The sequence below is a fragment of the Heterodontus francisci genome, chromosome 24 (genome assembly GCF_036365525.1).
Source record: "Heterodontus francisci isolate sHetFra1 chromosome 24, sHetFra1.hap1, whole genome shotgun sequence".
NCBI classification, from domain to species: Eukaryota; Metazoa; Chordata; class Chondrichthyes; order Heterodontiformes; family Heterodontidae; genus Heterodontus; species Heterodontus francisci.
Genome location: NC_090394.1, coordinates 81,632,907 through 81,777,085, shown reverse-complemented (window position 1 = coordinate 81,777,085; position 144,179 = coordinate 81,632,907). Strand labels below are relative to the sequence as shown.

Genomic DNA, 144,179 nt, shown 5'->3' with positions numbered 1-144,179 from the left:
TTACTCTCTCATTATGCTTATCATATCTAATATTTCACACTCCTCCTTTTACTACAATGTCTGCATCATCCCTCTCCTTTGTGAAGACAGAGACAAAAAACTTATTGAGAACCCTACCCCATCTTCTGCATCCACGCATAAGTTCCCTTGTACATCTCTGATAGGCCCTACCCTTTCCTTAGTTATTCTCTTGCTCTTAATGTACTGATAAAACATCTTTGGATTTTCCTTGATTTTACCTGCCAATGATTTTTCATGTCCTCTCTTTGCTTTTCTAATTTCGATTTTTAACTTCACCCCTGCGCTTTCTATACTCTGCTAGGCATTCTAAAGTATTAAGTTTTTGTGATCATCAGAAGCTTTCTTTTTCTGCTTTAACTTACCCTGTAAACTTCTAGATAACCAGAGGGCTCTAGATTTGGCACTTCATCTTTATTAATTCATGGGATGTTGCATTGATGGCCAGGCTAGCCTTTGTTGTCCATCCCTAATTGCCCTTGAACTGAGTGGCTTGCGAGGCCATTTCAGAGGCGATCTTGGACAAACACGTCTGTAGAAAGTGTAAGAAGCTAGAGGAATTCTGGATCGTGATTTTTGATCTGGAAGCTGAACTGCAAACACTGCGCAGCATAAGGGAGAGGGAGAAATACCTGGACACTTTGTTCTGGATGATGGTCACACCTCTTAGAACATGGTCATCTGTTTTGGTCAGCAGTGAGGGGCAGGAGGATGTGACTATGAGTGAGGCAGGTAAAGGGACTGAGCAGACAGTAGTGAAGGAGTCTCAGACTTTGCAATTGTTAAACGAGTTTGAGGTGCTCACAACCTGTGTGGAGGAAAGCAAGGTCTTCAAGGTGGACGAGCAGACTGGCCATGGCACTGTGGTACAGGAAGCCATTCAAGTGGGGAGCAAAAAGGAATGTAGTGGTAGTAAGGAATAGTATAGTGAGAGGGATTGACACTGTTCTGTGCAGCCAAGAGCATGAGTCCAGAAGGCTGTGTTGCCTACCCAGTGCTAGGGTTCAGGACATCTGCTCAGGACTGGACAGGAACTTGGAGAGGGAGGATCCAGTAGTCATGGTCCATATAGGTACCAACAACATGGGTAGGACTAGGAAAGAGGTTCTACTTAGACAGTATGAGGAGCTAGGCACCAAATTAAAGAGCAGAACCTCAAGGGTAATAATCTCTGGATTATTATTAGAAATTGGCAGAGGGCACATAAGATTAGTGAAATGAATATGTGGCTCAAAGACTGGTGTTGGAGAACTGGGTTTCAGTTTGTGGGGCACTGGCACCAGTACTGGGGAAAGTGCGGGCTGTACCGTTGGGACGGTCTGCATCTGAACCGTGCTGGGGCCAGTGTTCTAGCAAACTGTATAACTAGGGAATTTATTTTTTTATTTTTATTTAGAGATGCAGCACTGAAACAGGCCCTTCGGTCCACCGAGTCTGTGCCGACCATCAACCACCCATTTATACTAATCCTACACTAATCCCATATTCCTACCACATCCCCACCTGTCCCTATATTCCCCTACCACCTACCAAAACTAGGGGCAATTTATAATGGCCAATTTATCTATCAACCTGCAAGTCTTTTGGTGATGGGAGGAAACCGGAGTACCCGGCGAAAACCCACGCAGACACAGGGAGAACTTGCAAATTCCACACAGGCAGTACCCAGAATTGAACCCGGGTCGCTGGAGCTGTGAGGCTGCGGTGCTAACCACCGCGCCACTGTGCCACCCATTAATGCAGGCTTTAAACTAAACAAGGGGGGGATGATGGATCAAGCTTGGGTAGATGTAACAAACCAAGGGGTATAATCAAGGTAGGAGAGCAGAATAGTAATATGGGAAATGAAGGTCAGAGAATGGCAGGAAAGGACAGAGAAAAAAAAAACCTAAGAACACACCAACAGTCAAGACTAGATGTTACAAAGATAACAAAAGGACAAAACTAAAGGCTCTGTATCCAAATACATGTAGCGTTCATAACAAAGTAGACGAACTGATAGTGCACATTGAAGTAAATAAATATGATCTGATAGCCAGTACGGAGACGTGGCTGCAGGATGACAAGGATTGGGTCCTGAATATTGAGGGGTATATGACATTCAAGAAGAATAAGAAGCTAGGTAAAGGTGGAGGGATAGCACTGTTAATTAAGGATGGCATTGGTACAATTGTTAGAGATGACCTTAGTTCAAAAGATCAAGATGTCGAATCAGTTTGGGTGGAGATGAGGAATAGTAGGGGAAAAAAGTCACTAGTGGGAGTGGTCTACAGGCCCCCTAACAGTAACGATAATGTAGGACGAAGTATACAAGAAGAAATATTGGGTGCTTGTGATAAAGGGACGGCAATAATCATGGGTGATTTTAATCTGCATATAAACTGGAAAAATCAGATTGACAATAGCAGTCTTGATTAGGATTTCATATAGGTCTTGACAAGGTGGATGTGGAAAAGATATTTCCTCTTGTGGGGGGAGTCCAGAACTAGGGCACACTGTTTTAAAATCATGGGTTGCCCTTTTAGGACAGAGATGAGGAGAATTTTTTTCTCTCAGAGGGTTGTGTGTCTTTGGAACTGTCTGCCTCAACAAGTGGTGGAGCGGGGTCATTGAATAATTTTAAGGCAGAGGTAGATAGATTCTTGTTAGGCAAGTCAATCAAAGGTTATCGGGATAGATGGGAGTGTGGAAGTTGAAACACAAACAGATCAGCCATGATCTTATTGAATGGCTGAACAGCCTACTTGTGCTCCTAATTGGTATGTTTGTATGTAGAAATATTACAATTGGTCCCTATGTCCAAATCATTTATATAGATTGTAAACAGCTGTGGCCCAAGCACTGATCCTTGCGGTACCCCACTAGTAACAGCCTGCTATCCTGAGAATGACCCATTTATTCCAACTCTCTGCTTTCTGTCTGTTAAGCAATTCTCAATCCATTGTAGTATAGTCACAGAATCACAGAATTGTTTCAGTGCAGAAGGAGGCTGCTCAGCCCAACATGTCCACACCAGCTCTCCGAAAGAGCAATTCACTCAGTTCCATTCCCCCGCCTTCTCCCCGTAACTCTTCCATTCTTCCTTTTCATAGAGTCATAGAGTCATACAGCACAGAAACAGGCTCTTCAGCCCATCGTGTCTGTGCCGGCCATCAAGCACCTAACTATTCTAGTCCCATTTTTCAGCACTTGGCCCGTAGCTTTGTATGCTATGGCGTTTCAAGTGCTCATCTAAATACTTCCTCTACCACCACTTCAGGCAGTGCGTTCCAGATTCCAACCACCCTGTGGGCGAAATTTATTTTCCTCAAATCCCCTCTAAACCTCCTGCCCCTTACCTTAAGTCTATGCCCCCTGGTTATTGACCCCTCCGCTAAGGGAAAAAGTCTCTTCCTATCTAACCTATCAATGCTCCTCATAATTTTGTATACCTCAATCATATCCCCCCTCATCCTTCTCTGTTCTAAGGAAAACAACCATAGTCTTTTCAGTCTCTCTTCATAGCTGAAATGCTCCAGCCCAGGTAACATCCTGGTGAATCTCCTCTGCACCCTCTCCAGTACAGTCACATCCTTCCTATAGTGCAGTAACCAGAACTGTACACAGTACTCCAGCTGTGGCCTAACTAGCGTTTTATACAGCTCCATCATAACCTCCCTGCTCTTATATTCTATGCCTCGGCTAATAAAGGCAAGTATCCCATATGCCTTCCTAACCACCTTATCTACCTGGGCTGCTGCCTTCAGTGATCTATGGACAAGTACACCAAGGTCCCTCTGACCTTCTGTACTTCATATGGTCCTACCATCCATTGTATATTCCCTTGCCTTGTTAGTCCTCCCAAAATGCATCACCTCACACTTCTCAGGATTAAATTCCATTTGCCACTGCTCCGCCCATCTTACCAGCCCATCTATATCGTCTGTAATCTAAGGCTTTCCTCCTCACTATTTAGGATACCACCAATTTTCATGTCATCTGCAAACTTACTTATCATACCTTCTATATTCATGTCGAAATCATTAATGTACACTACAAACAGCAAGGGTCCCAGCACCGATCCCTGTGGTACACCACTGGTCACAGGCTTCCACTCGCAAAAACAACCCTTGACCATTACCCTCTGTTTCCTGCCACCAAGCCAATTTTGGATCCAATTTGCCAAATTGCACTGTATCCCATGGGCTCTTACCTTCTTAACCAATCACCCATGATGAACCTTATCAAAAGCCTTACTGAAGTCCATGTAGACTACATCAACTGCTTTACCCTCATCTACACTTCTAGTCACCTCCTCAGAAAATTCAACAAGATTAGTTAGACGTGATCTCCCTCTGACAAAGCCGTGCTGACTATCACTGATTATTCCTGGCCTCTCCAAGTGGAGATTAATCCTGTCCCTCAGAACTTTGTCCAATAGTTTCCCAACCACTGACGTTAGACTCGCCGGCCTGTAATTACCTGGTTTATCCCTGCTACCCTTCTTGAATAATGGTGCCACATTCGCTGTCCTCTGGCCCTCTGTCACCTCCCATGGACAGAGAGGATCTGAAAATTTGTGTCAGTCCCCCTGCTATCTCCTCCCTTGCCTCACACAACAGCCTGGGATACATCTCATATGGGCCTGGGGATTTATCCACTTTTAAGCCCGCTAAAGCATCTAATACTTCCTCCCTTTCAATGTTAATATGTTCAAGTATATCGCAATCCCCCTCCCTGATCACTACACCTACATCGTCATTCTCCATAGTGAACACAGATGAAAAGTAATCATTTAAAACCTCACCTATGTCCTCCAGCTCCAAACGCAGATTGTCACTTTGGTCCCTAATGGGCCCTACTCTTTCCCTGGTTATCCTCTTGCCCTTAATATACTTATAAAACGCCTTGGGATTTTACTTTACATTGACCGCCAGTGTTTTTTCATGTCCCCTTTTCGCTCTCCTAATTACTTTTTGAAGCCCCCCCCTCTACACTTTCTATACTCCTCTAATGCCTCTGCTGTTTTCAGCACTCTGAATCTGCCATAAGCCTCCTTTTTTTCCCTGATCCAATACTCTATATCCCTTGACATCCAGGGTTCCCTGGACTTGTTGGTCGTACCCTTCACATTAACGGGTACACGTTGGCTCTGAACTCTTACTATTTCCTCTTTGAATGACTCCCACTGGTCTGATGTAGACTTTCCTACAAGTTGCTGCTCCCAGTCCACTTTGGCCAGATTCTGTTTTATCATATTGAAATCGGCCTTCCCCCAATTCAGTATCTTTGTTTCTGGCCGTCTTTGTCCTTTTCCATAACTACCTTAAATCTTACAGAGTTATGGTCACTATCCCCGAAATGCTCTCCCACTGATACTTCTACCACTTGTCTGGCTTCATTCCCTAGGATTAGGTCCAGTACTGCCCCTTCTCTTGTAGGACTTTCTACGTACTGGCTCAAAAAGCTCTCCTGTATGCATTTTAAGAATTCTTCCCCCTTTAAGCCTTTTGTACTAAGACTATCCCAGTTGATATTAGGTAAGTTGAAATCCCCAACATTTATTACCCTATTATTTTTACACCTCTCTGAGACTTGCCTACATATCTGTTCCTCTATTTCTCCCTGACTGTTTGGCGGCCTGTAGTACACACCCAGCCAAGTGATTGCCCCCCTTTTGTTTTTAAGTTCTATCCATATGGCCTCATTTGAGGAACCTTCTAAGATATCATCCCTCCTTACTGCAGTAATTGACTCCTTGATGAACAGTGCAATACCACCTCCTCTTTTACCCCCTCCCCTATCACGCCTGTAGATTCTATACCCTGGAATATTGAGTTGCCAGTCCTGCCCCTCCCTCAGCCATGCCTCTGTGATAGCAATAATATCATATTCCCATGTGCTAATCATCGCCCTCAATTAATCTGCCTTATTAGTAAGACTCCTTGCGTTAAAGTATATGCAATTCAGCCTTGCATTTTTCACTTGTGCCTTAACAGGTCTATATTTGCTCTGCCTTCCAGACTGACTCAGTTTCTCTTCTATATTTGGCTGTGCCTCACCCACTACTGTACCTCCACTCTGTATCCCACCCCCCTGCCAAATTAGTTTAACCCCCTCCCCCACAACAGCACTAGCAAACCTCCCAGCAAGGATGTTGGTCCAGTTCCAGTTCAGGTGCAACCTGTCCAACAGGTCCTACCTTTGCCAGAAACAGACCCAGTGATCCAGGAACCTAAAGCCCTCCTTCCTGCACTATCTCCTCAGCCACACATTCAACTGCTCTGTCCTCCTATTCATATACTCACTAGCACGTGGCACAGGGAGTAATCCAGAGATTACAACCTTTGAGGTCCTGCTTTTTAATCTGTTACCTAGCTCCCTAAATTCTTGCTGCAGGACCTCATCCCTCTTTCTACCTATGTCGTTGGTACCAATGTGTACCAGGACCTCTGACTGTTCACCCTTTAGAATGTCCTGCAGCGGCTCCGAGACATCCTTGACCCTAGCACCAGGGAGGCAACATACCATCCTGGAGTCTCGTTTGCGGCCACAGAAATGTCTATCTGCACCACTTATGATAGAATCCCCTATCACTATAGCTCTTCCACCCCTTTTCCTCCCCTGCTGTGCAGCAGAGCCCTCCGTGGTGCCACAACCTTGGCTGTTGCTACTTTCCCCTGGGAGGTCATCCCCCCCCAACAGTATCCAAAGCGGTATATCTGTTGAGAGGGGAATGGTCACAGGGGACTCCTGCACTACCTGCCTTTGCCTACTAGTCCGTCTGGTGGTCACCCATTGCGGATGCTCCACAGTGAATCCACCCGCAGCTCCAGCTCCATAAAGCGGGTAGCCAGTAGCTGCAGATGGATACACTTCCTGCACACATGGTCGTCAGGGACACTGGAAGCCTCCCTGATTTCCGACATAGCACAGGAAGAGCATATCACGGGGCTGAGCTCTCCTGTCATGATTTACCCTTAGATTAATTAGTTACTCCTTAAATTAAAAAATACTAATTACACTAGGGGCCTTGTTCTTCCCACTGCAATCTAAAGTCCTTCATAAGTTACACTGAATTTAAAAAAAAGCACTTTAGTAGTACTCAGCTTATCACCAGAGGTTTTTCTCAACAAAAAAAATTTCCCCTTATTTTTAAGCTATTTAAATGCATTAACAGCTGCTACTCACCCAACCAATCACCTTACAGATTTCCTGCGATGTCACAGTCAGTTTTCTCTTCGAGTCTCAGCACACGCTGAGAGGGAGAGCAAGTCCGCCAGCCACTGCCGCTTCTGTCTTCAGGTAAGTGAGGCCCTCGAGCCCTGCGCTCTCTTTTACAACTCCCACTGCGGATTAGCTTCCGCCAGCCACCGCCGCTTTTGTCTTCAGGTAAGTCTTTTCATATAACATTCTAATTCCCTTTTGAATGCTTCAATTGAACCTGCCTCCACCACGTTCTCAGGCAGTGCATTCCAGACCTTAACCACTCGCTGTATCAAAAAGTTTTTCCTCATGTCACTCTTGCTTCTCTTACCAAATACTTTACATCTGTGCCCTCTCATTCCCGATCCATTCACCAGTGGGAACAGTTTCTCTCTATCTACTCTGTCCTGACCCATCATGATTTTGAATACCTCTATCAAATCACCTCTCAGCCTTCTCTTCTCCAAGGAAAACAGTCCTAACTTCTCCAATCTATCTTCATAACTGAAATTCCTCATCTCTGGAACCATTCTCGTGAATCTTTTCTGTACTCCCTCCAATGCCCTCACGTCTTTCCTATAGTGCGGCACCCAGAACTGGACACAATACTCCAGCTGAGGCCGAACTGGTGTCTTGTACAAGTTCAACATAACTTCCTTGATCTTGTACTCTATGCTCTTTGTAGTATATATAAATGATTTGGAGGAAAATGTCGCTGGTCTGATTAGTAAGTTTGCGAACGACACAAAGGTTGATGGAGTTGCGGACAGTGATGAGGATTGTCAGAGGATACAGCAGGATATAGATCGGTTGGAGACTTGGGCGGGGAAATGGTAGATGGAGTTTAATCCGGACAAATGTGAGGTAATGGATTTTGGAAGGTCTAATGCTGGTGGCAGGTATACAGTAAATGGCAGAACCCTTCGGAGTATTGACAGGCAGAGAGATCTGGGTGTACAGGTCCAAAGGTCACTGAAAGTGGCAATGCAGGTGGATAAGGTAGTCAAGAAGGCATACGGCATGCTTGCCTTCATCGGTCGGGGCATAGAGTATAAAAATTGGCGAGTCATGCTGCAGCTGTACAGAAACTTAGTTAGGCCACACTTAGAATATTGCGTGCAATTCTGGTCACAACACTACCAGAAGGATGTGGAGGCTTTGGAGAGGGTACAGAAGAGGTTTACCAGGATGTTGCCTGGTCTGGAGGGCATTAGCTATGAGGAGAGGTTGGATAAACTCGGATTGTTTTCACTGGAACGACGGAGGTGGAGGGGCGACATGATAGAGGTTTACAAAGTTATGAGAGGCATGGACAGAGTGGATAGTCAGAAGCTTTTTCCCAGGGTGGAAGAGTCAGTTACTAGGGGACATAGGTTTAAGGTGAGAGGGGCAAAGTTTAGAGGGGATGTGCGGGGCAAGTTCTTTACACAGAGAGTGGTGAGTGCCTGGAACTTGCTGCCGGGGGAGGTGGTGGAAGCAGGTACGATAGCGACGTTTAAGAGGCATCTTGACAAATACATGAATAGGATGGGAATAGAGGGATACGGACCCCGGAAGTGCAGAAGGTTTTAGTTTAGGCAGGCATCAAGATCAGCGCAGGCTTGGAGGGCCGAATGGCCTGTTCCTGTGCTGTACTGTTCTTTGTTCTTTGATCTTATTAATAAAGCCCAGGATACTGTATGCTCTTTTAACTACTCTCTCAACCTGTCCTGCACCTTCAATGACTTATGCACATATACACCTAGGTCCCTCTGCTCCCGCACCCCCTTAGAAATGTATCCTCTATTTTATATTGCCTCTCCATGTTCTTCCTACCAAAATGAATCATTTCACATTTCTCTGCATTGAGCTTCATCTGCCACCTGTCTGACCATTCCACCAACTTGTCTATGTCCTTTTGCAGTTCTTCACTATCCTCCTCACAGTTCACAATGCTTTCAACTTTCCTATCATCTGCAAACTTTTAAATTGTGCCCTGTACACCAAGGTCTAAGTTAATAATATATATCAGAAAAACAAGGGTCCCAACACTGATCCCTGAGGAACTCCACTACAAACCTTCCTCCAGCCCGAAAAACATCCATCAACTTCTACTCTTTGTTTCCTGTCACTCAGCCAATTTCGTTTCCATGTTGCTACCATCCCTTTTATTCTATGAGCTACAAGTTTGCTCACAAGTCTGTTGTATGACACCTTATCAAACACCTTTTGAAAGTCCATGTACAAAACATCAACAGCATTGTCCTCATCAACCCTCTTTGTTACTTCCTCAAAAAACTCCAGCAAGTTAGTTAAACATGATTTTCCCTAAAGAAATCCATGCTGGCTTTCCTTAATTAACTCGTATTTGTCCATGTGACTATTGATTCTGTCCCAAATTATTTTTTCTAGAAGTTTTCCCACCACCAAAATTAAACTGACTGGCCTGTAAGTTGCTGGGCTTATCTTTACACCCTTTTTTGAACAAGGGTGTAACGTTTGCAATTCTCCAGTCCTCTGGCACCACCCCTGAGTGTAAGGAAGACTGAAAAATTATGGCCAGTGCCTCTGCAGTTTCCACCCTCACTTCCCTCAGTATCCTTGGATGCATCTCATCTGGTCCTGGTGCTTTATCCACTTTAAGTACAGACAGCCTATCTAATACTTCCTCTTTGTCAATTTTAAACCGCTCTAGTGTCTGACTTTCCTCCTCTTTCAACATTCTTCCTTGGTAAAGACAGATGCAAAGTATTCATTTAATACCTCAGCTATGCCCTCTACCTCCATCTGTAAATCCCCTTTCTGGTACCTAATTGGTCCCTCTCCTCCTTTTACCACCTTTTTACTATTTATATGCCTATAGAAAACCTTGGGATTTCTTTTAATGCTGTCTGCCAGTCTCTTTTCATGCTCTCTTTGTTTTTCTTATTTGCTTTTTCACTTCCCCTCTGGACCTTCTATATTCAACCTGATTCTCAATAGTATTTTGTACCTGACATCTGTCATAAGCACACTTTTTATCTTCTTTATCTTAATTTCTACCTCTTTTGTCATCCAGGGAGCTCTGGATTTCTTTGCCCTAATTTTTCCCTTTGAGGGAACATACCTTGACTGTGCCCGAACTATTTCTTCTTTGAAGGTAGCCCATTGTTCATCTGCTGGTTTTCCTGCCAGCTTTTGACTCCAATTTATTCACCCCAGCTCCATTCTTACCCCATTGAAGTTATCCTTTCCCCAGTTAACTATTCTTATCCTGGGTTGCTCTTTGTCCTTTTCCATAGTCAGCCTAAACCTTATGATACAATGATCACTATCCTCTAAATGCTCTCCTACTGATACTTGATGCACTTGGCCCACCTCATTCCCAAGAACCAGGTCTAGCAGTGCCTCCATTCTCATTGGACTCGTAACATACCATTGTAGAGAATTTTCCTGAACACACTCTAGGAACTCTTGTCCCTCACTGCCCTTTACACTACTATTATCGCAGTCTATGTTTGGATAATTAAAGTCCCCCATTATTACTACCCTATAATCTTTGCACCTCTCTGTAATTTCCTTGCAAATTTGTTCCTTCACATCCTTCCCACTAGCTGGCGGTCTATAGACAACACCGAGCAATGTAACGGCACCTTTTTTGTTCCTTAGCTCTAGCCAAATTGATTCTGTCCTCGACCCCTCTGGGACATCCTTTTTCTCCAGCACTGCTATGCTTTCCTTAATCAATACCGCCACCCCTCCCCCTTTCTTATCTTTCCTGAACACCTTGTATCCAGGAATATTTAACACCTAGTCCTGCCCTTCTTTGAGCCAGGTCTCTGTTATAGCCACAGCATCATATTTCCACATGGCAATCTGCGCCTGTACCTCACCAGACATATTAACCACACTCCATGCATTCACATACATGCACATTAACCCTGATTCAAACTTTATTACTTTCTCCCTTACTCTGACCCCACATAATAACTTCCTATTCCCTACTCTATTGCTATCTATCTCGCCCAGTATTCTGTGCACCTTGGTATTCCGCTCTGATACGTGCTCCTGGTTCCCACACCCCTGACAAGTTACCAGTTTTGCTTCCTTCCAATCTGAGCTCCCTCTTAGGTTCCCACCCCCCTGACAATTTAGTTTAAACCCTCCCCAACAGTACTAGCAAATCTGCCTGTGAGGATATTCGTCCCAGTCCTGCTAAGATGCAACCCATCCATCTTGCACAGGTCCCACCTGCCCCAGAACCAGTCCCAATGTCTCAGAAATCTGATGCCCTCCCTCCTAAACCAGTTCTGCAGCCACGTGTTCAATCACTCAGTTCTCCTATTCACTTGCACGTGGGACTGGAAGTAATCCTGAGATAACTGCTTTTGAGATCCTGCTCTTAATATCCTTCCTAGCTCCCTAAAATCTTCTTTCAGGACTTCATTCCACTTCTTACCTATGTCATTGGTACCAATATGGACCATGACCTCTGGCTGTTCACCCTCCCCCGGAAGAATGTCCTACAGCCGCTCAGTGACATCCTTGACCCTGGCACCAGGGAGGCAACACACCATCCTGGAGTCACATTTACTGCTGCAGAAACGCCTGTCAGTTCCCCTAACTAATGAGTCCCCTATCACGACTGCTCTTCCACTCTTCTTCCTCCCCTCCTGTGCAGCTGAGCCACCTGTGGTGCCACCAACTTGGCTCTGACTGCAGTCATCCAAGGAACCATCACCCTCACCATCCAAAATGGAAAACCGATTAGCGAGTGAGATCATATCAGGGGCCTCCTGCACTATCTGTCTGGGTCTCTTAGATTGCCTGATACTCATCCATTCCCTATCTGCCTGCCTGCTCCTAACCTGCGGTATGACTATCTCCCTAAACATGCTATCCACATAGTCCTCCATCTTGCGGATGCACAACAGTGACTCCAGCCACTACTCGAGTTTCTAAACCCATAGCTCAACCTTCTGCAGCCAGTGACACTTCCTGCAGATGTGTTTGTCTTGGACACTTGGTGCGTCCATGACTTCCCATATGCCACAGGCTGTACAGTCCACTCGGCAGTGCTGCCCTGCCAAAACGTAACTTTACAAACTGTTTATTATCAGCAGAATAGCTTACCAGCTACTCACCAACCAGCGCCTTCCACTGCACTGAAGCAAGAACCAAATACTAGAGGGTTAAAAAAGTAGGAAAAAAAAGTAGAAAAATGGAACACCTCCTCCCCCCTTCACTGAACTCGCCACTCACCAAACTCGAATCTCCACACTCAGCTTGCAATCTGCACACCATTTGCAGGCCACACCCAGACCCACACCCATTTAGACCTTTTGAAGCTGAAACTGCAGCAACCAGATTAGACTGATCAGCTACTTAACTAATTAGCTACTTTGCAATACAACCTGTTAATCCCTGCCTAAGACTAAGAAACTTACTGTACTTTCTTAACCCTACTTTATCCAGCGGGTAAATCCCAGTTAAATGCTAACTGCAGACCAGACTTTTATAAAGATAACACTTAAAATCCCTACTCACCAAACTCGAATCTCCATACTCAGTTTGCAAGCTGCACACTGTTTGTTCAAGTGTCTCCCACATGACCTCTTACATCATCATGGTGGGTGGTATTCTTTACACTCTCTCAGATTAATCCTTTTAAACCCTTATACTCTTATACATCTCCCCCAAGTCTTTATCCGAATATATATTTACGTACATTCACATTTTTATTTACAAACTACTCCATCTCTCCCATGTCTCTGACTTCATAGATTCAATCTGTGAGGAGGCTTCACAACTCTCCCTGATCTTGTTGTCATCAGATGTGGAAGATTGGCAGTCTTTCTCTGATCTTGTCTGTCTGGACTTGGATGGCCTTCATTGAGGTTTGTAGCATTTGGTATTTCTGAATTTCCGGTTCAACATCTGATTCGTCCAAATGTATGACCGATTGACACCCTTGCTGTAAAGGAATAAGATTCCTTCTATTTCTCCGGGAAGTAATTTCTTGGGTAGAATTGGAAGTTGTGTTTGAAGTTTGCTTCCCATTAAGAGTTCTGATGGTGCTAATCCACACAATAATGAAGCAGTTTTGTATGTCAGTAGTGCTAATTGGAAATTCTGATTTTTCTTCAGCATAGTTTTAATGTTCTGACTGCTTGCTCAGCTTCTCCATTAGATTGTGGATACTTAGGAGAACTTGTTAGATGAACCAATTGTGGTCCTTTATTGGATACTATCAGATCAGATATACCATGTGTTGTCAAAACTTCTTGCAAAACTCTGATGACTGCTTCAGTTGTTGTTGTGTAGATCCATTTAACCTCAATCCATCTTGAGAAGTAATCAACTATAATTAGATAGGATCACCCATCAAAGAAGAATAAATCCATCGCTAACCATTCCCACGATCTAGTTGGGAATTGGGTCGAAATTAGAGGTTCTCTCTGATCCTGTCTGTGAACTGCACATATGTCACAATTCAAAATCAGTTATTCAATATCCCACACGATTCTTGGCCACCTTATGAATGCCTGAGCCCATGCTCTACATTTAGTGATGCCCATATGACCCTGGTGTATTTTGTCCAATATGTCTACCCAGGTTAATAGGGCTGTTAAGAAGGCATATGGTGTGTTAGCCTTTATTAGTAGGGGGATCGAGTTTCAGAGCCACGGGGTCATGATGCAGCTGTACAAAACTCTGGTGAGGCCGCACCTGGAGTATTGCGTGCAGTTCTGGTCACCGCATTATAGGAAGGATGTCGAAGCTTTGGAAAGGGTGCAGAGGAGATTTACTAGGATGTTGCCTGGTATGGAAGGAAGGTCTTACGAGGAAAGGCTGAGGGACTTGGGGTTGTTTTCGTTAGAGAGAAGGAGGAGGAGAGGTGACTTAATAGAGACATACAAGATAATCAGAGGGTTAGATAGGGTGGATAGTGAGAGTCTTTTTCCTCGGATGAGGATGGCAAACACGAGGGGACATAGCTTTAAGTTGAGGGGTGAAAGATATAGGACAGATGTCAGAGGTAGTTTCTTTACGCAGAGAGTAGTAGGGGCGTGGAACGCCCTGCCTGCAACAGTAGTAGACTCGCCAACTTTAAGGGCATTTAAGTGGTCATTGGATAGACATATGGATGTAAATGGAATAGTGTAGGTCAGATGATCGGCGCAACATCGAGGGCCGAAGGGTCTGTACTGCGCTGTAATATTCTAATTCTAATTCTAATTCTACTCTGAGTGATTCTGGAATCACCAATTTCTCGTCATATACCAATAAATACCATGGTAAAGTATCTTCTGTGTTCAAAGAAGATTTTTATCCTCTTATCTTTGGGACTTTTGTGGTCAACCTTGCTTGCAATTTTGGTGGACATAGATGTGGACATTGTCTCTGCAACTGATGAATGTGTTGGACTTGCTTTATCCCAAGTTCTCTGTCTGTGTAGAGCTCCTGCAGGAATTTGTGGCATTTCTCTTTCTTGCTCTGGTAGTCTTTGAGTGGCATGGCAGGCTGTTCTGTGTTGTGTGGGTTCTGTCTCCATTGGGCAGGCTCTCTGGCAGAGTCCAGACTCTCCACAGTGCTCAGGTTGGTGTGGGGGCTCTCCCTCTGTCCTGGCTCCTGGATTCTTGTTGTTTAACTTCTTCAACTTTCTCTATAAGATGAAGGTCAATACAAGTATACAAAATTATGAGGGGCATTGATAGGTTATATAGGAAGAAACGTGTTCCCTTAGTGGAGGGGTCAATAACCAGGGGGCATAGATTTAAGGTAAGGAACAGGAGGTTTAGTGGGGATTTGAGGAAATTTTTTTCATCCAGAGGGTGTTTGGAATCTGAATGCACTGCCTGAAGAGATGGTAGAGGCAGAAACCCTCACAACATTTAAGAAGTATTTAGATGAGCACTTGAGACGCCATAACATACAAGGCTATGGGCCAAGTGCTGGAAAATGAGATTAGAATAGTTAGGTGCTTGATGGCCGGCACAAACACGATGGGCCGAAGGGCCTGTTTCTGTGCTATATAACTCTATGACTCTATGACTCTAAGCTCTTCTACTTAATTAGAATTAGAACATTACAGCGCAGTACAGGCCCTTCGGCCCTCGATGTTGCGCCGACCTGTGAAACCATCTGACCTACACTATTCCATTTTCATCCATATGTCTATCCAATGACCACTTAAATGCCCTTAAAGTTGGCGAGTCTACTACTGCTGCAGGCAGGGCGTTCCACGCCCCTACTACTCTCTGAGTAAAGAAACTACCTCTGACATCTGTCCTATATCTATCACCCCTCAACTTAAAGCTATGTCCCCTCGTGTTTGCCATCACCATCCGAGGAAAAAGACTCTCACTATCCACCCTATCTAACCCTCTGATTATCTTATATGTCTCTATTAAGTCACCTCTCCTCCTCCTTCTCTCCAACGAAAACAACCTCAAGTCCCTCAGCCTTTCCTCGTAAGACCTTCCCTCCATACCAGGCAACATCCTAGTAAATCTCCTCTGCACCCTCTCCAAAGCTTCCACATCCTTCCTATAATGCGGTGACCAGAACTGCATGCAATACTCCAGGTGCGGTCTCACCAGAGTTTTGTACAGCTGCAGCATGACCTCGTGGCTCCGAAACTCGATCCCCCTACTAATAAAAGCTAACACACCATATGCCTTCTTAACAGCCCTATTAACCTGGGTAGCAACCTTCAGGGATATATGTACCTGGACACCAAGATCTCTCTGTTCATCTACACTACCAAGAATCTTCCCATTAGCCCAGTACTCTGCATTCCTGTTACTCCTTCCAAAGTGAATCACCTCACACTTTTCCGCATTAAACTCCATTTGCCATCTCTCAGCCCAGCTCTGCAGCCTATCTATGTCCCTCTGTACCCTACAACATCCTTCGGCACTATCCACAACTCCACCGACCTTAGTGTCATTCGCAAATTTACTAACCCACCCTTCTACACCCTCTTCCAGGTCATTTATAAAAATGACAAACAGCAGTGGCCCCAAAACAGATCCTTGCGGTACACCACTAGTAACTAAACTCCAGGATGAACATTTGCCATCAACCACCACCCTCTGTCTTCTTTCAGCTAGCCAATTTCTGATCCAAAGCTCTAAATCACCTTCAATCCCATACCTCCGTATTTTCTGCAATAGTCTACCATGGGGAACCTTATCAAATGCCTTACTGAAATCCATATACACCACATCCACTGCTTTACCCTCATCCACCTGTTTGGTCACCTTCTCGAAAAACTCAATAAGGTTTGTGAGGCACGACCTACCTTTCACAAAACCGTGCTGACTATCGCTAATGAACTTATTCTTTTCTAGATGATTATAAATCCTGTCTCTTATAACCTTTTCCAACATTTTACCCACAACCGAAGTAAGGCTCACAGGTCTATAATTACCAGGGCTGTCTCTACTCCCCTTCTTGAACAAGGGGACAACATTTGCTATCCTCCAGTCTTCCGGCACTCTTCCTGTCGACAATGACGACATAAAGATCAAGGACAAAGGCTCTGCAATCTCCTCCCTGGCTTCCCAGAGAATCCTAGGATAAATCCCATCTGGCCCAGGGGACTTATCTATTTTCACACTTTCCAAAATTGCTAACACCTCCTCCTTGTGAATCTCAATCCCATCTAGCCTAATAGCCTGAATCTCAGTATTCTCCTCGACAACATTTTCTTTCTCTACTGTAAATACTGACGCAAAATATTCATCTAACGCTTCCCCTATCTCCTCTGATTCCACACACAACTTCCCACTACTATCCTTGATTGGCCCTAATCTAACTGTAGTCATTCTTTTATTCCTGATATACCTATAGAAAGCCTTAGGGTTTTCCCTGATCCTATCCGCCAATGACTTCTCGTGTCCTCTCCTTGCTCTTCTTAGCTCTCCCTTTAGATCCTTCCTGGCTAGCTTGTAACTCTCAAGCGCCCTAACTGAGCCTTCACGTCTCATCCTAACATAAGCCTAAGAGTGAGAACTCCTGATTTCTTAGGACATAGAGTGTTTCTAATATCCGCTTTCCCTTGTACTGAAGTGTTGCCTGTAACTTCCCTTTACTTCAAGTTCAACCCTTCCTCGGCCATGTAACTGAGTTTCCCTTAGTTGCAGAAAGTGTGTGGAGAGCCACTGTTGTTTGTCTGATAAGACTGTTACACATGCTCTGGTGTTGAGTTTAAAATTAGTGATATGTTCGTTGCCATATATGTCTGCTAACCAAAATGCCTGATTCAGATCATTAATCTCCCCAAGAAAGTGTTTCAGTTTGTCTGCTGCAGGAGGTTGTTTAACTTCATTAACCTCTGTATTCATAAATGCTTGTCCTTTATAACCTGAGGTATTTAATTTTAATTAGAGATACAGCACTGAAACAGGCCCTTCGGCCCACCGAGTCTGTGCCGAACATCAACCACCCATTGAGAGTTTATTTTGGCACACCTTACTGAAATGCCCTATTTATCTGCAATAAGAGCATTCTGCTTTATTGGCAGGACATTGCTCGCACCACTTTTGGCACCACATCACTGGCAGGGTTTAATGGCGTATTTCACTCTTCCCTCCACCCCTAGTGTACCTTTTCTCCTGATGCCTCTTTTTCAGCTCTCTGGCAAAGGAACTGAACAGTTGCAGGAGGTTTCCTGAACCAAGGTCTTTCTTCACCTCACTGATTGATCTGTTGTTCTTCCTGTCCTCAGCTTGCCTCAGCAGTTGAATAGCTTTGTCCAGAGTGAGGTCTTCTTTGTACTGTAAAAGGTCTGATATGGAATCGTCCACAACACCCACAACAATACACTCTCATATCAATTCATCTTTAAGGTTTCCATACTCACATCCCTCTGCAAGCCTGTAAAGGTCGTTGATAAAAGTATCGACCGTTTCGCTTGGTTTCTGGACCCTTTTGTTGAATTTTGCACTTTCAAAAATCTTATTACTCTGCAAATTGAAATAGGAATCACAAGCTTTTAAAACTTCATTGAATTTGGCAGATGCTTCATTAAGACCTTGTCTTGCAATTATGTCATCAGCTATAGCAGCAATTGAATATAACAGTGTATTCACTTGCTGTGCTTCAGACTTGATGTCTAACTTAGGTGCAATTCTATATCTGAGAAACTTTTTTCTCCATAATGCCCAGTTTTGAATCTGATTGGGTCCTCTTGACTTTTGAAACTCTCTGGCATTCCCAATTTTTGATCCACGTTGCTTTATTTTATAGTTTTTTTTAAGAGTGTTCCTCTTTAAGAAACTTTTTGTTAGGCTAGCTTGCTTTAATGGAACATGGCAGGTGCTTTTGAGTGTCTCCTGCTGTTTTTAATAGGCTGTTTTAGGGTTTTTTCCCCTTTGCTTGACCACTTCATATTGTTTGTTTAGTCAGCTTACCTAATGGAGTTGACACAGCTGCTTGAGAGTTTCTAGTTGTTTTAAAGGACTGTTCTAAGGTTTTTGTCTTTCTACGAGAGCTTCAGGTGATTTGTTTTTCTTCAGGCTTGGCTGCGTTAATGGAGTCTCCCTGCTGTGCTCAGGGGTTTCCCACACTTTTTGGTAGTTTGCGCACTTTTCAGGGGTTTCCCACTCTTCTCCCTCGTATTCAACCTGAGTGAAAGATTTGGTTTTCTCCCTTTTTTTCTCTAGCTTGATATCTTCAGAAAGTTACTTTAAGCTCTTCAAAGGCCATTTTTTAACAATGATTCCTCAACCATCGGCACTATAACTCACCTGATCAATGGAATTGATTTACAGGCAGCCATGCTTCCGTTCTGTGGAGCTTCTCTCAGTCTCTTAAGATATGTAGTTTTTTTTTTCTCTTTTCAGCTAGTTGCTTCAAACTTTTTCTTCTGGGTGTGCGATCCACTGTTGATCACCACCCCACCACTGTCAACCATGTTTTATGTTTGGTTCTGTATGCTGCCACCATATTGAGTCTAGTCAGAGAGATTCTTAAGCTGTAGTATTTAAACATTAATATTTATTTCATAACAATGATATACACTTCACACCAGCCTGTGTGACTCCTTCAAAAGCCACACTACATCTGTTCTCTGGCCTCTCCCACATGATCTCTTATATCATTAAGGTGGGTGGTATTCTACATTCTCCTTCAGATTCACCGTTTCAAACCCTTATAATAAAGTTAGCAAATGGTCTGAATCAATTATAAGGAAGGAAAAATCTCACTCAGACGCTAAAGTTAAAATATTTCTGAAAAATCCTTTGCCTGCTAAGATCCTTAACCCCTTCAGACTAGCTTAAACTTAACACAACTAACCGGAACACTAACACAGACCCTAAAACCAGCTTACCAGCCACATCATCATCATCAGCAGAAAGTCCAAGTGACCTTAGAGATGCCATGATGATAATCTTCAAGAGAGGAGTCAAGTCAAACTGTAACAACCACAGGGGCATAGCATTGCTCTCAACTGTTGGCAACATCCTAGCTAGGTTACTTCTGAATCACCTCTCAGCAATTGCAGAGGAGGTCCTTCCAGAAACCCAATGTGGCTTCTGGACCACCAGAGGAACAATCAACATGATTGTCACAGCATGTCAACTTCAGGAAAAGAGCAGAGAGCAGAATATCCCTTGTACATGGCTTTTTACGATCTCACAAATGTCTTTGACACGGTGAATCAAGCTAGCCTTTGGAAGGTGCTACAGTGACATGGATGCCTAGCTAAGTAAATAAACATTATCCATCTCCGACATGACAATATGCAAGTAACAATACTTGAGTGCTGACTTGGGGCTGCATTAGAGTGCTAAAGTGGGAGTTTTGTGACTGAGGGAGTTCGGTGAGGAGGGAGCGAGGAGCTCCTTTCATTTTCTACCTGTCCTCAAAGAGCGTGAGGGGAGCCGAGAGTTTCCAAAGAGCACAGCTGACTGGTGAGTAAGTCCTGCTGGGCATGTTTCAAGCTGGATTGAATTGTAAGTCATTGTTTCAGCAAGACTTAGTTGATTTTTTTTCATTATAACATGCTTCTAAAGTTTTAAATTTAAAGGGTTTGGTCATGTCAGGAGAGCTTAAAGCCGTGGTTTGCTCCTCTTGCTGCATGTGGGAATCCGCGAACATTTCCAGTCCCTGGGGACCAGCATGTGTGCAGAAAGTGTGTCCAGCTACAGATACTGGAACAAAGAACAAAGAATAGTACAGCACAAGAACAGGCCATTCGGCCCTCCAAGCCTGCGCCGATCTTGATGACTGCCTAAACTAAAACCTTCTGCACTTCCGGGGTCCGTATCCCTCTATTCCCATCCTATTCATGTATTTGTCAAGATGCCTCTTAAACTTCCCTATCGTACCTGCTTCCACCACCTCCCCCGAAAACAAGTTCCAGGCACTCACCACCCTCTGTGTAAAGAACTTGCCTCGCACATCCCCTCTAAACTTTGCCCCTCGCACCTTAAACCTATGCCCCCTAGTAACTGACTCTTCCACCCTGGGAAAAAGCTTCTGACTATCTACTCTGTCCATGCCGCTCATAACTTTGTAAACCTCTATCATGTTGCCCCTCCACCTCCGTCGTTCCAGTGAAAACAATCCGAGTTTATCCAACCTCTCCTCATAGCTAATGCCCTCCAGACCAGGCAACATCCTGGTAAGGTACATCTGTACCCTCTCCAAAGCCTCCACGTCCTTCTGGTAGTGTGGCGACCAGAATTGCACGCAGTATTCTAAGTGTGGCCTAACTAAAGTTCTGTACAGCTGCAGCATGACTTGCCAATTCTTATACTCTATGCCCCGACCGATGAAGGCAAGCATGCCGTATGCCTTCTTGACTACCTTATCCACCTGCGTTGCCACTTTCAGTGACCTGTGGACCTGTACGCCCAGATCTCTCTGCCTGTCAATACTCCGAAGGGTTCTTCCATTTACTGTATACTTCCCACCTGCATTAGATCTTCCAAAATGTATTACCTCACATTTGTCCGGATTAACTCGATCTGCCATTTCTCCGCCCAAGTCTCCAACCGATCTATATCCTGCTGTATCCTCTGACAATCCTCATCACTATCCGCAACTCCACCAACCTTTGTGTCGTCCGCAAACTTACTAATCAGACCAGCTATGTTTTCCTCCAAATCATTTATATATACTACAAAGAGCCAAGGTCCAAGCACTGATCCCTGCGGAACACCACTAGTCACATCCCTCCATTCAGAAAAGCACCCTTCCACTGCTACCCTCTGTCTTCGATGACTGAGCCAGTTCTGTATCCATCTTGCCAGCTCACCTCTGATCCATTGTGACTTCACCTTTTGTACCAGTCTGCCATGAGGGACCTTGTCAAAGGCTTTACTGAAGTCCATATAGATAACATCCACTGCCCTTCCTTCATCAATCATCTTTGTCACTTCCTCAAAAAACTCAATCAAATTTGTGAGACACGACCTCCCTTTCACAAAACCATGCTGCCTCTCGCTAATAAGTTTGTTTGTTTCCAAATGGGAATAAATCCTGTCCCGAGGAATCTTCTCTAATAATTTCCCTACCACTGATGTAAGGCTCACTGGCCTATAATTTCCTGGATTATCCTTGCTACCCTTCTTAAACAAAGGAACAACATTGGCTATTCTCCAGTCCTCTGGGACCTCACCTGGATCCAATGAGGATGCAAAGATTTCTGTCAAGGTCCCAACAAATTCTTCCCTTGCCTCCTTCAGTATTCTGGAGTAGATCCCATCAGGCCCTGGGGACTTATCTACTTTAATGCTTTGCAAGACACCCAACACCTCCTCTTTTTTGATAATGAGATGACTGAGACTATCTACACTCCCTTCCCTAGGCTCATTATCCACCAAGTCCTTCTCTTTGGTGAATACTGATGCAAAGTACTCATTTAGTACCTCGCCCATTTCCTCTGGCTCCACACATAGATTCCCTTCTCTGTCCTTGAGTGGGCCAACCCTTTCCCTAGTTACCCTCTTGCTCTTTATATACATATAAAAAGCCTTGGGATTTTCCTTAATCCCGTTTGCCAATGACTTTTCATGACCCCTTTTAGCCCTCCTGACTCCTTGCTTAAGTTCCTTCCTACTGTCTTTATATTCCTCAAGGGATTTGTCTGTTCCTAGCCTTCCAGCCCTTACGAATGCTTCCTTTTTCTTTTTGACTTGGCTCAAAATATCCCGCATTATCCAAGGTTCCCGAAACTTGCCAAACTTATCCTTCTTCCTCACAGGAATGTGCTGGTCCTGGATTCTAATCAACTGACGTTCGAAAGACTCCCACATGTAAGATGTTGAGATGGAAGCTGGGGTTTCAGAGCTGGAACGGCAGCTGGAAACACTGTGGAGCATCCGCGAGTCTGAGAGCATCGTGGATAGCACGTATAGAGAGGTGGTCACACCGCAGCTGAAGGGACTTGAGGAAGGAAGGGAATGGGTGACCACCAGGCAGTCCAAGAGAAACAGGCAGGTAGTGCAGGAGTCCCCTGGGGTCTCGCTTGCAAATCGGTGTTCCATTTTGGAGGCTGATGAGGCTTGTTCCTCCAGGGAGTGCGGACAGAGCCAAGCTTCTGAAACCACAAGCAGCCTGTCTGCACATTAAGGGGGAAAGAGAGGAAGAGCAACAGTAATGGGGGATTCTAGAGTCAGGCGAACAGATAGGTGCTACTGTGGCCGTCAACGTGACTCCAGGATGATGTGTTGCCTCCCTGGTGCCAGGGTCCAGGATGTCACTGAACAGCTGCAGGGCATCCTGAAGGAGGAGGGTGATAAGGCAGAGGTCATGGTACATGTTGGTACCAATGACATAGGTAGAAAGAGGGATGAGGTCTTGCATCAAGAATTCAGGAAGTTAGGCAGCAGACTAAAAAGCAAGACCTCTTGGGTTGTAATCTCTGGATTACTCCCAGTGTCACGTGCCAGCGAGTATAGTAATAGGGCAGCTGATGGGGACTAATGCCCCTCTAGATCCTCCTTCCGCTTCACTTCCCTCTGACCCCACCCCTTCTGATCTGACCCCTTGCCGTGTATTCACTATACCCTCTGACCTCCCCCTCTCTGATGCTGAGCGTTCTGTACTCAGCAAAGGTCTCAGTTTTATCCCCTTACGCCCCCACCTCAATGAATTTCGTGCTCGGCATGACGTTGAGCTCTTCTTCCGTCGCCTCCGCCTCCGGGCTCACTTCTTCGACCAGGAGTCCTCCCCCCGACCAGCAGACCCATTCACCCGCCTCCAGCATTCTCCCTCTACCTGGACCCCTCCCCCTGGCCTCTTACCCGCTCTTGATCTCTTCATTGAAAACTGTCGGCGAGACTTTGGTCGTCTCAATTTCTCTGCCCCCTTCACTCACTCTAACCTGTCCCCCTCTGAACTTGAGGCACTCCGTTCTCTCAGGTCTAACCCCGACATGGTCATCAAACCTGCAGACAAGGGTGGTGCTGTTGTTGTATGGCGTACCGACCTCTACCTTGCAGAAGCTCAACGCCAACTCACAGACACCTCTTCCTACCTCCCTCTGGACCATGACCCCACCACCGAACATCAAGCCACCGTCCAAAGGACTGTCACTGACCTCATCTCCTCTGGAGATCTTCCCTCTACAGCTTCCAACCTCATAGTCCCGCAACCCCGGACAGCCCGCTTCTACCTCCTTCCCAAAATCCACAAACGGGACTGTCCCGGCAGACCCATTGTGTCAGCCTGCTCCTGCCCAACTGAACTTATTTCTTCCTATCTAGACTCTATCTTTTCTCCGCTGGTCCAGTCTCTTCCCACCTACATCCGTGACTCTTCTGACGCCCTACGTCATTTTGACAATTTCCAGTTTCCTGGTCCCAACCGCCTCCTCTTCACTATGGACGTCCAATCGCTCTACACCTCCATCCCCCACCAGGATGGTTTGAGGGCTCTCCGCTTCTTCCTGGAACAGAGGCCCAACCAGTCCCCATCCACCAACACCCTCCTCCGCCTGGCTGAACTTGTTCTCACATTGAACAACTTCTCCTTCAACTCCATGCATTTCCTTCAAGTAAAAGGTGTCGCTATGGGTACCCGCATGGGTCCGAGTTATGCCTGTCTTATTGTGGGATATGTCGAGCATTCTTTGTTCCAGTCCTACTCAGGCCCCCTCCCCCAACTCTTTTTCCGGTACATTGATGACTGTATCGGTGCCGTTTCCTGCTCCTGCCCCGAACTAGAAAACTTTATCAACTTTGCTCCCAATTTCCACCCTTCTCTCACCTTTACATGGTCCATCTCTGACACTTCCCTTCCCTTCCTCGACTTCTCTGTCTCCATCTCTGGGGATAGGTTGTCTACCAATATCCATTATAAGCCCACTGACTCCCACAGCTACCTCGACTACACTTCTTCACACCCTACCTCCTGTAAGGACTCCATTCCATTCTCCCAGTTTCTCCGTCTCCGACGCATCTGCTCTGATGATGCTACCTTCCATGACGGTGCTTCTGATATGACCTCCTTTTTCCTCAACCGAGGATTTCCCCCCACTGTGGTTGACAGGGCCCTCAACCGTGTCCGACCCATTCCCCGCACCTCTACCCTCACCCCTTCCCCTCCCTCCCAGAACCGTGACAGGGTTCCCCTTGTCCTCACTTTTCATCCCACCAGCCTCCATATCCAAAGGATCATCCTCTGCCATTTTCGCCACCTCCAGCGTGATGCCACTACCAGTCGCATCTTCCCCTCCCTTCCCCTGTCAGCATTCCGAAGGGATCGTTCCCTCCGCGACACCCTGGTCCACTCCTCCATTACCCCCACCACCTCGTCCCCGTCCCAGGGCACCTTCCCTTGCAATCGCAGGAGGTGTAATACCTGCCCATTTACCTCCTCTCTCCTCACTATCCCAGGCCCCAAACACTCCTTTCAGGTGAAGCAGCTATTTACTTGTACTTCTTTCAATGTAGTATACTGTATTCGCTGCTCACAGTGTGGTCTCCTCTACATTGGGGAGACCAAGCGCAGACTGGGTGACCGCTTTGCGGAACATCTCCGCTCAGTCCGCAAGCAGGACCCTGAGCTTCCGGTTGCTTGCCATTTCAACACTCCCCCCTGCTCTCATGCTCACATCTCTGTCCTGGGATTGCTGCAGTGTTCCAGTGAACATCAACGCAAGCTCGAGGAACAGCATCTCATCTACCGATTAGGCACACTACAGCCTGCCGGACTGAACATTGAGTTCAATAATTTCAGAGCATGACAGCCCCCCACTTTACTTTCATTTTTAGTCATTTTTAGTTATTTTTTTCTTCCTTTTTTTTGCATTCCTTTTTACATTTTTTACAATCTTTTTTTGCATTTATTTCATTTCATCTTAGTTTGTTCAGTTTGCTTGCCCACTGTTTTTTTCAGGTTGTTTTTCTTCAGGTTTGCACTTGCTGATGTTCAATATTCAGTATATTCACACCTAATCTGTACTAATGCTTTGTCTTTCAACACACCATTAACATATTGTTTGCCTTTGCTCCGTGACCTTTTGGTCAGCTATGTGGCCTGGTCCAATCTGCACCTTCTCCTTTGTTATCTCTTGCCCAACCCCCACCTCACTTGTTTATAATCTGTGACTTTTCTAATATTTGTCAGTTCCGAAGAAGGGTCACTGACCCGAAACGTTAACTCTGCTTCTCTTTCCACAGATGCTGCCAGACCTGCTGAGTGAATCCAGCATTTCTTGTTTTTGTATAGAAATAGGGGACCAGCACAGATGAATGCGTGGCTTAAGAGTTGGTGTAGGAGGGAGGGTTTTAGATTCCTGGACCACTGGGACCGTTTCTGGGGAAGGTGGGACTTGTACAAGCAGGACAGTCTACATCTGAACCAGAGGGGGACTAACATCCTTGCTGGCAGGTTTGCTAGTGCTGTTGGGAGGAGTTTAAACTAATTTGGCAGGGGGAGGGGATGCAGACTCCTAGCAGAATAGGGACACAGCTAAACACAGGAAAGCAAACAAGTAAGAGGGAATACAGCGGATGTAAATTTCAAGGGAGTAAGACCAGGATGGATAGCCTCTACTTTAATGCCAGGAGTATTACAGGTAAAACGGATGAGTTAAGGGCAAGGATTGACACATGGAATTGTGATATAGTAGCCATCACGGAGATAAGGTTGAGGGAGCGGCAGGATTGGCAGCTCAATATCCTGGGATATAGAATCTTCAGGCGAGACAGAGGAGGGGGTAAAAGAGGAGGGGGCATTGCAATATTAGTTAAGGAGTCATTTACTGCAGTAAGGAGAGTTGAATAAAGGCACAACATTAGCTATCCTCCAGTCTTCTGGTACCTCACCCGTGGCTAATGATGATACAAAAACCTCTGCCAGGGCCCCAGCAATCTCCTCCCTTGCTTCCCATAGCATCCTAGGATACACCTGGTCAGGCCCTGGGGATTTATCCACCTTCATGCGCTTCCAAACCTCCAACACCTCCTCCTTTGTAATGTTGATATGCTCCAGGATATCGGTGTTCCTTTCCTTGAACTCACTAGCTTCCATGACCTTCTCCACAGTAAATACGGACAAGAAATATTCATTTAAGACCTCGCCCATTTCCTGTGGCTCCACTCATAGATTGCCACACTGATCCTTAAGGGGACCTACTCTCTCCCTCACTACCCTTTTACTCTTAATATACTTATAGAATCTTTTAGGATTCTCCTTTATCTTATCTGCCAGGGAAATCTCATGGCCCCTTTTTGCCCTCCTAATTTCCTTCTTAAGCGTAGTCCTACATCTCCTATACTCCTCGAGGGACTCGCTTGATCTCAGCTGCCTATACCTGACATATGCCTCCTTCTTTGTCCTGACCAGACCCTCAATATCCCTTGTCAACCAAGGTTCCTTAAACTTGCCAGTGTAGGATGGTTGCTTAAGAAAGCAATTAGGAGAGCAAAGAGGGGATATGAGAAAGCTCTGGCTGGTAAAAGTAGGGAAATCCCAAGATATTCTATAAGTATATCAATGGGAAGAGGATAACCAGGGAAAGAGTAGGACCCATTAGGGACCAAGGGGGAAATCTGTGGGTGGAGCCAGAGGACATTGGTAGGGTGTTGAATGAATACTTCACATCTGTCTTCACCCAAGGGAATGAGGATGTAGATATGGAACTTTGAGAGAGAGAGACTGTGAGGTTCTTGAGCAAATTGTCATAGGGAGTGACAAGGTATTGGAGGTTTTGGCAGGCTTAAAAGTGGACAAATCTCCAGGTCCGGACGATATGTGTCCCAGGATGCTGTGGGAGGCGAGGATGGTGATTGCAGGGGCTCTGACCCTAATTTTTAATTCCTCACTGGCCACGGGGGAGGTGCCAGAGGACTGGAGAACAGCTAATGTTGTCCCATTATTTAAGAAAGATTGCAGAGATAAGCCAGGGAACTATAGACCAGTGAGTCTCACGTCAGTGGCAGGGAAACTATTGGAGAAAATTCTGAAGGAGAGAATCTATCTCCACTTGGAGAGGCAAAATTTGATCAGGAATAATCAGCATGGCTTTGTCAGAGGGAGGTCATGCCTAACAAATTTGATCGAATTTTTTGAGCATGTGACCAGGTGTGTAGATGAGGGTAGTACAGTTGATGTAGTTTACATGGATTTCAGTTCCCACATGGGAGACTTATCAAGAAAGGAAATGCACATGGGATACAGGGTAACTTGATAAGGTGGATTCGAAATTGGCTTAGCTGTAGGAGACAGAGAGTGATGACAGACAGCTGTTTTAGTGACTGGAAGCCAGTGTCCAGTGGCGTACCACAGGGATCTGTGCTGGGTCCCCTATTGTCTGTCATTTATATAAATGACATAGATGACTATGTCGGGGGTAGGATCAGTAAGTTCGGGGAAGGACACAAAGATTGGCCAAGTGGTTAACAGTGAGATTGAGTGTCTTGGGTTACAGGAAGATATAGACGGGATGGTCAAATGGGCAGCAAAGTGGCAGATGGAATTTAACGCTGAAAAGTGTGAGGTGATACACTTTGGAAGGAGTAATGTGACACGGAAATATTCAATGAATGGCCTGACACTGGGAAGTTCCGGGGAACAAAGGGACCTTGGCGTGTTTGTCCATAGATCTCTGAAGGCAGAATGGCAGGTTAATAGGGTGGTGAAAAAGGCATATGGGACACTTGCCTTTATCAATCGAGGCATAGATTACAAAAGCAGGGAGGTCATGTTGGAGTTGTACAGAACTTTGGTAAGGCCACAGCTGGAGTACTGTGTGCAATTCTGGTCGCCACATTATAGGAAAGATGTGATTGCACTGGAGGGGGTGCAGAGGCGATTCACCAGGATGGTGCCTGGGATGGAACATTTAAGCTGTGACGGAAGGTTGGATAGGCTTGGGTTGTTTTCGCTGGAGCAGAGAAGACTGAGGGGTGACCTGATCGAGGTGTACAAGATTATGAGGGTCATGGACAGAGGGGAGAGGGAGCAGCTGTTCCCCTTAGTTGAAGGGTCAGTTACGAAGGGACACAAGTTTAAGGTGAGGGGCAGGAGGTTTAAGGGGGATTTGAGGAAGAACTTTTTTACCCAGAGGCTGGTGACGGTCTGGAATGCCCTGCTTGGGAGGGTGGTAGATGCGGGTTGCCTCACATCCTTTAAAAAGTACCTGGATGAGCACTTGGCACGTCATAACATTCAAGGCTATAGGCCAAGTGCTGGCAAATGGGATTAGGTAAACAGGTCAGGTGTCTTTAATGCATCGGTGCAGACTTGATGGGCCTAAGGGCCTCTTTTGCACTGTATTATTCAGTGATTCTGTGAATACGATGCAATGACTCCACCACAAACCTCTTCCCTGTCAAAACAGGCATCAAACAGGAGTGCTTCATTGCACCAGCACTATTTACAATCTTTCTTGCAGCAATACAGCAGCTTCCCACTGACAGGCTCCCCGCCAGGTGCGGTAATAACTTATCGCACTGGTGGTAAACTCCACAACCTCAACTGGCTGAAGGCCAAAACCAAGACAACAGCCTAAATGTAATACCCTACAGCAGCTTATTCGGGAGCAGAGAGTGCGAGCGAGTGATCAGCTGGGAAGGTCAGTTTCAAAGTAAACTTAATTTCCTTTTGTTTTCGGCGGAGACCAGGGGGCTGCTGGGTAAGTAAAACCCTATATATTTGGGCCGTTTCTGAACCCGAGACACTACACGGGTAGTGTCTCCCACCCGCCCTCCTCCTCTAACCAAAAAAGAATGACTCGGTGGTGTGCAGATAAGGTAAGGCTTTTTCTATTTCTCTTTTTTTTTATCGTGTGATTGGTAAAAACTTTTCGTTCCTTTTTTATTTAACTAAGTTAAGCTTAAGATTAAAAATGGCAGGAGATCTCAGACCCATGTCATGCTCCTGTTGCTCAATGTGGGAGCTCAGGGACACGGCTGATGTCCCTGACTCCTTCACGTGCAGGAAGTGTGTCCAGCTGCAGCTCTTGTTAGACCGCATGACGGCTCTGGAGCTGCGGATGGACTCACTTTGGAGCATGCGCGATGCTGAGGAGGTCGTGGATAGCACGTTTAGCGAATTGGTCACACCGCAGATTAGGATTGCTGAGGGAGAAAGGGAATGGGTGACCAAAAGGCAGAGAAAGAGCAGGAAGGCAGCGCAGGTGTCCCCTGAGGTCATCTCCCCCCAAAACAATTATACCATTTTGGATACTGTTGAGGGAGATGGCTCACCAGGGGAAGGCAGCAGTAGCCAGGTTCATGGCACCGTGGCTGGCTCTGCTGTTCAGAAGGGCGGGAAAAAGAATGGAAGGGCTATAGTCATCAGGGATTCGATTGTAAGGGGAGTAGATAGGCGGTTCTGTGGTCGAAAACGAGACTCCCGAATGGTATGTTGCCTCCCAGGTGCACGGGTCAGGGATGTCTCAGATCGGCTGCAGAACATTCTGAAGGGGGAGGGTGAACAGCCAGTTGTCATTGTGCACATAGGCACCAATGATATAGGTAAAAAATGGGATGAGGTCCTACAAGCAGAATTTAGGGAGTTAGGAGCCAAGTTAAAAAGTAGGACCTCAGAGGTAGTAATCTCAGGATTGCTACCAGTGCCACGTGCTAGTCAGAGTAGAAATGAAAGAATAGTCAGGATGAATGCGTGGCTTGAGAGATGGTGCAGGAAGGAGGGGTTCAGATTTTTGGGACATTGGGACCGGTTCTGGGGGAGGTGGGTCTATTACAAATTGGACGGTCTACACCTGGGCCAGACTGGAACCAATGTCCTTGGGAGTGCTTTTGCTAACGCTGTTGGGGAGGGTTTAAACTAATGTGGCAGGGGGGTGGGAACCAAATGAGGAGGTCAGTGGACAGTAAGGAGGTAGTAACGAAAGCCTGTAAGGAAAAAGATAATGAAGTCAGCGTGACTAAGGGGAAGAGTAGGCAGGGAGCAGATGATGAACGCAAAGGGAGTGGTAGTCTGAGGTGCATTTGTTTTCATGCAAGAAGTGTAGTAGGTAAGGAAGATGAACTTAGGGCTTGGATTCGTACCTGGGAGTATGATGTTATTGCTATTACTGAGACTTGGTTGAGGGAAGGGCATGATTGGCAACTAAATATCCCAGGATATCGATGCTTCAGGCGGGATAGAGAGGGAGGTAAAAGGGGTGGAGGAGTTGCATTACTGGTCAAAGAGGATATCACAGCTGTGCTGAGGGAGGGCACTATGGAGGACTCGAGCAGTGAGGCAATATGGGCAGAGCTCAGAAATAGGAAGGGTGCGGTAACAATGTTGGGGCTGTACTACAGGCCTCCCAACAGCGAGCGTGAGATAGAGGTACAAATATGTAAACAGATTATGGAAAGATTTAGGAGCAACAGGGTGGTGGTGATAGGAGATTTTAATTTTCCCAACATTGACTGGGATTCACTTAGTGTTAGAGGTCTAGATGGAGCAGAATTTGTAAGGAGCATCCAGGAGGGTTTTCTAGAGCAGTATGTAAATAGTCCAACTCGGGAAGGAGCCATACTGGACCTGGTGTTGGGGAATGAGCCCGGCCAGGTGGTTGAAGTTTCAGTAGGGGACTACTTTGGGAATAGTGATCACAATTCCGTAAGCTTTAAAATACTCATGGACAAAGACGAGAGTGGTCCGAAAGGAAGAGTGCTAAATTGGGGGAAGGCCAACTATACCAAAATTCGGCAGGAGCTGGGGAATGTAGATTGGGAGCAGCTGTTTGAAGGTAAATCCACATGTGATATGTGGGAGGCTTTTAAAGAGAGGTTGATTAGCATGCAGAAGAGACATGTTCCTGTGAAAATGAGGGATAGAAATGGCAAGATTAGGGAACCATGGATGACAGGTGAAATTGTGAGACGAGCTAAGAGGAAAAAGGAAGCATACATAAGGTCTCGGTGGCTGAAGAAAGACGAAGCTTTGAAAGAATATCGGGAATGTAGGACCAATCTGAAACGAAGAATTAAGAGGGCTAAAAGGGGTCATGAAATATCTTTAGCAAACAGGGTTAAGGAAAATCCCAAAGCCTTTTATTCATATATAAGGAGCAAGAGGGTAACTAGAGAAAGGATTGGCTCACTCAAGGACAAACGAGGAAAGTTATGCGTGGAGTCAGAGAAAATGGGTGAGATTCTAAACGAGTACTTTGCATCGGTATTCACCGAGGAGAGGGACATGAAGGATGTTGAGGTTAGGAACAGATGTTTGATCACTCTCGGTCAAGTCGGCATAAGGAGGGAGGAAGTGTTGGGTATTCTAAAAGGCATTAAGGTGGACAAGTCCCCAGGTCCGGATGGGATCTATCCCAGGTTACTGAGGGAAGCGAGAGAGGAAATAGCTGGGGCCTTAACAGATATCTTTGCAGCATCCTTAAACACGGGTGAGGTCCCGGAGGACTGGAGAATTGCTAATGTTGTCCCCTTGTTTAAGAAGGGTAGCAGGGATAATCCAGGTAATTATAGACCGGTGAGCCTGACGTCAGTGGTAGGGAAGCTGCTGGAGAAGTTACTGAGGGATAGGATCTATTCCCATTTGGAAGAAAATGGGCTTATCAGTGATAGGCAACATGGTTTTGTGCAGGGAAGGTCATGTCTTACCAACTTAATAGAATTCTTTGAGGAAGTGACAAAGTTGATTGATGAGGGAAAGGCTGTAGATGTCATATACATGGACTTCAGTAAGGCGTTTGATAAGGTTCCCCATGGTAGGCTGATGGAGAAAGTGAAGGCGCATGGGGTCCAAGGTGTACTAGCTAGATGGATAAAGAACTGGCTGGGCAACAGGAGACAGAGAGTAGCAGTAGAAGGGAGTTTCTCAAAATGGAGACGTGTGACCAGTGGTGTTCCACAGGGATCCGTGCTGGGACCACTGTTGTTTGTGATATACATAAATGATTTGGAGGAAAGTATAGGTGGTCTGATTAGCAAGTTTGCAGACGACACTAAGATTGGTGGAGTAGCAGATAGTGAAGGGGACTGTCAGAGAATACAGCAGAATATGGATAGACTGGAGAGTTGGGCAGAGAAATGGCAGATGGAGTTCAATCAGGGCAAATGCGAGGTGATGCATTTTGGAAGATCCAATTCAAGAGTGAATTATACAGTAAATGGAAAAGTCCTGGGGGAAATTGATGTACAGAGAGATTTGGGTGTTCAGGTCCATTGTTCCCTGAAGGTGGCAACGCAGGTCAATAGAGCGGTCAAGAAGGCATACGGCATGCTTTCCTTCATCGGACGGGGTATTGAGTACAAGAGTTGGCAGGTCATGTTACATTTGTATAGGACTTTGGTTCGGCCACATTTGGAATACTGCGTACAGTTCTGGTCGCCATATTACCAAAAGGATGTGGATGCTTTGGAGAGGGTGCAGAGGAGGTTCACCAGGATGTTGCCTGGTATGGAGGGCGCTAGCTATGAAGAGAGGTTGAGTAGATTAGGATTATTTTCATTAGAAAGACGGAGGTTGAGGGGGGACCTGATTGAGGTGTACAAAATCATGAGAGGTATAGACAGGGTGGATAGCAAGAAGCTTTTTCCCAGTGTGTGGGATTCAATTACTAGGGGTCACGAGTTCAAAGTGAAAGGGGAAAAGTTTAGGGGGGATATGCGTGGAAAGTTGTTTACGCAGAGGGTGGTGGGTGCCTGGAACGCGTTGCCAGCGGAGGTGGTAGACGCGGGCACGATAGCGTCTTTTTAGATGTATCTAGACAGATACATGAATGGGCAGGAAGTAAAGAGATACAGACCCTTAGAAAATCGGCGTCATGTTTAGATAGAGGATCTGGATCGGCGCAGGCTTGGAGGGCCAAAGGGCCTGTTCCTGTGCTGTAATTTTCTTTGTTCTTTGTTCTTTGTTTAACACTAACCTAACTGTAACCCTCACTCTAATGCTAACCCTAACACTATCACTTACTGTAACACTAACCCAAACCCTCACCCTCAGCCTCTCCTCACTCTAACCCTCATCCTAACCTTAACCCTAATCCTAACACTAACCCTAACCCAAATCCTAGCACTAATCCTAACACTAAACCTAACCTTAACCTTAACCCTAACCCTCACCCTAACCCTACCCTTAATGCAATGACCCTAATGCTAACTCTAACCCCAATATTCTAAATCTAACACTAATCTAACCCGAATATCCATCCCTAATATCCAAAACCTAATATTCTTCCCTTAATACCCTAACCTGAACTCCTAATACTAATTCTCTACCCCTAAATGTAACTCACAAATCCTAACCTGTATCCCAACATTAACCCCAAACATTGACTCTAACCTCAAAACCTAACCAACCTTGAACCTAACTCATCGACTTTACTTTGAACCCCAAGACTTACCCTGAACATTAACCCTTATGATGAAACCTAACTCGCCAATCTTAACCCTAATGCCCCCATTATGAATGGCCTGAATCCTCGTCTAAAACCCTTGCTCTAATCTTCTATTAACCATGCTCCTTATCTTGATCTTAGGCATCACTGCTCTTTCAACTAGATATACCCTACTGTAAGTAATTGACATATGCCTTGAGCTCCAACTATAACCTCAGATGGAGATGGATAAAGAGAAGAAAACCTAGGCAGACGCCAATGGAAAGTGTGAACTGAAGAAAAGTGCAGAATCACCAGATGGCAGTGTTGTATTACTATTAAAAAAACAGGGTGGCTTTTTAAAAATGAGGCAGAATGCAAAAGCAAGGTTTTCAAATGAGACAGTGCTGTATCTCTAAACAAAGCACCTTAACTTAGAGCGGTTTGACCTGCTTGGGAGAGGAGACAAAATTCTTTACTAATCACATATAAGATGGGAGGAGTCAGTCTTTTCCTCTAGGATGTTCTGAAGTCATCTCTTTCCATTCTCCCTGAGGAAGCTGTAGTGAACTGTAAAACGTCATAGAGAATTGAACAGTTAGAATCATTTATAAAATGTCCCAGACAATCCACCACCTATTATTGATAGACAGAATTTTGATCTACAAGGGTTAATGGGGACAGGCAGGAAAATGGAGTTGAGGCCACGATCAGATCACCATGATCTTATTGATGGCGGAGCGGGCTCGAGGGGCTGATTGGCCTACTCCTGCTCCTCTATCTTATCTGTTTATGTTAACCAAAAAGCCACTTTTGAGCCATTTCTGTTGTAGGGTTAGGGTTACTGATGGAAGTTCCACATTAACACCTCTTTTTGCACAGTCTACACCCAGAGGATGGACAACATTGTATGGACTTCATGCAGGCTTTGCCCAACATATATGAGTTTAAACTCTGGTGCACACAGATTTCTGTTAGCCAGATGAGTTTTGCTTATAACAGTTAGGATCATTTATAAAATAACCCAGACAATCCATCATCTATTATTGCTACAGAGTCAGAGCCAGCCTCCAAAAGACATTATAAGACAGGTGAACATAGATTTATAGAATGGTTGCAGCACAGAAGGAGGCCATTTGGCCCATCATGTCTGTGCTGGCTCTCTGCGAGAGCAACTCACTGAGTCCCACTCACCCGCCTTTTCCCTGTAGCAACTTTTTTCTCTTCAGATAATTATCCAATTCTCTTTTGAAAGCAGTGCATTCCAGATCCTAACCACTCACTGTGCGAGAAAGGTTTTTCCTCATGTTGCCATTGCTTCTTTTGTCAATCACCTTAAATCAATGTTCTCTGCTTCTGGATCCTCCTCCCGATCTAAATGAACATATTTCATAAAACCTGCAAACACATCATGGGAAATCTTGAAAAAATTGGCCTCAGATTCTGAAAGCTGGACGAAACAGGCAAGACAAATTTTAATTGAAGATTACAAAAAAACCAGCCTGAAAAAATTGTATGGTGACTGGGATAGGATGAATTGATTGATCAACTGCAAGAAGTCATTGCCAACACAATCAGTTGGAACAAAAAAAACTCAAAGGCAAATACACAATAAAAAAAGTTGACAAAACAAAACAATATATATTTCAAATGGTCTCATGGATAGGAACAGACCAAAGTCATTTAACGACCTAGACTGCCTCGTTGCACAAATCAAAGAGTATGACTTCCAATGTATCTACCATTTTGGACTTAGACACCATGCCTACATTCCCAGAGTCCGAGCTGAACAGGTCCCGGTACTACGAGGGCCACCAACATGGGCTATACTAGACTGGATTACAAATAATCCAACACATCCAACCCTAACTTCAACTGAACGATCACTTTTCTCATCCCCACAGACTATCGACAAACTTTTTTTTATTCATTCATGGGATGTGGGCGTCACTGACCAGGCCAGCATTTATTGCCCATCCCTAATTGCCCTTCAGAAGGTGGTGGTGAGCTGCCTTCTTGAACCGCTGCAGTCCATGTGAGGTAGGTACACCACAGCGCTGTTAGGAAGGGAGTTCCAGGATTTTGATCCAGTGACAGTGAAGGAACGGTGATATAGTTCCAAGTCAGGACGGTGTGTGACTTGGAGGGGAACTTGCAGGTGGTGGTGTTCCCATGCATTTGCTGCCGTTGTCCTTCTAATTGGTAGAGGTCGCGCGTTTGGAAGGTGTTGTCTAAGGAGCCTTGGCGCATTGCTGCATCTTGTAGATGGTACACACTGCTGCCACTGTGTGTCGGTGGTGGAGGGAGTGAATGTTTGTAGATGGGGTGCCAATCAAGCAGGATACTTTGTCCTGGATGGTGTCGAGCTTCTTGAGTGTTGTTGGAGCTGCACCCGTCCAGATAAATGGAGAGTATTCCATCACACTCCTGACTTGTGCCTTGTAGATGGTGGACAGGCTTTGGGGAGTCAGGAGGTGAGTTACCCGCCTCAGGACTCCGAGCCTCTGACCTTCTCTTGTGGCCACGGTATTTATATGGCTACTGCAGTTCAGTTTCTGGTCAATGGTAGCCCCTAGGATGTTGATAGTGGGGGATTCAGAGATGGTAATGTCATTGAATGTCAAGGGGAGATGGTTATATTCTCTCTTGTTGGAGTTGGTCATTGCCTGGCACTTGTGTGGCGCAAATGTTACTTGCCACTTATCAGCCCAAGCCTGGATATTGTCCAGGTCTTGCTGCATTTCTGCACGGACTGCTTCCGTATCTGAGGAGTCATAAATGATGCTACACATTGTGCAATCATCAGCGAATATCCCCACGTCTGACCTTATGATTGAAGGAAGGTCATTGATGAAGCAGCTGAACATGGTTGGGCCTAGGACGCTACCCTGAGGAACTCCTGCAATGATGTCCTGGAGCTCAGATGATTGACCTCCAACAACCACAACCATCTTCCTTTGCACTAGGTATGACTCCAACCAGCGAAGTGTTTGCCCCCTGATTCCCATTGACTTCAGTTTTGCTAGGGCTCCTTGATGCCGTACACGGTCTAATGCTGCCTTGATGTCAAAGGCAGTCACTCTCACCTCACCCCTTGAGTTCAGCTCTTTTATCCATGTTTGAACCAAGGCTGTATTGAGGTCAGGAACTGAGTGGCCCTGGTGGAACCCAAACTGAGCGTCATTGAGCAGCTTATTGCTAAGCAAGTGCCGCTTGATGGCATTGTTGATGACACCTTCCATCACTTTACTGATGATTGAGAGTAGACCGCTGGGGCGGTTATTGGTTGGGTTGAATTTGTCCTGCTTTTTGTGTACAGGACATACCAGGACAATTTTCCACATTGCAGGGTAGATGCCAGTGTTGTAACTGTACTGGAACAGCTTGGCTAGGGTGTGGCAAGTTCTGGAGCACACGTCTTCAGTACTATTGCCAGAATATTGTCAGGGCCCAAAGCCTTTGCAGTATCCAGTGCCTTCAGTCGTTTTTGATATCACACGGAGTGAATTGAATTGGATGAAGTCTGACATCTGAAATGCTGGGGACTTCAGGAGGAGGCCGAGATGGATCATCAACTCAGCACTTCTGGCTGAAGATTGTTGCAAATACTTCAGCCTTATCTTTCGCACCGATGTGCTGGGCTCCCCCATCATTGAGGATGGGGATATTTGTGGAGCCACCTCCTCCAGTAAGTTTAATTGTCCACTGCCATTTACAGCTGGATGTGGCAGGACTGCAGAGCTTAGATCTGATCCGTTGGTCATGTGATCGCTTAGCTCTGTCTATCGCATGCTGCTTACACAGTTTGACACACATGTAGTCCTGTGTTGTAGTGTCACCAGGTTGATACCTCATTTTGAGGTATGCCTGGTGCTGCTCCTGGCATGCCCTCCTGCACTCTTCATTGAACCAGGTTTGGTCTACTGGCTTGATGGTAATGGTCGAGTGGGGAATATGCTGGGCCATGAGGTTAAAGATTGTGGTTGAGTACAATTTTGCTGCTGCTGATGGCCCACAGTGCCTCATGGATGCCCAGCTTTGCATTGCTAGATCTATTTGAAATCTATCCCATTTAGCACGGTGATAGTGCCACACAACACGATGTGAAGGCAGGATTTCATCTCCAAAGGACTGTGCGGTCAGTGGTCACTCCTACCAATACTGTCATGGACATCTGCAGCAGGCAGATTGGTGAGGACGAGGTCAAGTAGGTTTTTCCTCTTGTTGACTCCCTCACCACCTGCCTCATACCCAGTCTCGCAGCTATGTCATTTAGGACTCGGCCAGCTTGGTCACTAGTAGTGCTACGGAGCCACTCTCGGTGATGGACATTGAAGTCCACCACCCAGACTACATTCTGCACCCTTGCCACCCGCTGTGCTTCCTCCAAGTGGTGTTCCACGTGGAGGAGTACTGACTCAACAGCTGAGGGAGGGCAGTAGGTGGAAATCAGCAGGAGGCCTCCTTGCCCATGTTTGACCTGATGCCATGAGACTTCATGGGTTCCGGAGTCGATGATGAGGACTCCCAGGGCAACTCCCTCCCGACTGTATACCACTGTGCCACCACCTCTGGTGGGTCTGTCCTGCCGGTGGAACAGGCCATACCCGGGGATGGTGATTGCAGTCTCTGGGACATTGTAAGGTATGATTCCGTGACTATGACTATGTCAAGCTGTTGCTTGACCAGTTTGTGGGACAGCTCTCCCGACTTTGATACAAGCCCCCAGCTGTTAGTAAGGAGGACTTTGCAGGGTCGACTAGGCTGGGTTTGCCATTGTCATTTCCTGTACCGAGGTCGATGCCAGGTGGTCCGTCCGGTTTCATTCTTTTTTATTGACTGTGCAGCAGATAGATGCAACTGAGTGGCTTGCTAGGCCATTTCAGAGGGCATATAAGAGTCAACCACGTTGCTGTGGGTCCCTAGTCACATGTAGGCCAGACCCGGTAAGGACAGCAGATTCCCTTCCCTAAAGGACATTAGTGAACCAGATGGGTTTTTACAACAATCGACAATGGTTTCATGGCTATCATTAGACTAGCTTTTAATTCCAGATTTATTAACTGAATTCAAATTCCACCTTCTGCTGTTGTGCATTTTGAACCCATTTCCCAGAGCAATACCCTGGGTCTCTGGGTTATTAGTCGAGTGACAATACCACTACGCCACTGCTGCCCAACAGATTTATTCCCTGAGATCATGGTGAAACAACAATCCTTGCCACAGAGAAAGAGAGTAAAGACCAAATCAGGTTGACAACCCCAAACACTCTGGCAACCCCCCAACTTGATTGATGAACCACTACAATATAAATTTGGGGGTCAGTTAGCTCAGTTGACTAGAATGTGATACACAATGGTGACCCTCAAGCTATACATTCCCAACTGTCTCTCTCTAATAGGGAGAAATGCCTATGGTCCTTTGAGACTACGGCTACAACAACAACAATATAAATTTACAGCCTGAGACTACAAGTCCAGTAGGCAGGCTGGGCAGGGGCAGGACAGGGAGCGTGGAAGGTCTGGTAGGCTAAACTGCATTTACTTTAAAGCAAGAAGACTTACAGGCAAGGCAGATGAACTCAGAGCATGGATCGGTACATGGGATTGTGATATTATAGCAATTATGGAAACATGGTTAAGGGATGGGCAGGACTGGCAGCTCAATGTTCCGGGGTACCGATGCTTCCGGCGTGACAGAGGTGGAGGTAAGAGAGGAAGGGGAATTGCACTATTGATTAGGGAGGACATCACGGCAGTACTTAGAGAGGATATCCCGGGGGGAATGCCCAGCGAGGCCATATAGGTAGAACTTAGAAATAAGAAAGGGGTGGTCACTTTGATGGGATTATACTATAGGCCCCCCAGAATAGTCAGAGGGAAGTGGAGGAGCATATATGTAGGGAAATCACAGGTGCAGGAATTATAGGGTTGTAATAGTAGGTGATTTTAACTTCCCTAATATTGACTGGGACTGCCAGTGCTAAGGGATCAGATGGGGAAGAATTTGTTAAGTGTGTCCAGGATAGTTTTCTGAACCAGTATGTGGATGACCCTACTTGAGAAGGGGCTACACTCGACCTCCTCTTAGGAAATGAGGATGGCCAGGTGGTTGATGTGTCAGTGGGGGAGCACTTTGGGACCAGTGACCATAAGTCTATTAGCTTCAACATAGTTATGGAAAAGGATAGGACTGGTCCTCAGGTTGAAGTCCTAAATTGGGGGAAGGCTAATTTCGATGGCATCAGACAGGAACTCTCAAAAGTTGAATGGGAGAGGCTGTTTACAGGTAAAGGGACGTCTGGCAAGGGGGAGGCTTTTAAAAGTGAGATAGGAAGAGTTCAGGGCTGGCATGTTCCTGTCAGATGGAAGGGCGAGGTTGGCAAGTTTAGGGGACCTTGGTTGACAAGGGATATTGAGAGTCTGGTCAGGACAAAGAAGGAGGCATGTATCAGGTATAGGCAGCTGGGATCGAGCGAGTCCCTCGAGGAGTATAGGGGATGTAGGGCTACACTTAAGAAGGAAATTAGGAGGGCAAAAAGGGGCCATGAGATTTCCCTGGCAGATAAGATAAAGGAGAATCCTAAAAGATTCTATAAGTATATTAAGAATAAAATAATAGCTAGGGAGAGAGTAGTTCCCCTTAAGGATCAATGTGGCAATCTATGTGTGGAGCCACGGGAAATGGGCGAGGTCTTAAATGAATATTTCTCGTCAGTATTTACCGTGGAGAAGGTCATGGAAGCTAGTGAGTTCAAGGAAGGGAACACCGATATCCTGGAGCATATCAACATTACAAAGGAGGAGATGTTGGAGGTTTTGAAGGACATTAAGGTGGATAAATCCCCAGGGCCTGACCAGGTGTATCCTAGGATGCTATGGGAAGCAAGGGAGGAGATTGCTGGGGCCCTGGCAGAGAATTATGTATCATCGTTAGCCGCGGGTGAGGTGAAGACTGGAGGATAGCTAATGTTGTGCCTTTATTTAAAAAGGGCAGCAGAGATAAGCCAGGGAACTGGAGGCCGGTGAGCCTTACACCAGTGGTGGGAAAGTTATTGGAAGGGATTCTGAGAGACAGGATTTATGTGCATCTGGAAAGGCATGGTCTGATTAGGGATAGTCAGCATGGCTTTGTGTGTGGGAAATCATGTCTCACGAATTTGATAGAGTTTTCCGAGGAGGTGACCAAGAGGATTGACGAGGGTAGGGCAATGGACGTTGTCTACATGAACTTTAGCAAGGCCTTTGACAAGGTCCTGCATGGTAGGCTGGTCCAGAAGGTTCGAACACATGGGATCCAGGGTGAGCTAGCAAATTGGATACAAAATTGGCTTGGTGATAGGAGGCAGAGGGTGGTAGTGGGAGGTTGTTTTTCAGATTGGAGGCCGGTGACCAGTGGTGTGCCACAGGGATCGGTGCTGGGCCCTCTGTTGTTTGTCATTAATATTTATAACTTGGATGTGAATGTAGGGGACATGATTATTAAGTTTGCAGATGACACCAAAATTGGTGGTATAGTGGACAGTGAAGAAGGTTGTCTAAGGTTACAACAGGATATAGATAAACTGGGAAAGTGGGCAAGGGATTGGCAAATGGAATTTAACACAGACAAGTGTGAAGTGATGCATTTTGGGAAGTTAAACCAGGGCAGGACATATACAGTGAATGGCAGGGCCCTGCGGAGTGTTGAGCAGAGACCTTGGTGTGCAAGTACATAGTTCCCTGAAAGTGTCAACACAGGTAGACAGGGTGGTGAAGAAGGCATATGGCATGCTTGCCTTCGTCGGCCAAGGCATTGAGTACAAGAGTTGGGATGTCATGTTACAGTTGTACATAACGTTGGTTAGGCCACATTTGGAGTACTGTGTACAGTTCTGGTCGCCGCAGTACAGGAAAGATGTGATTAAGCTAGAGAGGGTGCAGAAAAGATTCACAAGGATGTTGACTGGTTTGGAGGGCTTGAGTTATAAAGAGAGATTGGATAGGCTGGGTCTGTTTTCCCTGGAGCGAAGGAGGCTGAGAGGGGACATGATAGAGGTATATAAAATTATGAGAGGCATAGATAGGGTAGATAGCCCAGAGTCTGTTTCCCATGGTAGGGGTGACTAAAGCTAGAGGGCATAGATTTAAGGTGAGAGGGAGGAGGTTTAAAGGGAATCAAAGGGGTAAATTTTTCACACAAAGAATAGTGGGTATCTGGAATGAGCAGCCTGAGGATGTGGTGGAGGCAGGAACAGTAGCAACATTTGAGAGGCATCTGGACAGGTACTTGAATGAGCAAGGCATAGAGGGATATGGAATTAATGCAGGCAGGTGGGATTAGTATAGATAGGCATTATGGTCGGCATAGATGCGGTGGGCCGAAGGGCCTGTTTCTATGCTGTATGACTCTATGACCATGTCCAGCTTGAGGGAAAAAGTGTAACTCATCTTTAAAATGGAACCATTTTGCAAAGGTGTAGAGGTTGTCAAAGGAAAAGACTTCATCAGTTCGACACATAGGGGAATCTCTTCCTAAGAGTGAGGTACAATATTCCATTGCAAAAAGTAAAGCACCAGGTCATTTTAAGGAGTGCTCATTTGGGATTGCAGGCATCTCAGTGTCATTTCTTATTGATGTTGGTGCGAAGGTATCTATTTTGAGTGACAAACGCTGCCATCAGTATTTTTCACAATTCTCTCTCACCCCTGCAACAGACACTCTTCATATTTATGATGACACTATCATTCTAGTTTCGTGGATGATCACAGTTCCAGTACACTACTAAACGTCACCCGAGACAGCTTCACTTTCTATGTAGCTAAAGGCCGAAGCCTTATGGGGGTAAATCTTTCAATAGGCTTGGATTCAAACTCGCTGACCCCACCGGAGCACACATTAATGGAATTGATAAAGTAGACATGGAAGAAAATGAGGGTCAGGAGCTAGAAACTGAACAGAATGCCTCAGGGTCTGTTTCTGAAAGTGAAAGCACTAAGAACAGCACCAAAGAAAGCCCTGATGTCAGCCTGGTGTTTGGCTTCAAAGAAGAACAGTGGAAGTAGCTAAATCCAGAGGGCAAGAAGCGATATGACCGGGAATTTCTCCTTGGGTTCCAGTTCACAGCAGCTAGTACCCAGAAGCCAGATGGATTGCCAGCAATCAGCGATGTTGATCTTAACAAGATTAACCAGACCAAACCAATTGCAAGACCTTTGGACCTCTCACGGATCCTGTCGCGGGGCTCAGAACTCACACCAACTTCTGCAGATTTTGGAAGGCTGCCATAAAGTGGGCGAGCAGGAGCCATGCTCAATGTTGGACCAAGGAGGTCACAGCATGGGAAAAGGAAAGAGCCAAGGAAAATTATTACAAATATAACTGTAAATAATGATATCCAGCTGAAGAAGGCTGAGAATGTATGGAAACCTATATTAAAACTTGATGATGTTTCTGATGATTCTGATGTACAAAAAACATAGGAATGAGAAGCATCCTGAACAAGCTCATGCCACAGATGTTTCAACAGTTGATGAAGCAGGTTCAGGAGCTGACAATTGATACAGAGGAGAGTTTGATAGGGAGCAGACCAGGATATTTTGAGGATAGTGGTTATGAGAATACATTTCCTTTTCCTATGAATGATATTGATAATATGCCTCATAAAGCTGATCAAACAGATTCACAACCTCAAATTCATAAATCTAATTGAAGACCTAAGAGGCCTTCCCATCTCAAAGACTATTTCTGTACTTAGAGAAAACAGACAAGTTGAAGACTAAGAAATAACATGATGTATATATGTTTGTTGTTTAGAATACTTTAATTTAAAACATAATGTCTTTAGTCAAAAGGGGGTAAATGTAGTGTTTGATTGATCAGGGTTTGATTGTATCAGTCTGTCCACTATCTGTGTTCACTGTGCTTGATTGCTTAAGCCTCCGGGTGGAGCTGCAGACTGAAAGTGAAACTAAGAGACTGCTAGAAGCTTTCACAGAATACTGGCTGCTCTCAAGGCATGTACTAAAATGCTGTAAGAACTTTAAAGTTAATGTGTTGTAAATAAACCAGTTGGTTATTTAACACAAGTGTGATATCTGCATTGCTATGAGTTAAATCAGATATTACAAACTAAACCCAGTAACCCAGTGACACACAGCTCATGTGATTCCACCGCATATCTACAAAACTTGGAGATTTTAACCAAGTAGTTACTACCCTTTTTACTACACTTAGACAGCAAGGGTATAGAAAAAGATTCCTCAGACATATCAAGTTCAATTTGTTGAAGGAAGTGAATAACCCACAGCCACAAAATAGGACAACAGTAAGACTGCCACTAATTATAACATACTGCACAACGACCCAACAGATAAATAAAGTACTTAAAAACCATTTTGAAAAGTTGCAATCCAGCGCAAACAGTGAAGAAACAGGAAACATTTTAACAACTAGATGTACAGAACACCTTAGTGCCATTAGAACAGGAAATGAAGACAAAGCTATCACCAGACATTTTAGGTAAAATGGGGTGCAATCCTTTGAAATAATGGCGCTTGAATCTAACATGAATTGGACACCACCATAAAGGAAAAGGAGAGAGAGAGAAACAATAGATTGTGGAATTAGAAACCAGTCACCAAATGGCCTGAATCAAATAAAAGGCAGGAAACTCACATTCAGACCCTGAATTTAAAACACCCACAAAACACCTGTGCCTGACCTGATCTCTAATCTCTAAAGATGATCTTAAACTTGACCCAACTACCACAGACCCCAATATTGATCCCAAAACTAGCTCACCAAACCCAAACCTAAATGTGGGTGTCACTGGCTAGGCCAGCATTTATTGCCCATCACTAATTGCCCTTGAGAAGGTGGTGATGAGCTGCCTTCTGGAACCACTGCAGTCCTTGGGGTTAGGTACACCCACACTGCTGTTCCAGGACTTTGACCCAGTGACAGTGAAGGAATGGCAATATAGTTCCAAGTCAGTACAGTGTGTGGCTTGGAAGGGAACTTGCAGGTGGTGGTGTTCCCATGCATCTGCTGCTCTTGTCCTAGATGGTAGAGGTCACGGGTTTGGAATGTGCTGTCTAAGGAGCCTCGGTGAGTTGCTGCAGTGCATCTTGTAGAAGGTACACACCCTGCTGCAACTGTGCGTCGGTGGTGGAGGGAGTGAATGTTTAAGGTTGTAGCGGGGGTGCTGATCAAACGGGCTGCTTTATCCTGGATGATACTGAGATCCTTGAGTGTTGTTGCAGCCACACTCATCTAGGTGAGGGGAGAGTAATCCATCACACATGATTTCATTGATTAACTAATAATGGACTTGTCTTAGATTGGTGTAAAGCAGGTTCACTTGTTTGATTTCTGTGATGAGAGGGCTGTCCTATGAGGAGAAATTGAATAGAATGGGCTGTTATTCTCTAGAGTTTGGAAGAATGAGAGGTGATCTCATTCAAACATATAATTTTTTGAGAGGACTTGACAGGGTAGATGCTGAAAACCTGTTTCCACTGGCTGGAGAGTAGAGAGCTAAGTCTCAGATTCAGGGGCTGGCCATTTAGGACTGAGATGTGGAGACATTTCTTCAACCAGAAAAGGCTGAAGCATTTGCGACCATCTTCAGCAGAAGTGCTGAGTGGATGATCCATCTCGGCCTCCTCCTGAGTACACCAGCATCACCAATGCCAGTCTTCAGCCAATTTGATTCACTCCACGTGATATCAAGAAACAACTGGATGCAAGAAAGGATATGGGTCTTCACAATATCCCAGCTGTAGCACTGAAGACTTGTGCTGCAGAACTAACTGCGCCCCTAGCCAAGCTGTTCCAGTCCAGCTACAACACTAGCATCTACCTGGCAATGTGGAAAATTGCCCATGTATGTCCTGTCCACAAAAAGCAGGACAAATACCAATTGCCACACCATCAGTCTATTCTCAAGCATCAGCAAAGTGGTGGAAGGTGTTGTCAACAGTGCTATTGTTACATGGCTTTGCATTTTTTGTTAAAACTTGAGAATCTGTATTTTTTAAAACTGAAAAGGATTTCATGGACGTTGAATCATTTGGAGTTTGCTGAACTTTATGGGTGTTTTTTAAAAGGAAGGTCAACAAAAGGTTGGCCAGTAAACACGTTTTTATTGGAAGGCACATGATTTTAAGTAAACATCGCAGGGGATTGTGTTTTGACTTAAGAGTTTTTGCTTATTGACAAGACAGAATTTCTGTTTGTCATAAGACCTGCCTGGAAAATGTTGGCTTTATTTTGAACTGTTTAAAAAGTCAGCTGGTTTTGGTTAAAAGAGGCAGTTGGAGTTTTGCTTCTTGACCTGCCAGTAGGACAGAGAATCCAGACCACTGTTACCTCTCTTTGAAGAATCCCTGCTCTTGAAAAGCTAACCCTGTATGAAGTTATACTGTTGCCTCCTGTATTTTGGAGAAATCCTGAATGTTTGCAGAAAACCTTGCATCTTTAACAGAACTTTGCATCGAATGTGTGAGAACTGAAACCTTTGTTGCTGCACACCTGATGGAGGACCTATGTGAAGCTTTCTGTAGCTGAATTTCTTTGAATGCCTGTCCAAACAGACTGTTCATCAACTTCACCTGGAAAGATTCCTAGTGGCAGCCACCTATTCAACTTTGGGACACCTCGCCAAAACAAAGGACTTTCTTCCATATCTTCTCTGCAGTTTAAGTTATCTTTTTTTCTTCCTTCTATTTCTTTGTAACAGCTGTAAACAAAAATACTTTTTTTCCCAGTTAACTGGTTGTGTAATATAAGTATGTGTGTGAGGGATAGGATAAAAAATAAGGAGCTTTAATATTTTAATTTGTGTATATATTTACTTGATTATTGGTTAAGATATGGTTTATAATAAACGGATAATTTTGTTGTTTATTAAAGAAACCTGGTTGGTGTGCTTTATTCTGGGGACAAATAGAATATCTAATTGACAGTTTTGGTATGTGGGAAAATTTAATGATAAGTTGTGACCTGTGGAGAAGTGGGACTGAATTAACAGTGCACTCCTCCCACCACCTTGGTTGTAATATTATCAAGCGCCACTTAAACAGCAATAAACTGCTCAGTGATGCTCAGTTTGGGTTCCACCAGGGCCACTCAGCTCCTGACCTCATTACAGCCTTGGTCCAAACATGGACTAAAGAGCTGAACTCAAGAGGTGAGGTAAGGGTGATTGCCCTTGATATCAAGGCATCATTTGACTGAGCGTGGTATCAAGGAGCCCTAGCCAAATTGAAGTCAATGGGAATCGGGGGGAAACTCTCTACTGGTTGGAGTCATACCTAGCACAAAGGAAGATGGTTGTGGTTGTTGGAAGCCAATCATCTCATCCCCAGGACATCATTGCATGAGTTCCTCAGTTTAGTGTCCTAGGCCCAACCATCTTCAGTTGCTTCATCAATAATCTTATAAGGTTAGAAGTGGGAATATTCGCTGATGATTGCACAATGTTCAGTACCATTCGCGACTCCTCAGATGCCCACATACAGCAAGACATGGACAACATTCAGGCTTGAGCTGATAGGTGGCAAGTAACATTCATGCCACACAAGTGCCAGGCAATGACCACCTCCAACAGGAGAGAATCTAAGCAGCTCCCTTTGACATTCAATGGCATTACCATTGCTGAATCTCCACTATCAACATCCTGGGGGTTACCATTTACCAGAAACTTAACTGGAGCAGCCACATAAATACTGTGGCTACAAGAGCAGGTTAGAGGCTGTGAATTCTGTGGCAAGTAATTCACCTCCTTACTCCCCAAAGCCTGTGCACCATCTACAAGGTACAAGTCAGGAGTGTGATGGAATACTCTCCACTTGTCTAGATGACTGCGGCTCCAACAACACTCAGGAAGCTTGACACCATCCAAGACATAGCAGCCCGCTTGATCGGCACCCCATCCACAACCTTAAACATTCGCTCCCTCCACCACTGATGCACAGTGGCAGCAGTGTGTGCCATCTACAAGATGCACTGCAGCAACTCACCACACCTCCTTGGACAACACCTTCCAAACCTGTGACCTCTTCCACCTAGAAAAACAAGGGCAGCAGATGCATGGAAACACCACCATCTGCACATTCCCCCCCAAGCCGCACACCATCCTGACTTGGAAATATATTGCAGCTCCTTCACTGTCACTGGCTCAAAATCCTGGAACTCTGTCCCTAACAGCACTGTGGGAGTACCTGCACCAGATGGACTGCAGTGGCTCAAGAAGGCAGCTCACCACCACCTTCTCAAGGGCAGTTAGAGATAGGCAACAAATGCTGGCCTCGCCAGTGACGCCCAAAACAGAGGCAGGAGGTGGAGTGGGGAGGAACAGAGGCAGGAGGTGGGATGTGGGGGTTGATGTTGGCAGTGGTGAGTGGTGTGCAACGAAAGCCGATCCTCAGTCTTGAGTTTAGCAAAACTCTGGATGGTCCCATGCAGCAAGGGAGAGGGAAAAATAGGCAAGGGGAAATCTTCAAATGGCTCCTAAAACTAATAAGACAACTTGTATTTATATAGCACCTTTAATGTAGTAAAAACATCTTAAGGTGCTTTATAGGATTGTTATCAAACAAAAGTAGCAAATAAAACATATGGAGATAGCAGGTTCCAGGAGTATCTTAAAGGAAAAGAGAGGAAAGGGGAGAGGTTTAGGGAGACAATTCCAGAGCTTAGAGCCTCAGCAGCTGAAGGCAGGGCCAGCAACGACTGAGCATTTAAAATTGAGGGAAGCGCAAGAGGCCAGAATTGGAGGAGCACAGATATCTCAGACTGGAATGTAGGGAGACCACCATGGATCACAGCTCTACAAAGACCATGTACACCATTCAAGACATTCAGTAAGTAGCATCAAGTCCAGCTTGACTGAGTCCTGTGAGACAAAATGTCTAGCTCGGGAATTTGGTTAGAGTGGGAATTCGGTGCAGTGAGGGAGGAGGTGATGTTCCGGTCTTTTAGAGAACAAGCAGTGATCCAAGAAAGGAAGCCAGAGACAGTGAGACCTGAGATCTGAAGCCCAGAAACATTAATTACGTGAACAGGTAAGTGACTGGTTGGTGAGTTTTAAGGTTGTTTTGTCTCTAAACTGGGGCCGTATTTAAAACTGGTACTGGGGTGATATAAGGATTGTATTAGATTTATAGCTTAACTAGTTAAACTACTTAATATACAATTGTTGAGTGATAATGATAACATCATTAGCAGCATCCCCAACACTGAACACCTATTCCTGCTGAGGGACTTTAATGCCAGGGTTGGGGCCGACCATGACTCATGGCCCTCCTGCCTTGGACGCTATGGCATTGGAAGGATGAATGAGAATGGGCAGAGACTGCTTGAGTTGTGTACCTATCATACCCTCTGCATCACCAACTCATTCTTTCACACTAAACCCTGTCACCAGGTTTCATGGAGGCACCCAAGATCGCGTCGTTGGCACCAGCTAAACCTCATTGTCACAAGGCGAGCCGCCTTAAACAGTGTTCAAATTACACGCAGCTTCCACAGTGCGGACTGCGACACCGACCACTCCCTGGTGTGCAGCAAGGTTAGACTCAGACCAAAGAAGTTGCATCATTCCAAGCAGAAGGGCCACCCGCGCATCAACACGAGCAGAATTTCTCACTCACAGCTGTGACAAAAATCTCTAAATTCACTTGTAACAGCCCTTCAAAACACTCCCACAGGGGATGCAGAGACCAAGTGGGCCCACATCAGAGACGCCATCTATGAGTCAGCTTTGACCACCTACGGCAAAAGTGCGAAGAGAAATGCAGACTGGTTTCAATCTCATAATGAAGAGCTGGAACCTGTCATAGCCGCTAAGCGCATTGCACTGTTTAACTACAAGAAAGCCCCCAGCGAGTTAACATCCGCAGCACTTAAAGCAGCCAGAAGCACTGCACAAAGAACAGCCAGGCACTGCGCAAATGACTACTGGCAACACCTATGCAGTCATATTCAGCTGGCCTCAGACACCGGAAACATCAGAGGAATGTATGATGGCATTAAGAGAGCTCTTGGGCCAACCATCAAGAAGATCGCCCCCCTCAAATCTAAATCAGGGGACATAATCACTGACCAACGCAAACAAATGGACCGCTGGGTTGAGCACTACCTAGAACTGTACTCCAGGGAGAATGTTGTCACTGAGACTGCCCTCAATGCAGCCCAGCCTCTACCAATCATGGATGAGCTGGACATACAGCCAACCAAATCGGAACTCAGTGATGCCATTGATTCTCTAGCCAGCGGAAAAGCCCCTGGGAAGGACAGCATTACCCCTGAAATCATCAAGAGTGCCAAGCCTGCTATACTCTCAGCACTGCATGAACTGCTATGCCTGTGCTGGGACGAGGGAGCAGTACCCCAGGACATGCGCGATGCCAACATCATCACCCTCTATAAAAACAAAGGTGACCGCGGTGACTGCAACAACTACCGTGGAATCTCCCTGCTCAGCATAGTGGGGAAGGTCTTTGCTCGAGTCGCTCTAAACAGGCTCCAGAAGCTGGCCGAGCGCGTCTACCCTGAGGCACAGTATGGCTTTCGTGCAGAGAGATCGACCGTTGACATGCTGTTCTCCCTTCGTCAGATACAGGAGAAATGCCGTGAACAACAGATGCCCCTCTACATTGCTTTCATTGATCTCACCAAAGCCTTTGACCTCGTCAGCAGACGTGGTCTCTTCAGACTACTAGAAAAGATTGGATGCCCACCAAAGCTACTAAGTATCATCACCTCATTCCATGACAATATGAAAGGCACAATTCAACATGGTGGCTCCTCATCAGAGCTCTTTCCTATCCTGAGTGGTGTGAAACAGGGCTGTGTTCTCGCATCCACACTTTTTGGGATTTTCTTCTCCCTGCTGCTTTCACATGCGTTCAAGTCCTCTGAAGAAGGAATTTTCCTCCACACAAGATCAGGGGGCAGGTTATTCAACCTTGCCCGTCTAAGAGCGAAGTCCAAAGTACGGAAAGTCCTCATCAGGGAACTCCTCTTTGCTGACGATGCTGCTTTAACATCTCACACTGAAGAATGCCTGCAGAGTCTCATCGACAGGTTTGTGGCTGCCTGCAATGAATTTGGCCTAACCATCAGCCTCAAGAAAACGAACATCATGGGGCAGGACGTCAGAAATGCTCCATCCATCAATATTGGCGACCACGCTCTGGAAGTGGTTCAAGAGTTCACCTACCTAGGCTCAACTATCACCAGTAACCTGTCCCTAGATGCAGAAATCAACAAGCGCATGGGTAAGGCTTCCACTGCTATGTCCAGACTGGCCAATAGAGTGTGGGAAAATGGCGCACTGACACGGAACACAAAAGTCCGAGTGTATCAAGCCTGTGTCCTCAGTACCTTGCTCTATGGCAGCGAGGCCTGGACAACGTATGTCAGCCAAGAGCGACGTCTCAATTCATTCCATCTTCGCTGCCTCCGGAGAATACTTGGCATCAGGTGGCAGGACCGTATCTCCAACACAGAAGTCCTCGAGGCGGCCAATATCCCCAGCTTATACACATTACTGAGTCAGCGGCGCTTGAGATGGCTTGGCCATGTGAGCCACATGGAAGATGGCAGGATCCCCAAAGACACATTGTACAGCGAGCTTGCCATTGGTATCAGACCCACCGGCCGTCCATGTCTCCGCTTTAAAGACGTCTGCAAACGCGACATGAAATCCTATGACATTGATCACAAGTTGTAGGAGTCAGTTGCCAGTGTTCGCCAGAGCTGGCGGGCAGCCATAAAGGCGGGGCTAAAGTGTGGCGAGTCGAAGAGACTTAGTAGTTGGCAGGAAAAAAGACAGAGGCGTAAGGGGAGAGCCAACTGTGTAACAGCCCCGACAAACAAATTTTTCTGCAGCACCTGTGGAAGAGCCTGTCACTCTAGAATTGGCCTTTATAGCCACTCCAGGCGCTGCTCCACACACCACTGACCACCTCCAGGCGCTTACCCATTGTCTCTCGAGACAAGGAGACCAAAGAAGAATTGAAACTTAATTAGTTAAATGAAACACAATAAAGATGGCAGGGCAGATGATGTCTTGCGGTTGCAGCATGTGGGAGCTGGCGGGCACCAATGTGACATGGACCGGGAAAATAAGTTAAAAGGTAAGATGATAGTGAAGCAGTGGCATGCATTTAAGCAGCTATTTCATAACTCTCAACAAAGATATATTCCATTGAGAAATAAAGACTCTATGAGAAGGATGCCATTCGTGGCTAACTAAGGAAGTTAAGGATGGTATCAAATTGAAAGTAAAGGTGTACTATGCTGCAAAGATTAGTGGTAGGTCTGAAGATTGGCAAAATTTTAGAAACCAACAAAGGATGACTAAAAAAAAGGAGAAATTAGAGTATGAGAGAAAAGCAGCATGAAATGTAAAAACAGACAGTAAAAACATCTACAGGTATGCATAAAGGAAGAGAGGAGCTAAAGAAAACATTGGTCCCTGAGGGGATGAGATTGGGAAATTAATAATGGGAAACAAGGAAATAGCAGAGACTTTGAACAAATATTTTGTATCTGTCTTCACAATAGAAGACACAAAAAGCATCCCAAGAATAGCAGGAAATCAAAAGACAAAAGAGAGGGAGGAACTTAAAGCAATCGCCATCACTAGATAAAAAGTACTAGGAAAACTAGAGTCCTAGAGTTATACAGCACAGAAACAGGCCCTTCAGCCCATCGTGTCCGTGCCGTCCATCAAGCACCTATCTATTCTAATCCCATTTTCCAGCACTCGGCCCGTAGCCTTGTATGCTATGACGTTTCAAGTGCTCATCCAAATACTTCTTAAATATTGTGAGGGTTCCTGCCTCTACCACCACTTCGGGCAATATGCCAAATTCCAAACACCCTCTGGGTGAAAAATCTTTCCTCAAATCCCCTCTAAACCTCCTGCCCCTTACCTTAAATCTATGCCCCTTCCGCTAAGGGCAAAAGTTTCTTCCTATCTACCCTATCTAGGCCCCTCATAATTTTAGATACCTCAATCAGGTCCCCCCTCAGCCTTCTCTGCTCCAAGGAAAACAACCCCAGCCTTTTCAGTCTCTCTTCATAGCTGAAATGCTCCAGCCCAGGCAACATCCTGGTGAATCGCCTCTGCACCCTCTCGAGTGGAATCACATCCTTCCTATAGAGTGGTGACCAGAACTGTACACAGTACTCCAGCTGTGGCCTAACTAGCATTTTATACAGTTCCATCATAACCTCCCTGCTCATATATTCTATGCCTCAGCTAATAAAGGCAAGTATGCCTTCCTAACCACCTTATCTACCTGTGCTGCTGCCTTCAGTGATCTACGGACAAGTACACCAAGGTCCCTCTGACCCTCTGTACTACCTAGGGTCCTACCACCCATTGTATATTCCCTTGCCTTGTTAGTCCTCCCAAAATGCATCACCTCACACTTCTCAGGATTAAATTCCATTTGCCACTGCTCTACCCATCTTACCAGCCCATCAATATCGTCCTGTAATCTAAGGCTTTCCTCCTCACTATTTACGACACCACCAATTTTCGTGTCATCTGCAAACTTACTGATCATACCTCCTATATTCATGTCTATATCATGAATATACACTACAGACAGCAAGGGTCCCAGCACCGATCCCTACGGTACACCACTGGTCACGAGCTTTCAATCACAAAAACAACCCTTGACCATCACCCTCTACCTCCTGCCACTAAGCCAACTTTGAATCCAGTTTGCCAAATGGCCCTGAATTCCATGGGCTGTTAGCTTCTTCACCAATCTCCCATGCGGTACCTTATCAAAAGCCTTACTGAAGTTCATGTCAACTACATCAACTGCTTTACCCTCATCTACACATCTAATCACCTCCTCGAAAAATTCAATCAAGTTTGTTAGACATGATCTCCCCCTGACAAAGCCATGCTGACTATCCTTGATTAATCCCTGCCTCTCCAAGTGGAGATTAATCCTGTCCCTCATAATTTTTTCCAATAGTTTCCCGACCACTGATGTTAGACTCACTGGCCTGTAATTACCATTGTTTATCCCTTCTACCCTTCTTGAATAATGGTACAACATTCGCTGTCCTCCAGTCCTCTGGCACCTCTCCTGTGGCCAGAGAGGATCTATAAATTTGTGTCACAGCCCCTGCTATCTCCTCCCTTGCCTCACATAACAGCCTGGGATACATCTCATCTGGACCTGGGGATTTATCCACTTTTAAGCCCGCTAAAACCACTAATACCTCCTCTCTTTCAATGCTAATTTGTTCAATCTCTACATAGTCCTTCTCCAAGGTGAACACAGATGAAAAGTAATCATTTAAAACCTCACCTACGTCCTCCAGCTTCACACATAGATTGCCACTTTGCTCCCTAATGGGCCCTACTCTTTCCCTGGTTATCCTCTTGCCCTTAATATATTTATAAAATCTCTTGGGATTTTCCTTTATCTTGCCCGCCAATGCTTTTACATGCCCCCTCTTCGCTCCCCTAATTACTTTTTTAAGTACCCCCCCCCCCCCCCACACTTTCTATACTCCTCTGGGGCCTCTGCTGTTTTCAGCCCCCCTGAATCTGCCATAAGCCTCCTTTTTTTTCCTTATCCAATCCTCTATATCCCTTGACATCCAGAGTTCCCTCGACTTGTTGGTCCTACCCTTCACCTTTATGGGAACATGTTGGCCCTGAACTCTCACTATTTCCTTTTTGAATGACTCCCACTGGTCTGATATAGACTTTCCTACAAGTAGCTGCTTCCAGTCCACTTTGGCCAGATCCTGTTTTATTATATTGAAATCGGCCTTTCCCCAATTCAGTACCTTTATTTCCGGTCCATCTTTGTCCTTTTCCATAACTACCTTAAATCTTACAGAGTTATGGTCACCGTCCCCGAAATACGCCCCCACTGACACTTCTACCACTTGTCTGGCTTCATTCCCTAGGATTAGGTCCAGTACTGCCCCTTCTCTTGTAGGACTTTTACGTGTTGGCTCAAAAAGCTCTCCTGTGTGCACTTTACAAATTCCGCCCCCTTTTAAGCCTTTTGCACTAAGACTACCCCAGTTAATATTGGGGAAGTTGAAATCCCCAACTATTATTACCCTATTATTTCTACACCTCTCTGAGATTTGCCTACATATCTGCTCCTCTATCTCTCCCTGACTATTTGGAGGTCTGTAGTACATTCCCAGGGTGGCACAGTGGCGCAGTGGTTAGCACCGCAGCCTCACAGCTCCAGGGACCCGGGTTCGATTCTGGGTACTGCCTGTGTGGAGTTTGCAAGTTCTCCCTGTGTCTGTGTGGGTTTCCTCCGGGTGCTCCGGTTTCCTCCCACATGCCAAAGACTTGCAGGTTGATAGGTTAATTGGCCATTATAAATTGCCCCTAGTATAGGTAGGTGGTAGGGAAATATATAGGGACAGGTGGGGATGTGATAGGGATATGGGATTCGTGTAGGATTAGTATAAATGGGTGGTTGATGGTCGGCACAGACTCGGTGGGCCGAAGGGCCTGTTTCAGTGCTGTATCTCTAAACTAAACTAAACTAAATTCTCTAGACCAGATGGCCTGCATCCTCGGATCTTAAAAGAAGTGGTTGCAGAGATAGTGGATGCATTGGCTGTAATCTTCCAAAATTCCCTATATTCTGGAAAGATCTGAGCGGATTGGAAAACCACAAATGTAACACCTCTATTCAAGAAAGTGGAGGGGTGGGCGGGGAGAGGACTAAAAGGACTATAGGCCAGTTAGCCTAACATCTGTCATTGGGAAAATGCTAGAATCCATCATTAAGGAAGTAGTAGCAGGATATTTAGAAAATCAGAATGCAATCAGACAGAGTCAATATGGTTTTATGAAAGAAAAATCATGTTGACAAATGTATTAGAGTTTTTTGAGGATGTAACATGCAGGGTGGAAAACGGGGAACCAATACATGTCGTGTATTCGGATTTCCAAAAGGTATTCGATAAGGTCCCAAATAAAAGGTTACGACACAAGAGCTCATTGTGTTGGGTAATATATTAGCATGGATAGAGGATTGACTAACTCATAGAAAATAGAGTCGGGGTAAATGGGACAATATCGGTAACTAATGGGGGGATGCCACAGGGATCAGTGCTGGGACCTCAACTATTTAAGATCTATATTAATAACTTGGTTGAAGGCACCTTTTTTTCATTTGTTTCATGGGATGTGAGCATCGCTGGCTAGGCCAGCATTTGTTGCCCATCCCAAATTGCCCTTCAGAAGGAAATGGTGAGATGCCATCTTGAACCACTGCAGTCCATCTGGTGGGAGTACAGTTACAGTGCTGTTAGGAAGGGAGTTCCAGGATTTTGATCCAGCCATAGTGAAGGAATGGCGATATATTTCCAAGGGAGGATGGTGTGTGGCTTGGAGGGGAACTTGCAGATGGTTGTGCTCCCATGTGTCTGCTGCCCTTGTCCTTCTAGGTGGAAGAGGTTGCAGGTTTGGAAGATGCTGTCATAGGAGCCTTGGCAAGTTGCTGCAGTGCATTTTGTAGATGGTGCATTCTGCTGCCACTGTGCTTCGGTGGTGGACAGAGTGAATGTTTAAGGTTGTAGATGGTGTGCTGGTGTGCCAATCAAGTAGGCTGCTTTATCCTGGATGTTGTTGAGCTTCCTGAGTGTTGTTGGAGCCGCACTCATCCAGGCAAGTGGAGAGCACTCCTGACCGGTGCCTTGCAGATGGTGGAGAGGTATTAGGGAGTCGGGAGGTGAATTACTCGCTGCAGAATTCCCAGTCTCTGACCTGCTTTTGTAGCCACAGTATTTATGTGGCTGTTCCAGTTCAATTTCTGGTTAATGGTAACCCCTAAGATGTTGATAGTGGGGTATTCAGCAATGGTAATGCTGTTTAATGTCAAGTGGAAATGGTTAGATTCTCTCTTTTTGGAGATGATCATTGCCTGGCGTGCATGTTACTTGCCACCTATCAGCCCAAGCCTAAATGTTGTCCAGGTCTTGCTGCATATGGACTTGGATTGCTTCAGTATCCTAGGAGTTGTGAATGGTACTGAACACTGCAATTCTCAATGAACATCCCCATTTCTGACCTTATGCTGGAGGGTTGGTCATTGATGAAGCAGCTGAAGATGGTTGGACCGAGGATACTACACTGAGGAACTCATGCAGCAATGTCCTGGGGCTGAGATGATTGACCTCCAGCGACCACAACCATCTTCCTTTGAGTTAGGTATGACTTCGACCAGTGGAGAGTTTCCCCCCTAACTCCCATTGACTTCAATTTGTCTAGGGCTCCTTGATGCCATGCTCAGTCAAATGCTGCCTTGATGTCAAGGGCAGTCAATCTCACCTCACCTCTTGAGTTCAGTTCTTTTGTCCACGCAAGGCTGTAATGATGGCAGGAGCTGAGTGGCCCTGGCGGGACCCAAACTGAACAGTGAGCAGGTTCTTGTTGTTCAAGTGGTGCTTGATAGCACTGTTGACAACACTTTGCATCACTTTGCTGATGATCAAGAGTATACTGATGGGGTGGCAATTGGCAGGATTGGATTTGTCCTGCTTTTTGTGGATAGGACATACCTGGAGAATTTTCCACATTGCTGGGTAGATGCCAGTATTGTAGCTATAATAGAACAGCTTGGCTAGGGGATAAATAAAAGCAAAATTGCGTGGATAGGGGCATGGCTAGTTCTTCAGCACAAGTCTTCAGTACCACAGCCAGGATGTTGCCAGGGCCTATAGCTTTTGCAGTATGCAGTGCCTTCAGCTGTTTCTTGATATCACAGAATCACAGAATAATACAGTGCAGAAGAGGCCCTTCGGCCCATCGAGTCTGCACCGATGCATTAAAGACACCTGACCTGTCTACCTAATCCCATTTGCCAGCGCTTGGTCCATAGCCTTGAATGTTATCACGTGCCGAGTGCTCATCCAGGTACTTTTTAAAGGATGTGAGGCAGCCCGCCTCTCCCACCCTCCCAGGCAGGGCATTCCAGACCGTCACTACCCTCTGGGTAAAAAAGTTCTTCCTCAAATCCCCCTTAAACCTCCTGCCCCTCACCTTAAACTTGTGCCCCCTAGTAACTGACCCTTCAACTAAGGGGAACAGCTTCTCCCTATCCACCCTGTCCATGACCCTCATAATCTTGTACACCTCGATCAGGTCACCCCTCAGTCTTCTCTGCTCCAGCGAAAACAACCCAAGCCTATCCAGCCTCTCTTCATAGTTTAAATGTTTCATCCCAGGCAACATCCTGGTGAATCATCTCTGCACCCCCTCCAGTGCAATCACATCCTTCCTATAATGTGGCGACCAGAATTGCACACAGTACTCCAGCTGTGGCCTTACCAAAGTTCTGTACAACTCCAACATGACCTCCCTGCTTTTGTAATCTATGCTTCAATTGATAAAGGCAAGTGTCACATATGCCTTTTTCACCACCCTATTAACCTGCCCTTCTGCCTTCAGAGATCTATGGACAAACACGCCAAGGTCCCTTTGTTCCTCAGAACTTCCCAGTGTCAGGCCATTCATTGAATATTTCCGTGTCACATTACTCCTTCCAAAGTGTATCACCTCACACTTTTCGGGGCTAAATTCCATCTGCCACTTTTCTGCCCATTTGACCATCCTGTCTATATCTTCCTGTAACCTAAGACACTCAACCTCACTGTTAACCACTTGGCCACTTTGTGTCATCCGTGAACTTATTGATCCTACCCCCCACATAGTCATCTATGTCGTTTATATAAATGACAAACAATAGGGGACCCAGCACAGATCCCTGTGGTACGCCACTAGACACTGGCTTCCAGTCACTAAAACAGCCGTCTGTCATCACTGTGTCTCCTACAGCTAAGCCAGTTTTGAATCCACCTTATCAAGTTACCCTGTATCCCATGTGCATTTGCTTTCTTGATAAGTCTCCCATGTGGGACCTTGTCAAAGGCTTTGCTGAAATCCATGTAAACTGCATCAACTGCACTACCCTCACCGAAACACCTGGTCACATACTCAAAAAATTTGATCAAGTTTGTTAGGCATGACCTCCCTCTGACAAAGCCATGCTGACTATTCCACTCAAATTTTGCCTCTCCAAGTGGAGATAGATTCTCTCCTTCAGAATTTTCTCCAATAGTTTCCCTCCCACTGATGTGAGACTCACTGGTCTGTAGTTCCCTGGCTTATCTCTACAACTTTTCTGAAATAGTGGGACCACATTAGCTGTTCTCCAGTCCTCTGGCACCTTCCCCATGGTCAGAGAGGAATTAAAAATTAGGGTCAGAGCCCCTGCAATCTACACCCTCGCCTCCCACAGCATCCTGGGACACAAAGCGTCCTGACCTGGAGATTTGTCCACTTTTAAGCCTGCCAAAACCTCCAATACCTTGTCACTCCCTACGACAATTTGCTCAAGAACCTCACAGTCTCTCTGTCCGAGTTCCATATCTACTTCCTCATTCTCTTGGGTGAAGACAGATGTGAAGTATTCATTCAACACCCTACCAATGTCCTCTGGCTCCACCCACAGATTTCCCCCTTGGTCCCTAATGGGTCCTACTCTTTCCTTGGTTATCCTCTTCCCATTGATATACTTATAGAATATCTTGGGATTTTCCCTACTTTTACCAGCCAGAGCTTTCTCATGTCCCCTCTTTGCTCTCATAATTGCTTTCTTAAGCTCTATCCTACACTTTCTGTACTCCACTTATGCTTCCGTTGATTTGCTCTCCTTGTATTTGCTAAAAGTCTCTCTTTTCCTACTCATCGTACCCTGAATGTTTCTGGTCATCCATGGTTCTCTGGGCTTGTTGCTCCTACCTATTACCCTAGAGGGAACATGTTGGGCCTGTACCCTCCCCATTTCCTTTTTGAATACCCCCCACTGCTCTTCCGTAGATTTCCCGACAAGTAGCTGTTTCCAGTCTACCTTGGTCAGATCAGATCCTGCCTTATTTTACTAAAATTCGCTGTCCCCCAATCCAAAACCTTTTTTTTCAACTTGTCTATTTCTTTCTCCATAACAAGCTTAAATTCTACCATGTTGTGGTCGCTATCACCAAAACACTTATCCCCCACCAACACATCAACCACCTGTCCGGCTTCATTCCCCAGAATTAGGTCCAGCACTGCACCCTCCCTTGTTGGATCCTCTACATGTTGAGCTAAAAAGTTCTCCTGTATACATTTTAAGAACTCCACTCCGTCTAAGCCCTTAACACGATGACTATCCCAATTAATGTTGGGAAAGTTGAAATCACCTAATATAATTACCCTATTATTATTTTTACACACCTATGCGAATTGCACACATATTTGCTCCTCAATTTCCTGCTGACTATCTGGGGGTCTATAATAAACACCTAGCAATGTGGCTGTCCCTTTTTTATTCCTAAACTCTACCCATAAAGCTTCATTTGATGCCCTCTCCAAGATATCATCTCTCCTTACTGCAGTAACTGACTCCTTAACTAATATTGCAATGCCCCTTTCTCTTTTACCCCCTCCTCTGACTTGCCTGAAGATTCTATATCCCGGAATATTGAGCTGCCAATCCTGCCCCTTCCTCAACCATGTCTCAGTGATGGCTACTATATCACACTTCCACGTGTCAATCCTTGCCCTTAACTCATCCGTTTTACCTGTAATACTCCTGGCATTAAAGTAGAGGCCATCCATCCTGGTCTTACTCTCTTGAAACTTACTTCTGCTGTATTCCCTCTGACTTGTTTGCTTTCCTGTGTTTAGCTGTGTCCCTATTCTGTCCCTTCCCCCTGCCAAATTAGTTTAAACTCCTCCCAACAGCACTAGCAAACCTGCCAGCAAGGATGTTAGTCCCCCTATGGTTCAGATGTAGACCGTCCCGCTTGTACAGGTCCCACCTTCCCCAGAAACGGTCCCAGTGGTCCAGGAATCTAAAGCCCTCCCTCCTGCACCAACTCTTAAGCCAAGCATTCATCTGTGCTGTTCCCCTATTTCTATACTCACCAGCACGTGGCACTGGGAGTAATCCAGAGATTACAACCCAAGAGGTCTTGCTTTTTAGTCTGCTGCCTAACTCCCTGAATTCTTGATGCAAGACCTCATCCCTCTTTCTACCTTTGTCATTGGTACCAACATGTACCATGACCTCTGCCTTATCACCCTCCCCCTTCAGGATGCCCTGCAGCCGTTCAGTGACATCCCGGACCCTGGCACCAGGGAGGCAACACACCACCCTGGAGTCACGTTGACGGCCACAGTAGCGCCTATCTGTTCCCCTGACTCTAGAATCCCCTATTACTATTGCTCTTCCTCTCTTTCCCCCTTCCTGTGTAGACAGGCTGCTTGTGGTGCCAGAAGCTTGGCACTCCCTGGAGGAACCAGCCTCATCAGCCTCCAAAATGGAATACCGATTAGCAAGCGGGACCCCAGGGGACTCCTGAATTACCTGCCTGATTCTTTTGGACTGCCTGGTGGTCACCCATTCCCTTCCTTCCTCAAGTCCCTTCAGCTGTGGTGTGACCACCTCTCGACGTGCTATCCACAATGCTCTCAGACTCGCGGATGCTCCACAGTGTTTCCAGCCGCCGTTCCAGCTCTGAAACCCGAGCTTCCAGGAGCTGCAGCTGGACACACTTCCTGCACACATGCTGGTCCCAGGGACTGGAAATGTTCCCGGATTCCCACATGCAGCAAGAGGAACAAACCACGGCTTTAAGCTCTCCTGCCATGACTAAACCCTTTAAATTTAAAACTTTAGAAGACTATTATAATAAAAATAAATCAAGTAAGTCTTGCTAAAACAATGACTTACAATTCAATCCAGCTTTAAAAATACCCACCAGGACTTACTCACCAGTCAGCTGTGCTCACGTGGAATGAATTGGATTGGCTGAAAACTGGCATCTGTGATGCTGGGGACTCAGGAGGAGGCCGAGATGGATCATCCACGTCTGGCTAAATATGGATGAAAATGCTTCAGCCTTTTCTTTTGCACTGATGTGCTGAGCTCCTCCATCATTGATGATATTTGTGCAGCCTCCTCCTCCTGTTAGTTGTGTAATTGTCCACCACCATTCACAACTGGATGTGGCAGGACTGCAGAGCTTTGATCTGATCCATTGGTTGTGGGATCGCTTAGTTCTGTTCATTGCATGCTGCTTCCGCTGTTTAACATGCAAGTAGTCCTGTGTTGAAGCTTCACCAGGTTAATACCTAATTTTTCAGTATGCCCAGTGCTCCTATCATACTTTCCTGCTCTCCTCATTGAACCAGGGTTGATCCCCTGGTTTGATGGCAATAGTGGAGTGAGGGATACGAATTAGGAGCAGGAGTAGGCCACTCAGCCCCTCGAGCCTGCTCTGCCATTCAATAAGATCATGGCTGATCTGATTGTAATCTCAATTCCATATTCCCACCTACCCCCAATAACCTTTCACCCCCTTGCTTATCAAGAATCTATCTACCTCTGCCTCAAAAATATTCAAAGACTCTGCTTCCACCGCATTTTGAGGAAGAGAATTCCAAAGACTCACAACCCTCGAAGAGAAAAAATTTCTCCTCATCTCTGTCTTAAATGGGCGACCCATTATTTTTAATCAGTGACCCCTAGTTCTAGATTCTCCCACAAGAGGAAACATCCTTTCCACATCCACCCTGTCAAGAACCCTCAGGATCTTATATGTTTCAATCAAGTCGCCTCTTACTCTTCTAAACTCCAGTGGATACAAGCCTAGCCTGTCCAATCTTTCCTCATAAGACAACCTGCCCATTCCAGGTATTAGTCCAGTAAACCTTCTCTGAACTGCTTCCAATGCATTTACATCCTTCCTTAAATAATGAGACCAGTACTGTACACAGTACTCCAGATGTGGTCTCACCAATGCCCTGTATCACTGAAGCATAACCTCCCTACTTTGTATTCAATTCCTCTCACAATAAATGATAACATTCTATTAGCTTTCCTAATTTCTTGCTGTACCTGCATACTAACCTTTTGCAATTCATACACTAGGACACCCAGATCCCTCTGCATCTCAGAGCTCTGCAATCTCTCACCATTTAGGTAATATGTTTCTTTTTTATTCTTCCTGCCAAAGTGGCCAATTTCACATTTCCCCACATTTTGCTCCATTTGCCAGATACTTGCCCACTCACTTAACCTATCTGTATCCCTTTGCAGCCTCCTTCTGTCCTCTTCACAAGTTATTTTCCTACCTATCTTTGTGTCATCAGCAAATTTCGCAACCATACCTTTGGTCCCTTCATCCAAGTCATTTATATAAATTGTAAAAAGTTGAGGCCCCAGCACTGATCCCTGTGGCACACCACTCATTATATCTTGTTAACCAGAAATTTACCAATTCATGCCTACTCTCTGTTTCCTGTTAGCTAACCAATCTTCTATCCATGCCAAAATGTTACCCCCTACACCATGAACTTTAATTTTACACAATACCCTTTGATGTAGCACCTTATCAAATGCCTTCTGGAAATTTAAGTACAGTACATCCACTGGTTCCCCTTTATCCACAGCACATGTTATTTCTTCAAAGAACTCCAATAAATTGGTTAAACATGATTTCCCTTTCACAAAACCATGTTGACTCTGCCTGATTACCTTCAATTTTTCTAAATGTCCTGCTATAACATCTTTAATAATAGCTTCTAACGTTTTCTCTTTGATAGATGTTCAGCTAACTGGCCTGTAGTTTCTTTCTGTCTCCCTCCCTTTTTGAATAAAGGAGTTACATTTGCTATTTTACAATCTAACAGAACCTTCCCCAAATCTAGGGAATTTTGGAAAATGAAAACTAACACATCAACTATCTCACGAGTCACTTATTTTAACACCTTAGGACAAAGTCCATCAGGACCCGAGGACTTGTCAGCCCGCAGCTCCAACAATTTGCTTCGTACCACTTCCCTGGTGATTATAATTTTCTTGAGTTCCTCCCTCCCTTCCATTTCCTTATTTACAGCTATTTCTCGGATGTTACTTGTATCCTCTATGGTGAAGACCAGTGCAAAATACCTGTTCAATTCATCTGCCATCTCCTTATTTTCCATTATCAATTCCCCAGACTCACTTCCTATAGGACACAGTGGCGCAGTGGTTAGCACCGCAGCCTCACAGCTCCAGGGACCCGGGTTCGATTCCGGGTACTGCCCGTGTGGAGTTTGCAAGTTCTCCCTGTGTCTGCGTGGGTTTTCTCCGGGTGCTCCGGTTTCCTGCCAAAAGACTTGCAGGTTGATAGGTAAATTGGCCATTATAAATTGTCACTAGTATAGGTAGGTGGTAGGGAAATATAGGGACAGGTGGGGATGTTTGGTAGGAATATGGGATTAGTGTAGGATTAGTATAAATGGGTGGTTGATGTTCGGCACAGACTCGGTGGGCCGAAGGGCCTGTTTCAGTGCTGTATCTCTAATCTAATCTAATCAGGACCAATGTTCACTTTGTTCGCTCTTTTAAAAAAAATATCTATAGAACCTCTTGCTATCTGTTTTTCTATTTTTAGCCAGCTTTCTCTCATACTCTAATTTTTCCCTCCTTATTAATCTTTTAATTGTTCTTTGCTGCTTTTTATAATCTGTCCATTCATATGACCTGCCACCCATCTTTGTGCAATTGTATGCTTTTTCTTTAAATTTGATACTATCTTTAACTTTTTTAGTTAACCACGGATGTTGGGTCCTCCCCTTGGAATTTTTCTTTCTCATTGGAATGTATCTATTCTGTGTATTCTGAAATATCCCCTTAAATATCTGCCACTGCATCTCTATTGATTTATCCGTTAACCTCATTTGCCAGTGAACTTTTGGTAGCTCTGCTTTCATGGCCTCATAATTGCCCTTATTTAAGTTCAAAATACTAGTCTTAGACCCACTCTTCTCTCCCTCAAACTAAATGTAAAATGTGCTGTTCTAAGAATCTATCCCAAAAACATTCTATGAACTCCTCAATAATCAAAACAGAAAGTGCTGGAAATACTCAGCAGGTCAGGCGGCATCTGTGGAGAGAGAAGCAGAGTTAACGTTTTAGGTCTGTGACCTTTCATCAGAACTGGCAAAGGTTAGAAAAGAATTAGGTTTTAAGCAAGTGAAGCGGTGGGGGGTGGGGTGGGGGTTGTGGAAGGGGGGCGGGCGGCATTGGTGGGGAAGAGAACAAAAGAGAAGGTGTGTGATAGGGCAGAGTACAGGAGAGATTAAATAGCAAAGCTGTCATTGGACAAAGGCAAAGAGCATGGTAATGCTGATAGTGAAAGCCAAAGCATTAGTCCAGTGGAAGTGTTAATGGCAGAGTAATGAGCAGCTCTGTCCACATGAAAATACAGGCACACGGTTAAAAAATAAAATTAAAAAAAAATAGAAAAAAAGGCCAGTCATGCTCTGAAATTGTTGAACTCATGATTGAGCCCACGAATCTGTAGAGTGCCTAATCAAAAGATTTTTAACTTCCTTATCTAGGTTACCTTTGCCCACCTGATTTTTCCAGTCTGTATGTAGATTAAAAGCCCCCATGATTATCACCATCCCTTTCTGACAAGCACCCATTATTTTTTCCTTTATATCCCATCCTACCATGTGGTCACTGTTAGGGGGCCTGTGCACCACCTGCACAAGCAACTTCTTGCCTTTATTATTCCTCATCTCGACTCAAACCACTGCTACATCCTGGTTTCCTGAACTTAGATCATCTCTCTTTGTTGTGTTAATATGATCATTAATTAACAGAGTCACCCTTCCACCTCTTCTTACTTCCTGTCCTTCCTAAATGTCATGTACCCTTCAATATTCAGGTCCCAATCTATGCCATTCTGCAACCATGTCTCTGTAGTAGCTATCAGATCGTACTTATTTATTTCTATTTGTGCTCTCAGTTCATCTGTTTTGTTTTGAATGCTACGTGCATTCAGATACAGAGCCTTTAGTTTAGTCCTTTTATTATTTTTGCAACCTCTAGCCTTGTCTGCTGATTTACTGTAGATTTGTAGTCACTCTCCCTTCCTGACACGGTCTGTTTATCTTTTCCCATATTAACACCTTTCTCTCTTGCCTTTTCTTTACTCTTTGATTGACCACATCTTCCCAAATTTAATCCCTTGCCTCGACTACTTAGATTAAAACCCTCTCTACTTCTAGTTATGCGACTCGCTAGAACACTGGTCCCAACACAGTTCAGGTGTGGACCGCCCCAACGGTACTTTTCCCAGTACTGCTGCCTATGCCCCACAAACTGGAACCCACTTCTACCACAGTCTTTGAGCCACACATTCATTTCTCTAATCTTATTTGCCCTCCTCCAATTTGCACTTGGCACAGGTAATAATCCAGAGATTATTACCTTTGAGGTTCTGCTTCTTAATTTGGTGCCGAGCTCCTCATACTGTCTGGACAGAGTTTATTTCCTTGTCCTGCCTATGTCGTTGGTACCTACATGGACCATGTTGACTGGATCCTCCCCCTCCCACTGTAAGTTTCTCTCCAGCCCTGAGCAGATGTCCCGAACCCTGACACCGGGCAGGCAACACAGCCGTCTGGACTCTCGCTCTTTGCTGCAGAGAACAGTGTCAATCCCCCTCACTATACTACCATGACTTTCCTTTTTGCTCCCCCCACTTGAATGGTCCCCTGCACCATGGTACCATGGTCAGTCTGCTCATCCACACTACTGCCCTTGCTTATGTCCATACAAGCTGCAAGAACCTTGAACTTGTTGCTCAATTGCAAGGGCTGAGGCTCCTCCATTTCCACCTTCTTGATTCCCTGACCTGCCTGACTCGTGGTAACACCCTCTTGTCCCTGACCACTGACCAAAACAGATGACCCTATCCTAAGGGGTGTGACTGCTTTCTAGAACAAAGTGTCCAGGTACTTTAACGCTCCCGATGCATCACAGTGTTTGCAGCTCGGCCTCCAGCTCAATGTCTCTGAGCCGAAGCTCCTCAAGCTAAAACACTTACTACAGATGTGGTTGCCATGGGTTGCTGTGGCATCCAGGAGCTCCCACATACTGCAATCATGACATATCACCTGTCATTCCATCTTTATTGTGTTAATTTAATTAACTTTATTTTTTCTTAATTAATTATAGTTCACCTCCTTACCGAACACCCTTACTTACCAAACTCCTTTCTTCACACTCTGTGCCCTCCATCAGCACTTGGCCGGATCATGAGTTTACAGATTGTGGTTGAATACAATTGTGCTGCTGCTGATGGTCCACAGTGCCTCATGGATTCCCAGTTTTGAGTTGCCAGATCTGTTCTCAATCTATACCAGTTAGCGTGGTGGTAGTGCCACACAACAGGATGGTGGGTATCCTCAGTGTGAAGATGGAATTCGTTTTCACAAGGATTATGCTGTGGTCATTCCTACTAATTCTGTCATGGACAGATGCACCTGTGACAGGTAGGTTGGTGAGGACACGGTCCAGTAGGACTTTCTCTCTTGTTGATTCCCTCACTACCTGCCACAGGCCCAGTCTGGCAGATATGTCCTTCAGGACTTGGCCAGCTCAGTCAGTAGTGGCGCTACTGAGCCACTCTTGGTGATGGAAAATTTAAATCCCTCACCCAGAGTACAGAGTGTGCCCTTGTCACACTCAGTGCTTCTTCCAAGTGGTGTTAAACATCGAGGAGTACTGATTCATCAGCTGAGGGTGGGGGAGGGGTGGTGGTGTGGTGAGGGATAGGTGGTAATCAGCAGTTTGCCTTGCCCATGTTTAACCTGATGCCATGAGACTTCATAGGGCCCAAAATCAATGTTGAGGACTCCCAGGGAAACTCCCTCCCGACTGTATACAACTGGGCCATCACGTCTGGTGGGTCTGTCCTGCTGGTGGGACAGGACATACCTAGAGATGGTGATGGAGGAGTCTGGGCCATTGCCTGTAAGGTATGATTCCGTGAGTATGACTATATCAGGCTGTTACTTGACTAGTCTGTGGGACGCCTCTCTCAAGTTTGGCACAATTCCCCAGATTTTGGTGAGGAGCACTTTGCAGGGTCGTCCAGGCAAAGTGTACCTTTGTTTCTGGTGCCTCGGTCGATGCCCAGTGGCCCATCCGGTTTTATACTTATTTGGCGTTTCTGTCGTGGTTTGATACAACTGAGTGGCTTGCTAGGCCATTTCAGAGGGCAGTTAAGAGCTCTCCCAATTTTGGCACAAGCCCCCAGAGTTAGTTCGGAGGCCTTTGCAGGGTTGGGTTTGCTATTGCCGTTTCTGGTGTTTCGGTCACTGCCTGGTGTTCCACTCAGTTTTATTCCTTTTCAACTTTTGTGTAGCGGTTTTGTATAACTGAGTGGCTTGCTAGCTCATTTCAGAGGGCAGTTAAGAGTCAACCACATGGCTGTGGAGTCACATGTAGGCCAGACTGGGTAAGGACAGCAGATTTCCTTCCCTCAAGGACATTAGAGAACCAGATGGGTTTTTACAACAATCGATGATAGTTTCATGGCACCATTATTGAGACTAGCTTTCAATTCTAGATTTTTAATAATTAATTAAATGTATTAATTATATTTAAATTCCACCAGCTTCCATGATGGGATTTGAACCCCTGAACCATGGAACGATAGAAAAATTATGGCACAAAAGGAGGCCATTCAGCCCGTCATGTCTGTGCCAACCCCTGTCCCCAGAAAATTAGCCTGGGTCTCTGGATTAGCAGTGACATTATCACTACGGCACTGAGTGTATTTTGGTCAAATTTGCCAATGATACAAAGATAGGTAGGAAAGCAAAGTTGTGAGGCAGACACAAGGGGCTGGATCTATAGAGCCCTCGATGTTGGGATCCTTGGCAGGAGGAACCTGAAGATGGCCCCGGATGAGGCCCACCACAGACCTCAATGCTGCCAGGGCCTGGCTCGATATTGCTGGCGGCGGTGAAGCCTCATGGCGGTTCCCCGTCGCTCAGTGACGGGACCACAATTTAAATATTTAAACAAATTAAAATACCTGCGGTAATTAATTACTATCCCGTCGCCTTCTGAAGTCCTGCTGCGATCTTCTCCCCGACGGCCGCACTGCTACGCCTTTGGATCCTCTACGGGGAAACAAGGCGCAACACTGGTGGGGAGGGGGGAGCATGCGGGGGCTGGGGCTGGGGTCAAATTAATGTCATGGGTGTAGGGGGATGGTGGGAAGGGTTATAGTTTGAAATTTGTGCAGTTGGGGAGGGGGAAGGTCAGATGATAAAGGTAAGTGTTTTGGGGGGGAAAGGGCAAATAATTAATTTATTTGTTATCGGGGGGTGGGAGGGGGCAAAAGAGATGTATTTATTGAATTTAGTTTAATCTTCCTTTAAATATTTAAATTTGCCTGTAGGGCTAACAGCCCTTTAAAAATGGAGTCAGCGCCTGTGCACAGACAGCTGATGCCATTGCCGGGGACGGAGAGTCCGCCCCTCCACATGATCGTGGGGGAGGTGAGTGGCGGGTGTGGGTGCGGCCCAGCCCGTCTATTTAAATGAGCCGCCGTGCTTGGAATCGCAGCAATTCTTTGGTGTGCGGCCCCAACGGGCGAGCTCCCATTTCTCTCGCCTGCTGCCGATTTTGTCAGTGGGCTTATAGAATTCAGCCTAAGGAATCTGCAAAGTAGAGTGAGTGGGGAAAAATTTGGCAGATGGAGTAGAATGTGGAAAAATGTGAGGTTGTCCGCTTTGGTGGCAAGAATAGAAAAGCAGAGAGAGTGCAGAAAGCTGCAGTACAGAGGGATCTGGGTGTCCTTGTACATGAATCAGGGAAAGTTAGCATGCAGGAACAGCAAATAATTAGGAAAGTAAATGAAATGTTGGCCTTTATCGCAAGGGGGATAGAGTATAAAAGTTGGGAAATCTTGCTACAACTGTACAGGGCATTGGTGAGACTGCACCTAGAGTGCTACGTACAGTTGATCTCCTTATTTAAGAGGGATATACTTGTATTGGAAGCAGTTCAGAGAAGGTTCACTAGGCTGATTCCTGGGATGAAGGGGTTGTCTTATAAGGAAAGGTTGAGCAGGTTGGGCCTATATAGATTGGAATTTAGAAGTATGAGAGGTGATCTTATTGAAACATATAAGATTCTGAGGGGGCTTGACAGGGTAGATGCTGAGAGGATGTTTCCTCTTGTGGGGGAATCTAGGACTAGCAGGAAAGTTTAAAAATAAGGGATCTCCCATTTAAAACAGAGATGAGGAGGAATTTCTTCTCTCAGTGGGTTATTAATGTTTGGAATTCTCTTCCTTGGAGAACAGTGGAGGCTGGGTCATTGAATCTATTCAAGGCTGAGTTAGACAGATTTTTGATCTACAAGGGAGTCAAGGGTTATGGGCGGCAGGCAAGAAAGTGGAATTAAGGCCACAACCAGATCAGCCACGATCTTGTTGAATGGCTGAATGGTCTCCTCCTGCTCCTATTTCTTATAATCTTCTGAATTTATGATCCTCTGTCTGTAGAACCTTTGTTGAGGGGTCATAGAGTCATAACGACTCATCTCTTTGAGTCTATGCCGACTCTCTGTAGAGCAATCCCAATAGTCCCATTTCCCAGCTCTCTCCCTGTAGCCCTCCAAGTTTCTTCCCTCAAGCGCCCATCCAATTTCCTTTTGAAATCATTCATCATCTCTGCTTCCACCACCCTTGTAGACAGCGAGTTCCAGGTCATCACTACTCGCTGCGTAAAAAGGTTCTTCCTCACATCCCATGTGTACTTCTTGCACAAAACCTTAAATCTGTGCCCCCTAGTCCTTGTACCAAGAGCCAATGGATACAGCTTTTAGTTTAGTTTAGAGATACAGCACTGAAACAGGCCCTTCGGCCCACCGAGTCTGTGCTGACCATCAACCACCCATTTATACTAATCCTACACTAATCCCATATCCCTACCACATCCCCACCTGTCCCTATATTCCCCTACCACCTACCTATACTAGGGGCAATTTATAATGGCCAATTAACCTATCAACCTGCAAGTCTTTGGCATGTGGGAGGAAACCGGAGCACCCGGAGGAAACCCACGCAGACACAGGGAGAACTTGCAAACTCCACACAGGCAGTACCCAGAATTGAACCCGGGTCGCTGGAGCTGTGAGGCTGCGGTGCTAACCACTGCGCCACTGTGCCGCCCTTTTCTTTGTTGATCTTATCCAAACCTGTCATAATCCTGTACAACTCTATCAGATCTCTGCTCAATCTCTTTAGCTCCAAGTTGTTACCTCCTTCCAGATAGATCTTGGTATCCATCCCCTCTGTCCTATGGAGGGGCTTGAGGGTGAGGAGAAGAAGGTTAATGCTGCTGCTCTTGCTGCTGGTAGAGGTGATGTTGCTTCTGCTTTTGCCCCTCATCAGAGGTGGAAGTGCAGCTGCACAAATTGTTCCCATGCTATGTTGAAGGTTGGCAGCAGGGAAGTGCAGCTGAAGATGACTGAAGTGCTGGTCAGGTAAAGTGCCTTCCAAGAAGTTGGCAATCACCTGTCAAGCAGTGTTTAGCACTCCCTGTGAGAAGAAGGGCTTTGAACAGCAGCCTCTCACCGGACTATGGCTGGAGCTCTTCAGTTTCACTGATCAAAGCCTTCCCAGTTTGTCAGTTTCACTGAAGAAGCTCTTCCAGTTGTGCACTTGCCTCAGTGATGCTGGCAATTTGCTGATAGGTCAGGAAGTAGGTGCCCTGGTTGGGAAATCCAGAATTGAGGGTTCAAATAGTTCTTAATGATCTATTTGAATATTTAAGTCACTTGTTCAACAGATACATGGGGCTCCCCCGCTTACCTACAATCCCGGCATGATGGACGGATGATGTTGGGATCCCAAACTAACATTGCTTTCATAGAATCATAGAAAGTTTAAGGAACAGAAAGAGGCCACTTGGCCCATTGTGTCTGTGATGGCCGAGAAACGATCCATCTATTCCAATCCCACCTTCCAGCATTTGGGCCGTAGTCCTGCAGATCATGGCACTTGAGGTGCATATCCAGACTCCTTTTGAATGAGTTGAGGGTTTCTGCCTCAACTACCCTTTCAGGCAGGGAGTTACAGACCCCCACCACCCTCTCGGTGAAAAAGATTTTCCTCATCTTCCCTCTAAGTTTTCTACCAATCACTTGAAATCTATGCCCCCTCTGCTAGGTGAATAGACCCTTCACCTCTACTATATCCAGGCCCCTCAAAACTTTGCACATTTCAATCAGATCTTCCCTCCGTCTTCTCTGTTCCAAGGAGTACATCCCGAGCCTATCCAATCATTCCTCATAGCTGCATTTTTCTAGTCCTGGCAAAATCCTCGTAAATCTCCTTTATACCCTCTCTAGTGCAATTAAGGGACATAATCCCAGCACGCAGCAAAATTGGCCTCCCCTTGTCTGAAAAATCTCCCCACAATTGTAGGCAGGGACGAGAAACCACGTGACTCTCCCTCAGAGTGCCAACTGCTTGTGCTTCAGACAGGTGCTGAATCCAAGCATCAGCACGCAGTGTAGATTTCTGGCAGGACTGATCCAGCAGTTTGCCTAGGGTTGTTCCCCTGTTGTTCAGTGTTTTGCTCCCATGAACCTATGAAAAATATTTGTACTCGTTGGCAGGGATATAATGAGTAATAGGAATTCAAAAAAGGTGGCAATTGTTTCATGAATGGTTTCCTCCCAACCCTTGGGACTGCAGTCCCTGAACTGCCTCAACCTAACCCTACCCTTACCCCTACCCAACCCTTGCCTATAGGACACCACATACTGCACTGCCCTGGCCAACAACTCTAGGTGCTACATAAAAGATTATTGTGCAAAGTAGAAGCTCATGGTGTAGTGGGTAACATATTAGCATAGATAGAAACTTGGCTGGCTGACAGAAAACAGAGAGTATGCATAAATGGGTTCTTTTCTGATTGGCAGGATGTGACGAGTGAAATCCCGCAGGGGTCTGTGCTGGGCCTCAACCTTTTACAATTTATATCAATGACTTAGTTGAGGGGAGTGATGACATGGTAGCTAAATTTGCAGATGACACAAAGATAGGTAGGAAAGTATATTGTGAAGAGGACATAAAGAACTGGAAGACCGATATGGATAAGTTGAATGAGTGGGCAAAAATCTGGCAATTGGAGTATAATGTGGAAAAATGTGAAGTTGTTCACTTTGGCAGGAAAAATTAAAAAAAGAGTATTACTTAAACAGAGAACAACTGCAGAATTCTGATATGCAGAGGGATCTAGGTGTTCTAGTGCAAGAGTCACAAAAAGTTAGTATACAGGTACAGCAAGTAATAAAGGAGGCTAATGAAATGCTATCCTTTATTAAGAGAGGAATTGAAAATAAAAGTAAGGATGTTATGCTTCAGTTATACAGGACATTGGTGAGACCACATCTCGAATATTGTGTGCAGTTTTGTTCTCCTTATTTAAGGAAGGATGTGAATGTGTTGGAGGCAGTTCAGAGGAGGTTTACGAGATTGATACCTGGAATGAGCGGGTTGTCTTATGAGGAAAGGCTGGACAGACTGGGCTTGTTTTCACTGGGGTTTAGAAGAGTGAGGGGAGACTTAATTGAATAATATAAGATCCTGAACAGCCTTGACAAGGTGGATGTGGGAAGGATGTTTCCTCTTGTGAGGGAGTCCAGAACTAGAGGGCATTGTTTTAAATGTAGGGGTCGCCCTTTTAAGACAGAGATGAGGAGAAATTTTTTTCTCTCTGAGGGTTGTGCGACTATGGAACTCTCTGCCTCAGAAGGTGGTGAAGTTGGGGTCATTGAATAATTTTAAGGTGGAGGTAGATAGATTCTTGTTAGGCAAGGGAATCAAAGGTTCTCGGGGGTAGATGGGAGTGTGGAATTTGAGACAATAACAGATCAGCCATGACCTTGTTGAATGGTGGAGCAGGCTCAAGGGGCCGAATTGCCTACTTCTGCTCCAAATTCATTTGTTCGTATGTTCTACTGGGCTGCCTGGCAGCAACCTGCAGGAGATCTAGTCTCTATTCCGAGAGACCTCTGGGCAATGCAGAAGGGCTGGCAATCCGACATACATCAGAAAATACATGACTGTCACTTTAGTGACCTCTGCCTTCCACAAAAATGATTTATTTTGGTGACTAATATTAACCTCCTCAACCACTCATGCTCACACAGTAAATAATCCTAATGAAATTGGAGTTTGCAAACTTTACAAAGTTCTTATCCGAAGCCATGCCTTCACCCTAACAAAGGGAGGTTTGTTCCTAATTCTGACAATGCCAACCACAAACCTAATCCCCAACCCATGCCCTTCGCCTTAACCACAACCCGAACCTTAATGCCAACCCTTACACTTAATCCTAACACCTAAACGCTAACCCTATCCTGACCCTAAAATAAAAGCAAAATACTGCAGATGCTGGAAATCTGAAATAAAAACAAGAAATGCTGGAAATACTCAGCAGGTCTGGCAGCATCTGTAAAGAGAGAAGCAGAGTTAACGTTTCAGGTCAGTGACCCTTCATCAGAACTGGCAAATATTAGAAATGTAATGTACCAGCCCTTCGCTTTGCAAGCTGGAACGTCAGAACTATGTGTCCTGGCCTGTCGGAAGACCTTACACAAATCAACGATTCTCGGAAGACCGCCATCATTAACAACGAGCTCAGTAGACTCAATGTAGACATTGCAGCACTTCAGGAGACTCGCCTCCCCGCGAGTGGCTCTCTAGCAGAGCAAGACTACACCTTCTTCTGGCAGGGCAGGGATCCTGAAGAACCAAGACAGCATGGAGTGGGCTTCGCCATCAGAAACTCCTTGCTCAGCATGATAGAGCCTCCCTCAAATGGCTCGGAACGCATACTGTCCATCCGACTGCTCACCACCTCTGGTCCAGTACACCTACTCAGCATCTATGCTCCAACACTCTGCTCCGCACCTGAAGCTAAAGACCAGTTCTATGAACAACTCCATAACATCATTAGCAGCATCCCCAACACCGAACACCTATTCCTGCTGGGGGACTTTAATGCCAGGGTTGGGGCCGACCATGACTCATGGCCCTCCTGCCTTGGGCGCTATGGCGTTGGAAGGATGAATGAGAACGGGCAGAGACTGCTTGAGTTGTGTACCTATCATAACCTCTGCATCACCAACTCGTTCTTTCACACTAAACCCTGTCACCAGGTTTCATGGAGGCACCCAAGATCACGTCGTTGGCACCAGCTAGACCTCATTGTCACAAGGCGAGCCGCCTTAAACAGTGTTCAAATCACACGCAGCTTCCACAGTGCGGACTGCGACACCGACCACTCCCTGGTGTGCAGCAAGGTTAGACTCAGACCAAAGAAGTTGCATCATTCCAAGCAGAAGGGCCACCCGCGCATCAACACGAGCAGAATTTCTCACCCACAGCTGTTACAAAAATTTCTAAATTCACTTGTAACAGCCCTTCAAAACACTCCCACAGGGGATGCTGAGACCAAGTGGGCCCACATCAGAGACGCCATCTATGAGTCAGCTTTGACCACCTACGGCAAAAGTGCGAAGAGAAATGCAGACTGGTTTCAATCTCATAATGAAGAGCTGGAACCTGTCATAGCCGCTAAGCGCATTGCACTTTTGAACTACAAGAAAGCCCCCAGCGATTTAACATCCGCAGCACTTAAAGCAGCCAGAAGTACTGCACAAAGAACAGCTAGGCGTTGCGCAAACGACTACTGGCAACACCTATGCAGTCATATTCAGCTGGCCTCAGACACCGGAAACATCAGAGGAATGTATGATGGCATGAAGAGAGCTCTTGGGCCAACCATCAAGAAGATCGCCCCCCTCAAATCTAAATCGGGGGACATAATCACTGACCAACGCAAACAGATGGACCGCTGGGTTGAGCACTACCTAGAACTGTACTCCAGGGAGAATGCTGTCACTGAGACTGCCCTCAATGCAGCCCAGCCTCTACCAGTCATGGATGAGCTGGACATACAGCCAACCAAATCGGAACTCAGTGATGCCATTGATTCCCTAGCCAGCGGAAAAGCCCCTGGGAAGGACAGCATTACCCCTGAAATAATCAAGAGTGCCAAGCCTGCTATACTCTCAGCACTACATGAACTGCTATGCCTGTGCTGGGACGAGGGAGCAGTACCCCAGGACATGCGCGATGCCAACATCATCACCCTCTATAAAAACAAAGGTGACCGCGGTGACTGCAACAACTACCGTGGAATCTCCCTGCTCAGCATAGTGGGGAAAGTCTTTGCTCGAGTCGCTCTGAACAGGCTCCAGAAGCTGGCCGAGCGCGTCTACCCTGAGGCACAGTGTGGCTTTCGTGCAGAGAGATCGACTATTGACATGCTGTTCTCCCTTCGTCAGATACAGGAGAAATGCCGTGAACAACAGATGCCCCTCTACATTGCTTTCATTGATCTCACCAAAGCCTTTGACCTCGTCAGCAGACGTGGTCTCTTCAGACTACTAGAAAAGATCGGATGTCCACCAAAGCTACTAAGTATCATCACCTCATTCCATGACAATATGAAAGGCACAATTCAACATGGTGGCTCCTCATCAGAGCCCTTTCCTATCCTGAGTGGTGTGAAACAGGGCTGTGTTCTCGCACCCACACTTTTTGGGATTTTCTTCTCCCTGCTGCTTTCACATGCGTTCAAATCCTCTGAAGAAGGAATTTTCCTCCACACAAGATCAGGGGGCAGGTTGTTCAACCTTGCCCGTCTAAGAGCGAAGTCCAAAGTACGGAAAGTCCTCATCAGAGAACTCCTCTTTGCTGACGATGCTGCTTTAACATCTCACACTGAAGAATGCCTGCAGAGTCTCATCGACAGGTTTGCGTCTGCCTGCAATGAATTTGGCCTAACCATCAGCCTCAAGAAAACGAACATCATGGGGCAGGATGTCAGAAATGCTCCATCCATCAATATTGGCGACCACGCTCTGGAAGTGGTTCAAGAGTTCACCTACCTAGGCTCAACTATCACCAGTAACCTGTCTCTAGATGCAGAAATCAACAAGCGCATGGGTAAGGCTTCCACTGCTATGTCCAGACTGGCCAAGAGAGTGTGGGAAAATGGCGCACTGACACGGAACACAAAAGTCCGAGTGTATCAGGCCTGTGTCCTCAGTACCTTGCTCTACGGCAGCGAGGCCTGGACAACGTATGTCAGCCAAGAGCGACGTCTCAATTCATTCCATCTTCGCTGCCTTCGGAGAATACTTGGCATCAGGTGGCAGGACTATATCTCCAACACAGAAGTCCTTGAAGCGGCCAACACCCCCAGCTTATACACACTACTGAGTCAGCGGCGCTTGAGATGGCTTGGCCATGTGAGCCGCATGGAAGATGGCAGGATCCCCAAAGACACATTGTACAGCGAGCTCGCCACTGGTATCAGACCCATCGGCCGTCCATGTCTCCGTTATAAAGACGTCTGCAAACGCGACATGAAATCGTGTGACATTGATCACAAGTGGTGGGAGTCAGTTGCCAGCATTCGCCAGAGCTGGCGGGCAGCCATAAAGACAGGGCTAAATTGTGGCGAGTCGAAGAGACTTAGTAGTTGGCAGGAAAAAAGACAGAGGCGCAAGGGGAGAGCCAACTGTGCAACAGCCCCAACAAACAAATTTCTCTGCAGCACCTGTGGAAGAGCCTGTCACTCCAGAATTGGCCTTTATAGCCACTCCAGGCGCTGCTTCACAAACCACTGACCACCTCCAGGCGCGTATCCATTGTCTCTCGAGATAAGGAGGCCCAAAAGAAAGAAGAAAAAAGAAAGAATAGGTTTACCCAGACCCTATATGCACTAACCCTTAATCTACCCCTAACAATTGAAACCCGAACCTGTTTCTATGCTGTATGACTCTATGACTCAATGACTCTATGAGAATCAGGCCCTTCGGCCCACTGCGTCCATGCTGACCATAATGCCTATCTATACTAATCCCACCTGCTTGCATTAATTCCATATCCCTCTATGCCTTTCTCATTCAAGTACCCATCCAAATGCTTCTTAAATGTTGCTACTGTTCCTGCCTCCACCACCTCCTCAGGCAGCTCATTCCAGATACCCACTATTCTTTGTGTGAAAAAATTACGCATTTGATCCTCTTTAAACCTCCTCCCTCTCACCTTAAATCTATGCCCTCTAGTTTTAGTCACCCTTACCATGGGAAACAGACTCTGGCTATCTACGCTATCTAAGCCTCTCATAATTTTATATACCTCTATCATGTCCCCTCTCAGCCTCCTTCACTCCGGGGAAAACAGACCCATCCTATCCAATCTCTCTTTATTATTCAAGCCCTCCAAACCAGGCAACATCCTTGTGAATCTTTTCTGCACCCTCTCTAGCTTAATCACATCTTTCCTGTTGTACAGCAACCAGAACTGCACACAATACTCCAAATGCGGCCTAACCAACATGATGTATAACTGTAACATGACAGCCCAACTCTTGTACTCAATGCCTCGGCCGATGAAGGCAAGCATGCCATGCGCCTTCTTCACCACCCTGTCTACCTGTGTTGCCACATTCAGGGAACTATGTACTTGCACCCCAAGGTCTCTCTGCTCCACAACAGTCCCCAGGGCCCTGCCATTCACTGTATATGTCCTGCCCAGGATAACTTCCCATAATGCATCACTCCACACTATTCTGTGTTAAATTCCATTTGCCACTCCCTTGCCCACTTTCCCAGTCGATCTATATCCTGTTGTACCCTTAGACAACCTTCTTCACTGTCCACTATACCAACAATTTTGGTGTCATCTGCAAACTTACTAATCATACCCCCTACATTCACATCCAAGTCATTTATATATATGACAAATAACAGAGGGCCCAGCACCGATCCCTACGGCACACCACTGGTCACTGGCCTCCAATCTGAAAAACAACCTTCCACTACCACCCTCTGCCTCCTGTCACCAAGCCAATTCTGTATCCAATTAGCGAGCTCACCCTGGATCCCATGTGTTCGAACCTCCTGGACCAGCCTACCATGCGGGACCTTGTCAAAGGCCTTGCTAAAGTCCATGTAGACAACGTCCATCGCCCTGCCCTCATCAATCCTCTTGGTCACCTCCTCAAAAAACTCAATCAAATTCGTGAGACATGATTTCCCATGCACAAAGCCATGCTGACTATCCCTAATCAGACCATGCCTTTCCAGATGCATAGAAATCCTGTCTATCAGAATCCCTTCCAATAACTTTCTCACCACTTTCCCATCACCGGCCTGTAGTTCCCTGGCTTATCCCTGCTGCCCTTCTTAAATAATGGCAGAACATTAGCTATCCTCCAGTCTTCCGGTACCTCACCCGTGGCTAACGATGATACAAAAATCTCTGCCAGGGCCCCAGCAATCTCCTCCCTTGCTTTCCATAGCAGCCGAGGATATACCTGGTCAGGCCCTGGGGATTTAGCCACCTTAATGTGGTTCAAAACCTCCAACACCTCCTCCTTTGTAATGTTGATATGCTCCAGGATATTGCTGTTCCGTCCCTTGAACTCATTAGCTTCCATGACCTTCTCCATGGTAAATACGGACAAGAAATATTCATTTCAGACCTCGCCCATTTCCCATGGCTCCACACATAGATTGCCACACTGATCCTTAAGGGCACCTACTCTCTCCCTAGCTACCCTTTTACTCTGGGCAACAGGAGACAGAGAGTAGCAGTGGAAGGGAGTTTCTCAAAATGGAGACGTGTGACCAGTGGTGTCCCACAGGGATCTGTGCTGGAACCACTGTTGTTTGTGATATACATAAATGATTTGGAGGAAAGTATAGGTGGTCTGATTAGCAAGTTTGCAGACGACACTAAGATTGGTGGAGTAGCAGATAGTGAAGGGGACTGTCAGAGAATACAGCAGAATATAGATAGATTGGAGAGTTGGGCAGAGAAATGGCAGATGGAGTTCAATCAGGGCAAATGCGAGGTGATGCATTTTGGAAGATCCAATTCAAGAGTGAACTATACAGTAAATGGAAAAGTCCTAGGGAACATTGATGTACAGAGAGATTTGGGTGTTCAGGTCCATTGTTCCCTGAAGGTGGCAACGCAGGCCAATAGAGTGGTCAAGAAGGCATACGGCATGCTTTCCTTCATTGGACGGGGTATTGAGTACAAGAGTTGGCAGGTCATGTTACAGTTGTATAAGACTTTGGTGCGGCCACATTTGGAATACTGCGTGCAGTTCTGGTTGCCACATTACCAAAAGGATGTAGATGCTTTGGAGAGGGTGCAGAGGAGGTTCACCAGGATGTTGCCTGGTATGGAGGGCACTAGCTATGAAGAGAGGTTGAGTAGATTAGGATTATTTTCATTAGAAAGACGGAGGTTGAGGGGGGACCTGATTGAGGTGTACAAAATCATGAGAGGTATAGACAGGTTGGATAGCAAGAAGCTTTTTCCCAGAGTGGGGGATTCAATTACTAGGGGTCACGAGTTCAAAGTGAGAGGGGAAAAGTTTAGGGGGGATATGCGTGGAAAGTTCTTTACGCAGAGGGTGGTGGGTGCCTGGAACGCGTTGCCAGCGGAGGTGGTAGACGCGGGCACGATAGCATCTTTTAAGATGTATCTAGACAGATACATGAATAGGCAGGAAGCAAAGAGATACAGACCCTTAGAAAATAGGCGACATGTTTAGATAGAGGATCTGGATAGACGCAGGCTTGGAGGGCCGAAGGGCCTGTTCCTGTGCTGTAATTTTCTTTGTTCTTAATATACTTATAGAATCTTTTAGGATTCTCCTTTATCTTATCTGCCAGGGAAATCTCATGGCCCTTTTCGCCCTCCTACTTTCCTTCTTAAGTGTAGTCCTATATCCCCTATATTCCTCGAGGGACTCGCTCGATCCCAGCTGCCTATACCTGACATATGCCACCTTCTTTGTCCTGACCAGACCCTCAATATCCCTCATCAACCAAGGTTCCCTAAACTTGCCAGCCTTGCCCTTCCATCAAACAGGAACATGCCGGCCCTGAACACTTCCAATCTCACTTTTAAAAGCCTCCCACTTGCCAGACGTCCCTTTACCTGTAAACAGCCTCTCCCATTCAACTTTTGAGAGTTTCTGTCTGATGCCATCGAAATTAGCCTTCCCCCAATTTAGGACTTCAACCTGAGGACCAGTCCTATCCTTTTCCATAACTATCTTGAAGCTAATAGAGTTATGGTCACTGGTCCCAAAGTGCTCCCCCACTGACACATTATCCACCTGTCCATCCTCATTTCCTAAGAGGCGGTCAAGTGTAGCCCCTTCTCGAGTAGGGCCATCCACATACTGCTTCAGAAAACTATCCTGGACACACTTAACAAATTTTTCCCCATCTGATTCCTTAGCGCAAAGGCAGTCCCGGTCAATATTAGGGAAGTTAAAATCACCAACTGTTACAACCCTATAATTCCTACACCTATTTGTGATTTCCCTACATATATGCTCCTCCACTTCCCTCGAACTATTGGGGGGCCTATAGTATAACCCCATCAAAGTGATCACCCCTTTCTTATTTCTAAGTTCTACCCATATGGCCTCGCTGGACATTCCCCCCGGAATATCCTCTCTAAGTACTGCCGTGATGTCCTCCCTAATCAATAGTGCAACTCCCCCTCCTCTCTTACCTCCACCTCTGTCATGCCGGAAGGATCGGTACCCCAGAACTTTGAGTTGCCAGTCCTGCCCATCCCTCAACCACGTTTTCGTAATAGCTATAATATCACAATCCCATGTACCGATCCATGCTCTGAGTTCATCTGTCTTACCTGTAAGGCTTCTTGCATTAAAGTAAATGCACTTTAGCCTACCAGACCTTCCACGCTCCCTGTCCTGCACCTGCCTGGCCTGCCTACTGGACTTGCTTGCTTTAACCTCTACATTTGCCTCAACTATCTCATCGGAGAGACTACTACTTTGGGTCCCACCCCCCTGCAAGACTAGTTTAAACCCTCCCGAGTAGGACAACAAACCTCCCCGCAAGGATATTGGTCCCCTTCCAGTTTAAATGCAACTCATCCTTCTTTTACAGGTCACCTCTGCACCAGAAGAGATCCCAATGATCCAAGTAGCTGAAGCCCTCCCGCCTACACCAGCTCTTCAGCCACGCATTCATTTGCCTAATCCTCCTATTCCTACCCTCACGAGCATGTGGCACAGGGAGTAATCCTGAGATTACAACCCTGGATGTCCTGCTTTTTAACCTTCTGCCTAACTCCCTATATTCACTTTGCAGGACCTCATCTCTCTTCCTGCCTTTGTCGTTAGTACCAATATGAACCAAGACCTCTGGCTGCTCACCCTCCCCTTTCAGAATGTCCTGCAGCCGCTTGGAGACATCCTTGACCCTATCACCAGGGAGGCAACATACCATCCTGGAGTCTCGTTTGTGGCCACAGAAACGCCTATCTGCACCCCTTAAGATAGAATCTATGCCCCCTGGTTATTGACCCCTCCGCTAAGGGAAAAGGTTTCTTTTTATCTGACCTATCAATGCCCCTCATAACTTTGTATACCTCAATCAGGTCCCCCCTCAGCCTTCTGCGCTCCAAGGAAAACAACCCCAGCCTATCCAGTCTCTCTTCATAACTGAAATGCTCCAGCCCAGGCAACATCCTGGTGAATCTCCTCTGCACCCTCTCCAGTGCAATTACATCCTTCCTATAGTGTGGTGACCAGAACTGTACACAGTACTCCAGCTGTGGCCTAACCAGCATTTTATACAGTTCCATCATAACCTCCCTACTCATATATTCTATGCCTCGGCTAATAAAGGCAAGTATCCCATATGCCTTCCTAACCACCTTATGTACCTGTGCTGCTGCCTTCAGTGATCTATGGACAAACACCCCAAGGTCCCTCTCACCCTCTGTACTACCTAGGGTCCTACCATTCATTGTATTTTCCCTTGCCTTGTTAGTGCTCCCAAAGTGCATCACCTCACACTTCTCAGGATTAAATTCCATCTGCCACTGCTCTGCCCATCTTTCCAGCCTATCTATATCGTCCTGGAATCTAACACTTTCCTCTTCACAACTTACAGCACGAGCAGTTTTCGTGTCGTCTGCGAACTTACTGATCATACCTCCTATATTCATGTCTAAATCATTCATGTACACTACAAACAGCAAGGGTCCCAGCACTGATTCCTGCAGTACCCCACTGGTCACAGGCCTCCATTCGCAAATGCAACCCTGGACCATCACCTTTTGCCTCCTTCCACTAAGCTAAGCTTTATTAACCAGTCTCACAACCTCTCCTGCCGCCTTCAATGATTTATGCTCATATACCCCCAGGTTCCTCTGCTCCTGTACCCTCTTTAGAGTTGTATCCTTTATTATATATTGTCTGTCCATGTACTTCCTCCCAAAATGAATCACCTCACATTTCTCTGCATTGAACTTCATCTGCCACTTGTCCGCCCATTCCACCAACTTGTCTATGTCCTTTTAAAGTTCTACACTATCCTCCTCACAGTTCACAATGCTTCCAAGTTTCGTATCATCCACAAATTTTGAAATTGTGCCCTGTACACCGAGGCCGAAGTCATTAATATATATCAGGAAAAGCAAGGGTCCCAACACTGACCCCTGGGGAACTCCACTACAAATTTTCCTCCAGTCCGTAAAACATCAGTTAATCACTACTGTGTTTCCTGTCACTCAACCAATTCCGTATCCATGTTGCTACCGTCCCTTTTATTCCATGAGCTACAAGTTTGAACAAGTCTGTTGTGTGGCACTGTAGCAAACGCCTTTTGGAAGTCCATGTACACCACATCAATAGCATTGCCCTCATCAACTCTCTCTGTTACCTCCTAAAAAAACACCAGCAAGTTAGTTAAACATGATTTTCCCTTAAGAAATCATGCTAGCTTTCCTTAATTAACCTACATTTGTCCATGTGACTATTAATGTTGTCCCGAATTATTTTTTCAAGAAGTTTTCCCACCACCAAAGTTAAACTGATTGGTCTGTTGTTGCTGGGCTTATCTTTACACCCTTTTTTGAACAAGGGTGTAACATTTGCAATTTTCCAGTCCTCTTGCATTTTGTGGAATATATCATTGAAATGATGGCTTGCATCCCAGGTTGCCAACGGAAGTAGGAGTGAAGATAGCAAAAGGCTTGCCATAATCTTCCAGTCTTCCCTGGATATGGGGGCAGTGCCAGAGGATCGGAGAGTGGCAAATGTGACACCCTTATTCAAGAAAGCGTGTAAGGACAGTCCTAGCACTACAGGCCAGTTAGTTCAATATCAGTGGCGAGTAAGGTTATAGAAACAATAATCAGGGAAAAAAATCAACAGGCATTTGGAGAGGTTTGAGTTAATTAAGGATAACCAGCATGGATTTGTAAAAGGCTATCGTGCTTGAATAATCTAACAGAATATTTTGATGAAGTGACAGAGAAGTTGATGAAGGGAAAGCAATGGATGTTATCTGCATGGATTTTATGAAAGCATTTGATGTAAAAGGGGTGGGGGAGTTGCATTACTGGTTAAGGAGAATATCACAGCTGTACTGCGAGAGGACACCTCGGAGGGGTCATGCAGCGAGGCAATATGGTGGAGCTCAGGAATAGGAAGGGTGCAGTCACGATATTGGGGGTTTACTACAGGCCTCCCAACAGCCAGCGGGAGGTAGAGGAGCAGATATGTAGACAGATTTTGGAAAGATGTAAAGGTAACAGGGTTGTAGTGGTGTGTGATTTTAACTTCCCCTATATTGACTGGGACTCACTTAGTGCTAGGGGCTTGGATGGGGCAGAATTTGTAAGGAACATCCAGGAGGGCTTCTTGAAACAATACGTAGATAGTCCAACTAGGGATGGGGCTGTACTGGACCTGGTATTGGGGAATGAGCCCGGCCAGGTGGTCAAAGTTTCAGCAGGGGAACATTTTGGGAACAGTGACCATAATTCCATAAGTTTTAAGGTACTTGTGGATAAGGATAAGAGTAGTCCTCGGGTGAAGGTGCTAAATTGGGGGAAGGCTAATTATAACAATATTAGGCAGGAACTGAAGAATTTAGATTGGGGGGCGGCTGTTTGAGGGTAAATCAACATCTGACATGTGGGAGTCTTTCAAATGTCAGTTGATTAGAATCCAGGACCAGCATGTTCCTGTGAGGAAGAAGGATAAGTTTGGCAAGTTTCGGGAACCTTGGATAACGTGGAATATTGTGAGCCTTGTCAAAAAGAAAAAGGAAGCATTGGTAAGGGCTGGAAGGCTAGGAACAGACAAATCCCTTGAGGAATATAAAGACAGTAGGAAGGAACTTAAGCAAGGAGTCAGGAGGGCTAAAAGGGGTTATGAGAAGTCATTGGAAAACAGGATTAAGGAAAATCCCAAGGCTTTTTATACGTATATAAAGAGCAAGAGGGTAACTAGGGAAAGGGTTGGCCCACTCAAGGAGAGAGAAGGGAATCTATGTGTGGAGCCAGAGGAAATGGGCGAGGTACTAAATGAGTACTTTGCATCAGTATTCACCAAGGAGAAGGACTTGGTGGATGATGAGCCTAGGGAAGGGAGTGTAGATAGTCTTGGTCATGTCGTTATCAAAAAGGAGGAGGTGTTGGGTGTCTTGCAAAGCATTAAAGTAGATAAGTCCCCTGGGCCTGATGGGATCTACCCCAGAATGCTGAGGTAGGCAAGGGAAGAAATTGCTGGGGCCTTGACAGAAATCTTTGCATCCTCACTGGCTACAGGTGAGGTCCCAGAGGACTGGAGAATAGCCAATGTTGTTCCTTTGTTTAAGAAGGGTAGCAAGGATAATCCAGGAAATTATAGGCCAGTGAGCCTCACGTCAGTGGTAGGGAAATTATTAGAGAGGATTCTTCGGGACAGGATTTACTCCCATTTGGAAACAAATGGACTTATTAGCGAGAGGCAGCATGGCTTTGTGAAAGGGAGGTCGTGTCTCACTAATTTGATTGAGTTTTTTGAGGAAGTGACGAAGATGATTGATGAAGGAAGGGCAGTGGATGTTATCTATATGGACTTCAGTAAAGCCTTTGACAAGGTCCCTCATGGCAGACTGATACAAAAGGTGAAGTCACCTGGGATCAGAGGGGAGCTGGCAAGATGGATACAGAACTGGCTCGGTCATAGAAGACAGAGGGTAGCAGTGGAAGGGTGCTTTTCTGAATGGAGGGATGTGACTAGTGGTGTTCTGCAGGGCTCAGTGCTGGGACCTTTGCTGTTTGTAGTATATATAAATGATTTGGAGGAAAATGTAGCTGGTCTGATTGTAAGTTTGCGGACGACACAAAGGTTGGTGGAGTTGCGGACAGTGATGAGGATTGCCAGAGGATACAGCAGGATATAGATCGGTTGGAGACTTGGGCGGAGAAATGGCAGATGGAGTTTAATCCGGACAAATGTGAGGTAATGCATTTTGTAAGGTCTAATGCAGGTGGGAAGTATACAGTAAATGGCAGAACCCTTAGGAGTATTGACAGGCAGAGAGATCTGGGCGTACAGGTCCACAGGTCACTGAAAGTGGCAATGCAGGTGGATAAGGTACTAAAGAAGGCATACGGCATGCTTGCCTTCATCGGTCGGGGCATAGAGTATAAAAATAGGCAAGTCATGCTGCAGCTGTACAGAACTTTAGTTAGGCCACACTTAGAATATTGTGTGCAATTCTGGTCGCCACACTACCAGAAGGACGTGGAGGCTTTGGAGAGGGTGCAGAAGAGGTTTACCAGGATGTTGCCTGGTCTGGAGGGCATTAGCTATGAGGAGAGGTTGGATAAACTCGGATTGTTTTCACTGGAACGACGGAGGTGGAGGGGCGACATGATAGAGGTTTACAAAGTTATAAGCGGCATGGACAGAGTGGATAGTCAGAAGCTTTTTCCCAGGGTGGAAGAGTCAGTTACTTGGGGACATAGGTTTAAGGTGAGAGGGGCAAAGTTTAGAGGGGATGTGTGAGGCAAGTTCTTTACACAGAGGGTGGTGAGTGCCTGGAACTTGTTGTCGGGGGAGGTGGTGGAAGCAGATACAATAGAGACGTTTAAGAGGCATCTTGACAAATACATGAATAGGATGGGAATAGAGGGATACGGACCCCGGAAGTACAGAAGGTTTTAGTTTAGGCAGTCATCAAGATCGGCGCAGGCTTGGAGGGCCGAATGGCCTGTTCCTGTGCTGTACTGTTCTTTGTACCCAAAAAAGGCTGATTAACAAAATTAATGCTCATATAATTGGAGGGTCAGTATGGGCTTGGATAAAAAATTGGCTTAAGAACAGAAAACAGCGAGTCATGATAAATGGTTGCTTTTCAGACTGGAGGATGGTAGACAGGATGCTGGACCCCAAGAGTCAGTGATATGTATAATTACGTGGATTTTGGAATACAGAATAAAATTTCAAAATTTGCCAACAATACCAAACTTGGAGGTGTGGCAAACAGTGATGACGATACCAATGAACTGCAACAGGACATAGGTAGGCTAGCAGAAAAAGCAGACAAGTGACAAATAGAATTTAATCAAGAGAAATGTGAGGTGATGCATTTTGGCAGAAGGAATAGGGAGAGGCAATATAGACTAAATTGCACAGTTCTAAAGAGTGTGCAGGAACAGAGGGACCTGGGGGTTCATGTGCATAGATCTTTGAAGATGGCATAAGAGCATAATAAATAGGAACAGGAGTAGGCCATTCGGTCCCTCAAGCCTGCCCTGCCATTCAATAAGATAATGGCTGATCTGCCCCAGACCTCAACAACTCTTTCATGCCAGCTCCTCATAGCCCTCAACTCCCTGCTATTTCAAAAATCTTTCCACCTCCTCTTTAAATACTTTCAGTGATCTAGCCTCCACAACTCTCTGGGGTAGAGAATTCCAGACATTCACTGCCCTCTGAGAGAAGAAATTCCTTCACATCTTAGTTTTAAATGAGTGTCCCCTTATTCTGTAACTATGGGCTGGATTTTACGTCAGGCGGACGGGAGCTGGCCACTGACGTAAAAGTCAGTGGTGAACCCGCTTCCGCCAAGCCTGGGGATCTGTTCCGTATTTTACGGGTCCCCGGGCTTTAATTGTTCCGAGGCAGGATGTCCATCCGCTTGAGGGAGGAAGTCCTGCCTCATTGAGCTGCCGGCCAATCATCAGGCTGGCAGCTCTTAGTCCCAGCAGCACCACTGGGCGAGGTGGCCACTGCTGGGACTGCAGCCCAGCCGAGGACATGAAGCCAGGACTGCAGGTAGGTTCGATTTGCCTTGCCAGGGGTAATCGGTCGGGCCCCAGCGAGGCAATGGTGGTCATTTGTGGGGGAAGGGGGGCATCAAGTGTCCTGGGGGTGGTTGCAGAAGTGGGGGCTGCCCTCAATTGGGCACCCTGTGCCCGTTTGTCAGGGCCCACCCCTGGGGCGCTGAGAGGCCGCCAGCTTTCCCCGGGTGGCATTTCCCGGCTCCAGGATGCCCATTTGCCACGGGTAAAATCCGCATGGAGGTGGGCGAAGGCCCTTAAGTGACCTTTAATTGCTAATGTAAGGGCCTTGATTGGCCTGGGGTGGGCGGCCTGTTTTTCGCCCCCCCCACCCTCACTGCCCTACGTAAAGTGGGGCAGAGGCGAGAGCGGGTTGGGAAGGCCTTCCGGAGCCTCCCGCTCCATTTTATGCCACCTCCCCTCCCCCACCACCACCATCCGGTTCGCTGGGGTGGCGTAAAATTCCGGCCTATCTCCCCGAGTTCGACATTTCCCCACTAGTGGAAACATCTTCTCAACATCTACCCTGTCAAGCCCTCTCAGAATCTTGTATGTTTCAATAAGATCACCTCTCATTCTTCTAAACTCTAATGAATAAAGGCCTAACCTGTTTAGCCGTTCTAGATAACTCAACCCCTTCATCCCAGGAATCAGCCGAGTGAATCTCTTTTGAACTGCCTCCAATGCCAGTATATCCTGTCTTAAACGCGGGGACCAAAACTGTACACAGTACTCCAGGTGCGGCCTCACCAACAACCTGTACAGTTGTAACAAGACTTCCCTATTTTTAAACTCCAACTCCCTGGAAATAAAGGCCAAAATTCCATTTGCCTTCTTAATTACTTTCTGCACCTGCATGCTAATTTTTTGTCTTTCATGCACAAGAACACCCAGATCCCTCTGTGCTGCACTTCTTTGAAGTCTCTCTCCATTTAAATAATAGTCTGCCGTTTGATTCTTCCTACCATAGTGCATGACCTCACACTTTCCTACATTAAACTCCATCTGCCAAGTTTTTGCCCACTCACTCAACCTATCTATATCCCCTTGCAGATTCCTTATGTCCTCAACACAATGTGCCCTTCATCTAATTTTGTATCATTTCAAATTTGGATATATTACACTCTGCCCCCTCCTCCAAGTCATTAATATAGATAGTAAATAATTGAGGCCCTAGGACTGATCCTTGTGGCACTCCACGAGTTACATCTTTCCAACCTGAAAAAGACCCATAAATCCCGATTCTCTGTCTTCTGTGAGTTAACCAATCCTCAATCCATGCTAATACATTACCCCCAATACCGTGAACTCCTATCTTGTGCAATAATCTTTTATGTGGCACCTTATCGAATGCATTCTGGAAATCTAAATACACTACATCGACTGATTCCCCTTAATCAACTCTGCTTGTTATATCCTCAAAGAACTCCAGCAAATTTGTCAAACATGATTTCCCTTTCACAAAACCATGTTGACTCTGTTTGATTATGTTAAGCTTTTCTAAATGTCTTGCTATTTCTTCCTTAATAATGGACTCTAGCATTTTCCCAACGACCGATGTTAGGCTGACTGGCCTATAATTTCCTGCTTTTGTCTCCCTCCCTTCTTGAACAGGGGCGTCACATTAGCGGTTTTCCAATCAGCTAGGACCCTCCCGGAATCCAGTGAGTTCTGGAATATTTCGACTAATACCTCCATTATCTCTTCAGCCACCTCCTTTAAAACCCTTGGATGCAGGCCATCAGGTCCTGGTGATTTGTCTGCCTTTAGTCCGATTAGTTTGTCAAATAGGGCGGCACAGTGGCGCAGTGGTTAGCACTGCAGTCTCACAGCTCCAGGGACCCGGGTTTGATTCTGGGTACTGCCTGTGTGGAGTTTGCAAGTTCTCCCTGTGTCTGCGTGGGTTTTCTCCGGGTGCTCCGGTTTCCTCCCACAAGCCAAAAGACTTGCAGGTTGATAGGTAAATTGGCCATTATAAATTGTCACTAGTATAGGTAAGTGGTAGGGAAATATAGAGACAGGTGGGGATGTTTGGTAGGAATATGGGATTAGTGTAGGATTAGTATAAATGGGTGGTTGATGGTCGGCACAGACTCGGTGGGCCGAAGGGCCTGTTTCAGTGCTGTATCTCTAATCTAAAATCTAATCTACTTTGTCCCTCGTGATAGAGACTGTTACAAGATCTTTCCTCCCATTAGCTCCTTGCTTATCTGATATCTGTGGGATGCTTATAGTGTCCTCCACCGTAAAGACCGATGCAAAATATTTTTAAATTGTCTGCTATTTTCCTGTCCCCCATTATCAATTCTCCAGTCGCATCCTCCAAGGGTCCCACGCTCATTTTAGCTACTCTCTTTCTTTTTATATAAGAGTGGAAGCTCTTGCTGTTTAGAGTCATAGAGTCATAGAGTCGTACAGCAGAGAAACAGGCCCTTCGGCCCACCGCGTCCATGCCGATCATAATGCCTATCTATACTAATCCCACCTGCCTGCATTAATTCCATATCTCTCTATGCCTTGCTCATTCAAGTACCTGTCCAGATGCCTCTTAAATGTTGCTACTGTTCCTGCCTCCACCACCTTCTCTGGCAGCTCATTCCAGATACCCACTATTCTTTGTGTGATAAATTTACCCCTTTGATCCCCTTTAAACCTCCTCCCTCTCACCTTAAATCTATGCCCTCTAGTTTTAGTCACCCCTACCATGGGAAGCAGACTCTGGCTATCTACCCTATCTATGCCTCTCATAATTTTATATACCTCTATCATGTCCCCTCTCAGCCTCCTTCGCTCCAGGGAAAACAGACCCAGCCTATCCAATCTCTCTTTATAACTCAAGCCCTCCAAACCAGTCAACATCCTTGTGAATCTTTTCTGCACCCTCTCTAGCTTAATCACATCTTTCCTGGACTGCGGCGACCAGAACTGCACACAGTACTCCAAATGCGGCTTAACCAACGTTATGTACAACTGTAACATGACATCCCAACTCTTGTACTCAATGCCTCAGCTGATGAAGGCAAGCATGCCATATGCCTTCTTCACCACCCTGTCTACCTGTGTTGCCACTTTCAGGGAACTATGTACTTGCACCCCAAGGTCTCCCTGCTCAACAACACTCCCCAGGGCCCTGCCATTCACTGTATATGTCCTGCCCTGGTTTAACTTTCCAAAATGCATCACTTCACACTTGTCTGCGTTAAATTCCATTTGCCAATCCCTTGCCCACTTTCCTAGTTTATCTATATCCTGTTGTAACCTTAGACAACCTTCTTCACTGTCCACTATACCACCAATTTTGGTGTCATCTGCAAACTTACTAATCATGCCCCTTACGTTCACATCCAAGTCATTAATATAGATGACAAACAACGGAGGGCCTAGCACCGATCCCTGTGACACACCACTGGTCACCGGCCTCCAATCTGAAAAACAACCTCCCACTACCACCCTCTGCCTCCTATCACCAAGCCAATTTTGTATCCAATTTGCTAGCTCACCCTGGATCCCATGTGTTCGAACCTTCTGGACCAACCTACCATGCGGGACCTTGTCAAAGGCCTTGCTAAAGTCCATGTAGACAACGTCCATCGCCCTGCCCTCGTCAATCCTCTTGGTCACCTCCTCGAAAAACTCAATCAAATTCGTGAGACATAATTTCCCACGCACAAAGCCATGCTGACTATCCCTAATCAGACCATGCCTTTCCAGATGCATATAAATCCTGTCTCTCAGAATCCCTTCCAATAACTTTCCCACCACTTTCCCATCACCGGCCTGTAGTTCCCTGGTTTATCCCTGCTGCCCTTCTTAAATAAAGGCACAACATTAGCTATCCTCCAGTCTTCCGATACCTCACCCATGGCTAACGATGTTCTGATGTTTCTTGCCAATTTATTTTCATAATCAATTTTCTCCCTCTTTATTAGCTTTTTAGTCATCCGCTGCTGGTTCCTGAAAAATTTCCAGTCATCTGGCCTACCACTAGTTTTCGTTGCTTTGTATGCCTTAGTTTTTGTTTGGATACTCTCCTTGACCTCTGTTAACCACTGGTCGTTCATCCTTCTCATCGAGTCCTTCTTTTTGACCGGGATAAATTTTTGCTGAGCGTTATGAAATATCTGCTTAAATGTTTGCCACTGCTCACCACTGACCTTCCCCTTCGTCTATTTTCCCAGCCCACTTTAGACAACTCTTTCTTCATACCTCCGTAATTGCCCTTCTTTAAGTTGAGGACACTGGTTTGAAACCTGAGTTGCTCACCCTCAAACTGAATTTGAAATTCTACCATGTTGTGATCGCTACCCCCTAGAGGATCCTTAACTACGAGATCTCTTATTAATCCGACCTCATTACACATTACCAAATCTAAAATAGCCTGTTCCCGGGTAGGTTTTGTAACGTATTGCTCTAAGTAACAATCCCTGATGCACTCGACAAATTTGTCTTCCATGTTACATCTGCCAATCTGATTTGTCCAGTCAATATGCAGATTAAAATCACCCATGACAATTGTAACGCCATTCTTCCACGCCTCTATTATTTCCCGATTTATACTTTGTCCTACAGTGAGGCAACTTTTCGGGGGCCTATAGACGACTCCCACCCGTGGCTTCTTCCCCTTGCTATCTCTTATTTACATTCAAACTGATTCCACATCACGATCTATTGCACCTATACAACTACTCACCATCACATTGACACCTTCCTTTATTAACAAAGCTACCCCACCTCCTTTTCCTATTTTTCCGGAACGTCGAATACCCTTGAATATTGAGTTCCCAGTCTTGGTCACCCTGCAACCACGTCTCTGTAATAGCTATCAAGTCATATTCATTTATTTCTATTTGTGCCGTCAACTCATCTATCTTTTTTTTATTCATTCCTGGGATGTGGGTATCGGTGGCTAGGCCACCATTTATTGTCCATCCCTAATTGCCCTTGAGAAGGTGGTGGTGAGCTGCCTTCTTGAACCGCTGCAGTCCATGTGAGGTAGGTACACCCACAGTGCTGTTAGGAAGGGAGTTCCAAGATTTTGACCCAGCGACAGTGAAGTAATGGCGATATAGTTCCAAGTCAGGATGGTATGTGACTTGGACGGGAACTTGCAGGTGGTGGTGTTCCCATGCATTTGCTGCCCTTGTCCTTTGGTAGAGGTCGTGGGTTTGGAAGGTGCTGTCTAAGGAGCCTTGGTGCATTGCTGCAGTGCATCTTGTAGATGGTACACACTGCTGCCACTGTGCATCGCTGGTGGAGGGAGTGAATGTTTGTAGATGGGGTGCCAATCAAGCGGGCTGCTTTGTCCTGGATGGTGTCGAGCTTCTTGAGTGTTGTTGGAGCAGCACCCATCCAGGCAAGTGGAGAGTATTCCATCACACTCCTGACTTGTGCCTTGTAGATGGTGGACAGGCTTTGGGGAGTCAGAAGATGAGTTACTCGCCTCAGGATTCCGAGCCTCTGACCTGCTTTTGTAGCCATGGTATTTATATGGCTACTGCAGTTCAGTTTCTGGTCAATGGTAGCCCCTAGGATGTTGATAGTGGGAGATTCAGCGATGGTAATGCCATTAAATGTCAAGGGGAGATGGTTAGATTCTCTCTTGTTAGAGATGGTCATAGCCTGGCACTTGTGTGGCGCGAATGTTACTTGCCACTTACCAGCCCAAGCCTGGATATTGTCCAGGTTTTGCTGCATTTCTACACGGACTGCTTCAGTACCTGAGGAGTTGCGAATGGTTACAACTGCTGCGTGCATTCAGATAAAGAGCCTTAAGCGTTGACTTTTTACCATTATTACTCATTCTGTTTCTAATTTCTGCTGCACTCCTCTGCTTATATTTTCTGCCCCTATCTGTCACACTTTGATTACTGTTCATCTCTTCACTACCCTGTATCTCTGCTCTCTTGTTTCTTTTTGATTTTTTATACTTCCCTTCAATTGAACCCTCCCCCCCACTGATTAGTTTAAAGTCGTATCTACAAGCCTGGTTATCCGATTCGCCAGGACACTGGTCCCAGCATGGTTCAAATGAAGCCTGTCCGAACCGAACAGCTCTCTCCTTCCCCAGAATTGGTGCCAGTGTCCCATGAATTGGAACCCATTTCTGCCACAACAATCTTTGAGCCACACGTTTACCTCTCTAATCTTATTTACCTTACACCAATTTGCACGTAGCTCAAGTAGTAATCCGGAGATTATTACCTTTGAGGTTCTGCTTTTTAATTTTGCCCTGAGCTGCTTCTGGTCCATCAGCAGAACCTCTTTCCTAGCCCTCCCTATGTCATTGGTACCTACACGGACCACGACAACTGGATCCCACTCTAAGTTATTCTCCAGACCAGAATAGATGTCCTTAATCTTGGCACCAGGTAGGCAACACAGCCTTCAGGACCCTCGATCTTTTCCGCAGAGAACAGTATCTATTCACCTAACTATGCTATCCCCTATTACTACTACATTTCTCTTTTCTCCACCCACTTGAATGGCACTCTGAAACCACAGTGCTGTGGTCAGTTCGCTCATCCTGCAGTCTGTGCCCTCGTCCACACTGGGAACAAGAACCTCGAACCTACTGGATAAATCTATTGGCTGAGGCTCCTCCAAAGCTCTATTTTGGATCTCCATACCTGCCTCACTCGCAGTCACACCCTCCTGTCCCTGACCACGGTCCAAATTTGATGTAATTAATCTAAGGGCTGTGACTGTCTCCTGAAACACAGAGTACAGGTAACTCTCCCCCTCCCTGATGTGTCACAGTGTCATAAGTCATAGAGTTATACATGATAGAAACAGGCCCTTCGGCCCATCGTGTCTGTGCCGGCCATCAAGCACCTAACTATTCTAATCCCATTTGCCAGCACTTGGCCCGTTGCCTTGTATGCTATGACGTTTCAAGTGCTCATCTAAATACTTCTTAAATGTTATGAGGATTCCTGCCTCTACCACCTCTTCAGGCAGTGTGTTCCAGATTCCAACCACACTCTGGGTGAAAAAATGTTTCCTCAAATCCCCTCTAAACCTCCTGCCCCTTACCTTAAATCTATGCCCCCTCGTTATTGACCCCTCCGCAAAGGGAAAAAGTTTCTTCCCATCTAACCTATCAATTCCCCTCATAATTTTAGATCCCTCAATCATGGCCCCACTCAGCCTTCTCTGCGCTAAGGAAAACAACCCTAGCCTATCCAGTCTCTCTTCATAGCTGAAATGCTCCAACCCAGGCAACATCCTGGTGAATCTCCTCTGCACCCTCTCCAGTGCAATCACATCCTTCCGATGGTGTGGTGCCCAGAACTGGACACAGTACTCCAGCTGTGGCCTAACCAGCATTTTATACAGCTCCATCATAACCTCCCTGCTCTTATATTCTATGCCTCGGCTAATAAAGGCAAGTATCCCATATGCCTTCCTAACCACCTTATCTACCTGTGCTGCTGCCTTCAGCGATCTATGACAAGTACACCAAGCTACCTCTGACCCTCGATACTTCCTAGGGTCCTACCATCCATTGTATATTCCCTTGCCTTGCTAGTTCTCCCAAAATGCATCACCTCACACTTCTCAGGATTAAATTCCATTTGCCACTGCTCTGCCCATCTTACCAGCCCATCAACATCGTCCTGAAATCTAAGGCTTTCCTCCTCACTATTAACAACACCAACAATGTTCGTGTCATCTGCGAACTTACTGATCATTCCTCCTATGTTCACATCTAAATCATGAATGTACACTGCAAACAGCAAGTGTCCCAGCACCGATCCCTGCGGTACATCACTGGTCACAGGCTTCCAAACGCAAAAACAACCCTCAACTATCACCCTCTGCCTCCTGCCACTAAGCCAATTTTGGATCCAATTTGCCAAATTGCCCTGGATCCCATGGGCTCTTACCTTCTTAACCAATCTCCCATGCAGGACCTTATCAAAAGCTTTACTGAAGTCCATGTTGACTACACCAACTGCTTTACCCTCATCTACACACCGAGTCACCACCTTAAAAATTCAATCAAGTTAGTTAGACACGATCGCCCCCTGACAAAGCCATGCTGACTATCCCTGATTAATCCCTGCCTCTCCAAGTGGAGATTAATCCTGTCCCTCAGAATTCTATCCAATAGTTTCCCAACCACTGATGTTAGACTCACCGGCCTGTAAGTAATTACCTGGTTTATCTCTGATACCCTTCTTGAATAATGGTACCATATTCGCTGTCCTCCAATCCTCTCGTACCTCTCCAGTGACCAGACAGGATTTGAAAATTTGTGTCATAGCCCCTGCTATCTCCTGCCTTGTCTCACATAACAGCCTGGGATACATCTCATCTGGGCCTGGGGATTTATCCACTTTTAAGCCTGCTATAACAGCTAATATTTCCTCCCTTTCAATGCTAATATGTTCAAGTATATCACAATCCCCCTCCCTGATCTCTACACCTACATTGTCCTTCTCCATAGTGAACACAGATGAAAAGTAATCATTTAAAACCTCACCTATGTCCTCCGGCTCCACACACAGATTGTCACTTTGGTCTCTAATGGGTCCTACTCTTTCCCTGGTTATCCTCTTGCCCTTAATATACTTATAAAATGCCTTAGGATTTTCCTTTATTTTGCCCGCCAGCATTTTCTTGTGTCCCTTTTTCGCTCTGCTAATTACTTTTTTAAGTACCCCCCTACACTTTCTATACTCCTCTAGGGCCTCTGCTGTTTTCAGCGCTCTGATTCTGTCATAAGCCTCCTTTTTTTCCCTTATCCAATCCTCTATGTCCCTTGACATCCAGGGTTCCCTGGCCTTATTGGTCCTACCCTTCACCTTAACGGGAACATGTTGGCTCTGAACTCTCACTATTTCCTTTTTGAATGACTCCCACTGGTCTGATGTAGACTTTCCTACAAGTAGCTGCTGCCAGTCCACTTTGGCCAGATCCCGTTTTATCATATTGAAATCGGCCTTTCCCCAATTCAGTACCTTTATTTCCGGCCCGTCTTTGTCCTTTTCCATAACTACCTTAAATCTTACAGAGTTATGGTCACTATTCCCGAAATACGCCCTCACCGACACTTCTACCACTTGTCTGGCTTCATTCCCTAGGATTAGGTCCAGTACTGCCCCTTCTCTTGTAGGACTTTCTACGTACTGGCTCAAAAAGATCTCCTGTCTGCATTTAAGAATTCCGCCCCCTTTAAGCCTTTTGCACTAAGACTATCCCAGTTGCTATTGGGTAAGTTGAAATCCCCGACTATTATTACCCTATTATTTTTACACCTCTCTGAGACTTGCCTACATATCTGTTCCTCTATCTCTCCCTGACTATTTGGAGGCCTGTAGTACACTCCCAGCAAAGTGATTGCCCCCTTTTTGCTTTTACGTTCTACCTGTATGGCCTCATTTGAGGAACCTTCTAAGATATCATCCCTCCTTACTTCAGTAATTGACTCCTTGATCAATAGTGCAATGCCACCTCCTCTTTTACCCCCTCCCTGTTACGCCTGAAGGTTCTATACCCTGGAATATTGAGCTGCCAGTCCTGCCCTTCCCTCAACCATGTCTCTGTGATAGCAATGATATCATATTCCCATGTGTTAATCAATGGCCTCATTTCATCTGCCTTACTAGTTAGACTACTTTTGTTAAAATAGTTGGAATCCTTGCATTATTCACTTGTGCCTTAACAGGTCTATATTTGTTCTGCCTTCCAGACTGACTTAATTTCTTTTCCATTATTGGCTGTACATCACCCCCTACTGTATATCCCATTCCCCTGCCAAATTAGTTTACCACCCCCCCCCCCACACAAATAGCACTAGCAAACCAGCAAACCTCCCTGCAAGGATGTTGGTCCCATTCCAGTTCAGGTGCAACCCATCCAATTTGTACAGATCCCACCTTCGCCAGAAACAGATCCAGTGATCCAGGAAACTAAAGCCCTCCCTCTTGCACCATCTCCTCAGCCACTCATTCATCTGGTCTATCCTCCTGCTCCTATACTCACTAGCATGTGGCACCGGGAGTAATCCAGAGATGACAACCTTCGAGGTCCTGTTTTTTAATCTGCTACCTAGCTCCCTAAATTCTTGTTGCAAGACCTCACCCCTCTTTCTGCCTATGTCATTGGTACCAATGTGTACCACGACCTCTGACTGTTCACGCTCCCCCTTCAGAATGTCCTGCAGCTGCTCCGTGATTCCGTGACCCTAGCACCAGGGAGGCAACATACCATCCTGGAATCACGTTTGCAGCCACAGAAATGCCTATCTGTACCCTTTACAATAGAATCCCCTATCACGATAGCTCTCCCACTCCTTTTCCTCCCCTCCTGTGCAGCTGAGCCACCCATGGTGCCACAGACTTGGCTCTTGCTGCATTCCCCTGAGAAGCTATCTCCCCCAACAGTATCCAAAGTGGAAAATCTGTTAGAGAGGGAGATGAACCCAGGGAACTCCTGCACTACCTGCCTAGTTCTTCTACTCTGTCTGGCGGTCACCCATTCCCTTTCTGCCTGAGCAGTCTTTATCTGCGGTGTGACCACCTCCCTGTATGTGCTATCCACAATGATCTCAGCCTTGTGGATGCTTACTTAAATAAGTAATTAGGAGAGCGAAGAGGAGACATGAAAAAACGTTGGCGGGCAAGATAAAGGAAAATGCTAAGGCATTTTATGAGTATATTAAGGGCAAGAGGATAACCAGGGAAAGAGTAGGGCCCATTAGAGACCAAAGTGGCAATCTCATAGAGTCATACAGCACAGAAACAGGGCCTTCAGCCCATTGTAATCTGTGTCTGGAGCCGGAGGACATAGGTGAGGTTTTAAATTATTACTTTTCATCTGTGTTCACTATGGAGAAGGACGTTGTAGGTGTCGAGATCAGGGAGGGGGATTGTGATATACTCAAATAAATTAGCATTGAAAGGGAGGCAGTGTTAGTGGTTTTAGCGGGCTTAAAAATGGATAAATCCCCAGGCCCAGATGAGATATATTCCAGGCTGTTATGTGAGGCAAGGGAGGAGATAGCAGGGGCTCTGACACAAATTTTCAGATCCTCTCTGGCCACAGGAGAGGTGCCAGAGGACTGGAGGACAGCGAATGTTGTACCATTATTCAAGAAGGGTAGCAGGGATAAACAATGGTAATTACAGGCCAGTGAGTCTAACATCAGTGGTCGGCAAAATATTGGAAAGAATTCTGAGGGACAGGATTAATCTCCACTTGGAGAGGCAGGGATTAATCAAGGATAGTCAGCATGGCTTTATCAGGGGGAGATCACCGCTAACAAACCTGATTTAATTTTTCAAGGAAGTGACTAGATGTGTCGATGAGGGTAAACAGTAGTTGTAGTATACATGGACTTTAGTAAGGCTTTTGATAAGTCCCGCATGGGAGATTGGTTAAGAAGGTAAGAGCCCATGGGATCCAGGGCAATTTGTCAAATTGGATCCAAAATAGGCTTAGTGGCAGGAGGCAGAGGGTAATGGTCAAGGGTTGTTTTTGCGATTGGAAGTGGTTTACCGCAGGGATTGGTGCTGGGACCCTTGCTGTTTGTCGTGTACATTCATGATTTAGACGTGAATATCGGAGGTATGATCAGTAAGTTTGCAGATGACATGAAAATTGTTGGTGTTGTAAATAGTGAGGAGGAAAGCCTTAGATTACAGGACGATATAGATGGGCTGGTATGATGGGCAGAGCAGTGGCAAATCGAATTTAATCCTGAGAAGTGTGAGGTGATGCATTTTGGGAGGAGTAACAAGGCAAGGGAATATACAATGGGTGGTAGGACCCTAGGATGTACAGAGGGTCAGAGGGACCTTGATGTACTTGTCCATAGATCACTGAAGGCAGCTGCACAGGTAGATAAGGTAGTTAGGAAGGCATATGGGATACTTGCCTTTATTAGCCGAGATATAGAATGTCAGAGCAGGGAGGTTATGATGGAGCTGTATAAAATGCTAGTTAGGCCACAGCTGGAGTACTGTGTACAGTTCTGGGCACCACACTATAGGAAGGATGTGATTGTACTGGAGAGGGTGCAGAGGAGATTCACCAGGATGTTGCCTGGGCTGGAGCATTTCAGCTATGAAGACAGACTGGATAAGCTAGGGTTGTTTACCTTAGAGCAGAGAAGGCTGAGGGGGGACATGATTGAGGTACACCAAATTATGAGGGGAATAGATAGGGTAGATAGGAAGAAACTTTTTCCCTTAGCGGAGGTGTCAATAACCAGGGGGCATAGATTTAAAGTAAGGGGCAGGAGGTTTAGAGGGGATTTGAAGAAATATTTTGAATCTGGAACACACTGCCTAAAGAGGTGGTAGAGACAGGAACCCTCACAACATTTAAGAAGTATTTAGATGAGCACTTGAAATGCCATAGCATACAAGGCTACGGGGCAAGTGCTGGGAAATGGAATTAGAATAGATAGGTGCTTGGTGGCTGGCACGAACACGATGGGCCAAAGGGCAGGTTTATGTACTGTATAACTGTATGACTCTATGATAGGACGATTAGAAAGGAGAAGAGGAGAAATTTTTTCACCTCGGGATCTGGAACTCACTGCCTGAAAGGTGGTAGAGACAGAAACCATCATAACATTTAAAAAGTACTTGGATATGCATTTGAAGTGCAGTAACCTGCCAGGCTACAGAGCAAGAGCTGGAAAGTGGGATTTGGATGGATAGTTCTTTTTTGGCTGGCACAAGCATGATGGGCCAAATGGCTTCTTTCTGTGCTGTAAGTTTTCTATGTGTCTATCAGTACAAGATAGAATTGAGAGAGTGAGTTGTTTGCAGTTCAGCAGACAGTGTTTCTGCTGATGCTCAAACTGAAGTTCAGGATGGCATCAGAGATCTCCATTGATTTGCAGCCCAGTAAATCCCCCAGAAATGAATCCTGTTTTGCTGCAATGACTGAGGCCTTGGCTCTGTACATTGAGATCAGTGCACTGGACAGGCTTCGAGTTGAAGACTTCTGCTCATGTAGTGTTGAATTGGTGCCACTGCACACAAGCTGAAGCAATATGTGTGGTTTTGTTATTGTATAAGCTGGATTCTCACCAGCATTCAAGGTGTGGGCCCTAAAGGGTTTCCTGAAAAAAGGGCAGTTCCTTACAAAAAAACATTGGCATGTTGAAAGGAAGTAGAAAAATCACTGTACATTAATGAATTAAGGCCACAGGTATTCTTCGTGGTTTATAAAGAATGTAATTTGGGGCTAGAGAACTAAACACTGCCAGATGAGTCAGCAAGCAGCTTATGTGTCCACTTTTTCCCTCTGCTTTCTGTCATGTTAACTCTTGGACAACATTGCCACCATTTTAGCAATATATCGAAAATGCTGCAATGGTTAAAATCTGTTCAGTTTTTTCGAACAACATCTGATTAATAGATAAATGACTCATTATTCTTATGTTCTTCCAATTTTCTTGAACATCATCCAAATTCCTAATTAGTACAAAATAGTGTCCTTGGGAATGAGATAACTTCATGGAAAATGATCAGATGTATCAGTCCTTCAACAGCTAAACTCTTTTCAAATTTGTTTCATTCCTCATTTTTAGTGTCTATATGTCTTTGTGTGTCAGCAAGTGTCTGAGTGTAGTAACTGTCTGAGTGTTTGTATCAGAGTGTATGAGCATGTCTGTGTGTACATGAGTATGAGTCTGTGCAGGTGCATGCTATACTGTATTTGGTGTCGCAATTGACCACAAGATGAATTTGGATGACATTTCCATGGCATCACTAAGACCACCTATTTCCACCTCCATAAAATCACCTTACCCCATCCCTGCTTCAGCTCAACTGCTACTGAAACTCTCATCCATGGCTTCATTACTTATAGACTTGACTATTCCCACACATTCCTGGCCAACATCCAACTCTGTAAACTTGAGGTCATCCAAAACTCTGCTGCCCGTAATCTAACTCGCACTAAGTCCCATTCACCTTTCACCCCTCTGCTTTTGGCTTAATTGGCTTCCGGTCTGGCAATGCTCCAATTTTAAAACTCTCATCCATGTTTTAAATCCCTCCAGGGTCTTGCCCCTCCCATCTCTCTAATTAGCTCCAGCCCCACAACCCTACGAGATAACTGCGCTCCTCTAATTCTGGCCTCTCAGGCATCCCCAATTTTTAATCGCTCCACCATTGGTGGCCGCGCATTCGGTTGTCAAGGCCCCAAGCTCTGGAATTTCCTCCCTAAACCTTTCTTGCTTGCTACCTCTTTCTCCTCCTTTAAGACACTATTAAAACCTACTTCTTTGACCAAGCTTTTGATCATCTGACTTAATGGCTCTTTATATGGCTCGGCATCAGATTTTGTTTGATAACACTTCTGTGAAGCACCTTGGGTCATTTTGCTACATTAAAGGTGCTATATAAATGCAAGCTGTCATTGTAGATTTTTTTGTATTTAAAGGGGGAAATTTGCAGCGCGAACAGGAAGAGCAGGGTCTAATTGGATCACTCTTTCAAAGAACTGGCACAGAATTCATGGGCTGTGTGAATCTGTGATTCTATCATTTCTTCTCATGCCAGATTTCTGAATTTTTGATACAAGTGTCTTGTAGAATCATACAGGGACCTAATCAAATGGCTTCTGAAAATCATCGACCACATTCCCTTTATTTATCTTTATTCTTCAAAATCCTGCCACCCCTTTCCTTCTTGGCGCACCATTTGCTGCAGCTACTTCAAGTTGTGAATTGCATGGTATTGGTGTGTGCTGCAGCTGTCTACTTCAATGGCATTTTCCTTAGACTTTCATCTGTGACTTGCTGCAAGAATGTAAACTGTTCCCAGTGTGTTTTTGCAAATCTCCAGGCAGGATTTTGTTGGAATCAATTTCATGGGTTTTCAGACCTCTGCTAGTAAAAAATGACCTTTTCAAAGTAAAATCATTGCCTCTTTGATCCTGATTTGTGACTGCTGTGTTTTAGATGTGATTGCATAACTCCATCACATTCCTCTTTGCAAACACCAGTTTCTCACCTGTTTGATATTAATGCTCCCTCCTCTCACCTCCAAACAATGAAGAGCATGTGCTGGTCTTATTAGTACATTCGTCACTTCAAAACATGTACAAGGAAACCTGAAGCAAATCTTTCTATAGCAAAACAGCAGGTCCGCCCTCAAAGCTGCTCTTTTAACTTCTTCAGCCCGTTTCTTTCTTAAGATATTATACATATTTCTTCCGGGTTTTATTCACACTTATACTTTGATTCACTGCACAAAACACTGTCGGAAAAGTCTGGTTTGAGGTACTAAACTATGGGGCACAATTGGAGGGGTATGGTTGGGTGGCATAGCACACTCACTACTCACACCTACTCACTTATCACACCCACTCTGTTCACATTCACTCACTGTTCACACATGTTCACTGTTCACTCACTACTCACACCCACTCTCTACTCACACCTGCTCACTACCCACACCCAGTGGCTACTTACACCTATTCACTGTTCACACCCTCTCTCTTCTCACACATACTCACTATGCATACTGACTCACTACTCACACCTGCTCATTGTTCGCATTCACTGACTAAACACAGCACTCACTACTCACAGCTGCTCAGTGTTCACACCAACTCACTGTTGATATGCACTCAATGTTCACACCCATGTACCAGAGAACCAGAGAAAAATTACAGCACAGAAGGAGGCCATTCAGCCCATCGTGTCCACGCCAGCCGAAAAACCTAGCCACCCAATCTAATCCCACCTTCCAGCACCTGGTCCATAACCTTGCCGGTTACAGCACTTCAGGTGCATGTCCAGGCACCTTTTAAAAGAATTGTGGGTTTCTGCCTCCACCACCATTCCTGGCAGTGAATTCCAGACACCCACCACCCACTGGGTAAAAAAGTTTTTCCTCATGTCCGCTCTAATCCTTCTACCAATCACCTTCAATCTGTGCCCCCAGTAATTGACCTCTCCGCTAGGGGAAACAGGTCCTTCCAGTCTATTCTATCTAGGCTCCTCATAATTCTGTACACCTCAATTAAGTCACCCCTCAGCCTCCTCTGTTCTAAGGAAAACAACCCTAGCCTATACAATCTTTCCTCATAGCTGCAACTTTCAAGCCCTGGCAACATTCTTGTAAATATTCTCTGTACTTTCTCCCGAGCAATTATGGCCTTCCTGTAATGTGGTGACCAGAACTGTACGCAATACTCCAGCTGTGGCCTAACCAGCTTTTTATACAGTTCCAGCATTACATCCCTGCTTTTGAATTCTATACCTTGGCCAATAAAGGAAAGCATTCCATATGCCTTCTTCACCACTCTATCCACCTGTCCTGCCACCTTCAGGGACCTGTGGACATGCATTCCAAGGTCTCTCACTTCTTCTACCCCACTCAATATCCTCTCGTTTATTGTGCATTCCCTCGCTTTGTTTGCCTTTCCCAAATGCATTACCTCACACTTATCTGGATTGAATTCCATTTGCCACTTTTTCGCCCACTCAACCAAATCATTGATATCCTTTTGGAGTCTACGGCTATCCTCTTCACTGTCAACTACAAGCCCAATTTTTGTAGTTGTCATGCTCAATCACTGCACAAGCCCACTCACAGTTATCACCTGCTCACTGTTCACACCCATTCCCTACCCACACTGGCTCACCACCCACACCCACTAACTGTTCACATCCACTCACTACTCACTACTCATATGCACTCTCTACTCACAACCACAGATTATTCACACCACTCACCGTTCACAAACACTCACTACCAACACCCATTCACTGTTCACACCCACTCACTACTCATAAGCACTCATGACTCACACCCGCTCACTGCCAATACCCACTCACAGTTCACATCTGCTCACTACTCACAACCACTCACTCTTCACAACCACTCACTACTCACACCAACTCACTGTTCACACACACTCATTAGCACAGCCAGTCAGTACTCACACCTGCTCATTGTGCACACCTACTCACTGTTCCAACTCACTCATTGTGCACACCCACTCACCCTAACTCTAACCAACAGGGCAGCGTGTGTAATGTCTATGGAATGCCGGGGTATGCTGTGCAGAGGTTGGTTGTACCATGGACGGCGTGAGCAGGGTGTTGGGTATACAGGGGTTTGGGTGTGCAGGGTGTTGAGTGTGGAGTGGTTTGGTTGTGTAGGGTGTTGAGTGTATAGTGCATTGAGTGTGTAGGGTGTTCAGTGTGTAGGGTGTTGAGTGTGCAGGATGTTGGATGTGTAGAGTGCTAGGTGTGCAGGTTGTTGGATGTGTAGGGTGTTGGGTGTGCAGGGTGTTAGGTGTGCAGGGTGTTGGATGTGTAGGGTGTTGGATGTGCAGGGTGTTGGGTGTGTAAAGTGTTGGGTGTGAAGGGCGTTGGGTGTGAAGGGTGTTGGATGTGCAGGGTGTTGAGTGTGAAGGGTGTTGGGTGTGTAAGGTGTTGGGTGTGTAAGGTGTTGAGTGTGTAGGGTGTTGGATGTGAAGGGCATTGAGTGTGAAGGGTGTTGAATGTGAAGGGTGTTGAGTGTGAAGGGTGTTGAGTGTGTAGGGTGTTGGCTGTACAGGGTGTTGAGTGTGTAGGGTGTTGAGTATATAGGTTGTTAGGTGTGCAGGGTGTTGGGTGGGTAGGGTGTTGATTGGGTAGGGTGTTGGATGTGCAGGTTTTTGGGTGTGTAAAGTGTTGGCTGTGAAGGGTGTTGGTGTGCAGGGTGTTGAGTGTGAAGGGTGTTGGGTGTGCAGGGTGTTGAGTGTGTAGGGTGTTGGCTGTACAGGGTGTTGAGTGTGTAGGGTGTTGAGTGTATAGGTTGTTAGGTGTGCAGGGTGTTGAGTGGGTAGGGTGTTGATTGGGTAGGGTGTTGGATGTGCAGGTTTTTGGGTGTGTAAAGTGTTGGTGTGCAGGGTGTTGAGTGTGAAGGGTGTTGGGTGTGCAGGGTGTTGGATGTGTAGGATGTTGGGTGTGTAAGGTGTTGGGTGTGAAGAGCGTTGGAAATGAAGGGCATTGGAAGTGAAGGGTGTTGGGTGTAAAGGGTGTTGGCTGTGAAGGGTGTTGGGTGTGTAAGGTGTTGCGTGTAAAGGGTGTTGAGTGTGCAGGGTGCTGAGTGTGAACAGTGTTGGGTGTGAAGGGTGTTGGGTGTGTAAGGTGTTGAGTGTGAAGGGTTTTGAGTGTGTAGGGTGTTGAGTGTGTAGGGTGTTGACTGTGTTGGGTGTTGAGTGTGAAGGGAGTTGGGTGTGAAGGGAGTTGGGTGTGAAGGGTGTTGGTTGTGAAGGGTGTTAGGTGTGTAACGTCATAGAGTCATAGAGTCGTACAGCATAGAAACAGGCCCTTCGGCCCACCGCGTCCATGTCGACCATAATGCCTATCTATACTAATCCCATCTGCCTGAATTAATTCCATATCCCTCTATGCCTTGCTCATTCAAGTACCTGTCCAGATGCCTCTTAAATGTTGCTACTGTTCCTGCCTCCACCACTTCCTCAGGCAGCTCATTCCAGATACCCACTATTCTTTGTGTGAAAAATTTACCCCTTTGATCCCCTTTAAACCTCCTCCCTCACAACTTAAATCTATGCCCTCTAGTTTTAGTCACCCCTACCATGGGAAACAGACTGGCTATCTACCCTATCTATGCCTCTCATAATTTTATATACCTCTATCATGTCCCCTCTCAGCCTCCTTCGCTCCAGGGAAAACAGACCCAGCCTATCCAATCTCTCTTTATGACTCAAGCCCTCCAAACCAGGCAACATCCTTGTGAATCTTTTCTGCACCCTCTCTAGCTTAATCACATCTTTCCTGGACTGCGGCGACCAGAACTGTACACAGTACTCCAAATGTGGCCTAACCAACGTTATGTACAACTGTAACATGATGTCCCAAGTCTTCTACTGAATGCCTCAGCCGATGAAGGCAAGCATGCTATATGCCTTCTTCACCACCCTGTCTACCTGTGTTGCCACTTTCAGGGAACTATGTACTTGCACCCCAAGGTCTCTCTGCTCAACAACACTCCCCAGGGCCCTGCCATTCACTGTATATGTCCTGCCCTGGTTTAACTTCACTTCACACTTGTCTGCGTTAAATTCCATTTGCCAATCCCTTGCCCACTTTCCTAGTTTATTTATATCCTGTTGTAACCTTAGACAACCTTCTTCACTGTCCACTATACCACCAATTTTGGTGTCATCTGCAAACTTACCAATCATGCCCCATACATTCACATCCATTAGTCATTAATATATAAGACAAACAACAGAGGGCCCAGCACCGATCCCTGCGGCACATCACTGGTCACCGGCCTCCAATCTAAAAAACAACCCTCCACTACCACCCTCTGCCTCCTATCACCAAGCCAATTTTGTATCCAATTTGCTGGCTCACCCTGGATCCCATGTGTTCGAACCTTCTGGACCAACCTACCATGCGGAACCTTGTCAAAGGCCTTGCTGAAGTCCATGTAGACAACGTCCATCGTCCTGCCCTCGTCAATCCTCTTGGTCACCTCCTCAAAAAACTCAATCAAATTCGTGAGACATGATTTCCCACGGACAAAGCCATGCTGACTATCCCTAATCAGACCATGCCTTTCCAGATGCATGGAAATCCTGTCTCTCAGAATCCCTTCCAATAACTTTCCCACAACTGATGTAAGGCTCACCGGCCTGCAGTTCCCTGGCTTATCCCTGCTGCCCTTCTTAAATAAAGGCACAACATTAGCTATCCTCCAGTCTTCCGGTACCTCACCCGTGGCTAACGATGATACAAAAATCTCTGCCAGGGCCCCAGCAATCTCCTCCCTTGCTTCCCATAGCATCCTAGGATACACCTGGTCAGGCCCTGGGGATTTATCCACCTTCATGCACTTCAAAACCTCTAACACCTCCTCCTTTGTAATGTTGGTATGCTCCAGGATATCGGTGTTCCCTCCCTTGAACTCACTAGCTTCCATGACCTTCTCCACGGTAAATACGGACAAGAAATATTCATTTAAGACCTCGCCCATTTCCTGTGGCTCCACACATAGATTGCCACACTGATCCTTAAGGGGACCTACTCTCTCCCTAGCTGCCCTTTTACTCTTAATATACTTATAGAATCTTTTAGGATTCTCCTTTATCTTATCTGCCAGGGAAATCTCATGGCCCCTTTTTGCCCTCCTAATTTCCTTCTTAAGTGTAGTCCTAAATCCCCTATATTCCTTGAGGGACTCGCTCGATCCCAGCTGCCTATACCTGACATATGCCTCCTTCTTTGTCCTGACCAGACCCTCAATATCCCTCGTCAACCAAGGTTCCCTAAACTTGCCAACCCTGCCCTTCCATCTAACAGGAACATTCCGGCCCTGAACTCTTCCGAACTCACTTTTAAAAGCCTCCCACTTGCCAGACGTTTCTTTACCTGTAAACAGCCTCTCCCATTCAACTTTTGAGAGTTCCTGTCTGATGCCATCGAAATTAGCCTTCCCCCAATTTAGGACTTCAACCTGAGGACCAGTCCTATCCTTTTCCATAACTATGTTGAAGCTAATAGAGTTATGGTCACTGGTCCCAAAGTGCTCCCCCACTGACGCAACAACCACCTGGGCATCCTCATTTCCTAAGAGGAGGTCGAGTGTAGCCCCTTCTCTAGTAGGGCCATCCACATCCTGCTTCAGAAAACTATCCTGGACACACTTAACAAATTGTTCCCCACTAAGGCAGTTGCAGTCAATATTAGGGAAGTTAAAATCACCTACTATTACAACCCTAAAATTCCTCCACCTATCTGTGATTTCCCTACCTATATGCTCCTCCACTTCCCTCTGACTATTCGGGGGGGCCTATAGTATAATCTCATCAAAGTGACCACCCCTTTCCTATTTCTAATTTCTACCTATATGGCCTCGCTGGACATTCTCCCCGGGATATCCTCTTTAAGTACTGCCGTGATGTCCTCCCTACCTTACCTGTAAGGCTTCTTGCAATAAAGTAAATGCAGTTTAGCCTATCAGACCTTCCACGCTCCCTGTCCTGCCCCTGCCCGGCCTGCCTACTGGACTTGCTTGCTTTAACCTCTACATTTGCCTCAACTATCTCATCGGAGAGACCACTACTTTGGGTCCCACCCCCCCTGCAAGACTAGTTTAAACCCTCCCGAGTAGTACCAGCAAACCTCCCCGCAAGGATATTGGTTCCCCTCCAGTTTAGATGCAACCTGTCATTCTTGTACAGGTCACCTCTGCACCAGAAGAAATCCCAATGATCCAAGTAGCTGAAGCCCTCCTGCCTACACCAACTCTTCAGCCACGCATTCATTTGCCTAATCCTCCTATTCCTACCCTCACTAGCATGTGGCACAGGGAGTAATCCTGAGATTTCAACCCTAGAGGTCCTGCTTTTTAACCTTCTGCCTAACTCCCTATATTCACTTTGCAGGACCTCATCTCTTTTCCTGCCGATGTTGTTAGCACCAATATGGACCATGACCTCTGGCTGCTCACCCTCCCCTTTCAGAATGTCCTGCAGCTGCTTCAAGACATCCTTGACCCTCGCACCAGGGAGGCAACGTACCATCCTGGAGTCTCGTTTGTGGCCACAGAAACGCCTATCTGCACCCCTTACGATAGAATCCCCCATCACTATAGCTGTTCCAACCCTTTTCCTCCCCTGCTGTGCAGTAGAGCCCTCCGTGGTGCCACTAACTTGGCTGTTGCTGCTTTCCCCCAACAGTATCCAAAGCGGTATATCTCTTTGAGAGGGGCTTGGCCACAGGGGACTCCTGCACTACCTGCCTGCGCCTACTGGATGTGAAGGGCGTTGCTTGTGAAGGGTGTTGAGTGTGAAGGGTGTTGGGTGTGAAGGGTGCTGAGTGTGTAGGGTGTTGGGTGTGTAAGGTGTTGAGTGTGTAAGGTATTGGGTGTGAAGGGTGTTGAATGTGTAGGGTGTTGAGTGTGTAGGGTGTTGGTGTGAAGTGTGTTGAGTGTGTGAGGTGTTGAGTGTGTAAGGTGTTGGGTGTGAAGGGTTTTGGGTGTGTAAGGTGTTGGGTGTGAAGGCTGTTGGGTGTGTAAGGTATTGGGTTTGAAACATGTTGAGTGTGTAAGGTGTTGGGTGTGAAGGGATATGGGTGTGTAAGGTGTTTGGTGTGAAGTGTGTTGGGTGTGTGAGGTGTTGGGTGTGAAATGTGTTGGGTGTGAAGGGTTTTGGGTGTGTAAGGTGTTGTGTGTGAAGGCTGGTGTGTGTGTAAAGTGTTAGGTTTTAAGTGTGTTGAGTGTGTAAGGTGTTGGGTGTGAAGGGTGTTGAGTGTGTAGGGCATTGGTTGTGAAGGGTTTTGTGTGTGTAAGATATTGGGTGTGAAGGGTGCTGGGTGTGTAGGGTGTTGAGTGTGTAAGGTGTTGGGTGTGTAAGATGTTGGGTGTGAAGGGTGTTGGGTGTGTAAGGTGTTGGGTGCATACAAAATTGGGTGTGTAAGGTGTTGGGTATGTAAGATGTTTGGTGTGAAGGGTGTTGGGTGTGGAAGTTGTTGGGTGTGTAAGGTGTTGGGTGTGAAGGGTGTTGGGTGTGTATGGTGTTGAGTGTGTATGGTGTTGAGTGTGTAAGGTGTTCGGTGTATAAGATGTTGTTTGTGAAGGGTGCTGAGTGTGTAAGGTGTTGGGTGTGTAAGAATTTGGGTGTGAAGGGTGTTGGGTGTGTAGGGTGTTGGGTGAGTAAGGTGTTGGGTTTGTAAGGTGTTGGGTGTGAACAGTGTTGGGTGTGAAAGGTGTTGGGTGTATAAGATGTTGGTTGTGAAGGGTGCTGAGTGTGTAAGGTATTGGGTGTGTAAGAATTTGGGTGTGAAGGGTGTTGGGTGTGTAGGGTGTTGGGTGAGTAAGGGGTTGGGTTTGTAAGGTGTTGGGTGTGAACAGTGTTGGGTGTGAAAGGTGTTGGGTCTGTAAGGTGATGGGTGTGAAGGGTTTTGGGTGTGTAAGGTGTTGGTTGTGAGGGTTTTGGGTGTGTAAGGTGTTGGGTGTGATGAGTGCTGGGTGTATAAGGTGTTTAGTGTGTAAGGTGTTGAGTGTGTAAGGTTTTGTGTGTGTACGGCTTTGGGTGTGATGGGTGTTGGGTGTTGAGGGTGTTGGGTGTGTAAGATGTTTGGTGTGAAGGGTTTTGGGTGTGAAGAGTGTTGGGTGTTTAGTATGTTTGGTGTGAAGAGTTTGGGGCGTGTAAGGGTTTGGGTGTGAAGAGTGTTGGGTGTGAAGGTTGTTGAGTGTGATGGGTGTGTAAGGTGTTGGGTGTGTAAGGTGTTGGATGTGGAAGGGTTTGGGTGTGAAGGGTGTTGAGTGTGTAGGGTGTTGAGTGTGTAGGGTGTTGGGTGTGAAGGGTTTTGGGTGTGTAAGGTGTTGGGTGTGAAGGCTGTTGGGTGTGTAAGGTATTGGGTTTGAAACATGTTGAGTGTGTAAGGTGTTGGGTGTGAAGGGATATGGGTGTGTAAGGTGTTTGGTGTGAAGTGTGTTGGGTGTGTGAGGTGTTGGGTGTGAAATGTGTTGGGTGTGAAGGGTTTTGGGTGTGTAAGGTGTTGGGTGTGAAGGCTGGTGTGTGTGTAAAGTGTTAGGTTTTAAGTGTGTTGAGTGTGTAAGGTGTTGGGTGTGAAGGGTGTTGAGTGTGTAGGGCATTGGTTGTGAAGGGTTTTGTGTGTGTAAGATATTGGGTGTGAAGGGTGCTGGGTGTGTAGGGTGTTGAGTGTGTAAGGTGTTGGGTGTGTAAGATGTTGGGTGTGAAGGGTGTTGGGTGTGTAAGGTGTTGGGTGCATACAAAATTGGGTGTGTAAGGTGTTGGGTATGTAAGATGTTTGGTGTGAAGGGTGTTGGGTGTGGAAGTTGTTGGGTGTGTAAGGTGTTGGGTGTGAAGGGTGTTGGGTGTGTATGGTGTTGAGTGTGTATGGTGTTGAGTGTGTAAGGTGTTCGGTGTATAAGATGTTGTTTGTGAAGGGTGCTGAGTGTGTAAGGTGTTGGGTGTGTAAGAATTTGGGTGTGAAGGGTGTTGGGTGTGTAGGGTGTTGGGTTTGTAAGGTGTTGGGTGTGAACAGTGTTGGGTGTGAAAGGTGTTGGGTGTATAAGATGTTGGTTGTGAAGGGTGCTGAGTGTGTAAGGTATTGGGTGTGTAAGAATTTGGGTGTGAAGGGTGTTGGGTGTGTAGGGTGTTGGGTGAGTAAGGGGTTGGGTTTGTAAGGTGTTGGGTGTGAACAGTGTTGGGTGTGAAAGGTGTTGGGTCTGTAAGGTGATGGGTGTGAAGGGTTTTGGGTGTGTAAGGTGTTGGTTGTGAGGGTTTTGGGTGTGTAAGGTGTTGGGTGTGATGAGTGCTGGGTGTATAAGGTGTTTAGTGTGTAAGGTGTTGAGTGTGTAAGGTTTTGTGTGTGTACGGCTTTGGGTGTGATGGGTGTTGGGTGTTGAGGGTGTTGGGTGTGTAAGATGTTTGGTGTGAAGGGTTTTGGGTGTGAAGAGTGTTGGGTGTTTAGTATGTTTGGTGTGAAGAGTTTGGGGCGTGTAAGGGTTTGGGTGTGAAGAGTGTTGGGTGTGAAGGTTGTTGAGTGTGATGGGTGTGTAAGGTGTTGGGTGTGTAAGGTGTTGGATGTGGAAGGGTTTGGGTGTGTACGGCTTTGGGTGTGATGGGCGTTGGGTGTGAAGGATGTTGGGTGTGAAGGTTGTTGGGTGTGTAGGGTGTTGGGTGTTGGGTGTTTAAGGTGTTTGGTGTGAAGAGTTTTGGGTGTGTAAGATGTTGGGTGTGAAGAGTGTTGGGTGTGAAGGGTGTTGTGTGTGTAAGGTGTTTGGTGTGCAGGGTGTTGAGTGTGAAGGGTGTTGGGTGTGTAAGGTGCTGGGTGTGGAAGGTTTTGGGTGTGTAGGGTGTTGGGTCTTCAGGGTGTACGGTGTGTAGGGTGTTGGGTCTTCAGGGTGTAGGGTGTGTAGGGAGTTGGGTGTGTAGGGTGTTGGGTGTGTAAGGTGTTGGTGTGTAAGGTGTTGGGTGTGTAGGTTGTTGGGTGTGTAAGGTGTTGGGTGTGAAGTGTGTTGAGTGTGTAAGGTGTTGGGCTTGAATGGTGTTGGGTGTGAAGGGTGTTGGGTGTGAAGGGTGTTGGGTGTGAAGGGTGTTGGGTGTATAAGGTGTTGGGTGTGCAGGGTGTTGATTGTGTAAGGTTTTGCGTGTGAGGGGTGTTGGGAGCGAAATGTGTTGGGTGCGAAGGGTATTGGGTGTGAAGGGTGTTGAGTGTGTAAGAACAAACAACAAAGAAGAATGAACAGTACAGCACAGGAACAGGCCATTCGGCCCTCCAGTCCTGCGCCGATCTTGATGCCTGCCTAAACTAAAACCTTCTGCACTTCCGGGGACCGTATCCCTCTATTCCCATCCTATTCATGTATTTGTCAAGATGTCTCTTAGACGTCGCTATCGTACCTGCTTCCACCACCTCCCCCGGCAACAAGTTCCAGGCACTCACCACCCTCTGTGTAAAGAACTTGCCCAGCACATCCCCTCCAAACTTTGCCCCTCGCCCCTTAAACCTATGTCCCCTAGTAACTGACTCCTCCACCCTGGGAAAAAGCTTCTGACTATCCACTCTGTCCTTGCCACTCATAACTTGGTAAACCTCTATCATGTCACCTCTACACCTCCGTCATTCCAGTGAAAACAATCCGAGTTTATCCAGCCTCTCCTCATAGCTAATGCCCTCCAGACCAGGCAACATCCTGGTAAACCTCTTCTGTACCCTCTCCAAAGCCTCCACGTCCTTCTGGTAGTGTGGTGACCAGAATTGCACGCAATTGTTGAGTGTGAAGGGTGTTGGGTGTGAAGGGTGTGTAAAGTTGTGTGTGTAAGGTGTTGGGTGTGTAAGTTGTTGGGTGTGAAGCGTGTTGAGTGCGAAAGATGTTGGGTGTGAAGGGTATTTTGTGTGTAGGGTGTGGTGTGCGTAGGGTGTGAAGGGTGTTGGGTGTGGAAGGTGTTGGGTGTGAAGGATGTTGTGGGTGTAAGGTTTTGAGTGTGAAGTGTGTTGGGTGTGATGAGTGTTGGGTGTATAAGGTGTTTAGTGTGTAAGGTGTTGGGTGTGTAAGGTTTTGAGCGTGTAAGGTGCTGTGTGTGAAGAGTGTTGGGTGTGTACGTTGTTGAATATGTCGTGTGTTCGGTGTGTAAAATGTTGAGTGTGTGAGGTGTTGAGTGTGAATAGTGTTGGGTGTGTAACCTGTTGGGTGTGTAAGTTGTTGGGTGTGTAAGGTGTGTGTGAACTGTGTTGGGTGCGAAAGGTGTTGGGTGTGTAAGGTGTTGGGCGTGTAAGGTGTTGGGCGTGTAAGGTGTTGGGTGTGTAAGGTGTTGGGTGTGTAAGGTGTTGGGCGAGTAAGGTGTTGAGTGTGAAGTGTGTTGTGTGTGAATGGTGTTGTGTCTGAATGGTGTTGGGTGTTCAGGGTGTTGAGTGTGAATGGTGTTGGGTATGTCAGGTGTTGGCTGTGTAAGGTGTTGTGCATGGAAGGTGTTGGGTTGTAAGGTGTTGGGCGTGAAGGGTGTTGGGTGTGAAGAGTGTTGGGTGTGAAGGATGTCGGTTGTGTCAGGTGTTCGGTGTGAAGGGTGTCGAGTGTGTAAGGTTTTGGGTCTGAAAGGTGTTAGGTGTGAAGGGTGTTGGGTGTGTAATGTGTTGGGTGTGAAGGGTGTTGGGTGTGTAAGGTGTTGGGTGTGTAAGTTGTTAGGTGTGAAGCGTGTTGAGTGTGTAAGATGTTGGGTGTGAAGGATGTTGTTGGTGTGAGGTTTTGAATGCGTAGGGTGTGATGAGTGTTGGGTGTATAAGGTGTTTAGTGTGAAAGGTGTTGGGTGTGTAAGGTTTTAAGCGTGTAAGGTGTTGTGTGTGAAGAGTGTTGGGTGTGTACATTGTTGAATATGTCGTGTGTTCGGTGTGTAAGATGTTGAGTGTGTGAGGTGTTGAGTGTGAATAGTGTTGGGTGTGTAAGCTGTTGGGTGTGTAAAGTGTTCGTTGTGTAAGTTGTTGGGTGTGTAGGGTGTTGGGTGTGTAAGGTGTTGTGTGTTAAGAGTGTTGGGTGTGTAAGGTGCTGGGTGTGTAAGGTGTTGGGTGTGTAAGGTGTTGGGTGTGTAGGTTGTTGGGTGTCTACGGTTTTGAGTGTGTAAGGTGTTGTGTGTGAAGAGTGTTGGGTGTGAACGGTGTTGAGTGTAAAGGGTGTGTAGGGTGTTGGGTTTGTAAGGTGTAGAGTGTGCAGGGTGTTGGGTGTGTCGGGTGTTGTGTGTGAACGGAGTTGGGTACGAATGGTGTTGGGTGTGTAAGGTGTTGGCTGTGAAGGGTGTTGGCTGTGAAGGGTGTTGGGTGTGAACGGTGTTGGGTGTGAACGGTTTTGGGTGTGTAAGGTGTTGGGTGTGAAGGATGTTGTGAGTGTAAGGTTTTGAGTGTGAAGGGTGTTGGGTGTGATGAGTGTTGGGTGTATAAAGTGTTTAGTGTGCAAGGTGTTGGGTGTGTAAGGTTTTGAGCCTGTAAGGTGTTGTGTGTGAAGACTATTGGGTGTGTACGTTGTTGAATATGTCATGTGTTTGGTGTGTAAGATGTTGAGTGTGTGAGGTATTGAGTGTGAACAGTGTTGGGTGTGTAAGCTGTTGGGTGTGTAGGGTGTTCGGTGTGTAAGCTGTTGTGTGTGTAGGGTGTTCAGTGTGTAAGTTGTTGGGTGTGTAAGGTGTTGGGTGTGTAAGGTGTTGGGTGTGTAGGTTGTTGGGTGTGTATGGTTCTGAGTGTGTAAGGTGTTGTGTGTGAAGAGTGTTGGGTGTGTAAGGTGTTGGGTGTGTAGGTTGTTGGGTGGGTACGGTTTTGAGTGTCTATGGTGTTGTGTGTGAAGTGTGTTGTGTGTGAACGTTGTTGAGTTTGAAGGGTGTGTTGGGTGTTGGGTGTGTAAGGTGTAGAGTGTGAAGGGTGTTGGGTGTGAATGGTGTTGGGTACGAACGATGTTGGGTGTGTAAGCTGTTGGCTGTGAAGGGTGTTGGGTGTGAACTGTGTTGGGTGTGTAAGGTGCTGGGTGTGGAAGGTGTTGAGTGTGAAGTGCGTGTAGGATGCTGGGTGTGGAAGGCATTAGAGTGAAGGGCATTGGATGTGTAAGGATTTGAGTGTGCAGGGTGTTGGGTATGTAGGATGTTAGGTGTGAAGGGTGTTGAGTGTTTCGGGTGTTGGGCGTGTAAGGTGTTGGGTGTGTAAGGTGTTGGGTGTGTAAGGTGTTGGGTGTGAACGGTGTTGGGTCTGAACGGTGATGGGTGTGAATGGTGATGGGTGTGTGAGGTGTTGAGCGTGTAATGTCTTGGGTGTGAAGGATGTTGGGTGCGAAAGTTGTTGATTGTGTAAGGTGTTAGGCGTGAAGGGTGTTGGGTGTGTATGGTGTTGGGTGTGTAAGGTGTTGGGTGTGTATGGTGTTGGGTGTGTAAGGTGTTGGGTGTGTAAGGTGTTGGGTGTGAAGGGGGTTGAGTGTGAAGGGTGTTGGGTGTGAACGGTTTTGGGTGTGTAAGGTGTTGAGCGGGTAATGTCTTGGATGTGAAGGATGTTGGGTGTGAAGGTTGTTGAGTGGGTAAGGTGTTGGGCGTGAAGGGTGTTGGGTGTGTAAGGTGTTGGGCATGTAAGGTGTTTGGGTGTGTAAGGTGTTGGGCGTGAAGGTGTTGGGAGTGTAAAATTTTGGGCTGGTAAGGTGTTGGGCCGGTAAGGTGTTGAGTTTGAAGTGTGAACAGTGCTGGGTGTGAAGGGTGTTGAGTGTGAAGGGTGTTGAGTGTGTAAGCTGTTGTCTGTGAAGGGTGTTGGGTGTGTAAGGTGCTGGGTGTGCAAGGTGTTGAGTGAGAAGTATGTGTAGGGTGTTGGGTGTGTAAGGCATTGGAGTGAAGTGTTGGTTGTGCAAGGTGTTGAGTGTGCAGGGTGTTGGGTATGTAGGGTGTTGGGTGGGAAGAGTGCTGAGTGTGTAGGGCGTTGGGTGTGGAAGGTGTTGGTTGTGTAATGTGTTGGATGTGTAAGTTGTGGGTGTGTAAGGTGTTGGGAGTGTAAATGTTGGGCTTGTAAGGTGTTGGACCTGTAAGGTGTTGAGTTTGAAGTGTGAATAGTGCTGGGTGTGAAGGGTGATGAGTGTGAAGGGTGTTGAGTATGTAAGCTGTTGGGTGTGAAGGGTGTTGAGTGTGTAAGGTGTTGGGTGTGAAGGGTGTTGGGTGTGAAGCACATTGAGTGTGTAAAGTGTTGGGTGTGAAGGGTGTTGGGTGTGTAAGGTGCTGGGTGTGCAAGGTGTTGAGTGAGAAGTATGTGTAGGGTGTTGGGTGTGTAAGGCATTGGAGTGAAGAGTGTTGGTTGTGCAAGGTGTTGAGTGTGCAGGGTGTTGGGTATTTAGGGTGTTGGGTGGGATGAGTGTTGAGTGTGTAGGGCGTTGGGTGTGTAAGGTGTTGGATGTGTAAGGTGTTGGGTGTGAACGGTGTTGGATGTGTAAGGTGTTGGGCATGTAAGGTGTTGGGCGTGAAGGGTGTTGTGTGTGAACGGTGTTGGGTACGAATGGTGTTGGGTGTGTAAGGTGTTGGGCGTGTAAGATTATGGGCATGTAAGGTGTTGGGCCTGTCAGGTGTTGAGTTTGAAGTGTGTTGAGTGTGAATGGTGTTGGGTGTGAAGGGTGTTGAGTGTGAAGGTTGTTGGGTGTGTAAGGTGTTGGGTATGTAAGGTGTTGGGTGTGAAGCCTGTTGAGTGTGAAGTGTGTTGGGTGTGAACAGTGTTGTGTGTGTAAGCTGTTGGGTGTGATGGTTGTTGGGTGTGTAAGGTGCTGGGTGTGCAAGGTGTGGAGTGTGAAGTGCATGTAGGGTGCTGGGTGTGGAAGGCATTGGAGTGAAGGGTTTTGGGTGTGTAAGGTGATGAGTGTGCAGGGTGTTGGGTGTGTAAGGTGTTGGGTGTGAAGCTTGTTGAGTGTGTAGGTTGTTGGGTGTGTACGGGTTTGGGTGTGTAAGGTGTTGTGTGTGAAGAGTGTTGGGTGTGAATGGTGTTGAGTGTGAAGGGTGTGTAGGATGTTGGGTTTGTAAGGTGTTGGGTGTGAAGGGTGTGTAAGGTGTTGGGTGTGTAAGATTATGGGCATGTAAGGTGTTGGGCCTGTCAGGTGTTGAGTTTGAAGTGTGTTGAGTGTGAATGGTGTTCGGTGTGAACAGTGTTGGGTACGAACGGTGTTGGGTATGTAAGGTGTTGGGTGTGTAAACTGTTGGGTGTGGAAGGCTTTGGGCGTCTCGGTTGTTGGGTGTGCAGGGTGTTGAGTGTGTAAGGTGTTGAGTGTGATGTTTGTTGAGTGTGAATGGAGATGGATGTGTAAAGTGTTGGGTGTGAAGTCGGTTGTTTGTGAAGGGTATTGAGTGTGCATGCAGATGGGTGTGAGGTGTGTTGGGTGTGTAAGGTGTTGGGTGTGAAGGGTGTTGGATGTCTAAGGTGCTGGGTTGCAATGTGTTGACTGTGAAGGATGTGTAGGGTGTCGTGTTATAAGGTGTTGGTCTGCAGGGTGTTGGGTGTGTAAGGTGTTGAATGTGAAGGGTGTTGGGTGTGTAGGGTGTTAGGTGTGAACGGTGTTGGGTTTGAACTGTTTTGTTTGTGCCAAGTGTTGAGTGTGTAAGGTGCTGAGTGTGTAAGGTGTTGGGTGTGAAGGGTATTGGGTGGGAAGGGTGTTGAGTGTGTAGGGTGTTGGGTGTGAAGGGCTTTGGTTCTTTAAGGTGTTGAGTGTGTAAGGTGTTGTGTGTGTAAGGTGTTGAGTGTGAAGGGTGCTGGGTGTGTAAGGTGTTGGGTGTGAAAGGTGTCGCGTGTGTAAGGTGTTGGGTGTGAAGCGTGTTGTGTGTTTCAGGTGATGGGTGTGGAAGGCTTTGGGTGTCTCGGGTGTTGGGTGTGCAGGGTGTAGGGTGTTTGGTGTGTAGGGTGTTGGGTGTGTAGTGTGTTGGGTGTGTAAGGTCTTGGGTGTGTAAGTCTTGGGAGTGTAAGGTCTTGGGTGTGAGGAGTGTTGGCTGTGATGAGTGTTGGGTGTGTATGGTGTTGGGTGTGAAGGGTGTTGAGTGTATAGCGTGTTGGGTGTGTAGGGTGTTGGGTGTGTAAGGTGTTGGGTGTGAACGGTGTTGGGTGTGAACAGTGTTGGGTGTGAACGGTTTTGCTTGTGCCAGGTTTTGAGCGTGTAAGGTGTTGGGTGTGAAGGGTATTGGGTGGGAAGGGTGTTGAGTGTGTAAGGTGTTGGGTGTGAAGGGCGTTGGTTCTGTAAGGTGTTGGGTGTGAAGTGTGTTGGGTGTGTAAGCTGTTGGGTGTTTAAGGTGTTGGGTGTGTCAGGGTTTGGGTGTGAGGGGTGTTTAGTGTGTCGGGTGTTGGGTTTGCAGGGTGTAGGTTGTGTAGGGTGTTGGGTATGTAATGGGTGGGTGTGTAAGGTCTTGGGTGTGTACAGTGTTGGGTATGTAAGGTGTTGGGTGTGAAGGGTTTTGAGTGTACAGCGTAATGGGTGTGTAAGGAGTTGGGTGTGTTAGGTGTTGGGTTTGTTAGGTGTTGGGTGTGTAGGGTGTTGGGTGTATAAGGTGTTGGGTGTGTAAGATATTGGGTGTGAACGGTGTTGAGTGTGTATGGTGTTGGGTGTGAAGGATGTTTAGTGTGAAGGGTGTTGGGTGTGTAAGGTCTTGTGTGTGTAGAGTGTTGGGTGTGTTGGGTATTGGGTGTGAAGGGTGTTGGTTGTGTAGGGTGTTGGATGTGAGGGGTGTTGGGTGTGTAAGATGTTTGTTGTGAAGGGTGTTGGGTTTGTAGTGTGTTGGGTGTTGAGGGTGTTGGCTATGTAATGTGTTGTGTGTGTAAGGTCTTGGGTGTGTAGAGTGTTGGGTGTGAGGGGTGTTAGGTGTGTAGGGTGTTGGGTGTGTAGGGTGTTGGGTGTGAAGGATGTTGAGTGTGTAGGGTGTTGGGTGTGTAGGATGTTGAGCGTGTAAGGTGTTGGGTGTGAAGGGTGTTGAGTGTAGAGTGTGATGGGAGTGTAGGGTGTTGGGTGTATAAGGTGTTGGGTGTGTAAGGTGTTGGGTGTGAATGGTGTTGAGTGTGTATGGTGTGAAGGGTGTTGAGTGTGAAGGGTGTTAGGTGTGTAAGGTCTTGGGTGTGTAGAGTGTTGGGTGTGAGGGGTGTTGGGTGTGTAGGGTGTTGGGTGTGAAGGATGTTTAGTGTGTAGGGTGTTGGGTGTGTAGGGTGTTGAGTGTGTAACGTGTTGGGTGTGTTGGGTATTGGGTGTGAAGGGTGTTGGTTGTGTAGGGTGTTGGATGTGAGGGGTGTTGGGTGTGTAAGATGTTTGTTGTGAAGGGTGTTGGGTTTGTAGTGTGTTGGGTGTTGAGGGTGTTGGCTATGTAATGTGTTGTGTGTGTAAGGTCTTGGGTGTGTAGAGTGTTGGGTGTGAGGGGTGTTAGGTGTGTAGGGTGTTGGGTGTGTAGGGTGTTGGGTGTGAAGGATGTTGAGTGTGTAGGGTGTTGGGTGTGTAGGATGTCGAGCGTGTAAGGTGTTGGGTGTGTAGGGTATTGTGTGTGAAGGTGTTGGGTGTGTTGGGTGTGAGGGGTGTTGGGTGTGTAAGGTGTTGGGTGTGAAGGGTGTTGGGTGTGTAACATGTTGGGTGTGTAAGGTGTCGGGTGTGAAGTGTGTTGGGTGTGAAGCGTGCTGAGTGGGTAAAGTGTTGTTGTGTAGGGTGTTGGGTGTGTCAGGCGTTGAGTGTGTTAGGTGTTGGGTGTGAAGGTTGTTGAGTGTGTAAGGTGCTGGGTGTGAAGAGCGTTGGGTGTGTAAGTTGTTGATTGTGAAAGGTGTTGGGTGTGAAGTGTGTTTGGTGTGTAAGGTGTTGGGTATATAAGGTGTTGGGTGTGAAGGGTTTTGAGTGTAGAGTGTGATGGGTGTGTAAGGAGTTGGGTGTGTTAGGTGTTGGGTTTGTTAGGTGTTGGGTGTGAATGGTGTTGAGTGTGTAGGGTGTTGTGTGTGAAAGTAGTTGAGTGTGTAAGGTGTTGGATGTGAAGGGAGTTGGGTGTGTATGGTGTTGGGTGTGAAGGGTGTTGATTGTGTTTGATGTTGGCTGTGAAGTGTGTTGAGTGTGTATGGTGTTGGGTGTGTTAGCTGTTGGGTGTGAAGTGTGTTGAGTGTGTGTGGTGTTGGGTGTGAAGGATGTTGGGTGTGTAAGGATTTGGGTATGAAGGGTGTTGAGTGTTTAAGGTGTTGGGCGTAAATGGTGTTGGGTGTGAGTCTGTTGGGTGTGAAGGGTTCTGGGTGTCAAGTGTGTTGAGTGTGTAAGGTGTTGGTGTGAAGGGTGTTGAGTGTGTAAGGTGTTGGATGTGAAGGGTGTTGAGTGTGTAAGGTGTTGGGTGTGAAGCGTATTGGATGTGTATGGTGTTGGGTGAGAAGGGTGTTGAGTGTGTGAGGGTTTGGGTATGAAGGGTGTTGAGTGTTTAAGGTTGGGCGTGAATGGTGTTGGGTGTGAAGGGTGTTGGGTGTGAAGTGTGTTGAGTTGGTGAGGTGTTGGGTGTGAAGGGTTTTGATTGTGTAAGTTGTTGGGTATGAAGGGTCTTGGGAGTGACGTGTGTTGGGTGTGAAGGGTGTTGGGTGTGAAGTGTGTTGAGTTGGTGAGGTGTTGGGTGTGAAGGGTTTTGATTGTGTAAGTTGTTGGGTATGAAGGGTCTTGGGAGTGACGTGTGTTGGGTGTGAAGGGTGTTGGGTGTGAAGTGTGTTGGAAGTGCAAGGTGTTGGGTATGAACGATGTTGAGTGTGTAAGTGTTGGGTGTGAAGGGTGTTGGGTGTGAAGGGTGTTGGGTGTGTAAGGTGTTTGGTTTGAAGGGTTTTGAGTGTGTAAGGTGTTGGGTGTGAAGGGTGTTGGGTGTGAAGGGTGTTGGGTGTGTAAGGTGTTGGGTGTGAAGGGTGTCGGTTGCGTAAGGTATTCAGTGTGAAGGGTGTCGAGTGTTTAAGGTGTTGGGTGTGAAGGGTGTTGAGTGTTTAAAGTTTTGGTTGTGAAGGGGGTTGTGTGTGAAGGGTATTGAGTGTGCATGTTGATGGGTATGAAGTGTGTTGGGTGTGTAAGGTGCTGGGTGTGCAAGGTGTTGAGTGTGAAAGGTGTGTAGGGTGTTGTGTTTGTAAGGTGTTGGGTGTGAACGGCGTTGGGTGTGAACGGTGTTGGTTGTGAACGGTTTTGAGTGTGTAAGGTGTTGGGTGTGAAGAGTGTTGGGTGTGTTTGGTGTTTTGTGGAAGGGTGTTGGGTGTGAACTTGAAGGACTATAGGCATAATCGCATTGATTAAGTAGAATATGGAAATTATTCGTGTTTTATGCCTTTAGAGTTAAAGATTGAATAAATGATGAGTTTTCAGAGCTCACTGATGTCCCCCTTTAACATGGTAAAGTTAAGCATTTCAAGGCCTCTGTTTGAATAGAATCTCTGTTACCAGGGGCTTGGGAGATAAACACATACATTGAAATATCCTGTTTGACCTCAGTAAGAGGTAGCAATAAAATGTAATTAGTTTATGCGTTTATTGTTCAGACAACCGGGTGTTGGGTGTGTAGGGTGTTGGGTGTGTAGGGCATTGAGTGTGCAGTGTGTTGGGTGTGCAGGGTATTGAGTGTGCAGTGTGTTGGGTGTGAAGGGTGTTGAGTGTGTAGGGTTTTGAGTGTGTAGGTTGTTGAGTGTGTCGATTGTTGAGTGTGTAGGTTGTTGCGTGTACATTGTGTTGAGTGTGCAGGATATTGAGACGCAGTGTGTGGAGAGTGCAGTGTGTTGAGAGTGTAGGGTGTTGAGTCTGCAGTGTGTTGAGTGTGCAGTGCGCTGAGAGTGCAGTGTGTTGAGTGTGTAGGGTGTTGAGTGTGTAGGGTGTTGAGGGTGTAGGACATTGAGGGTGTAGGGTATTGAGTGTGTAGGGTATTGAGTGTGCAGTGTGTTGAGTGTGCAGTTCGCTGGGAGTGCAGTGTATTGAGTGTGTAGGGTATTGAGTGTGTAGGGTATTGAGTGTATAGGGTATTGAGTGTGCAGTGTATTGAGTGTGTAGGGTGTTGAGGGTGTAGGACATTGAGGGTGTAGGGTATTGAGTGTGTAGGGTATTGAGTGTGCAGTGTGTAGGGTGTTGAGTGTGTAGGGTGTTGAGTGTGTAGGGTATTGAGTGTGCAGTGTGTAGGGTGTTGAGTGTGTAGGGTATTGAGTGTGTTGGCTGTTGAGCGTGCAGGGTGTTACGAGTTCACAGGACAACAGTCTTGCTTGTACTGTGTCTTTACTGAATTGTCTTGTGATGACTGCCTGCAGTAAGTGCCTCATGGTAGAGGTCACATGACTATGGCAAGCCAAGAGGCACATTAGTGCAGTATTGCATTTCTATCCCAAGCATCCCCCTTTCCAAACAAAAAAATTTGCATGCATTATCATTGACACTGTGAGTTGCCCAAGTTACCCACTATTCATACAACTGTTCTCATGCATTAGTAGCTCGTCATTCTTGTTAGCCTCTGCACGTGAATTTCACACCTCGTCTTTAAATCCTGTCGGTCTTTTAATGGCGCGTGTGTAACATCCCAGTATTAGCTGTAAGTCAGGAAATGGAAGGGAGGAGGAACTCAAGAAAATTACAATCACCAGGGAAGTGGTACTGAACAAATTGTTGGAGCTGCGGGCTTACAAGTCCCCGGGTCCTGATAGACTTCATCCTAGGGTGTTAAGTGGTTAGTGAGATAGTTGATGCATTAGTTTTAATTTTCCAAAATTCGCTAGATTTGGGGAAGGTTCCTTTAGATTGGAAAATAGCGAATGTAACTCCTTTATTCAAAAAGGTAGGGAGACAGAAAGCAGGAAACATCCGGCCAGTTAGCTTAACATCTGTCTTAGGAAAATGTTAGAAGCTATTCTTAAAGATGTTATAGCAGGGCATTTAGAAAAATTCACGGTAATCAGGCAGAGTCAACATGGTTTTATGAAAGGGAAACCATGTTTAACCAATTTATTGGAGTTCTTTGAGGGAGTTACATGTGCTGTGGATAAAGGGGAACCGGTGGATGTATTGCACTTAGATTTCCAGAAGACATTTGATAAGGTGCCATATCAAAGGTTATTGCAGAAAATAAAAGCTCGTGGTGCAGGGGGTAACATATTGACATGGATAGAAGATTGGTTAGCTAACAGGAAACAGAGAGTAGGCACAAATGGGTCATTTTCTGCTTGGCAAGATGTAACGAGTGGTGTGCCACAGGGATTTGTGCTGGGCCTTAACTTTTTGCAATTTATATAAATGACTTAGATAAAGGGACCGAAGGTATGGTTGCTAAATTTGCTGATGACACAAAGAGAGGTAGGAAAGTAAATTGTGAAGAGCACATCGGGAGGCTGCAAAGGGATATAGATAGGTTAGGTGAGTGGGCAAATACCTGGCAAATGGAGTATAATGTGGGAAAGTGGGAAATTGTCCACTTTGGCAGGAAGAATAAAAAAGAAGCGAGGGATTGCAGAGCTCTGAGATGCAGAGGGATCTGGGTGTCCTAGTGCATGAATCACAAAAGGTTAGTATGCAGGCACAGCACGTAATTAAGAAAGCTAATAGAATATTATTGTTTATTGCGAGGGGAATTGAATACAAAAGTAGGGAGGTAATGCTTCAGCTATACACATCTGGAGTACTGTGTACAGTACTGATCTTATTTAAGGAAGGATGTAAATGCGTTGGAGGCAGTACAGAGAAGGTTTACCAGACTAATACCTGGAATGGGTGGGTTGGCTTATGAGGAAAGATTGGACAGGCTAGGCTTGTATCCACTGGAATTTAGAAGAGTAAGAGGTGACTTGATTGAAACATACAAGATCCTGAGGGATCTTGACAGGGTGGATGTGAAAAGGATGTTTCCCTTTGTGGGAGAATCTCAAACTAGGGGTCACTGTTAAAAATAAGGGGTCGCCCAATTAAGACAGAGATGAGGAGAATTTGTTTCTCTCAGAGGGTCATGAGTCTTTGGAATCCTCTTCCTCAAAAGGCAGTGGAAGCACAGTCTTTGAATATTTTTAAGGCAGAGCTAGATAGATTCTTGATAAGCAAGGGGGTGAAAGGTTATCGGGGGTAGGTGGAAATGTGGAGTAATCAGTTCAGCCATGAACTTATTGAATGGCGAAGCAGGCTCGAAGAGCCAAGTGGTCTACTCCTGCTCCTAATTCGTATGTTCGTATATGTGCGTTGTCGTTGGCTGTTCATCTAGGTAATTTTCTTTCTCCAGGGAGTGTCGTTCCTGTGTCACTTCTTGTTGCCATGGTAACTGTTGTTCCATTTCCATTGTTGGGATGCTGTGGACCTCTGGGACTGATGGTTGTTCTGTGGTCTGTGCAGATGCTGAGTTCACATCTTCCTGATTGGCTGCCTGCTTTGATGGAACAGCTTCTCCAGTTGTGCAACAGTATATCTGGTCGTTCACTTCCACTGCATATGATCGAGATGACAACTGCTCTACGCAGGTCCCACGTTGCCACTTGGGCTGACTCTTGTTGTGAGCGTTGAAGGCTTCTCCCTACTGGCTCTCCAATGCTCAGTTCTGGCAATTGTTTGGCAGTTTTGTCAAAATGAAATTTGGCTTTCTGCCAGTTCACCTTGATTTTGTTACTCACGCCTGTTACTACCTTCTGGCTTCAGTAGCTTTTTTGCTATTGGAAGAATAGTTTGGGGTGTAGCGTGACATTAGTGTTTGTACTGGACTACTTTCCATGCCTTCAGTAGATGTGTTTCTCCACTCGAGGATTGCCTTGTATACTTCAGTGCTGGATTTGCTTGCTTTTTTTTGATTCCTTTGGTAATTATCACTGCTGCCTCAGCCTTTCCATTTGACTGGGGATAGTGTGGAGATGATGTATGGTGTTGAATCTCCAAGTCCTTTATGAAGCGGCTGAATTCTTCACTCGTGAACCGAGGGCCATTGTCGGTCATCACAATGTCTGGAATGCCGTAACGACCAAAGTGTGCTTTCTGGCATTCTACAATCTCACTGGGCTACCTCCCAGTAGTCAGATTAGCAGTCTACGGTGACAAGATAATCAGTTCCTGCGAGGGTGAAGAGCTTTACTCCAAGATTCATTCATGGTCTGTTTGGGATGTCATGTGTGATCAGTGGCTCTTTACCTTGCTTAGCTTGGTGCATGTTACACGCACTGCACTGGCTGATTTCATTGCCCATGTTTGGCCAGTAGAGCACTTCTCTCGCATTCCTCAGACTCGACTCAATTCCTTGGTGGTTTGCATGGATGCGCTTTAGCATCTCTCCTCTCAACTCTTTAGGGATAATGACTCTATTTCCTTTGCACAAGATGCCATCTTGGGCTGTCAATACATCTCTGTATGCCCTATATGCTTTTGTGACTACAGGAGTGTCCTTGATGCCTTCAAGCCATCCTTTCATCACTACATCAAGGGGTGAAAGGTTATCGGAGGCAGGTGGAAATGTGGAGTAATCAGTTCAGCCATGAACTTATTGAATGGCGGGGCAGGCTCGAAGGGCCGAGCGGCCTACTCCTGCTCCTAATTCATAGGTTCGTAGGGATGTATGTACTTTTTGCAATACTTGGAGAGTTGGATCTTGTTGGGTAGTTCGCTTGATTTGAGCAAGGTGCATGTCAGTCAGATTCAATGGGCTGGATTTTAACAAGCCACGATGGCAACACAATATCATTGCTAGAACAGAAACTTGGCTTAAAGAAGGGCAAGAATGGCAGCTCAAAATCCCTGGATATAGTATTTTCAGGCGGGATAGAAAAAAGGAGAGACGGTGGCACAATTAGTTAAGGAATCAATAACAGCTTTGAGGACGGATGATATGCTAAATAAATCATCAAACAAGGCCATATGGGGTGGAGCTCAGAAATAAAAAAGGGGCATCCACATTACTAGGAGTGTACTATAGACCCCCAAATACCGAGAGGGAGATAGAAGAACAAATATGTAGGCAAATTTCTGAATGCATAAACTAAAGGGCAATAATAGTTGGGGATTTCAACTACCCCAATATCAATTGGGATACAAACTGTGTGAAGGGCACAGAGGGCACAAAATTCTTGAACTGCATTCAAGAGAACTTTTTTAGCCAGCACGTAACTAACCCAACAAGAGGCGGCACAATTCTAGATTTATTCTTCAGTAATGAAGCTGGGCAAGTGGATGAAGTAACAGTGGGTGACCATTTTGGAGATAATGACAATAATACAGTTAGTTTTAGCATAATCATGGAAAAGGACAAAGATGAAACAGGATTAAAAGTTCTAAATTGGGGGAATGCAAATTTTACGAAACTGAGAGGTGACCTGGCGAAAGTGGATTGGATACAGCTACTTGAAGGAAAATCAATGGCAAACCAGTGGGAAGCATTCAAAAGTGAGATACTACAGGCACAGTGTAGGCATGTCCCCACAAAGATTAGGGGTGGTATTGCCAAATCTAGAGCTGGTTATCTAGAAGCTTACAGGGTAAGTTAAAACAGAAAAAGCAAGCTTAACGATCACAAAAAACTTAATGCTTCAGAAAGCCGAGAAGAATATGGAAAGTGCAGGGGTGAAGTAAAAAAGGAAATTAGGAAAGCCAAGAGAGGACATGAAAAATTATTGGCAGGTAAAATCAAGGAAACGCAGAAGATGTTTTATCAGTATATTAATAGCAAGGGGATAACTAAGGAAAGGGAGGGCCGATCAGAGATGTAAAAGGGAACTTATGTGTGGATGCAGAAGATGTGGACAGGGTTCTTAATGAATTTTTTGTCTCTGTCTTCACAGAGAGGGTTGATGTAGACATTAGAGTCATAGAGTCATAGTCATAGAGTTATACATGACAGAAACAGGCCCTTCGGCCCATCGTGTCTGTGCCAGCCATATATCACCCAACTATTCTAATCCCATATTCCAGCACATGGCCCGTAGCCCTGTATGCTATGGCATTTCAAGTGCTCATCTAAATACTTCTTAAATGTTGTGAGGATTCCTGCCTCTACCACGGCTTCAGGCAGTGTGTTCCAGATTCTAACCACCCTCTGGGTGAAAAAATGTTTCCTCAAATCCCCTCTAAACATCCTGCCCCTTACCCTAAACCTATGCCCCCTAGTTCTTGACCCCTCCACTAAGGGAAAAAGTTTCCTTCTATCTAACCTATCAATGCCCCTCATAATCTTGTACACCTCAATCATGTCGCCCCTCAGTCTTTCTGCTCTAAGGAAAACAACCCTAGCCTTCTCAGTCTCTCTTCTTAGCTGAAATGCTCCAGCCCAGGCAACATCCTCTGCATCCTCTGCAGTGCAATCACATCCTTCCTATAATGTGGTGACCAGAACTGTACACAATACTCCAGCTGTGGCCTAACTAGCTTTTTTATATAGCTCCATCATAACCTCCCTGCTCTTATACTCTATGCCTCGGCTAATAAAGGCAAGTATCCCATATGCCTTCCTAACCACCTTATCTACCTGTGCTGCTGCCTTCAGTGATCTATGGACAAGTACATCAAGGTCCTTCTGACTTTCTGTACTTCCTAGGGTCCTACCATCCATTGTGTATTCCCTTGCCTTGTTAGTCCTCCAAAAATGTATTACCTCACACTTCTCAAGATTAAATTCCATTTGCCACTGCTCCGCCCATCTTACCAGCCCATCTATATCATCCTGTAATCTAAGGATTACCTCCTCACTATTTACAACACCACCAATTTTTGTGTCATCTGCGAACTTACTGATCATACCTCCTATATTCACATCTAAATCACGAATGTATACTACAAACAGCAAGGGTACCAGCACCAATCCTTGTGGTACACCACCGGTCACAGGCTTCCAATCGCAAAAACATTACCCTCTGTTTCCTGCCACGAAGCCAATTTTGAATCCAATTTGCCAAATTGCCCTGGATCCCATGGGCTCTTACCTTCTTAACCAATCTCCCATGTGGGACCTTATCAAAAGCCTTACTGAAGTCCATGTTGACTACATCTACTGCTTTACCCTCATTGAGGCATCTAGTCACCACATCAAAAAATTCAGTCAAGTTAGTTAGACACGATCTCCCTCTGACAAAGCCATGCTGACTATCCCTGATTAATCCCTGCCTCTCCAAGTGGAAATTGATCCTGTCCCTCAATATTTTCCCAACCACTGATGTTAGACTCACCGGCCTGTAATTATCTGGTTTATCCCTACTACCTTTCTTGAATAATGGTACAACATTCGCTGTCTTCCAGTCCTCTGGTACCTCCCCTGTGGCCAGAGAGGAGTTGAAAATTTGTGTCAAAGCCCCTGCTATCTCTTCCCTTGCCTCACATAACAACCTGGGATACATCTCATCTGAGCCTGAGGATTCATCCACTTTTAAGCCTGCTAAAACAGCTAATATTTCCTCCCTTTCAATGCTAATATGTTCAAGTATATCACAATCCAGCCCGCCAGTGTTTTTTCATGATCCCTCTTCGCGCTCCTAATTACCTTTTTAAGTGTCACCCGACACTTTCTATACTCCTCTAGTGCCTCCGCTGTTTTCAGTGCCTGGGATCTGCCGTAAGCCTCCTCTTTTTTTCCTGATCCAATCCTCTATATCCCTTGACATCCAGGGTTCCCTGAGCTTGTTAGTCCTACCCTTCACCTTAACGGGTACATGTTGGCTCTGAACTCTCACTATTTCCTCTTTGAATGACTCCCACTGATGTGATGTAGACTTTCCTACAAGTAGCTGCTCCCAGTCCACTTTGGCCAGATCCTGTTTTATCATATTGAAATCGGCCTTCCCCCAATTCAGTGCCTTTATTTCTGGTCCATCATTGTCCTTTTCCATAACTACCTTAAATCTTACAGAGTTATGGTCACTATCCCCGAAATACGCCCCCACTGACACTTCTACCACTTGTCTGGCTTCATTCCCTAGGATTAGGTCCAGTCCTGCCCTTCCCTTGTAGGACTTTCTACATACTGGCTCAAAAAGCTCTCCTGTATGCACTTTAAGAATTCTGCCCCCTTTAAGCCTTTTGCACTAAGACTATCCCAGTTAATATTGGGGAAGTTGAAATCCCTGACTATTATTACACTATTATTTTTATGCCTCTCAGAGATTTGCCCACATATCTGCTCCTCTATCTCTTCCTGACTGTTTGGCGGCCTGTAGTACACTCCCCGCCAAGTGATTGCCCCCTTTTTGTTTTTAAGCTCTACCTGTATGGCCTCATTTAAGGAGCCTTCTAAGATGTCATCCCTTCTTACTGCAGTAATTGACTCCTTGATCAACAGTCCAATGTCACCTCCTCTTTTACCTCCTCCCCTGTCATGCCTGAAGATTCTATACCCTGGAATATTGAGCTGCCAGTCCTGTCCCTCCCTCAACCATGTCTCTGTGATAGCAATAATATCATAATGCCATGTGCTAATCATCACCCTCAATTCATCTGCCTTACTAGTAAGACTCCTTGCATTGAAATAGATGCAATCCCACCTTGCATTTTTCCCTTGTGCCTTAACAGGTCTATATTTGCTCTGCCTTCCAGACTGACTCCCTCTCTGTTCTATATTACCCCCTACTGTACCTCCACTCTGTATCCCATCCCCCTGCCAAATTAGTTTAAACCCCCCCCCCCCCGCCCGCCAACAGAACTAGCAAATCTCCCAGCAAGGATGCTTTTCCCATTCCGGTTCAGGTGCAACCCATCCAACTTTTACAGGTCCCACCTTTGCCAGAAACAGACCCAGTGATCCAGGAAACTAGAGCCCTTCCTCCTGCACCATCTACTCAGCCACGCATTCATCTGCTCTTACCTCCTATTCCTATACTCACTAGCACGTGGCACCGGGAGTAATCCAGAGATTACAACCTTAGAGGTCCTGCTTTTTAATCTGCTACCTAGCTCCCTAAATTCTTGTTGCAGGACCTCATTCCTTTTTCTACCTATGTCGTTGGTACCAATGTGTACCATGACCTCTGGCTGCTCCCCCTCCCCCTTCAGAATGTCCTGCAGCGGCTCCGAGACATCCTTGACCCGAGCAACAGGGAGGAAACATATCATCCTGGAGTCACGTTTATGGCCACAGAAACGCCTATCTGTACCCCTTACGATAGAATCCCCTATCACTATAGTTTTTCCACTCCTTTTTCCTTCCCTGCTGTGCAGCAGAGCCATTCTTGGTGCCACGGACCTGGCTGTTGCTGCTTTCCCCTGGGAGGTCATCCCCCCCAACTTTATCCAAAGCGGTATATCTGAGAGGGGGATGGCCACAGGGGACTCCTGCACTACCTGCCTGCGCCTGGTGGTTACCCATCCCTTTTCTACCTGTGCTGCCATTACCTGCGGTGTGACCACCTCTCTAAACGTGCTATACACGACGTCCTCAGCATCACAGATGCTCCACCCGTAGCTCTAGTTCCATAATGCGGGTAATCAGTAGCTGCAGATGGATACACTTCCTGCACACATGGTCGTCAGGGACACTGGAAGCATCCCTGATTTCCCACATAGTGCAGGAGGAGCATATCACGGGGCTGAGCTCTCCTGCCATGACTTTCCTTTAAATTAATTTGGTTACTCCCTTTAAAAAATACTAATTACACTCGGGGTCTTGTTCTACTCCAAACACTACCCAGTACAATCTAAAGTCCTTAATAAATTACTCTAATTTATGTAGAACTACTTACCTTATCACTTGAGGCTTTTTAAAAAAAACTTCCCTTTTTTAAACAATTTAAATGCACTAAAAGCTGTTACTTACCCAACCAATCACCATGCAGAATTCCCGTGATGTCACTGTAAGTTTGTTTTTCTTTTTTCGAGGCTCAGTGCGTGCTGAGAGACACAGGGAGTGTGCTGCCACTCCGGATCAGGTTACACGCAGGTCTGCCAGCCACCGCTCCGCTCTGCTCCAGGTAAGTGTAGTTAAAGAGGAATGTGAAATATTAGAACATAGAACATAGAACAGTACAGCACAGTACAGGCCCTTTTGCCCACGATGTTGTGCCGAACCTTTAACCTACTCAAGATCTAAGTAACTGCCTACCCTTCATTCTACTATCATCTATGTACCGATCCAAGAGTCGCTTAAATGCCCCTAATGTATCTGCTTCTACTACCACCGCTGGCAGCGCATTCCACGCACCCACCACTCTCTGTGTAAAGAACCTACCTCTGACATCTCCCCGAAACCTTCCTCCAATCACCCTAAAATTATGCCCTCTGGTGATAGCCCTTTCCACCCTGGGAAAAAGTCTCTGACTATCCACTCTATCTATGCCTCTCATCATCTTGTACCCCTCTATCAAGTCACCTCTCATCCTTCTTCGCTCCAATGAGAAAAGCCCTAGCTCCCTCAATCTTTCTTCGTAGGACATGCCCTCCAGTCCAGGCAGCATCCTGGTAAATCTCCTCTGCACCCTCTCTAAAGCTTCCACATCCTTCCTATAATGAGGGGACCAGAACTGAACACAATATTCCAAGTGTGGTCGAACCAGGGCCTTATAGAGCTGCAGCATAACCTCGCGGCTCTTAAACTCAATCCCCCTGTTAATGAAAGCCAACACACCATACGCCTTCTTAACAACCCTATCAACTTGGGTGGCAACTTTGAGCGATCTATGGACATGGACCCCAAGATCCCTCTGTTCCTCCACACTACCAAGAATCCTGTCTTTAAGCCTGTATTCCACAATCAAATTTGACCTTCCAAAATGAATCACTTCACACTTTTCCAGGTTGAACTCCATCTGCCACTTCTCAGCCCAGCTCTGCATCCTGTCAATGTCCCGTTGCAACCTACAACAGCCTTCCACACTATCCACCATTCCAGCAACCTTCGTGTCATCGGCAAACTTGCTAACCCAGCCTTCCACTTCCTCATCCAAGTCATTTATAAAAATCACAAAGAGCAGAGGTCCCAGAACAGATCCTTGTGGAACACCACTGGTCACCGAGCTCCATGCTGAAAACTTTCCATCTACTACCACCCTCTGACTTCTATGGGCCAGCCAATTTTGTATCCAGACAGCCAACATTCCCTGTATCCCATGCCTCCTTACTTTCTGAATGAGCCTACCATGGGGGACCTTATCAAACGCCTTGCTAAAATCTATATACACTACATCCACTGCTCTTCCTTCATCAATGTGCTTTGTCACATCTTCAAACAGTTCAATAAGGCTTGTGAGGCATGACCTGCCCCTCACAAAGCCATGCTGACTGTCTCTAATCAAACCATGCTTTTCCAAGTAATCATAAATCCTGTCTCTCAGAATCCTCTCCAATAATTTGCCTACTACCGACGTAAGACTGACTGGTCTATAATTCCCAGGGTTATCCCTATTCCCTTTCTTGAACAAGGGAACAACATTTGCCACCCTCCAATCATCTGGTACTACTCCAGTGGACAGTGAAGACGCAAAGATCATCGCCAAAGGTGCGGCAATCTCTTCCCTCGCTTCCCGTAATATCCTTGGGTATATCCTGTCTGGCCCCGGGGACTTATCTGTCCTCCTGTCTTTCAAACTTTCCAGCACATCCTCCCTCTTAACCTCAACCTGTTCAAGCATATCAGCCTGTTCCATGCTGTCCTCACAAACGACAAGGTCCCTCTCACTCGTGAATACTGAAGCAAAGTATTCATTTAGGACCTCCCCTACCTCCTCCGACTCCAGGCACAAGTTCCCTCCACTATCCCTGATCGGCCCTACCCTCACTCTGGCCATCCTCTTGTTCTTCACATAAGTGTAGAACGCCTTGGGATTTTCTTTAATCCTACCCGCCGAGTCTTTTTCATGTCCCCTTCTAGCTCTCCTAAGTCCATTCTTCAGTTCCTTCCTGGCTACCTTGTAACCCTGTAGAGCCCTGTCTGATCCTTGCTTCCTCAACCTTAAGTAAGCTTCCTTCTTCCTCTTGACTAGCTGTTCCACATCTCTTGTCATCCAAGGTTCCTTCACCCTACCATCCCTTCCCTGCCTCATCGGGACAAACCTATCCAGCAGTCGCAGCAAGTGCTTCCTAAACAACCTCCACATTTCTGTCGAGCATTTCCCTGAGAACATCTGTTCCCAATTTATGCTCCCCAGTTCCTGCCTAATAGCATTGTAATTCCCCCTCCCCCAATTAAATATTTTCCCATCCCATCTGCTCCTGTCCCTCTCCATGACTATAGTAAATGTCAGGGAGTTGTGATCACTATCACCGAAATGCTCGCCCACCGAGAGATACGATAAGCATAATGAGAGAGGAAGTACTAGAGGGTCTGACATCCTTGAAAGTGGATAAATCACCAGGGCCGGCTGGATTGTATCCCAGGTTGTTAAAGGAAGCCAGGGAGGAAATAACGGATGTGCTGAGGATCATCTTCAAATTGTCATTAGGTACAGGCGAGGTACTGGACAATTGGAGGTCTGCAAACATTATACTATTGTTTAAAAAGGTGCGAGGGATCGGCCAAATAATTATAGGCTGGTCAGTCTGACTTCAGTGGTGGGTAAATTATTAGAATCAATTCTGAGGGAGAGGATAAATTGCCACTTAGAAAGGCATGGATTGATTAGGGATAGTCAGCATGGATTTGTTAAGGGAAGTTCATGTTTTACTAACTTGATTGAGTTCTTTGAGGAAGTAGCAAAGAACAAAGAACAGTACAGCACAGGAACAGGCCATTCGGCCCTCCAAGCCTGCGCCTGATGCCTGCCTAAACGAAAACCTTCTGCACTTCCGGGGACCGGATCCCTCTATTCCCATCCTATTCATGTATTTGTCAAGATGCCTCTTAAAAGTCGCTATCGTACCTGCTTCCACCACCTCCCCCGACAGCAAGTTCCAGGCACTCACCACCCTCTGTGTAAAGAACTTGCCTCACACATCCCCTCTAAACGTTTTCCCTTGCACCTTAAACCTATGTCCCCTAGTAACTGACTCTTCCACCCTGGGAAAAAGCTTCTGACTATCCACTCTGTCCATGCCACTCATAAATTTGTAACTCTCTATCATGTCGCCCCTCCACCTCCGTCATTCCAGTGAAAACAATCCGAGTTTATCCAACCTCTCCTCATAGCTAATACCCTCCAGACCAGGCAACATCCTGGTAAACCTCTTCTGTACCCTCTCCAAAGCCTCCACGTCCTTCTGGTAGTGTGGCGACCAGAATTGTATGCAATATTCCAAGTGTGGCCTAACTAAGGTTCTGTACAGCTGCAGCATGAGTTGCCAATTTTTATACTCTGTGCCCCGACCGATGAAGGTAAGCATACCGTATGCCTTCTTGACTACCTTATCCACCTGCGTTGCCACTTTCAGTGACCTGTGGACCTGTACGCCCAGATCTCTCTGCCTGTCAATACTCCGAAGGGTTCTTCCATTTACTGTATACTTCCCACCTGCATTAGATCTTCCAAAATGTATTACCTCACATTTGTCCGGATTAACTCGATCTGCCATTTCTCCGCCCAAGTCTCCAACCGATCTATATCCTGCTGTATCCTCTGACAATCCTCATCATTATCCGCAACTCCACCAACCATTGTGTCGTCCGCAAACTTACTAATCAGACCAGCTACATTTTCCTCCAAATCATTTATATATACCACAAACAGCAAAGGTCCCAGCACTGATCCCTGCGGAACACCACTAGTCACATCCCTCCATTCAGAAAAGCACCCTTTCACTGCTACCCTCTGTCTTCTATGACCGAGCCAGTTCTGTATCCATCTTGCCAGCTCACCTCTGATCCCGTGTGACTTCACCTTTTGTACCAGTCTGCCATGAAGGACCTTGTCAAAGGCTTTACTGATGTCCACGCAGACAACATCCACTGCCCTTCCTTCATCAATCATCTTCGTTACTTCCTCAAAAAACTCAATCAAGTTAGTGAGACACGACCTCCCCTTTACAAAACCATGCTGCCTCTCGCCAATAAGTCCATTTGTTTCCAAATGGGAGTAAATCCTGTCCCGAAGAATGCTCTCCAATAATTTCCCTACCACTGACGTAAGGCTCACGGCCTGTAATTTCCTGGATTATCCTTGCTACCCTTCTTAAACAAAGGAACAACATTGGCTATTCTCCAGTCCTCTGGGACCTCACCTGTCGCCAATGAGGATACGAAGATTTCTGTCAAGGCCCCAGCAATTTCCTCCCTTGCCTCCCTCAGTATTCTGGGGTAGATCCCATCAGGCCTTGGGGACTTATCTATCTTAATGTTTTTCAAGATGCCCAACACCTCCTCCTTTTTGATATCGACATGACCCAGACTATCTACACTCCCTTCCCTAGACTCATCATTCACCAAGTCCTTCTCTTTGGTGAATACTGATGCAAAGTACTCATTTAGTACTTTGCCCATTTCCTCTGGCTTCACACATAGATTCTCTTCTCTGTCCTTGAGTGGGCCAACCCTTTCCCTCGTACCCTCTTGCTCTTTATATACGTATAAAAAGTCTTGGGATTCTCCTTAATCCTGTTTGCCAATGACATTTCATGACCCCTTTTAGCCCTCCTGACTCCTTGCTTAAGTTCCTTCCTACTTTCTTTATATTCCTCAAGGGCTTTGTCTGTTCCCAGCCTTCTAGCCCTTATGAATACTTCCTATTTCTTTTTTTTTAGGCTCACAATATCCCTCGTTATTCAAGGTTCCCGAAACTTGCCAAACGTATCCTTCATCCTCACAGGAATATACCAGTCCTGGATTCTAATCAACTGATGTTTGAAAGACTCCCACATGTCAGATGTTGATTTACCCTCAAACAGCCGCCCCCAATCTAAATTCTTCAGTTCCTGCCTAATATTGTTATAATTAGCCTTCCCCCAATTTAGCACCTTCACCCGAGGACTACTCTTATCCTTATCCACAAGTACCTTAAAACCTACGGAATTATGATTTAGATTTGATTTCGAGATACAGCACTGAAACAGGCCCTTCGGCCCACCGAGTCTGTGCCGACCATTAAACTCCCATTTATACTAATCCTACACTAATCCCATATTCCTACCACATTCTCACCTGTCCCTATATTCCCCTACCACCTACTATACTAGGGGCAATTTATAATGGCCAATTTACCTATCAACCTGCAAGTCTTTTGGCTGTGGAAGGAAACCGGAGCACCCGGAGGAAACCCACGCAGACACAGGGAAAACTTGCAAACTCCACACAGGCAGTACCCAGAATTGAACCCGGATCGCTGGAGCTGTGAGGCTGCGGTGCTAACCACTGCGCCACTGTGCCGCCCCTAAATTATGGTCACTGTTCCCGAAATGCTCCCCTACTGAGACTTCGACCACTTGGCCAGGCTCATTCCCCATTACCAGGTCCAGTACAGCCCCTTCCCTAGTTGGACTATCTACATATTGTTTCAAGACGTCCTCCTGGATGCTCCTTACAAATTCTGCCCCATCCAAGCCCCTCGCACTAAGTGAGTCCCAGTCAATATAGGGGAAGTTAAAATCACCCACCACTATAACCCTGTTGCTTTTACATCTTTCCAAAATCTGACTACATCTACCTCTACCTCCTGCTGGCTGTTGGGAGGCCTGTAGTAAACCCCCAACATTGTGACTGCACCCTTCCTATTCCTGAGCTCTACCCATATTGCCTCGCTGCATGACCCCTCTGAGGTGTCCTCTCGCAGTACAGCTGTGATATTCTCCTTAACCAGTAATGCAACTCCCCCACCCCTTATACATCCCCTTCTAGCCCGCCTGAAGCTTCTACATCCCGGAACGTTTAGCTGCCAATCCTGTCCTTCCCTCAACCAAGTCTCTGTAATAGTTCCAAGTACTAATCCAAGCTCCAAGTTCATCTGCCTTACCTGTTATACTTCTCGCATTGAAACAAGCGTTCCGGACGACTACATCTGCAGGAAGTGTACCCAGTTGCAGCTCCTCACAGACCACATAGATCGGTTGGAGCAGCAATCGGATGCAACTTGGAGCATGCAGGTGGCAGAAAGCATCACAGACAGGAGTTTTAGAGAAGTGGTTACACCAAAGATGCAGGCAGATAGATAGGTGACCGCTAGAAGGGGCAGGCAGTCAGTGCAGGAATCCCCTGTGGCTATCCCCCTCTCTAACAAGTATACCATTTTGGATACTGTTGGGGTGGATGGCCTATCAGGGGAAAACAACAGCAGCCAGAGCAGTGGCACCATGGCTGGCACTGTTGTTCAGCAGGGAGGGACAAAGCGCAGAAGAGCAATAGTTATAGGGGACTCTATAGTCAGGGGCACAGATAGGCGCTTCTGTGGACATGAAAGAGACTCCAGGATGGTATGTTGCCTCCCTGGTGCCAGGGTCAAGGATGTCTCTGAATGGGCAGGGGACATTCTGAAGGGGGAGGGTGATCAGCCAGAGGTTGTGGTACACATCGGTACCAATGACATAGGCAGGAAGAGTGACGAGGTCCTGCAGGGGGAGTTCAGGGAGTTCGGTAGTAAGTTAAAAGACAGGACCTCTAAGGTTGTAATCTCGGGATTACTCCCTTTGCCACGTGCCAGTGAGGCTAGAAATAGGAAGATAGTGCAGCTAAACATGTGGCTGAACAGCTGGTGTAGGAGGGAGGGTTTCAGATATCTGGATCATTGAGATCTCTTCAGGGACAGGTGGGACCTGTACAAGAAAGACGGGTTGCATCTAAACTGGAGGGGCACAAATATCCTGGGTGCGAGGTTTGCTAGCGTTACTCGGGAGTGTTTAAACTAGTGTAGCGGGGGGTGGGAACCAGAGCAGTCGGACAGCAAGTGAAATAAATGAAGGGGAACTAGTAAATAAGGCCAGTAAGACTAAGAGGAAGAGCAGGCAGGGAGATGTTGCGGAGCACAGCGGGACTGGTGGTCTGAAGTGCATTTGTTTCAATGCGAGAAGTATAACAGGTAAGGCAGATGAACTTGGAGCTTGGATTAGTACTTGGAACTATTACAGAGACTTGGTTGAGGGAAGGACAGGATTGGCAGCTAAACGTTCCGGGATGTAGAAGCTTCAGGCGGGCTAGAAGGGGATGTATAAGGGGTGGGGCAGCGTGACACTGGTGGGGAGGGGGGATGGTGGGAAGGGTTGAAGTTCAAAATTTGTGCAGTCTGGGGGCGAAGGTCACATTTTAAAGTTAAATGTTTTGTGGGGGGGGGGAAGAGCAATTAATTATTAGAATTGTTCTGTGGGGATGGGAAAGGAGCATAAGAACTTTATTCATTTAATTTTGGGGAGATATTTCTTTAAAACTGTAAATATGACAGCAGGGCTGGATGCCCTTTAAAAATTCCAGAATGTGGTTAGAAATCTGCTGCTTTCATCCAGCTTCACTTGCCAGTCACCATCCTTCGCACCTAGGGTAGCGCAGTATTTGCATCCTGCCCTTTGACCGTGATCTTTCTGCCCGGGACTGTCTATCAGCATAATGCAAGGCCTGGTCTGTTCTGTCACGAATATGCTCTACCTGCTGATTTACAACCTTAGTGCTCCTGCACATATCAATCACTCTCCTGAGAGTAAATTTGTCTTCTCAGCAGACGTGCTCTCACTACAGGATCTCTTATGCTGAATACAATCCTGTCTTTAATTAGATCATCTTCAATTGCACAAATCAACAGGATTCTGCGAGCTGCACTAATGCAGTCACATTTTGATCAATGGAGTCTTTTTCACTTTGGGACCTAATATTGAACACATACCATTCATAAGTTACATTCACTTGGGGTTCAAAGCTTGCCTTCAAGGCATTCAAAATTTCTGCCGTCTGTTTTTTTGTTCTTATGAGAGATTTAGGGTGGAATACATTTTGTAACAGTCTCTCCCCACAGTGATACAAGTGTCACTACTTGGAGCCGCTCTGCTTTGTTAATTAAATCTGTCACAATGTCATAATATTGGCATTGCAAGTGGAAAAACTGCCAGTTCTGCTTCATTTCACCTTTCATTTCGACCGGTACTGGGAGAGGAAAATTTGCAGCCATTGTGTCTCACCCAGTGCTTTCAGCTGTGGCCTGCTTCTTTGTTCTTTTTCTGTGGCTTCCTGTGGCTTTTAGCAGCTTTTAGCAGCTCCGAACATTCCTGTGTTCCTCTTCATGTAGCTGTGCTTCTATCCAGCTCTTCAACACTTAATCTCAGCTCCACTCTGACACCATGTTATGAGCTCGCAGGATAACAGTCTTACTTGTACTGTGTCTTTATTGAACTGCCTTGTGATGGTTGCGTGCAGTGAGTGCCTCATGGTGGAGGTCACATGACTATGGCAAGCCAGGAGAAACATTAGTACAGTATTGCATTTCTATCCCAAGCATAGGGTGTTGTGTGTGTAGGGGGTTGGGTGTGCCCAAGGCAGGATGTTCAGCGGGTTGGATGGGCATTGCATTTGTCTGCTTACCCGGCCCCAAGCACCATGTTAAGTTTGTGTTTTTCCCTCTTTATTATGAGCCAGGCTTCCCTCGCTATTTGTTAGTGACAGGCCTGTTTGAGGAGAGTCGATCAGTTAAGACATCCAGCATGTCTTAAAGGGGTGAAACATTCTCACTCCAGAAACTAAGGCCGAAATTTTATGCACTTGTAAAGAGTGGGCTGGTGGCGGGGGAATGTGGGGGTGCGGGTGGTGGTAAAATGGAGTGAGAGGCTTGGGGGGTCCTTCCCAACCTGCTGCTGCCTCTGCTGCAAATTTCCATGGGGCAGCGGCCCCGAGCAATGGCCCACCCACCCCAAGCCAATCAAGGCCCTTACATGACCAATTAATGGCCACTTAAGAGCCTCCGCCAGCCGCCACAGGTATTTTACGGTTGGCAGTCAGGCGGTTGGGGCCTCAGAAAAGCCGCCTGATAGAAATAGGTGGCCTTCTGACAGTATGGGGTGGGAGGGGGGCCTCCTGATTGGGCACCCTATGCCTGACGGAGAGCCACCCCTGATTCCCCAACTGTCCTCAGCGTTCAACATGCGCCCCCCTCAAACGACCCTCCTTGCCTCGCTGGGGCCTGACAGATCGCCACCAGTGAGGCCCCAAAAACCTACCCGTTTTCCGGTGCTCCCCGACATCAGGGATGGTGCAGGAGGGAGGGTTTTGGTTTCCTGGATAATTGGGGCTCTTTCTGGGGTAGGTGGGACCCCTACAAACAGGATGGTCTTCACCTGAACCAGAGGGGTACCAATATCCTGGGGGGGAGATTTGCTAGTGCTCTTCGGGGGGGTTTAAACTAATTCAGCAGGGGAATGGGAACCTAAAATGTAGTGACAGAGTACAGGATGTTGAGAGTAGTGAGGTCAGGGATAAGGTTACAAGGACGCAAGAGGGCACTGGCAAGCAAGAACCTGGTTTAAAGTGTGTCTACTTCAACGCAAGGAGCATCCGGAATAAGGTGGGTGAGCTTGCAGCATGGGTTGGTACCTGGGATCTCGATGCAGTGGCCATTTCGGAGACATGGGTAGAGCAGGGGCAGGAATGGATGTTGCAGGTTCCGGGATTTAGATGTTTCAGTAAGAACAGAGAAGATGGTAAAAGAGGGGGGGGTGTAGCATTGTTAATCAAGGAGAGTATTACAGCGATAGAAAGGACGTTTGAGGACTCATCTACTGAGGTAGTATGGGCCGAGGTTCGAAACAGGAGAGGTGAGGTCACCCTGTTGGGAGTCTTTTATAGACCTCCTAATAGTTCCAGAGATGTAGAGGAAAGGATAGCGAAGATGATTCTCGACAGGAGCGAGAGTAACAGGGTAGTTGTTATGGGGGACTTTAACTTTCCAAATATTGACTGGAAATACTATAGTTCGAGTACTTTAGATGGGTCAGTTTTTGTCCAGTGTGTGCAGGAGGGTTTTCTGACACAGTATGTAGACAGGCCAACCAGGGGCGATGCCACATTGGATTTGGTACTGGGTAATGAACCCGGCCAGGTGTCAGATTTAGATGTAGGTGAGCACTTTGGTGATAGTGATCACAATTCGGTTAGGTTTACCTTAGCGATGGGCAGGGACAGGTATATACCGCAGGGCAAAAATTATAGCTGGGGGAAAGGAAATTATGATGCGATTAGGCAAGATTTAGGATGCGTAGGATGGGGAAGGAAACTGCAGGGGATGGGAACAATCGAAATGTGGAGCTTATTCAAGGAGCAGCGACTGCGTGTCCTTGATAAGTATGTACCTGTCAGGCAGGGAGGAAGTTGTCGAGCGAGGGAGCCGTGGTTTACTAAAGAAGTTGAAGCGCTTGTCAAGAGGAAGAAGAAGGCTTATGTTAGGATGAGACGTGAAGGCTCAGTTAGGGCGCTTGAGAGTTACAAGCTAGCCAGGAAGGATCTAAAGGGAGAGCTAAGAAGAGCAAGGAGAGGACATGAGAAGTCATTGGCAGATAGGATCAAGGAAAACCATAAGGCTTTCTATAGATATATCAGGAATAAAAGAATGACTAGAGTTAGATTAGGGCTAATCACGGATAGTAGTGGGAAGTTGTGTGTGGAATCAGAGGAGATAGGGGAAGCGTTAAATGAATATTTTTCGCCAGTATTTATAGGAGAGAAAGAAAATGTTGTCGAGGAGAATACTGAGATTCAGACTACTAGGCGAGATGGGATTGAGGTTCACAAGGAGGAGGTGTTAGCAATTTTGGAAAGTGTGAAAATAGATAAGTCCCCTAGGCCAGATGGGATTTATCCTAGGATTCTCTGGGAAGCCAGGGAGGAGATTGCAGAGCCTTTGTCCTTGATCTTTATGTCGTCATTGTCGACAGGAATAGTGCCGGAAGACTGGAGGATAGCAAACGTTGTCCCCTTGTTCAAGAAGGGGAGTAGAGACAGCCCTGGTAATTATAGACCTGTGAGCCTTACTTCGGTTGTGGATAAAATGTTGGAAAAGGTTATAAGAGACAGGATTTATAATCATCTAGAAAAGAATAAGTTCATTAGCGATCGTCAGCACGGTTTTGTGACGGGTAGGTCGTGCCTCACAAACCTTATTGAGTTTTTCCAGTAGGTGACCAAACAGGTGGATGAGGGTAAAGCAGTGGATGTGGTGTATATGGATTTCAGTAAGGCGTTTGATAAGGTTCCCCACGGTAGGCTATTGCAGAAAATACGGAAGTATGGGGTTGAAGGTGATTTAGAGCTTTGGATCAGAAATTGGCTAGCTGAAAGAAGACAGAGGGTGGTGGTTGATGGCAAATGTTCATCCTGGAGTTTAGTTACTAGTGGTGTACCGCAAGGATCTGTTTTGTGGCCACTGCTATTTGTCATTTTTATAAATGACCTGGAAGAGGGTGTAGAAGGGTGGGTTAGTAAATTTGCGGATGACACTAAGGTCGGTGGAGTTGTGGATAGAGCCAAAGGATGTTGTAGGGTACAGAGGGACATAGATAGGCTGCAGAGCTGGGCTGAGAGATGGCAAATGGAGTTTAATGCGGAAAAGTGTGAGGTGATTCACTTTGGAAGGAGTAACAGGAATGCAGAGTACTGGGCTAATGGGAAGATTCTTGGGAGTATAGATGAACAGAGAGATCTTGGTGTCCAGGTGCATAAATCCCTGAAGGTTGCTACCCAGGTTAATAGGGCTGTTAAGAAGGCATATGGTGTGTTAGCTTTTATTAGTCGGGGGATCGAGTTTCGGAGCCACGAGGTCATGCTGCAGCTGTACAAAACTCTGGTGAGACCGCACCTGGAGTATTGCGTGCAGTTCTGGTCACCGCATTATGGGAAGGATGTGGAAGCTATGGAAAGGGTGCAGAGGAGATTTACTAGGATGTTGCCTGGTATGGAGGGAAGGTCTTACGAGGAAAGGCTGAGGGACTTGAGGTTGTTTTTGTTGGAGAGAAGGAGGAGGAGAGGTGACTGAATAGAGACATATAAGATAATCAGAGGGTTAGATAGGGTGATGGCAAACACGAGGGGACATAGCTTTAAGTTGAGGGGTGATAGATATAGGACAGATGTCAGAGGTAGTTTCTTTACTCAGAGAGTAGTAGGGGCGTGGAACGCCCTGCCTGCAACAGTAGTAGACTCGCCAACTTTAAGGGCATTTAAGTGGTCATTGGATAGACATATGGATGAAAATGGAATAGTGTAGGTCAGATGGTTTCACAGGTCGGCGCAACATCGAGGGCCGAAGGGCCTGTACTGCGCTGTAATGTTCTAATTCTAATCTTCATTCATCAGCTTGGTTGCAGTCCCAACAGTGGCCACCAATCCTGGTGGTGCTGCTGGGACTGAGAGCTGCCGGCCCGCTGATTGGTTGTCATCTCCATTAGGTGTGCTTTCCTTCCTCAATAAGATGGAA

At 46.2% G+C, this 144,179-nt stretch overlaps 1 long non-coding RNA gene across 1 annotated transcript; it reads right to left on the bottom strand.

The window, feature by feature from the left end:
- Positions 1–34,248: 34,248 nt before the first annotated feature.
- Positions 34,249–131,764, bottom strand: LOC137383714 (uncharacterized). The gene is made up of 3 exons (XR_010977441.1): positions 131,699–131,764; positions 35,117–35,320; positions 34,249–34,492 (listed from the first exon to the last, which is right to left on the bottom strand). It is a non-coding gene; the product is annotated as an uncharacterized lncRNA (long non-coding RNA).
- Positions 131,765–144,179: the final 12,415 nt, after the last annotated feature.